Source organism: Solanum stenotomum, chromosome 12 (assembly GCF_019186545.1).
Source record: "Solanum stenotomum isolate F172 chromosome 12, ASM1918654v1, whole genome shotgun sequence".
In the NCBI taxonomy this organism is placed as follows: Eukaryota; Viridiplantae; Streptophyta; class Magnoliopsida; order Solanales; family Solanaceae; genus Solanum; species Solanum stenotomum.
In genome coordinates this window covers 2,119,742-2,263,920 of record NC_064293.1, presented here as the reverse complement: position 1 = coordinate 2,263,920, position 144,179 = coordinate 2,119,742, and positions in this window count along the sequence as shown.

The following is a 144,179-nucleotide window of genomic DNA, read 5'->3' as shown; positions in this document are numbered from 1 at the left end:
TGGTCTAGAAAAACCTTTGGTTCAGTTTCTAAGGGTGTCTGGATGAGTTTTTAGCTTTTGGCATTTTTTTGTGTTTCTTTGTTTAAAGTGTTGAGTTTGGTCAACATTTGATGAAATGACCTTGATTGGCTGTTTCGTCAATTCCATTGAGTCTGGAATGTAATTTCCAAGTCATTTTCACTTTTGTTTTGTGTTGTATGGACTCCGAATGAATTTTGAGGGCTTGTTTGATGTTTTTGGACAATTAGCTTTTTCTCTTGAAATTTGATGTCTGGTGCAACGGCTTTTGCAAACTCTTGATCTCTTAAGCGATATTGGCTTAAGCAACCAAGGGGTTTCTTAAACGAGTGTCACATCCCGAGGCTACCTCCTTGACGTAACACGGGACCTAGGATCATTGGTTACGCCAAGCTAACCCTGTGTCTGGCATATATCAAGCATACTAGAATAACTGAATAAGACATGTATTATGCGGAAGGTAAAACAATGTACAACTGAAAGTGAGAAACCGCCAACTAAGATTTTAATAATAACTGAAAGATAGACTTAACAATTCAAGTTGATTCTACTATTATGTCTCAAAAGCCTTTAACTGATGTCGAGTTTCTGGGACATGCCCCCTAACTAACTCTAACAAGATTGAAAAATTAATATAAAGAATAAAATGAAAAGCAAATTTATTTTCCTCGAAGTATAAGGACTCATCACTGAAGCTGCTGAATGCGGACCGAGAACCGATCTAAGTGCGATCTGGATGTTGAGTACCTGAACCTACATCATGAGAGGATGTAGCGTAGAGTATGCATCGGTACTTGGAATATACTGAGCATGCAGGATATATATACTAAGTTGAACAAATATATATAAGCTGAACAAAGCATAACCGAGCAATGACATAAACTGGGAAATAATGTAAGTACTCAAAACATAATTGAAAAGCTAAACTGAAAGCAATGACCAAGTGTTAATCATGAACATGACATGCTAAACTGAAGACTAAAGTATATATAACTGAAAACCTGGTCAAATACACTAGGAGTTTGATTGTGGGAGCTACTATTAACTGACATAAACCAGGTGAGCTAAACGTGGAGTCCGATGCATATGCCCCATCGAGAGGAACCAATATACCTTGCTAGGGGCATAAAGGCATGATTGGCCTGATCAGTAAATCTGATGCCCAACAGCGGGGACTTATACTCCTATGGGGGCACGTAGTTCTAAGACTATGAGGATACACCGAACCCTAGTCCAAGTAGGTGCTAAGTCTACTCCCTGTTGAATATATATATATGACACAAATGTAACTGAAATGCTGAATTACTGAATAGCTCAAATACTGACATGCAATCTGAAAATGCAACATTTATATACTGATAATGTAACATTCAAAATTTGGAGCATGATTATCTGTTCAGCTGACCTAGCAAGTATAATTTACGAACTAAGAAAATTTATACAAACTAGGGTTCTGAGTTTCATACAGGGAATTAAGCAAACTTTCCAAGGAACAAGCTATATCAATATAGGATACTATAGCAACAAAATCACAGTAAACATCCAAGATTTAAGAAACCCTAGGTCTAAACAAGATATCGAGAATCATGGAACTGACTGAATTTTGGGGAGCTAGTGGATGAAAGGAACCCACTAGTGAAATCCCACTTACATGGTGACAAAATCTACGGAGAAATCCTTTAGATTTTGGGGCTGAACTTTGAAGAACAATGCTGCTTGTTCTTGGGAGGTTTGGTCGACTTTTCCTCTTCTTTTTGCTCCAAGGTTTGATGGATTTTAGAGAATTAGGGTTCTGGGTATCTATGACTAGGTTATTAGGCTTAGTTTAAGTAAAATGACATAGTTTAGGCATCAAACGACGTAGTTTAAGTGCCCAACACATAGGAGAAAAGACCAAAATGACCCCGACTTAAAACTGACGAGTGCAATCTACTACAGGACTGATAGGCTATCGTTTGACCTACCAACTGTGGTTTGGGATTATGGTTCATGGTCTGCCTGATAGGGCTTCCCTAAAAGGAGCATAACTTTTTTACTCCAAGCTTGGATTTTAGCAAACTCGGTGGCGTTGGAAAGAGGTTTCAATTATATTTCATTTTATAGGTCATGTCCCACCTAATTGATTTTGTGCTAAAAGATATGAATATTTGAACTTGACCCAACAATCATTTTACTCCAATTGGCTGCTGACCCTCACCTACGGTCTGTAGGTCCAACCACTGACCGTACTGGTCAACCGTGGGTGGGATATGAGACCATCAAACTCTGGACCACAATGACGAAACCATCCTACGGTTCGTGAGTCGATCGTGGTTCACATTTGTAGGTGTCATCTTTAGATTCTGAAATTCCCCTAAGTCTAGGACTGAACCACTGGACCCTACCTATGGTCATTGGTTGTATCTAGGGTCCGTGGGTGGTTTCCGTTGGTTCTGACAATAGATTCTAGAAAGCTGCATTTTTTCATTTTCTCGAGTTCGAGGTGTTACAACGACCATCCCTTGGCTTTTGCGAAGGTTGCTATGCGACCATAGGCTTGCCAAAGCGAAGGGTGCCTCTTAGGCGGCGTTTGCTTTTGTGAATCCTAAGTCGTATAGAGTGATGTTTTCTTCTGTGAACATTTTTTAGCTTTTTGTGAACATTTTTTAGCTTTTGTGAACATTGTTGGGAATAAAATCCCTTTCTCCTTCATGATTTCCAAAATGAAACCCATTGAAGTTAGAGCTCGACCTTATGAGAATTGGAGAATTTCTTGATCATTTTTCATCGATTCAAATGTAATTCTCTCCCTTTCCCTCTCCTATACTCTTTTACGACTTTAATTTCATAAGTCAAATTCATTTTTGACCCCTAGTCCTTAATTTCTAAACTTTAAATTTTGGTAAATTGGCCATTTGTTGTCCAAATTGAGTCCCATCTTTGCCGATGTTTCGAGCTTGTAATGCTCTCCTCCGGGATAACATAATGATGTTTCCAACTGTAATTCTATAAAATTAATTTGAGCATCAATTTTTTACCCAATTCTATTAGGTTAGTTATATGGGTATCATTGGATCCATATTAACTTGTTCGTTGTGTTCTTGATAGCTTTGCGGTGATCAAAAGCTCTCTGAAAGGGAAAAGCGCCCAAGTTATAGTTCGTGTGTGGTTTCAGCTTTGAGGTAGGTTATGGGTTCCTTTATATTAGGCTTGGCTTAGGTAGATTATTTATATTTGGGTGGTATCACATGATTTAGGTTGAACCCTTAGGTTGTGTAAAGCATTGTCGATCCTTGGATAGTTATGACCATAGGTTGGGTTGTCTAGCTTAAGTTTTATTCAGAAAATCCTTAGTTTAGGTGATCCTTGTGTTTGCTTGAGTTGTATCCTTAGACTCTGCTTTTAGGTGGCGTCAAACTTAAGAATGTATTATGTTTGGTAGATTTAGTTGGTTTGGTAGATTATGTGGATCCCTGAGTTGTGATTCTTGGTTGTTTATTTAAATGTTGGGCCTGAATCAGTGAGCTTGGATTGGGAGGAGTTCCATGTTAGTACTCTCGTGGTGTGATGGTATTTTTCCCGGTGCTGTGTGTTTGTTATGATTTGATTGTGATGATTTCCTTGGAGGGTTGTTACTTTTGGATGATTTTCGATGGAAATGACTTGGTTTTGGGAAAGGAAACTGACCTTAATTAGTTGGAGGTCTTTTAGACCCGTTTTACCTTTAAAATGGTAAAAAGGTCCCTTTTACTTGATTTATCACACCTTTGTTTGCTTCTACTCTAATAAGATTGATGTATCATTTTGGGCGGCTCATTGGCTTAGGCTTGGTCTACAGTCTATCATATAGATTGAAATTATGTATAATCTTGAAGTATCATCCACGGCAGCCCATTGATACATCTATCTAGTTTATTGGTAAGCTCGATGTGCCATCACAAGCATCCCACAAATACATCTACTCGGGTTATTGGCTTTCAGTTAAGCTTAAGGTATCATCCCAGGCAGCTTGATATTTATTTTGGGCTTACGACTTTCCTTTTCTTGGAGTTTTAAATTATATAATTGCATGAGTTGGCCTTTGAGTGCGTTGATTGTTTAGTTTTTTATATGTAACTTATGACTGAATCTTGATATTTTCTGCATGTTCTCTATTTTATGGTTAATGTGTTTTACTTTTACTATTGACTTGCTAGTATTATTGTTCTTTTTCTATATATTTGTTTTTCTGAGCTCAGTCAACCTATGATGCCTACTGATGACCCCTTGTTTTGGTACTCATGCTGCACTTCTGCATCTTTTTTTTGATGCAGCTCCTAAGCCACCCTTAGTGAGCGTTGGATCTTGCATGGCAGTCACAAACTCGGATTTGTGGTGAGTTGCCTGCGTTCAGAGACTTGTTGTTGTCCTTCTTTAGTACTGTCTCCTATTTTGTATTTTAGATTAGTCAGTTTTTGTATATATATGACTTTATATTCGTAGAAGCTCATGTATAATTTACACCATGTATGGGGATCGGTATCTTGTGTTAGTTTGTCTTTTGGTCACTTTTGGGCCTATTTTGTACATTTTGTATCGTACCACAGATATATATGATATGACCCTTCTTCTTATATTCTTCATTTTTGGCTTCCGCTTATTATTATTGTCTCTATAAAATTATGTCTTTCGTGTCTTGTATTTGAGTTAAGGCTTATCCACTCAGTGGGTTTTAGTGGATGCCATTGTGGCTCGATTTTGGATCGTGAAACCATTGATTAAATTTCACTTGTTCTTTCTTCTTTGTAAGCGGGATACACCTTTGGTAAGACTTCTGTAACACCTCAGGTTTTTTTTAGATAAGACTCGAACCCTTTTTCGTTGTGAGTAGGATTTTTCCAAGGAATTTAAAATATCTTAAGTGTTAAGGTCAGGTCACTAGATATAGTACCTTGAGTTCCAAAAAGAATTAAAGAAAATTAATTCAAGCCATTCCTAAGTTCTTCTAAGTTTTGGTTCAACTTCAAATGACCATAACTTTTAGTATAGGATGACTTAGGAGACCTTTAAGATATCAAATGAAAGATCTATGAGCCCTCTTTCCAACGCCACCAAGTTTGCTAATTTTTGAGCTCGTATGAGTGAGATATGACCTTTTAAAGTCAGGCTATCCATTTAAGAAAAGTTACCCAAAAATATGAGAGGTATTTTGGTCTTTTCCTTACCCAATCAGATTAAAACGAAATATTGTAATATTAAGGGGTGTAAACTTATTTGGTTCTGTTTTCACGAATCCTAATTATGCTTAGGTTTTAGAAGAAAGTTCAAGAAGAGAAAAGAGGAGAACAAGTTTAAAGTTTCAAATGTTCGTTCAAGAAATTCAAGATTTCGCCAAGAACCTAGTTCTTTGAGGTATGTAAGCTTCCATAGTGTTGGGTTTGTTCATCCATACGCCAATCAAGAGTTTCATTTGCAAATCTATCCATAAATATTGAGAAATTTAAGTTCTTGAAAAGAGTTCTTGAAGCATTGTTTTCGTTCTTGAATTAGGATGGGTTGATGAGTTATTGAGATGAAAGTTAGGAGTTCGAGAGTTGTTTTTGAGTATATTTTTGTGTACTTGTGTTAGGTATATGAATCTAAGTAAGTTGGGAAGAAACCATTCGATTCTAGGCGAATTAGAGCCAAAAATCAAAGAAGAAATTTTGTTGGATAGTTCTAGGGGAGGGCTGGGGATGCGCGTCCCAGATACATCAGAGCGGGATGGGAACGTGCCCTAGCAGTGGGCCAGGTGGCTGTCTTTGAAGTTTAGGGGCTGTTGCCTCGCACCAGCAGTGCGTGAGGGTCGCCTGCCCCTACCTTTTTTCCGTCGTTTTACCTGTCTAAGTTCTTTTAAAGTGTACTCTTACTCCCTATTGATTCTAATTACTCTAAAATACATCTAAACATCGAGAGATCATTCATAACATGAATTATAACCCTTGAATCCATAATTCAAATTCAAGAAAGAGTTAAGAGTAAAGTTTGAGAAAGTCCCTTTGAGTCTTTTCTAGGAGTCTTCTACAATAACTTTTAGATTGTTTCAAGACTCGAGTAAGTGATCAGTATGAGAATGAAGAGAATGTATTCATGAGTCTACATTATCATTCAGATCCTTGAGTTAAGTCATTCATACCCATAAATTCCGCATGAACTCCATAATTTGAGTATCTTTGAGAGAGTAGTATCTTTGAGTTCTAAGTCTTGAGTATTTAATTCCTAATCATTTTGGGATTTATCTCTAATCATGGGACTACTACATGTTACCCATGAAAGACCTTGAGTTGAGTAGTTCATTCCCATAATTCCACATGAATCCTATGAGTTGAGCATTCATGAGATGAGTAGTATCATTGAGTCCTTGAGTTCTGTAGTCATTGAGTTTCGAGTATTGATTTATATATATGGTTATTGAGAACCTTGAATTGTGTCATTCACATCCATAATTCAACATGAACCTTATTTTGGGAAGTCTTTTACAATTATTCATAATTTGTTTAAAGGCTTGAGTAAATGAGAATGACGAAGAGTAGAGTCAAGTTTCATTTTCTTTAAAATGATATATGGGAACTATGTATTCCCAAGAGAAATGTTTTTACATTTAAGAAAAGAGGAAACACTGATTTTCAAAGAGTTCATGAGCAATTTTCAGTACTATCTCTTTTAAGAGAAAACCTTTTGAGTAATAATCTCAAAGTTGAGGAATAGGAAATGTTTTCTTTAAAATATAATGAGCTAATTTATATTTTGGGAGTAGTATTTTGCACCGAATAGTAAATATTTTCTTTAAAAGATAATGAGCTAAGTTCTATCAACACACAACCCCCATAAACCATGTAGCCAACGTGGGTAGAAAGCATCATACTTTTTAGATGATTCTTTATTGTTTTTTAGCATAGACTAGTGGATCCACTTAGTTAGTAGGTTTTATACCCCGAAATAGTATAGGACAGTTTAGGCAGCTTGGGCTAGACACTATATAATCACATAGCTCATAGTGATGGTTGTCGGTTCGAAAATTTCCCAAATAGAGTTATTATTGTATTTTTATACAATTATTATCATATTTTTGCATACAACTGAGTTATTATCTATTATTTTAAAACCTTTCCAGATATTGCATCTGTAACACCTCAGAAAAAAAATAGACTTGGACTTTGCAGCAGAAAATAGCAAGAAAGGGTAAACCACAGAGGGGTTCACGAGCCATAATCAGGACCACGGTCCGTCGACCTTCTCGTGGTTCACACCCACACATAAGTGGTGGACCACGGGACCCTTCACAGACCATGGACCACCACACGAGCCATGTGAATGCTCGTGTAAGCCAGACAGAACAAACCAGGCCCATGCATTAGACCACGAAGCCGTCCACGGGCCGTGGTCTTGATGACGGACCATGGTGGCGTCTGTGGACCTAAGCCAGTAGACCCCAGCCTAAGTGAAGAACCACGGTGACCTTCACTGTCCATAGTCCTTCACACGGGTCGTGGTAGGGCTCGTGGTTGGTCTCCCCAAAACCAGTAGTCACTGGCCAGCGGACCACCACCAACTTAACGGGTCGCTGTCCCTTTGACGGTCCGTTATAGGGTCCGTGGAAGGCCCACATTAGATTTTAAGTTGGGGTTGTTTTGGTCTTTCCCCTATGCTTTGGTCAGTTAAACTACGTCGTTTAATCCCTAAAATACGTCATTTTACTCACTTTAGCCTAATATTCTAGTCAGAACCTACAAAACACTTTTATTCTCCTAAATCACCAAAAAATTAGAACGAAGAGAAGAGTAAGATCGCCAGTTTTCCCTCAAGAAAAACTAGGAGATTTCTTCAATTCCTACCCCTAAATCAAAAGATTCTCTGTAGATTTCATCATTAGGTATGTGGGATATCACTAGTGGATTCCTTTCATCCACTAGGTCCCTAGAATTCAGTCAGATTCTTGATTCTCTATATCTTGTTTAGACCTAAGGTTTCTAAAACCTTGGAGAATTGTTGTGATTTAGTTGTTATAGTGTTCTTAATTAGATTATCATGTTTTCGTGAAAACGTTGTTTAGTCCCTTGCATGAAACTCAGAACCCTAGTTGTGTAGATTCTCTTAGATCATAAATTACACTTGCTAGTTCAGTTCAACAGATAAACATGCTCTAGTTTTTGAATGTTACATTGTAAGTTCCTAAATATTGCATTCTCAGATTTGCATCTCATTGAGCTATCCTGTATTTCAGTTATGTTGTCTTTTACATATTTCCAGTTGGGAGTAGGCTTAGCACCGTGTTGTACTAGGGTTCAGTGTACCCTCATAGTCCCATAACTACATAGCCCCATAGGTTTATCTGTTCCTTAGGAGGGCATCAGATTTAGTGATCACACTAGTCATGCCTTTATACCCCTGGCAATGTATATTGGGTCTTCTCGATGAGGCATATGCATCGGACTCTGCATTTAGGTCACGTGGTTTTATGTCGGTTAATAGTAGCTCCCACAGTCATACCTTAGTGAATTTGACCAGGTTTTCAGTTATACTTCAGTATTCAGTCTCAGTATGTCATGTTAATGATTAGTACTTGGTTATTGCATTTAGCTCTGTTTTCAGTATATTTCAGTATTATTATTCTGTTCAGCTTATATAATTGCTCAGTGTGCTTGTTCAACTTATGTATTTTGTTCAGCTATATTCTATATCCTACATGCTCAGTATATTCCAAGTACTGACGCATACTCTGCGCTACATCCTTTTACGATGTAGGTTCAGGCACTCAACATCCAGATCACGCATAGATCGGTTCCCGATCCGTATTCAGCAACTTCAATGGTGAGTCCTCATACTTCGAGGATAGTAGAAATATTTTTCATATTCAGTCTTTCATTTTATTTTTTAGTTTTGCTAGAATTAGTTGGGGGCATCTCCCAACAATTCTAGTTAGTAGAGGCTTTTCAGAAGAGCTAACGCAAGGAATTAGCCAGCAACTTTAGCAAACCCATTGAAGGAGCAATTCATGCATGCCGAGTTCTGGGCTGCTTACCAAGTACTTGCTCAGGCCAGGACTACCCAGGATTAGGTTGTGGTCCTAGCCTTGTAACACCCCAGAATTTATTTTTGAGCTAAGACTTGAACCATCCTTCGTAGTGAGTAAGTTTTTACCAAGAAATTTAAATTTTTCATAAGTGTTAAGTCACTAGATGTAGAACCTTGTGTTCCAGAAAGAACTAGAGAGAATTCATTGAAGTCATTCCTTAGTTCTTCTAAATTTTGGGTCAACTTCAAACGACGATAACGTTTAATACAAGATGAGTTAAGAGTTCCATAAGATAGAAAATTAAAGGTCTTTGAATTATCTTTCCAATGCCATCAAGTTTGATAAATTTGAGCTCGTATGAGGGAGATATGCCTGTTTGAAGTCGGGCTATCCAAATAAGTAAAGTTACCCGAAAATAGTAAGGGGTATTTTGGTCTTTCCTTATCCAATCAGATTTAATTCGTTTTAAGTAAGGTTTTAAGGGTCTAATTCGATTAGGTTCAGTTTTATAATCCTAATATACACCTAGGGTTTTAGTTGAGAGTTCCAAAAGATAAAAGAAGAGAAAAGAGGAGAAAAGAAGAAAGGATCAAGGCATTCATTGAAGTTCTTGAGTTTTGTTTCGGATTTTCGCCATGGGTTTGGTCCCTAAGAGGTATGTAAGCTTTCATAGCATTGGGTTCATTCAGCCACATACCAATCATGATTTAGTCAGCGCAATTTTGTTCTTAATTTTTAAAGATTCAAGTTCTTGATGAAATCTTCAGAAGTGTTCTTGAAGTTTCATTCTAAATCTTGTTTTGTTGGGATTTTGATGAATTCTTGAAATGAAAGTGAGTGTTTTGCGGGATGTATTGAGTAAATAAGAGTGTAATTATGTTGAGTAATAGAATCTAAGTGATTGGGAAGAAACCATTCGATTCAAGGCGAGTTAGGGTCGAAAAACGAGTAAGAAAATACCGGGCAGAAAATAAGATTGAGGTCCGCGTCGCGGTCCTGTTCCTTGGAATTGAAATTTTATTTCTTTGTCGCGGAGAGAACTCATACTCCATTGTTTCAAAATTAATTTTCGATCAAATATTATAATTCATCTCCGCGTCGCAGACTTGCTCCCTCGACATTTTTTTTCAACCATTTCTCTTTGATTAACTATCTTAAACACTTTTAATCATCACGATATCTTTCCTACCACAAATCATAACCTTGAATTCATAATTCAAATTCAAGGTAGAGCTGAGAGTTATGTTTTGAAAGTTTTTTCGACCATTTTAGAGAAAATCCCTTTGAGTCTTTTTGAGGAGTCTTCTACAAATTCAAATAACTTGTTTCAAGACTCGATTAAGTGAGTATAAGAATGAGGAGAATATATTCATGAGTCTACTTTATCATCACGAGATCCTTCATATCATGAACCATAACTCTTGAATTCATAATTCAAATTCAAGAAAGAGTTAAGAGTAGAGTTCAAGGAAGTCTTTGAGTTCAATTGTGAATCATTTGAGATCAACTTCGATTTGAGCTAAGTTTGGAGGAAGTAAGTATTAGAATGTGAAGATCCGTATACACGAGTTCCATATTTCTGTATAGACCATTGAGTCAAGTCGTTCATGCCCATAAATTCCACATGGACTCCATAAATTGAGTATCTTTGAGAGGAGTAGTATCTTCAAGTTCAAGTTTTGAGAATTGGATTCCTAATCATTTTTGAGATTTTATTCCAAATTAATAATGGGAATATAACATATCACCCATGAAGTCCTTGGGTTGAGTTATTCATGCCCATAATTCGGCATGAACCCGCGAGTCGAGCATTCTTGAAACGAGTATTACAATTAATGTTCTTGAGTTTTTAGTTGTTGCATATCGAGTATTGAGTTCTAGATATGGTTATTGAAAACCCTGAATTGAGTCGTTCACGTCCATAATTTGGTGTGAACTTTATTTTTAGAAGTATTTTTCAAGTTTTTCTAAAAAAAATTCAGGACTTGAGCACTTGAGTTGAGAAAAGTCTAGTTCATTTTCATTAAAATGATACATGGGAACTAAATATTCCCAAGAGTAAATATTTTCACATTTAAAAGAGAAGGAAACTGAGATTTCCAAAAGAGTTTTGTGCAGTTTCACTAACATCTCTTTTTAGAGAATGATTTTGAGTAATAATATCAAACCGTAGAAAGAGTTATGTTTTTAAACATATGAGCTATTTACGTTTTGGGAGTAGTATTGAGTACCAATATGGGGATGAGTTTGAGTTTAAATAATTCAAAGTCTCTATAAACCGTGTAGCCAACATGGTAGAAAAGGGACATACTTTTTAGATGATTCCTTAATGCTTTTTCATAGACTAGTGGATCCACTTAGTGAGTAGGTTCTATACCTTGGCAATGTATAGGATGGCCCTGGAAGCGTGAGGCAAGACGTTGTATCATCACATAGCTCATAGTGATGGTTGTCAGTTAGAAAACTCGCATAGAGATATTTTGTATTCTTATATACACATAGTTTACTATGTATTTTCATATACAAGAAGAGTTTATCTGGTATCCTTGTATACAAATTGAGTTGCTACTATTTTGAAAGCTTTCCATATATATTGCATCGTTTGCTATTGTTTTATCCTTGAGTATCATGAGTTGAGTAACATATCTTTAATTTGAGTATCTTATTCTTGAATTGAGCCTTATTTCAGTGAGTTTAATATCTTATCACTGAGCTAAACTATGATTCTTTGAGTTGGGTTGAGTTGAGTGAGTTGAGAAGAGGCAAGTATGTTTCTTTTCCACCAGTTCAAGCTTATGTTTATGCTTTAGAATTCGCCTTACATGCTCGTACTTTCCATGTACTGGGACATTTGGCCAACATCATTTCAAGATGCAGATACAAGTATTCAGGGTCATCAACAAGAGCTTCGTTGATACCACATGGAGTTCGAGTTAGTTATGGTGAGCCTCTTTGCTTCAGGAGGATTTCATTTACTTTTGAGTTTTGTTAGGATGTTGTGAGTATTGTCCCGACTTCCATCTTTGTCATTTAGAGGCTTCATAGATAGATAGTAGAGTTTGAGAAGTTTGTTTCATATATCTTGTTAAATATTTTAATGACATGAGTTGCCTAGTTTTGGCTAGTTGAATATAAGATTATATTTTGCGTTAATTATTTGAGTTTCAATGAATTTTATTTTGTTTTAAACTTGAGTTAGTCTTTTGCTTGTAGTCAGCCAGGATGAGGGTTCGCTTGTGGACCAGGAATGGTTCTCATGTGCCGTCTACGTCCAGGGTGTAGGCTCGGGTCGTAACAAGCTCTGTGACATACTAACACTACTACAATAAGAATCCAAGACTTTACTCGGATAGAACTTACAAAGTTTCATGGGTCTAAGTCAGAATAAGATCCACAAGAGTTTCTCGACGACATCTACAAGGTAACAAACATTATAGGAGTCACTTAAGTTGAGAGTGCAACTTTGGCCGCCTATCAGTTGAAGGGAGTGGCCTACAATTTATACTATAAGTGGAAGGAATCTTGTGGTATTAATGCATGTCCAAAAACGCTTTCTAAACCTTCTACTCCAGTTGGTGACCCAGTTATAGCTAGACGGGTATACTAAAATGGCCCTGTCACAGTCTCTCTGAAAGTCACCTCAGCAGATCTTGTACAGTTAGAAATGGTAGATTTCGAAATCATTCTAGGCATGGATTGGTTACATTCATGTTATGCCTCAATCGATTGTAGAACTTGGATCGTTCGGTTTTAATTTCTAAGCGAGCAAGTCTTAGAATGGAAGGGTAGTAGTTCAGTGCCTATATGTCGATTTATTTCTTACCTTAAGGCCAGAAAGATGATCTCAAAAGGGTATGTCTATCATCATTTTAGTTTAAGGATTCAAAGTTCGAAACCCTAACTCTTAAGTCAGTCCCTGTAGTAAATGAGTTTCCAGAAGTGCTTCTAGAAGATTATCCCGGAGATCCTCTTGAAAGGGAATTCGATTTCGAAATAGATCTCCTTCTAGATACCCAGCCCATTTTATTTCCTCCTTACAGATTGGCTCCGACTGAGCTTAAGAAATTGAAAGAGCAATTGAAAGACCTTTTAGATAAGGGCTTCATCAGACCTAGTATCTCTCCATGGGGTGCTCCAGTGTTGTTTGTGAAATAAAAAGATGGTTCTCTCAGAATGTACATTAACTATTGGCAAATTTTGTGGCTAAGTGTCCTAATTGTCAACAGGTTAAGGTAGAACATCATAAACCAGGAGGTATGACTCAAGAGAGTAACATTCCTACATGGAAGTGGGAAGTGATAAATATGGACTTCATTACGGGTTTACCTCGTACTCGCAAACATCATGACTCTATTAGGGTGATAGTGGAAAGAGTTATTAAGTCCGCTCACTTCATGGCTGTCAAGACTATAGATTAAGCGGAAGACTATGCCAAACTCTACATCCATGAGATAGTAAGGTTACATGGGGTTCCCTTGTCTATCATCCCAGATATAGATCCTCAGTTTACCTCTCATTTCTGGAAATCGTTTCAGAAAGTCCTTGGTACCCAAGTGATCCTTAGTACAACATTTCATCCACAGAGGGATGGTCAGGCAGAACGTACCATTTAGACCTTAGAGGACATGTTGAGAGCTTGTGATTGATTTCAAAGGTAGTTAGGATGATCACATTCCTCTCATAGAGTTTTCCTATAATAACAACTTTATTCCAGTATTCAGATGGCCCCGTATGAGGCACTATATGGGGATAGATGTAAGTCCCCGATTGATTGGTTTGAAGTAAGTGAAGCAGCCTTGATTGGGTCAGATTTGGTTCATGAAGCTATGGAACAAGTTCAACTCATTAGGGATAGACTAAAGACAACCCAGAGTCGTTAGAAGTCCTATGCATATGTGAGGAGAAGGGACTTATTGTTTGAAATCGATGATTGGGTTTTCCTGAAGGTGTCACCTATGAATGGGGTGATGAAATTGGGCAAGAAAGGGAAGCTTAGTCCTAGATATGTAGGTCCTTACAGACTCCTGAAAAGGGTTGGTAATGTGGCTTATGAGTTAGAGTTGCCAGCAGAGCTAGCAGCGGTACATCCAGTCTTTCACATTTCCTTGTGGAAGAAGTGTGTGGGTGATCCAACATCCATAATACCATTAGAGAGTGTCACTGTGAAAGATAGTCTCACTTATGAAGATTTGCCGATGAGATCCTTGACTGTCAGGTTCATAGGTTGAGAAATAAAGAAGTCGCTATAGTGTAGGTTTTTGTGGAGGAGTCAGTCCGTAGAGGGAGCTACTTGGGAAGTAGAAGCAGCCATGAAGGCCAAGTATCCTCATCCCTTTCCTTCCGATTCTATTTCAGCATGAGGTAATAGTTCCTCTCCAGTCTCTTAGTTTGCTCTTGCGTAAATTCAGTCTCAGTATCATTTTCCTTCAGTTGTTCTTGCATTTTCATCATATTTGCTTGTTCTTGGAACTTAGTTCAGTCAGATATCCGTTTCTAGTACTTAGTGGTAGGGATTGCAGCTCATTCACTCCATAATCAGCTAGTTTTGGCATCATTCGAGGACGAATGATCCAAAAGGGAATATATTTTAATACCTTAGGAAAAAATCAAACTTGGAAATTTGGAGTAGAAAACAGCAGGAAAGGGTGAACCATCTCGCTACATCAACACACAACCTAGGCCGACCCTGGATGCATCACAATAAATCACATAACTATCTGAACCATCTGGTAGTGTCAAGACATGAGTTATAGTCAGCCTAGTCTTCAGTTCTGAGAATCTCTTCACACACTCGTCTGACCATTGAAACTTGACCTTCTTCGGAGTCATCTTGGTCAATGGGGAAGTTATGGACGAAAATCCTTCAACAAATCTGCAAAATTAACTGGCCAAACCCAAGAAACTTTTGATATCTGTTGGAGAGGTGGGTCTGGGCCATTGTTTCACTGCCTATCTTTTTTGAGCATCCACTCAGATTCTTTCGCTAGATACCACATGACCAAGTAAAGTGACTAACTGTAACCAAAATTCACAATTCCTTAACTTAGCGAACAACTAGCGATATTTGAGAGTTTGTAGAACAACTCTCAAATAAGTTGCATTCTCCTCCTAACTCCGAGAATAAATGGGAATATCATCGATAAAGACGATAATGAACAAGTCCAAATACTATTTGAACACCCTGTTCATTAAGTCCATGAAAGCTGCATGAGCATTTGTTAGTCCAAAAGACATAACTACAAATTCATAGTGACCATTCCAAGTCCTGAAGGCTATATTCGGAATGTCACTATCTCTAACTATGTGTTGATGATAACCAGATTTGAGGTCTATCTTAGAAAAGCAACTAGCACCCTGAAGTTGGTCGAACAAGTCATCAATCTTGGGGATGGGATGCTTATTCTTAATGGTGACCTTATTCAACTGACGATAGTCGATGTAAATACTGAGAGAACCATATTTCTTTTTCACAAACAACATTGGAGCACCCCATGAAGAGATACTAGGTCTGATGAAGCCCTTATATAGAAGGTTTTTCAAATGTTCTTTCAATTCCTAAAACTCATCTGGAGCCATTCTATAAGGAGGAATCGAAATGGACTGGGTATCTGGAAGGAGATCATTTCTAAAGTCAATTTCCTTTTCGTGAAGAATTTTGGGAATATTTTCTGGAAAATAATTTACTACTGGAACGGACTCAAGAGTTGGGGTTTCGGCGTTTGAATCCTTAACCTGAACAAAATGATAGACATATCCTTTAGAGATCATCTTTATGGCCTTAAGGTAAGAGATAAATCGACCCATAGGCACTGAGCTACTACTCTTCCATTCTAAGACTGTCTCGTTTGGAAATTAAAACCGAACGATCCTTGTTCTACAATCGACTGAGGCATAACATGAATGTAATCAATCCATGCCTAGAATGATATCAAAGTCTACCATTTCTAACTCTACAATATTTGTTGAGGTGAATTTTTGAGATGCTGTGATAGGGCAATTGCTATATACCCGTCTAGCTATAATTGGGTCACCAATTGGAGTAGAGGCTGAGAAGGGTTCTGAAAGAGTTTCTGGACTGACACCAAAGTTTACTGCTATATAGGGAGTTACAAAGGAAAGAGTAGCCCTTGGATCTAACACTGCATAAACATCTAAATGAAAGACTTGTAATGTATTAGTAACCACATCATCAGAATCTTCGTGGTTCTAGCGAGCCAGGAGAGCATATAACCTATTCTAGCGCTGACCGCCACCTGTACCAGATGAAGCACCCTGCTGAGTTGGGCGACCTGCTGGTGCAGCTGGAACTATAGACTGAGCCCTATTATTGTCACCTTTTGCCCCTGCCCGGAAGAATGGCAATTATTCAAACTATGGCCAGACTGACCACACTCAAAGCACCTTTCCTTGCCCGCGATACACTCTCCCAGATAGTTCTTACCACACTTTGCACAAGTTGGGAAAGTCCTGTTACCTGTATTACTCCCCTGAGACTTAGAACATGATGCCCTACCTTTCTAATCCTATCGAAACCTGGGGTATTGAGCATTAGCTGAGAAAGGTGTTGGAGTTGTAGACCTTTGCTGAAACTGTGAGCGATTTCCACCATTTGATTTCTGCTAAGAATATTCATAATTCCCTGTTTTACTCTTCTTGTTGTCTTTAGCCATTTCCCTAAGCTTATCTCTCTCAACCTGCTGAGCATGAGTCATATCCTCTAGCAGCATAGCATTCCTACACTCTGTCTTCACCAAGTCGATACCCCAAACAAAAACTTACTCATTTGTACCCTTGGATCGACAATCATATGTGGAGCATACCTGGAGAGCTGGGTGAATATAAGCCTGTATTCTTGGAATAACATGGTACCTTACCACAAATTCATGAATTCTTGAGATTTAGCCTACCTTAACTCTCTCGGGAAGAACGAACTTGTCCAGAAAATCTTCGTTAAAGAATTCCCAAGTCACAGGAGCTGCATTCGCACCCCTATTTTCTTTCCACCAAGTGAACCAGATGTGAGCCACATCCTTAAGATGGTAGGATGGCAGCTCTACCCTATCATTACCAGTCACTTGCATCACTCCAAAGATTTTCTTAACCTCATTAATGAAGTTTTATGGGTTCTCACCCGACCCTAGAAACTCAGGTGGATTCATCCGAAAAAAATCTCAAACTCTAGCTACCATTGATCCACCATTAGTATTAGAAGGAACTGGGACCCACTGATTATTCTAGTTGGCTACACTCTGAGCCAACAATTGGATCGCATTGCAAAATTTTGCATTCGTAACCTCATGGTTCGGGACCGGAGGAGTTGTGTTAACATTGTGTACATTAGCATTATGTGCATAAGCTCTACGAGAAGGCATGATCTAAAACGCATAACGAAGAATAAGAAAGGAGATCATACCATACCCACACATGATAAGATTATAAAGAAGATGATGTTTTTCCTAAAACACTTCGTAGCCTCCCTCTCATTAGATGTGGTGCACTTCATACCCATGAAAAAGACTCTACTTAGTGCGACTTTCATACATCATAGGACTCTTGAACCTAATGCTCTGATACCAAGTTTGTCTCACCCCGAGGCTACCCCCTTGGAGTAAACACGAGACCTAGGATCACGAGTGACCCCAAGCTAACCCTAAAGCTGGCATATCACAAGCATACTAAAACAACTGAATAAACAGATACTATGTGGCAGCTAAAACGAGAGATAACTGCAAGATGAGGAATACCCAATACTGATCTGAATATATATAAAACTACTAGGAGTTCAACGATACTGAACATTCACTCAAATCTAAAGTTGAATCTAATACTACGTCTGAAAAGCCTCTACCGGCTAGAGTTGTTGGGACATTCCCCTATCTAATTCTGGCAAAATTGAAAAAATTGAAATGAAAGACTTAATATGAAAGACATGTCTATTGTCCTCGAAGTATGAGGACTCACCACTAAAGCTGTTGAATACGGATGGGAAACCAATCTATGCGTGATCTGGATGTTGAACTCCTGAACCTACATCATGAAAGGATGTAGCTCAGAGTATACGCCAGTACTTGGAATGTACTGAGCATGCATGATATAGATAATAGCTGAACAAAGTATGAAAGCTGAACAAACATAACTGAGCAATGACATAATCTGAACAGAAACATAGATACTGAAATATAACTGATACTGAGCTAAATGCAATGACCAAGTACTAATCATGAATTTAACATGCTGAGACTGAATACTGAAGTATAACTGAAAACCTGGTCAAATGCACTAAAGTCTGATTGTGGGAGCTACTATTAATCGACATAAAACCACGTGTTAAAACACCGTATCTAGAGTTTCCTTTTGCGAAATTTTTCTATTAACATTCCACTTAAAAACCTTCCTGACTAATCCTATTAAGAAGCAATGTTAGGTACCTCCGCATTTATGATTGGCATCATGTTCCTTGTTTTGACTAACAGAATCCACAACTTATTATAATCGATCCCCACCACTACAACTGTTTTCCCCTTCAATTAATATTGATTTTAAATGGCTTTATTCCAATTTATAATGGCCAATAGTTGTTCAAACGTCTTTCTAATAAAAATAAGCTAAAATATCAACAATCTAAATTTGTATAGTGTTAAAAACATTTTCATGTGTAATTCTAGGAATACAAGTATAGACTCGACATGAAAAATCACAATATTCCAAAAAAAAAAACATCTTTTTACAAAATATAACCTAACCCTTTCAAAATGAACAAGTTAATGACAAATGTATAATAACTTTAACAAACGATAATGAAAGTTGCTAACTCCTTCACAATAATCATTGTATCGCAGACAACAAGAGTCTCATCATTAATTACACAAAATATTATAATAAAATACAATAAAACACAGTATAATTATATAAATTTTTATCTTTATGAAATTTTCAAGGATGCTAAACTTTCAAGAAACTTCTAGTCGCACAGAATTCTCAAGGAAGCTAAACTTTCAATGAACAAGATGGATAAATTTGTAGTAGGTGAAATTTGATTCAAGGTAAACTCTTTCACTTCTTTTTTCTGCACATCATATTCTAGAAAACAATCTATTTTTCTCCAAAATATATTCTCCTTTTCATTCAAGTGTATTATATCATCTATGTATCAATTGTGATTCCAAACACCAATGAATGAGCCGAGTGTAGGAATTTTCATGACATTAGTCCATGTCCACCATTACCCATCTTTCTTCCACGAACACACCAATAAATCTATCGCAAAAGAACACAAAAAGATAGAGATTATTAGCAAAATTAAACATCTTCATATGGCTCTCACAATATTGCGATAGGACGGGTATTACAACAAATTTCTCACCAGTCATGTTCAAGTAAATAATGGAAAACTTATTAAATTCACTACTTCCATTTCTTTTAGTCGGTTTACTTTGCATCATGCTAATCATATCATCTAATGAAACTGATTTTTGATAATAAAAAAAAAGTGATACCCAGAAGGAATAGAGTCAATCTTTTTCCAAGACTCATTCTTCACAGAGTATATTCCGACAATGTCATGACTATCCATTGCATTAATCACAAATGTAGTGATCATCTTATAATCATCACTAACAAAATCATACACAAAACCATATAAAGTTTGTTTATAACATTTAACACATTTCCAAACATAAGGATTACACTTTTTCACAATTTTATATTTTTTAATAGCTGAATTTCATATAAATAATTTTAAGTTATACACCATACATGACCAGTTGTTACAAGAACTCACCAATAGATATGACATATCTTGAGACATTAAGAATTTTGGTAGTTGTAGAGAAACAACTTGAGAATTCACACTCATTGATGATTCGTTTATTAAACCAATGTTGAATGCTAACACATTATATTACAAACAAAGGGATGGAGTCATTTTCGAAGAAATTAATAGAATTTGTTGAAGATTAATATCGAACAACGATTCGTCGATTTGCAACTTGATGAAATTAGTGTCATTGATGATTTAACACCATGATATATACACAATCTTGAAGCATTAAAGAGATTCAACATGGAGTTTTGAGAGGACGCAAGAGATCACATCATCTCCAAAGCCTGCATTTTTTTCTTGAGTAGGAACTCATTCAACTTGTTTAGTTAAGTGTTTAGATTTTCTTTTACCATGTATACATAAATATAGTGTCATATGGCTGCCAATTTGTGTTTATTTGTATCAATTTTTTACTTTTAATATTTTTTTAGATAGATAAGCACAAATTGGCAGCCATATGACACTATATATATGTATAGATGGAAAAATAAAATCGAAAGCCCTAAGTAAATAAGTCCAATGAGTCCCCACACACAAGAAAAAAATATCGGCTTTCGAGATAATGCGATAACTTGCATCCTCTAAATACTCCATATTGAGTCTCTTCAATGCTTCAGAATTGTGCACAAATCATGGTGTTTAAAATCATCCGTGACCCCAATTTCATCAAGTTGCAAATCAATGAATCATCGTCCGCTATTAATATTCAATAGATTCTATTATTTTTTTGTCGAAAATAAGTCCATCTCCTTGTTTAAATGTAACATGTTAAGATTCAACATCATTTCAATAAATGCATTCTCATTGAGTGTTAATTCTCATGTTGTTTCTCTCCAACTACCAAACTTTTTAATGTCACAAGATTTTCATATCCATTGGCGAGTTCTTGTAACGGCTTGTTATGTATGGTGTATAGCTTCAAAATATTTATATGGATTCCAGCTATTATAAAATATAAAATTATTAAAAATTATAATCCTTAAGTGTTGAAACGTGTTAAATGTTATGATTCAAGGCTATCATTTGCATTAATCATAAATATATCAATTTTTTATGATTCTGTTAGTGGTGATTATACGATAATTGATATATTTATGATTAATGCAATTGATAGCCATTACATTGTTTGAATATACTCTATGAAGAATAATTCTTTGAAAAAGATTGGCACTTATCCGGATGGTTATCACTTGTTTGACCAAAATCCAATTTCATTAGCTTGGCACTATTCGGAATGGAAGCTAGATTGATTGAGGAAAATGGTGGTAGTGAATTCAATAAGTTTTCCATTATTTCATTGATCGTGGCTGATGAGAAATTTAATGTAACACCCGTCCCATTGCAGTATTGTGGGAGTCATATGAAGATGCTTGATTTTTATAATCATCTTTATATTTATGTGTTTATTGAGATGGATTTGTTGGTGTGTGTGGGAGAAAGATAGAGAATAATGGACATGGACCAATGTCATGAAAATTCCTACACTAGGCTCAATTATTGACCTTGAGAATTAAAATTGCTACCTAGATTATATAATATTTTTGAAAGAAAATGAGAATATCATCTAGAGGAAAGTGGATGGTTGGTTTCTACAAGTGACGTGCATAAAAAAAAAGTGAACGAGTTTACCTTAACTCAATTTTTTTCTATTACAGATTTATCCATATTGTTCAAAAGATATTTTGCTTCATTGAGAATTCGGTGGGACACAAGAAGTTTGTGGAAAGTTTAGCTTCCTTGAAAAATTCGTGGAGCTAAAAAATTTAACTATCAAACTGTTTTGTTGTATTTTTGTCATCACTCAATCTCTCAGGTCACGGTGGCACCTAATCTTATTCACTAATACGTAAACCAACCCGGAACGTCAAGTAATGGGTATAAGTGTAGAAACTAAACAAAAATAAGAAATTTAATTGAGATTACAGGAGAAAAAGATAGAAGCAATATAATATAAGCATAACAAAAGATCCATCCTAGCTACCGGAAGTCACGAGAATAGATCTACTACAAAAACGAGTAAAGGTCGAAAAAGTTGACAAAAAATAAACAAACTCTCAACCGTGAACCATTGGGATGTAGAAAGAGGGAGCTAAGGATAAAAGTTCATTGGAGCTCAATCTCCGCCGAACTAAGACTCATTCAATCAGACCCAAATCAGCTACATCACTCTACAAGGAGCTAAGCCATCTGAATTAACGTCGGAGTAAGATTAAGGCCTGTTGGCTTCAAAACCAGCAAGTCTAAGGCCCACTATTAAAAAACAATGAAAACTAACCTTAAAATACTAACTACTGGTAGGACATTGATGCTAATTTTTTCCCCACCTACATATTTCAACAAAAGCATCTCAAAAAGCTGCCAATAAGATATTTTTCAACAATTACATCAAACTACTTCAAAATAAACTTCATCTAATTTAAATTAAATAAAAAATATGATCAAATAATTTTACATATGTACAAACTATACGTATAAAGTCTAAAATATCAAATAGATACAACTATTCCTTATCACCCTCACTCTCCTTATCAGACTCATTACACTCATCATCACCCTCACTCTCCTTATCAGGCTCATCCTTTAGACCTCGACATACATCACTTGGACATCGAGAAATAATATTTCACGAATCAAAAATACAAAATAGTTGGGCCTGAAGTGCCACATACCTCTTGTTTTCTACCTCCTTTGTTGTTGCAATCTCTTCGTCTCTCTTCCGCCCTCTTTTGACTATTGAAGCAACTCGACAATGAGCAAAGATATCTTACTCTACATTGAAGACAATGCCTATCTATCCATGCCGTCAAATCTTTTGGATGATCAACAATAAAACCAAGACTTCTTCTCATATGCCTTTTCTATTAAATATATTGTCACTTTCAACCTCACCATAACTAGTCCAAATTGTATATCGTGATTTAAACTCATTCCTCATAAGATGCATAAAAACTTTCTTTGTTCTTTTATATATCATGCTTTCATAGTTAATAGAAGGATACCTAATTAACCGTGAAGTTAAAAAAGAATCAAGTGTCTTTGCATGGCTTACAAAACGAGTGACACCTTCTGCAAATTCTGGAATCATACCCACTCGACCAAGATTGGTTCTATTATACATCAAACTACAATCATGTTCCATCTACACAAACATTAATGAAAATTTTAAAGTGTAAAGCAAAGTAATTTAACATTTATTATAAGTTTACTTGTTCTAAAAGCTAGACCACATCAACTCTAAACTAGTTTTAAACTAATTCCATAGCTAAATTTACAAACTAAACCACATTATTTCAAATAATAATTCAAAGTAGAAGTTAATTAAACTACGTTTGAACTTATTTCAACAACAAAACTACATTAACACTAAATACTTTTGAACTAAATCCACCAGCTAAATCACATTAATTAAAATAATAAATCAAACTATGGGTTATTTAAACAACTAAACCACATTAATGCTAAACTAGTTTTATATCAAATCCAACAACTAAATCCACTGACTAAAGCACCATATTTCAAATAATAAATAAAACTAGGGGTTAATTATATTTATTTGAACTTATTTTAACAACTAAACAACATTAACTGTAACTAGTTTTGAAATAATTCCAACAACTAAATCCATCAACTAAACCACATTATTTCAAATAATGAATCAAAGTAGAGCTTAATTAAACTTTATTTGAATTTATTTTAACAACTAAACAACATTAACTCTAACTAGTTATAAATTAATTCCAACAACTAAATCCACAAACTAAGCCACATTATTTCAAATAATAAATAAACTAGAGGTTAATTAAATTTTATTTGAACTTATTTTAACAACTAAACAACATTAAATCTTACTAGTTATAAACTAATTGCAACAACGAAATCCACCACCTAACCACATTATTCAAATAATAAATCAAACAAGGAGCTAATTAAACTTTATTTGATCTTATTTCAATTACTAAACTACATTAACTCTACCTAGTTATAAATTAATCCAACAACTAAATCCACCAACTAAACTATATGATTTCAAATGATTAATAAAATTAGGGGTTAATTAAACTTTATTTGAATTTATTTCAACACAACTTATGCTAAACTAGTTTTAAGCAAATCGAATAGCTAAATCCACCAACTAAAGCACATTATTACAAATAATAAATTAAACTAGGGGTTAAATATACTTTATTTGAACTTATTAGACCAATTAAACAACATTAGCTCTTAATAGTTATAAACTAAATCACATTATTTCAAACAATAAACAAACTATGGGTTAATTAAACTACATATCAACAACTAAACCACATTAATGCTAAACTGGCTTCAAACTAATTCCAACAACTAAACTGAAGTCTAGCACATGACATTAACTATACTTTGATACAAACTTATTCCTACAACTAAATCAAATTAAAGCTAAGTGTCAACTCAAGATGGACATAAACCGATCTTTCAAGAAAATTTAATTTTGTTATCAATAGGATCAATTAGTGTTGGTAATTATAATAAACAAACACATTATCACAAATTTAAGGCTAAATGTCAACGCTAGATGGACACAAATCAAGCTTGCAAGAAAGTCAATTTTGTCATCAAGAGAATCAACATGTATTGTCACTTATGCTAAACAAACACATTATCACCAAATTAATGGCAAACTTATTAATTTCACTACTTCCATTTCCTTCAGACGATCTACTTTCCATCATGATAACGCTACCATCTAATGAAACTAGATTTTTTGTCAAACAAGTGATACCAACAGGGTTAGCATCAATCTTTTTCCAAGAATCATTCTTCACATAGTATATCCCAACAATATTATGACTATCCTTTGAATTAATCACAAATGTAGAGATTATCTTATAATCATCACTAACAGAATCATACAAAAAATCATATATTGTTAGTTTATAATATTTAACACGTTTCAAAACATAAGATTACGCTTTTTAACAATTTTATATTTTTGAATAGCTGAATTTAATATAAATAATTTGAAGTTATACACCATACATATCAAGTTGTTACAAGAACTCACCAATGGATATGAAATATCTTGAGACATTAAAAAGTTTGGTAGTTGCATAGAAACAACTTGAGAATTCACACTCAGTGATGATGCATTTATTAAACTGATGTTGAATGCTAACGTGTTATATTCCAAACAAAGGGATTGAGTCATTTTTGAAGAAATTAATAAGATTTATTGAAGATTAATATCGGAAAATGATTTGTCGATTTGCAACTTGATGAAATTACTGTCATTGATGATTAAACACCATGATATATCCACAATCTTGAAGCATTGAAAAGATTCAACATGGAGTTTTGAGAGGATGCAAGTGGTTACTACATCTCTAAAGCCTATGTTTTTTTCTTGAGTGGGAACTCATTGAACTTGTTTACTTAGGTTTTTAGATTTTCTTTTACCATGTATATATATATATATATATATATTATCATATGGCTGCCAATTTGTGTTTATCTTTCTCAATTTTTCACTTTTAATTTTTTTTAGATAGATAAGCACAAATTGGCAGCCACACTATATATATGTATAGATGGAAAAATAAAATCGAAAACCCTAAGTAAATAAGTCCAATGAGTCCCCACACACAAGAAAAAGATACCGGCTTTCGAGATGATGAGATAGCTTGCATCCTCTAAATACTCTTATTGAATCTCTTCAATTCTTTACTATTGTGCACAAATCATGGTGTTTAATCATCCATGACCCTAATTTCATTAAGTTGCAAATCAATGAATCATCGTCCGATATTAATATTCAACAAATCCTATTATTTTTTGTCAAAAATAAGTCCATCTCCTTGATTGAATATAACATGTTAGCATTCAACATCATTTCAATAAATTCTTTGTCATTGAGTCTGAATTATTTATGTTGTTCCTCTCCAGCTACCAAACTTTTTAATGTCATAAGTTTTTCATATCCATTGGTGAGTTCTTGTAAGGGCTTGTTATGTAAGGTGTACAGCTTCAAAATATATATATGGATTCTCGCTATTCAAAAATATAAAATTATTAAAAATCATAATCATTAAGTGTTGAAACATGTTAAATCTTATGGTTCAATGCTATATAATTTTGTTATGATTCTGTTAGTGACGATTAGAAGATAATTGATATATTTATGATTAATGCAAATGATAGCTATTACATTGTTTGAATATACTCTATGAAGAATAACTCTTTGAAAGAGAATGCAGTGTTCCGGATGGTTATCACTTGTTTGACCAAAGCCTAGTTTCATTAGATTGACACAATTCTGGATAGAAACTAGATTGGTTGAGGAAAATGGTGGTAATGAATTCAATATGTTTTCCATTATTTTATTGATCGTGGATGATGAGAAATATGATGCAACACCCGTCCTATCGCAATATTGAGGGAGTTATATGAAGATGTTTGATTTTTATAATCGTCTCTATATTTATGTGTTTATTGAGATGAATTTGTTGGTGTGTTTGTGGGAGAAAGATAGTAAATAATGGATGTGGACCAATGTCATGAAAATTTCTACACTTTGCTCAATTATTGACCTTAGAAATCACAATTGCTACCTAGATTGTATAATATTTTTGAAAGAAAATGAGAATATCTTGCTGAGGAAAATGGATGGTTTTTTTCTACGAATGAAGTGCAGAAAAAAGAAGTGAACAAGTTTACCTTGACTCAAATTTTTCTGTTAAAGATTTATCCATATTGTTCAAAAGACATTTAGCTTTCTTGAGAATTCTGTGGGACAAGAAGTTTGTGGAAAGTTTAGCTTCCTTGAAAATTTTGTAGAGCTAAAAATTTTAATTATCAAACTGTGTTTGTTATATATTTGTCATCACGCGATCTCTCAGGTCATGGTGGAACCTACTATAATTCACTAGTAGGTAAGCCAATCCAGAATGTCAAGTAACTGGTATAAGTGCAGAAACTAAACAAGAATAAATAATTTAATAGAGATAATACGAGAAAAGGCAGAAGCAATATAATATATACATAAAAAAAGATACCTCCGTGATACAGGAAGTCACAAGAATATATCTGCTACAAAAATGAGTAAAAGGCCCAAAAGTGGACAATGAACAAAAAAACTTATCTCAACCGTGAACCACTGGGCCGTAAAAAGAGGGAGCTAAGGATACAAGTTCATCGGAGCTGATTCTCCACCTAACTAAGGCTCATTCATTTAGACCCAAGTGTGCTACATCAGTCGACAAGAACCTAAGCAATCTGAATCAACGTCGGAGCAAAACTAAAGCCTATTGGCTCCAAAACCAGCAAATCTAAGGCCTACTACTAAAGAAACATTGAAAACTAACCTCAAAATAGCGACTACTGGTAGGAAATTGATGCTATATTTTTCCCACCTACATATTTCAACAAAAGCAGCTCAAAGAGCTGCCAATAAGATATTTTTGAACATCTACATCAAACTACTTCATAATAATTTTCATCTAATTTAAATTGAGCAAAAATATAATCAAATAAATTTATATATGTCGAAACTATACGTACAAAGTCTGAAATATCAAACAGATACAACTATTCCTTATCATCTCACTCTCCTTATCAGACTCATTACGCTCATCATTACCGTTACTCTCTTTATCAGTCTCATCAATTAGACCTCGACATGCATCACTAGGACATCTAAAGATAATATTTCGTGAATAAAAAAGGCAATATAGTTGGGCCTGAAGCATTGCATACCTCTTGTTTTACCTCCTTTGTTGTTGCAATCTCCTCGTCTCTCTTCCTTCATGTTTTGACTACTGAAGTAACTCGACATCGATAGAAGATATCTATATGCCTTTTCCGTTAAACATATTTTCACTTTCAACCTCACCATGACTAGTCCAAACTATATACACTGATCTAAACTCATCCATCATAAGATGCATAGCAACATTCTTTATTCTTTGATATATCATACTTTAACAGGTACTAGAAGGACGGTAATAGAAGAACACCTAATTAACCATGAAGTTAAAAAAGAATCAAGTGTCTTTGCATGGCTTACAAAACGAGTGACAACTTTTGCAAATTTTGAAATTATACCCACTCGACCAAATTTGTTTCTATTATACATTAAACTACAATCATGTTCCATTTACACAAACAATAATGGAAATTTTAAACTTTAAAACAAAGTAATTTAATATTAATTATAATTCTACTTGTTCTAACAGCCAGACCACATCAACTCTAAACTAGTTTTAAACTAATTTCAAAACTAAATCTACAACCTAAACCACATTATTTCAAATAATAATTCAGAGTAGTGGTTAATTAAACTTCATTTGAACTTATTTCAACAACAAAACTACATTAACACTAACTACTTTTGAACTATATCCACCAATTAAATCACATTATTTGAAATAATAAATCTAACTAAGGGTTATTTCCACAATTAAACCACATTAATGCTAAACTAGTTTTATATCAACTCCAACAACTAAATCCACCGACTAAACAACATTATTTCAAATAATAAATCAAATTAGGGGTTAATTATATTTATTTGAACACATTTTAACAATTAAAAAATATTAAATGTAACTAGTTTTGAAATAATTCCAACAACTAAATCCACCAACTAAACCACATTATTTCAAATAATGAATCAAAGTAGAGGTTAATTAAAAAAAAATTCAACTTATTTTAACAACTAAACAACATTAACTCTGACTAGTTTTAAACTAATTCCAACAACTGAATCCACCAACTAAGCCACATTATTTAAAATAATAAATAAACTAGAGGTTAGTTAAACTTTATTTTAACTTATTTTAACAACTAAAAAACATTAAATCTTATCGGTTTTAAACTAATTTCCACAACTAAATCCACCACCTAACCACATTATTCCAAATAATAAATCAAACTAGGGGTTAATTAAACTTTATTTGATCTTATTTCAACTAACAACTAAATCCACCAACTAAACCACATTATTTCAAATGATTAATAAAACTAGTTGTTAATTAAACTTTATTTGAATTTATTTTAACAACTAAACCAGTTTATGCTAAACTAGTTTTAAACTAATTCCAATAGCTAAGTCCACCAACTAAAGCACATTATTTCTAATAATAGATCAAACTAGGGGTTAATTAAACTTTATTTGAACTTATTTGACCAATTAAACTACATTAACTCTTAATGGTTTTAAACTAAATCCACCAACTAAATCACATTATTTAAAATAATAAATCAAACTATAGGTTAATTAAACTACATTTAATTTTATTTCAACAACTAAACCACATTTATGCTAAACTAGTTTCAAACTAATTCCAATAGCTAAACCGAAGTCTAGGACATGAAAATAACTATACTTTGATACAAACTTATTCCAACAACTAAACCAAATTATAGCGAAGTGTCAAGACTAGATAGACACAAACCGATCTTTCAAGAAAAAATAAACTTGTTATCAATAGGATCAATTAGTGTTTGTAATTATACTAAACAAACACAATATCACCAAATTACGGCTTAATATCAACACTAGATAGACACAAATCGATTTTACAAGAAAGTCAATTTTGGTCATCAAGAGAATCAACAAGTATTGTCACTTATTCTAAACAAACACAATATCACCAAATTAAATTGATGTGTTAACACTTGATGAACATAATTCGATCTTGCAAAAATATAAATTTTTTCATTAATGGAATCAACTAGTGTTGTCACTTATGCTAAACAAACTCATATCACCAAATTAAAGCTAAGTTTCAATGCTAGGTGGACACAAATTGAACTAGCAAGAAAATCAATTTTGTCATCAATAGGATCAACTAGTGTTGTCACTTATGCTATGCATACACATTATCACCAAGTTAAGGCTAAGTGTCAAGTGACAACACAAGATTAACACAAATCGATCTTGCAAGAAAATAAATTTTGTTATCAATAGGATCAACTAGTGTTAACACTTATCGTAAACAAACACATCTCACTAAAGCACACCCTAAAAAAAGTCAAACAAACTCTAAGTAAAATTCAAGTATATTGAATATAAATGGTAGTCTAGAATACAACAATTACGATTCTCTAGGAAATAATACTTCGACTTCTTTTGATTAAGGCTAGATGGAGAGGTTAGTGGCAGTGGGCTTCAGGATGTCGAATATTGAAACCTTTAATTGAATTGTATCCTTGCACTTACAATTTGTTCACTGCACATGAATTTTAAGCAAGTCTAATGTTAAAATTTTAAGTCTAAAATTAAATTTTAAGGAGCAAAAAGTAACAATAAAAGGTGACTTTTTTTCATAAAGATTCAAGTATGATAGACAAAAAGAAGATAGTCCATATAGATAGCAAGATGTGAATAAAAAAGTTAAATTTTGCATTAAGATTCAAAAATGACAGACAAAAAGAAAGTATAGTTGTTGAAGAATGAGCGAGATGCCCATATTCTTTCATAGTTAACACCAAAATGAAACTTCAAACTTGAACACCAACAACCCAAAAAGTGTTACCAACACATTACCTTAAAACCTAACACATATCAACTAAAATATTGTTCTTTGAATTTTAGGTGTTAGGTTAGCAATTGCTCTCCTCAAATGAATGTTACAAGTTACAAGTGTGAATATGAATTAATATAATTAATATTAATTGGATTAATCTTGTGCCTTGAAGGCCTTCCACAACACATGGATCCATATTCAACTAACACATTTCTAGAGGTAGCTACCAAAATGCAACAACAAAACTTACTTTTACAACTAAATGTACAAAAACAAATTGGTTCCAGACTTGTGTACAAATTCAAATGTAAAGTTTGTTGTACATTAGCATAAAACCAACTAAATGTACAAAAATCCAAAACACCTCTAATTAAACAAAAAAAACCAACAGATTTTGATGAAACTGTGGAGTAGTAATGAGATCTTCGACTGTGGAGCAACAATGGAAGGTCGACAACTGAACTGAATCAACTAAGAANGCAAGATGTATGATTCTGGAATGCTTCCGCTGTGAATGTTATTTTCTAACACTAAGAAGGGTCGATGGTTTAAATGAAGCAGCAGCGGCTTAAGGACATCTCAAATCTTATTCTCTATTTTACTCTCCAAATATAGGTTCTCTATCTTTTGAGACAACCAACTCTAATCCAATTGACTATTTAACTCTCTAAAAATGAATTTTCTTCTCTCTCCTCAATATTATAATATTATTTTTATTTATTTTTTATTTTATTATTTCATAATATAATACTTTCTTTATTTTTTTGAAATAATAACCTTATATAATCTTCATGTAATATAATTTATTTTTCAAATTTTGTTATTTAATATAAAATTTTATTTTATTCTAAATGTTTACATAACATATATTGGAAGAAAATGATATGTAATATACATATTAATGGATAATCTTAAATAAAAGAGAAATCATTAATGAAATAGAATTACGTAAACATTAAATAAATTTTCAACTTTCAAGATTATTACGTTGCTTCTATAAATGCTCTATCAATGCATTATAGAGTTTAAACTGAGCATTTTTGTTCCTAATTTTTATGTCTACCAAAATATTTTTCAAACCAGAGATTTTCATCTATCATTTATGTCATTGCAGTTAGATCCTCTACAGTATCTTGAATTGGGGCATTAAGATTACGTTCAACCTCGATTATCATGTTGTGTGGTATAATATATGTAGTCATTATATCATTTAGCACTTTCTTTCTCCAAAAAATTGTCCTGTGTAATGGCAAAATGTGATTGCAAAACTCTAAATGCATGTTCAACATCTTTTCAACATGATTCTTGTTTCATCGCAAAAAATTTCTTCTTTGTAAAACGTGGATCAGAAATAGTTTGGACAATTGTAGACCATTTAGGATATATACAATTATCTAAATAATAACTTCTATTGTATTCTTTTCCTTGAATAACATAATGGGCGGAAGAAGAGCTACCGTGAGCAAGATTGGAAAATAAATATTGTCATTCAAGTTTTGTGCATTCTTCATGGTGAATAATAGTAATAATTTTAAAATATATTACTTAAAGTGATGAAAATTTAAAAATAATATTTGAAATATTATTAATTCGTGATGAAAGTAATATATATTAAATAATATATTTTTTAAAATTTTATATATCATTAAAAAAGAATTACGAGTATTAGAGATTTAATTAATGGTCATATATGATTTATAATATGTTAATTACAAATATTATGTAATAGAAATAATAATATAATAATCAAAAAGTGAAATAGAGAATTTGAATAGTAGTCTCCTAATTTGGAGAACTACTATTCCCCCTCTATAATTAGAGAATAGAGAGTGGTTTGTCTTGGCCCGATTCCTCGAGTCATAATGACACCTACTATAACCCGTTAGAAGTTAAGCCAACCCGTAATCTAGAACAACAAGTAATGACTATAATGATAAAACGGAATAGAAATAAAATGAAACCAGATAACGAAATAGAAACGGAAGCAAACCAAAAGATATATACAAAAGATTCCTCCCAAAACCTGGAAGTCACAAGTACAAAGTTGTCTACAAGTCAGAGTACAAGTCCCTAAAAGGGACCAAAACAAATCTTGTCTCAAAAAGCAAAAGACTAGCTAAATGAGTACAGAAGAAGACATGCTGATCCAGGACACTAAGTATTCACCCTTGTATCCGAATCCCAAAACCTAATAACCTCACAAACAATCATCATTGGTAGCTAGTGCTAGGACATGCATCACGAAACAGATGCATAGTGTAACATAAGTATAAAAATAAAGGTACTTAGTAGGCATCATAGGCCAACTAAGCAAGAAAGGTAAAGAAAATATGAAAAGATAAAATCTAGACACTAACAGAGGTCTAAGTGAATATGAAACAGAGCACATGAAAATACCTAAAGTAAATCTAAGTAAGCTAAACTAAACCTAACTAATCTCCCATAATCCCAGAAGGTAAACTTGTGCGCAAGTTTAAATAAAATCCTAACAAACCCTTATAAGCCTGATAGGTACATAAAATAGCTAAGTATTTTAAGAGAAGAGTACCACAAATCCAAACTATCCACAAATCTAGATAACTCCCAGCCCAGCTAGCAAGAGAGACAAATCAATCTACGCAGCCCATCTAGCCAGTCCAATCCTAACTCAGCTAGCAAGGGTGACCCAGGGGTGTGTCAACTATGAAGATGATCTAAGCAATGAAAACCAAGCCACTATGGAACAACATTGTCACGACCTGAAGTATACCATAGACGTGACTTGGCGTATAAGACCTCAAGGAGCCTCAAACAAGCTACTTAACATGCATCATACAAGATAATAGAGTTTAAAAGATTTAAAAGAAAATTTCAATATATAAATGTTTTATAGAGAAAAACGGAAATCTAAACATATTCTCAAAGACATCTAGTACATAAGAGGAAATCAAGATGTAACCTGTACATCAAGTTCAAAACCTAAAATGAAAAGACATAATGAAATAAAGGCTTGGTCCTTGAAACATGAGGCCTCACAAATCTTTAGTCTTCAACAAATAAGAGATCCTAGCCACAGAGGTGTGAATCAGAATCGTCGGACCCTATATTTTAGAATAAAAAATGTAGGTGAGAGTATGCGTTAGTACAAAAATACATTAAGTATGATACCCATGCATAAAATTATGAAATCATATAAAAAGGATATTTTCGTGATATGCAATGACCAACTTAAAACATAAGATAAGAGGGTTAGAAAACATAAAACGAAATCATGATCAATGCAAGTAAAATCTTCTTTGAACGCACGTGATATACTTCTTGAAGTAGCCTTAGTTCATTATTATTATGGGAATTAGCCTTAACTGACATAAAGACCATATGAGCTATAACATGATCCTTTGGTGTCTCCCACACAAAAAAAGGTTATCCTACTTGCCAAGGTAGAACCATGAATCTAAGCTAAAGTGGATCCACTAGCTAATGTATATCTAGACCATCATCCTATGGGGGCACATAGGTAAGGGATAACGAGATTGCTACTAGAAAAGCCGACCTCAACAAGGAAGAGCTTCCATCTCAATATCCTCTCGGTGCTAAGCATAAATCCCACAGAGTAGTTATTAAGTCTTGACTTATCTTATCTTTAAAAGACATGGGTAGTTGCCCATTGTCTTATCATAGGATAGCTCCTTAGACCATGTGTGAGAAAACATTTCACCGTCCATGATCTTTTCATAATAGTGTTTAAGGCCCACATTCATTCACTTCATGCAAGAGATGCCCTACTAATATTAATGAAAATAGTTTTGAAATTGTGGCCTATAATCATTAATTGCATATCCGGATATGATACTAATCAAGACCTAATTTAGAAAAAATAGTCCGAAAAAATTGAGGACAAATCTAGATGTCATTCATGTCATGTGGCCAAGCTTTATAGAACATATAGACAATCTCGTCTATAAGCTTTCTTGAGTCATAAAAATACTTTCATGATCATGCATTCTTTATAATAATTCATAAGCGTCATCATGTCTTCAAAGTCAATGTATCTTCAAATTCATTTACATTAATTTCATAAAGAGAACACATGCATATTTTCATAAATTCATCTTTCATAGTTCAATACCCACATTATATCAACATAGCTTAGAAAACTTGGGTTATGCATGAGTTCATGGGAAATCAACTTAAAAACATGCAATTACTTCAATTCATGCATAAAAGTTCATATATCAATCAAATAAATAAACATTGAAAGGAACCCATGGAAGAAAACCCTAACTTCAATTGGAGATTTCTAACTTGAAAATTTGGGAATTTAGGACCTCCATGGAGGAAAGGTCTCTATGGATGAATACAATCATACCTTGATGCCAAAATCTTGGAAGCAGTGGAGGATTTGGAGGCCTGATCATGAAACCCTAGCTTTCTTCTTCAATTTCTAGAGAGAGAAATATTTTAGAGGAGGAGCATAATCTTCTTTTGAGAATTTGAGAGAATGAATTTGGTATGAGTAATTTGGGGGTTTAAAATCATTATATAGGGTTTATGGTAGAAGGCAAAACAACATAGTACTGAGTTAAAACAATTGGGGAGAAGAACCAAAAGTCCCTGACTGAAAACGGTCTAATTGGCATCATGGAGGCTAATACAGGTCGTCATGACTACTACTATCCGTCAAACGGGTCATGAAGAAATTGTGCCTGACAGTGCTTCACTATTCCGGGAAAAACTTTTTACTCCGAGCTTGGAATTGGGCAAACTCCGTGGGTTGGAAAGAGGACTTAGAGACCTTTAGTTTGACAGGGCATGGAACATCTAATTCATTTTCTGATAAAAGTTATGATCGTTTGAAGTTAACCATAAACTCTAAGTCTAATAAAACCTCTTCACAGACGATTTCACGGTCTGTGCGGGGCTTCATGAGTCGTTGTGAACCTCTACTTACTTAACCCCTTCACGACCACTTGTATGTTCCATGATGCTAACCACTGGCCGTCTAATGGTTCGTGGGAGGGGAACCTTTTTGGGTAAGTTCTGGAACGACTTCACGATCACCAAAATTGGCTATGGTCCCCTTCTCGACCCGTCTAAGGCTCCGTGGAGTGTCCTATGGTCTAGTTTTAGGGTTGTGACTTTTGCCCGGTTGGCCTCTTTCTAGCCTTTCCCCAATCCAAGGTGTTACATTATCTCCTCCTTGGGAACATTTGTCCTCGAATGGAACTCAAACTAGCATGAAAAGAGTAGGAGAGAAATTATAACCCAATCATCAATGCAACTTCATTAAAATGCATATAACTAAGAAGGAACCTCGACTCCAAGCTAAAACATGTTCAAAACATCATGAATGCAATCACATAAATGCACATATCCGAGGAGGAAATTTCCACTAAAAGCTAAAGCATGTTCAAAACATCTTTTCATAAGGTTTATATGCAACTTATACTCAAATTCACATAAGCATGCAGAAATAAATCAATTAAACTAAATCATATTTTTTACAATCAAAATTTTCATGAGCATGCATGCATGAGGAAACATGAGGATGACTAAGATACTCGAATCCTAAAGAGTGAACCTTGAGGGCAAAGGCCTCAAGCTAGACTTGAAGATAGAAGGAAAGAGATAGGGATACTAAGAAGTCACATCACCTCCAAACTTTCACTCATCAAACAATAACAAGGAACTCTTCCAAAACCAACATAGTTCTATTCATGTACCAATCATGAAGCACACTGTGTCCCCCTTTGGAACAAACTCCACTAATCCCTTCAAATCCATCTCCCTCAATCCAAACATGACACCAACATCTTAACAACCGGTAAACCATGGATACAAGTAAACACTTAAGAAGTTTCCACAAAGATTTTAAGGACTTCTCAAAACACAATGTCCATACATGGAGTCTTACCATACCCAATGAAAAACTCATTACTAAACAATACATACCCTCAATCTAAAAGACCATAACTTACCAATCACCACATCCGGGGAACCCTCATGATCTTGTCAAGTTTGAAGAGCATAGAACCTATCTTGTTTCCAACCATAACTAGGACCAGAGGAAAGGTAGGGTTGAGCCCGTTGACGATTATCTCCCTCATTCCTAGCAAACATAGAACAATTCCTTATCTTATGATCCATCTTACCACAACCAAATCAAACATTAGACTTGGCTAGACATTTACCTTCATGTCTTCTCCCATCCTCCCTACACTTGGGCCACATTTGCTCACTACCACCCTTACCTTGAGAACAATTTCCTCCATCGGACCTTGAGTGTGAAGACTTACCATCATCCCTTATTGCCCTCTTTGAATCCCTAATTTTCTCCCTAAGCTTTTCTTCTTCTATTTATTGTGCATGAACCATCAAGCACGAGACATTCATCTCCTTAACAAGCTTGACAATTAGGCATTCTTTAACCACTAAGTCGGATGTACTCGAAGCAAACTTACTCATCATTTCCCCTAGATCAACAACCATAGTTGGAGCGTATTTAGACAACTGTGTGAATTTTAAAGCATACTCCATAAAACTCATACCTTCTTGGAAAAGGTTAATGAACTCGAATACCTTTTCCTCTCTCATCTCCAAGGGATAGAACCTATCAAGAATAGCAACCTTAAATTTCTCCCAATCAAGATGACCCTCATCTACCTCCCTCTCTTCTTTCCATTGGTTGAACCAAACTTGAGCAACACCCTTAAGTTGATAAGCTGCCAATTCCACCTTTTCCACCTGCCTCACTCCCATGATCATCAACACCTTATACACCTCATTAATAAACTCTTGAGGATATTCCTCAATATTAGACCCACGAAATTATGGAGGATTCTTCTAATAAAGTTCCTCACCCTTGTTGCTCCTGCACCCACCCTTGATTTCACGGGAACCACAACCTCTCTATTTGCTTGGGCCATCATAGCTTGGGCCAATGCATGAAATGCCACTCTAAACTCATCATTAGTCACTTTCTCGGCCAAAGGGTTGAGCAGTACTTCGGTAACCTCTTGTCTTACATTTTCACAAACATTCCAATTCCTTCTCACGGGATTCATTCATGGAGGCATATTCTGAAAAGTATAAATAGGGGTTAGGAGATAAAGACACCTAGAGTTACACTATGTCATACGAGTTTAGAGTAATGAAATAAGTGAAGTTTCCTAAATATCTTATAGCCTCTCATTCATAAATGTGGCGCGCTTGAAACTCATGAACAAGACTCTACTCGACATGACTTATGATACATCCTAGGACCTTTCTAAACCTTGTGCTTTGAATACCACGTTTATCACGACCCAAAGTATACGCTAGATGTGACATGGTGTATAAGACCTTGAGAGACCTCATACAAGCCACTTAGAATGCATCATACAAGATAATAGTGTTTAAAATATTTAAAAGACAGTTACAACATATAAAAGTTTTATAGAGAAAAGTGGAAATCTAAACATCATCTCAGAGCCATCTAGTACATAAGAAGAATCGGGATGTAACCTGAACATAAAGTTCAAAAACTAAAATGAAAATACATAATGAAATAAAATCTTGGTCCTCGAAACATGAGGCCTCACCAATCTTCAATCATCAACTACTAAGAGATCCTAGCCACGGAGGTGCGAATAGGAATTGTCAAACCCTACATTTTAGGATAAGAAATGTAGGAAAGAGTTTAAGGCTCACATTCATTCACTTCATGCTAGAGATGCCCTACTAATACTAATGGAAATAGTTTTGAAATTGTGGCCTATAATCATTGATTGCATATCCGGATACCATACTAATCAAGAGTTAATTAAGGAAAAGTAGCCCAAAAAGTGTTGAGGGAAAATCTAGATGTCATTCATGCTATGTGGCAATGCTTCATAGAACATATAAACAATCTCGTCTATAAGCTTTCTTGAGTCATAAACATACTTTCATGAACATGCATTCTTTTCATTAATTAATAAGCTTCATCATCTCTTCTAAGTGAATGCATCTTAAAATTCATTTACATCAAATTCATAAAGAGAAGACATGCATATTTTCATAAATTCATCTTTCATAGTTCAAGACCCACATTATATCAACATAGCTTAGAAAACATGGGTTATGCATGGGTTCATGTGAAAGCAACTTAAAAACATGCAATTACTTCAATTCATGCATAAACGTTCAAAAATCAATCAAATAAATCAACATTGAAAGGAACCCATGACATGGAAGAAAACCCTAACTTCAATAGGATATTTCTAACTTAAAAATTGGAGAATTTAGGAACTTCATGAAGAAAAGGGCTCCATGGATGAAAACTAGCATTCCTTGATGCCAAAAGCATGGAAGTAATGAAGGATTTGGAGGCTTTATCTTGAAACCCTAGCTTTCTTCTTCAATTTCTAGAGAGTGAAATATTTTAGAGGAGGATCTTGATCTTCTTTTGAGAATTTGAGAGAATGAATTTGGTTTGGGTAATTTAGGGGTTTAAAATCATTGTATAGGGCTTTGGGTAGAAGGAAAAAGCAATGTATCATTGAGTTAAGACAATTGGGGAAAAGACCCAAAAGTACGTGACAGAAAATGCCAAATTGGCATCATGGAGGCCAAAATGCATCCTTATGACCACCACGGCCCGTCAAACGGATCGTGAAGAAATTCTGCCTGACAGTGCTTCACTGTTTCAGGCATAAATTTTTACTCCGAGCTTGGAATTTGGAAAACTCGATGACGTTGGAAAGAGGATTAAGAGACCTTTAATTTGACAAGTCATGGGTCATCTAATTCATTTTATGCTAAAGGATATGATCGTTTGAATTTGACCGTAAACTCTAAGTTTAATGAAACCTCTTCACGGACAACTTCATGGTCCGTGTGGGGGCTTCACAGGCCGTTGTGATTCCCGTGGCCCTTGACCAGTAGCTAAGGGAGAACCCCTACTTACTTGACCCCCTTTACTGCCACTTGTACGGTCCGTGATGCTCACCACATGTCCTTTAAAGGTCCATGGATGGGGAACTTTTTTGGGTAAGTTTTGGAGCGACTTCATGAGCACGAAAATGGGTTGTGGTCCTCTTCACGGCCAGTTTAGGGCTCAGTGGAGGGTCCCATTGTCCAATTTTTGGCTTGTGACTTGGCCGCTTGACCCATTTCTAGCCTTTCCCGAATCTGAGGTGTTACAAACGTCCACTCAAAAGGAAATACAAGAATGTTCCAAGCGTAAATCACTACAATGCCAAGTCACCGCAAAGGCACAAAACCTTTGATAATGCCTTGGAGACACATAAATAGGGAGAGGAAATAGATTATCAAAAAAATTGTGTAAACGCCTAAACCATGGCGCATACTATTAGATCAAGCCTACTACTCATGTGTACATGGATCTAGTCCCTCCAAACTAATGCAGGAGAAGAGAAAAGGCTAATATTCATTAAGAATCGCAAGTCTAACTCAATATTAGTTTAATACTAGACTAAGGGCGAACATGCTCAAAAACCAATAAAACAACAAGACTCAAGTCACAACAGCATGGAACAACATACAATCCCCAAGTAGCATTATTCTACCCCCAAAAATATGGCTAGTCAAGCCTAAGAATGGTAGCTAAGAAAGGAAAATAAGAACAACTAGGTACCTTGCCCCCAATTCACTCTAATAATTACATATTCACGCATTTAAGCTCAACGTAATACAAAAAGAAGTTGTAGCCTACTTGTAGGTTAACCACATGCTCTTGAATCTCAATACAAGAGCTTTTCCTTTCTGATTGGCCTCTGAACGGTGTCACACTAACAAAAATCGGATGAGAAGGTCAATACAATCATTTCATCAGAAAAAACACAAAAAACATAAATGGACCAAGTAAATTTAGAATTGTGGCACCCGTGATGGAATTTACAAAATTGACTCCATCAATAGGTCCTGAACAATACCATGAACTTGTGTTCAAAAGTCAGACACGATTCAAGGCTCGAAACTAAGAAAACAACCAGTATGCATAATTTCCACAAATAGGCTTAGTGAAACGAGCTAAGTCAGCCAACTAAATCAAAAATTCACCTCATATGATGATTGCCCACTAATATTCGATCACTCCACAATGTAGCCTCTACAATTTCAGATGCACAGGAATTTGAATCACCTAATTCTGAGCTAAATTAAGAGAATTATCGCACTTTGAAGTTTCCTCATAGTTGTTGGTTGATAAATTAGACCAGACAAACTTGCTCTTCGCAAACATGGAGGGGCCCCAAGAATACAGCAAGGCCCATGATTTTAGAAAGAGGACACTGAATCTCTGTGTTCATGGCAGGAAAATCCTCCAAACGTGGTGAGGGTCCACGAATGCGGCTGCCTAGCTGCAATAACTACTGGATCGCAGACTAGGGTCTATGAATGTGAAGGTGATTTTTGCTTGCATTAGCTGAAACTAGTTTTGGCAGCTTGAAAATCTCTGATGGGATGTTTAAAATTTATTTGGGACCTTATGCACACAAACGAGATATGCCGCCTGATAACGCTCAACTACATGATGAGTTTGAGATTTGGACTCGTTTAGGGATTTGTTTTGATAGTTTAAGTGTTCTCAAATGCCTATTTTATGCTCTAAATTGATGTGAAAATATTGATTTGCAGCTATGAAAGATAAGGAGCAAGGCAAGGACATGACCGAGCAAAAAGGAAAAAAAGAGTTGAAGGAGTGAAGAAAAAGCAATCCTGAAGATCGCCAAGACCACTCGACGCATCACCGAGTGGATCATTAGTTCTCCCAACGTTTCAACATGCCAGCCCTGGGGAAGAACCAAGATGGCAACATAAATGGGCAGTCGGCGGATCACCGATCTATTCCACGACACCAAATTGGATCGCCCAAAGAAACAGGACCTGAGATGCTGAAGGCCAATGGAAAGTGGGGTTGAAAGAGGACAATCGGCGGATCGCCGATCCACTCTGCCAAGTGTGACTTAATCCGCCGAGTGGACTTTCAGACTAAATTTTGGGAAACTATAAATTGGATTTTAAATAGAATTTTGAGGAGTTCTCTCCCAGAATTATAGTTCCCATTCTAGACTTAGAGTTTTCTCTTAGTTTTTGAGTTCTAATTGTTGAATTTTGGAGGATTTGAAAGTGGGTCTTTGAATTTTGATCTTTAGAAAGCATTGTAAAGGCTTGGAGACTTTGACCCGGTTGATGGCTAATGTATTTGGCAACCATTTCACTATTTTTTATGATGTTTAGCTAAGACCACAATTCTCGGGGTATGATCATGTGTTTATTTGTCTAATTATCTTATGGGTATTGTTGTTTGATAATGAAACTGTTGTTTTAATGTGGCTTTAATCATTAGCTGAGTTTTAATCTTTGAATTGTAGTTGCAAATGAAATTCGAACTGTGAGTTCTTAGCTTACTTGAGAAAGGAGTTTTGGAACCAAAGCTTTTTATTTATGATTTGTGGGTATTGGGAAATATGGGTTCATCTCGAGAAAGTGAATATTCTATCCAATCCTACCCATCCAGCTCAAGAGAGTGGATGTTTTAAGGTTGCGGGCAAATTATCTTGTTAATCTTGTTGATGTTCGAAAGAAATCGATTGAACCGTAATAGTTGTTCGAGATAAAGCTATTACACTTAAAGTCCAGCCTACCCACAATGTTTTAGCAACTCATTGTTAGATTTAAATTACCCATAAAGCATAATTAGCTCATAAACGACCATATCCCTAGAATTCCTCTCTATATTGTTATTTCTCCGCTGTTTTCATTTTTGTTTCAGCTGTACATTGCAAATCCAAATCCCCCATCTGACATTCGTTGTCACCCCTTTAGATTTGTTAGTATGGTTTTGATAATTTTTATTCCTATAACTGATTAGACCACGTTTTACTTCATAACTGAATTTTAGACACGTACTGCTCTCTGTGGGTTCAAACTCGACTCTTCGTTGGATTTTATAATGATTAACGATCGTTTACACCTAGAATTGTATGAGGTGTGATTGAAATGTCTAATCAAAATGGCGCAGCTATCAGGGAGTGGTGTTGTTTGAAATTCTTTTTTTGAATATGAACTGTGATCTTTTTGGCTGTAATTGAATCGACTTACTTTAGTTTTGTATTGTGTTGTTTGTGTTGAATAGAAGAACAAATGAGTGAAAACGGGAGTAATAGTAGCCAAGTAGGCCACCGAGATGATATTTGAAATTTGAATGATGTAAATGACCTAATTCAATTGGGTGGTGTTGGTGCCATACGTCTACCACAGGCCAAAGGAAATGTTGTTTTCCACATTACTAGCACAATGTTTTACCTCCTACAATTGAAAGGATTATTTGGGGGAATGGCTCATGAGGATCCGCATGAGCATATTCTGAACTTTGTGGATGTTTGTGGTCCGTTGTAATTCAAGAACATATCACAAGAATCAGTCCGTCTTAGGTTGTTTCTAGTCTCTTTGATTGGTGAATCTACTAAATGGTTTGCTGAGTTACCTAGGGACTCCATCACCTCTTGGGATGAGCTTACCAAAGTATTCCAAATGAGATTCTTTCCCCCATCGAAGATGATGACACTCAGAGATAGCATCCAACGTTTCAAACGCTTGGAAGGTGAGCCAATCCACGAGACGTGGCTGAGGTTTAAGAAGTTGGTGCTGCAATGCCCAACTCATGGACTTCCAAATGATGTGCTACTAAAATACCTCCATAGGAGTCTCGACTCGGTGAACAAAAGAGTTGCTGATTAACTTGTTCCCAGTGGTATAATGCAACAACCCTATGAAGTAGCATCCCAACTCATTGACTTCATGACCAAGCTAAATAAAGAATGTTACATTCGTGAGGATCAAGTATCTCCCCTCACGTTTAGAATGACAAATGATCAGATCAAAAAGGATAAAGAGAGAGACCAAAACATGGCCAAAATAATGAACCAGCTGGATATCTTGGCGAAAAAATGTGATGGGTAGTGGTGTGAATAGTGTTAATGCCGTGGGTGTTGGTAGAGTAAACCCTGATGAAGCGTAATTTGAGGCGTTATACAATGAGGAAGTGAACTTCATTGCCTATCAAGGAGGATCTTATCGTGCAAACAATCTAAGGTCGGGTGGAAATTTGGGTCGGAATAGGGATGAGGGTTGGAGAGACAGTGATAGAGATTGACATGATCGTAATGCCACTTGGAAGGAGAGAGGGGGATAAGGATAGGTACGTCCCTCCCCATGAGTGTCAAAAGCCAATAGAATCAGAAGGTGGCCGTACAGAAGATATGCTATCGAGTGTTCCCTCTATCACTGACAGGCGATGTTGCTATATGGTTCACTGAGCTTCCTTATAACTCAATCTATACATGGAACCAACTAAGAGATGTGTTCTTAGCAAGGTATTATCCAGTGTCCAAGAAGCTCAATCACAAAGATAGGGTAAATAATTTTGTGGCATTACCTGGAGAGTCTGTGAGCAGCTCATGGGACAAATTCACTTCGTCCATAAGAGGTGTTTCGGATCACCATATTGATGATGAGTTGCTAAAGGAATATTTCTATCGAGGTCAGGATGACAACAATAAAGCAGTGCTTAATTGGAGGATCATATGGTGAGTGCACATATGCGTAGATTGCAGAAAAATTGGAGAAGATCTCTCGCAACAATAAAGCATGGAGCACTAGGAGGTCGGATACTGGGAGAAACACATTTACCATTGATGCTACAAATAATCAGTCTGCAGAGGAGATTCGTAAGGAGATGGCTCAGATGAGGACCGAGTTGGGGTTGGTATTGAAGCATGTGAGCGAAGGTGCAGAGAAGGTAAATGTTGTGAATTACTTGACTAGAATGTCACCACCAGCTGAAGAGTGTTACTATGAAGAAGATGCTTATTCAGTGAATGATCAGACGGGGAGGGGGGGGGTTTGACCTAACACTCAAGGATCCAACACGGAAAATTGGTGCCGAGATCAAGGGAACCAAGGTCGGAACTATGGTAATTACAACCGAGAGGGAAATATGTCCGGAATGGAAACTTAATCGCGACAACAACTACAACCGAAACAACAATGGCAACAGAAACGATCAGGTTGGACCTTATGCTCCCTCTCAAAATAAGAAATCTGGTACTAGGGAAACTGGAGGCAATCTGGTGTGTATTGAAGATATGATGCATAAGATGATGAGAAGGTTTGATGCAACTGATGAGAATGTGAAGGAGATGAGAAATGACTTGTCTGGTATTGGTCAAAAGGTTGATGCCCATGCAGTGTCAATAAATCATCTAGAGCAGCAGATGACTCAGTTGTCTACTACAGTGAATCCAAGTCAACCTGGCACTTTTCCTAGCAACACCATCCAAAATCCAAATAATGATGGTCATTGTATGGTAGTTACTACTCGAGGGGCTAAGCAAACCATAGACCCATTTATGTCGTATATGGTGGATGTAGAGATTAGAAAAGAAGATGATGTGGTAGAGGTTAGAGAAGAGTCTGTGATGGCGACAGAGCAGGAAGCGGAGATATCTCAGAAAGTGGTCCCCATACCTAGACCTCCACCACCTTTTCCACAAAGGTTAGTGAAGAAGACCGAAGATGGTAAATATCGCAGGTTTATTAGTATGTTGAAGCAGCTTTCTATCAACGTTCCTTTCTTAGAAGCTTTGGAGCAAATGCCTGCGTATGCAAAGTTTATGAAAGATATGGTGATGAAGAAAAGGTCTGTGAGTTTTGAAGATGATGATAAATTGTAGCATTGTAGCGCTATTGCTACAAGATCTTTTGTGCAAAAGAAGGAAGACCTTGGTGCTTTCACGATCCTATGTACTCTAGGGTTGTTACACTTTGCTAAAGCCTTGTGTGATCTTGGTGCTAGCATAAACCTTATGCCATTGTCTATTTACAAGAAGTTGGGTCTAGGGGACCCAAAGCCCACTGCAATGCGGTTAATAATGGCCGATCTAACTGTGAAGAGGCCCATTGGTGTACTCCATGATGTGCTCGTGAAAGTGGAGTCTTTCATTTTTCTGACAGATTTAGTGATTCCTTACTGTGAGGTTGATTTTGAGGTTCCCATCATCCTTGGGAGACCATTTCTTGCCACAGAGCGTGTGTTGGTTGATATGGAAAAGGGATTTAGATTGAACAATGAAGAAGCAACTTTCAATATTTGTAGGTCCATGAAGCAGAGTGGTGAGATTCAAATAGTATCTGCTATAACTTATAGAGTGGAGAGTGGGACAGAAGTGCAAATTGAAGAGTGACTAGGTGTTGAGGCATTAGTAGCAATTATGATGAATTTTGATAGTGATGGTATTGAAGAGTATGTTAAGTTGGTAGCTGCACTCGATAGGTGTGAATATTGGTCCAAACCAAAAAAGTATGAGTTAGACATGAAGAATTGCGAGTCCCCACCCACAAGACCATCTATTCTAAAGGCACCGAAATTGGAGCTTAAGGCTCTACCACCGCATTTGAGGTATGTATTCTTGGGCAGAGAGAATACTTTGCCGGTCATCATTGCAACAGATTTGAATGCGAGACAACTAGAGTGATTGGTGACTGTGTTAAAGTGGTTCAAGCGAGCTATTAGGTGGAGTATTGCAGATATTATTGGGATTTCTCCCGGTATTTGCTCTCACAAAATCCAACTCATGCCAGAATAAGCCCAGTATCGAGCACCAGAGAAGATTAAATCCACCTATGCAAGAGGTAGTTAAAAAGGAGATCATCAAGTGGCTGGATGCGGGAGTTATTTACCCCATTGCAGATAGTAGTTGGGTGTGTCATGTGCAATGCGTGCCTAAAAAGGGTGGTATTACTGTGGTTCCAAATGAAAGAAGTGAGCTTGTTCCAATGAGGCCTGTTACTGGATGGAGAGTTTGTATGGATTACCAGAAGTTGAATGCATGGACAGAAAAGGACCACTTTCCTATGTTGTTCATGGACCAGATGTTGGATAGACTTACAGGAAAGGGTTGGTATTGTTTTCTTGATGGATATTCAGGCTACAATCAAATTTCTATAGCTCCAGAAGACCAAGAGAAGATCACCTTCACTTGCCCTTATGGGACTTTTGCGTTCAAACGGATGGCATTTGGGTTGTGCAATGCTCCAGCAACCTTCCACCATTGTATGATGTCTATATTTTCTGATATGATGGAAGACATTATTGAAGTGTTCATGAATGATTTTTCAGTTGTAGGTGATTCTTTTGATCTTTTTTTGGATCATTTGGCCAAGGTGCTTAAAAGGTGTGAAGACTGCAACTTGGTGCTAAATTTGGAGAAGTGTCATTTTATGGTTAAAGAAGGTATAGTGTTGGGTCATCGAATTTCAGAGAAAGCTATTGAGGTTTATAGAGCTAAAGTTGAGGTAATAGAAAAGCTTCCGCCACCCATTTCTGTAAAAAGTGTTAGAAGTTTTCTTGGGCATGCAGGTTTTTATAGGAGATTCATAAAAGACTTTTCAAAAATTGCACACCCATTGTGAAAACTGCTCGAAAAGGAGTATAAGTTTGATTTTGATGATGCTTGTCTTAGAGCATTTGAAGAATTGAAGGAGAAGTTGGTTACTGCACCTATCATTATTTCACCTGATTGGTAACAACCGTTTGAGGTAATGTGTGATGCAAGTGGAGTGGCGCTTGGTGTGGTACTAGGACAGAGGAAAGAGAAAGTTCTTCACCCTATTTACTATGCTAGCAAAGCTCTAATGTGGCCCAGAAGAATTATACTGTGACCGAACAAGAACTTCTTGCGGTGGTTTTTGCATTCGAGTAATTTAGATCCTACTTGCTTGGTACTAAGGTCATAGTGCATACTGACCATTCTGCATTGAGGTATTTGATGGCGAAAAAGGATGCAAAACCAAGATTGATTCGATGGGTATTGTTGCTGCAAGAGTTTGATTTTGTGGTAAGAGATAGAAAGGGGACCGAAAATCAAGTTACCGATCACTTGTCCAGATTAGAGGAAGAGGCTATGCTAAAGCTTGGAGATAGGACTGAAATTAATGATGCTTTTCCAGATGAACAGGTATTGGTTGCTTCTCATGATTTGATTCCTTGGTTCGCAGACTTTGCTAATTATTTGGCAAGCGATATTGTGCCCCGGATTTGTCTTTTCACCAAAGGAAAAAGTTTATGCATGATGTGAAGAAATTCTTTTGGGATGAGCCGTACTTGTATCGTAGTTGTGCTGATGGGATTATTCGTCGTTGTGTGCCCGAGGTTGAGATGTTGAGTGTACTTGAAGTATGCCATTCATCACCTATTGGTGGGCATCATAGTGGTATTCGGACTGCATATAAGATTTTGCAGTGTGGGTACTACTGGCCTACCATCCACCAAGATGCTCATAATTTCGCCAAGTCTTGTGATAGTTGCCAAAGAGAAGGAGGGATTTCAAAGAGGCAAGAGCTCCCTATGAATCCTATATTGGTGATAGAGTTGTTTGATGTATGGGGCATTGATTTTATGGGTCCATTTGTGAGTTCATATGGGATGAAGTATATTTTTGTTGCGGTTGATTATGTATCGAAGTGGGTGGAAGTAGTTGCGCTCCCCAGCAATGAAGGTAAAAGTGTCACCGCATTCTTGAAAAAGAATATCTTCTCCAGATTTGGTACACTGAGTGCTATTATTAGAGATGGAGGTTCTCACTTTTGTAATAAGTTGGTAAGGGCACTACTTGAGAAATATGGTGTCAACCACAATGTAGCCACTCCTTACCATCCACAGACTAGTGGGGAAGTTGAAGTGTCCAATAGAGAAATCAAACAGATTTTGGCAAAGACTGTGAATGCTAATAGAACAGATTGGTCAAGGAAGCTTGATGATGCTCTATGGGCCTATCGCACTGCATACAAGACCCCCATAGGTATGTCTCCTTACCAACCTGTATATGGGAAGTCTTGTCATTTTCCAGTAGAGCTAGAGCATAAGGCGATGTGGGCAATGAAGAAGCTAAATTTGGATTGGGGTGTCACATCTAATCAAAGAATGAATGACTTGAATATGCTTGATGAGTTTCGCCTAAAAGCTTACGAAAGTTCAGCCTTGTACAAAGAGAAGATGAAGCGGTATCATGATCAAAGAATTGAAAAGTGTGAATTTGTGGTTGGTGATCTTGTGCTTCTATTCAACTCTAGGTTGCGCTTGTTTCCAGGCAAACTCAAGTCCAAATGGACTGGGCCATTTTTGCTCACAAAAGTGCTCCCCCATGGAGCGATTGAGCTTGAGAATAGTGAAGGAACAAAGTTCATGGTAAACGGGCAAAGGATCAAGATCTATTTGGGAAATGCTGAAGGTATGCAAGAAGTGATTGAGGCCTACAATCTTGATGAAGTCTGAGTAATCAAGAAACCTGAGTCGTGCAGCGACGTTAAATCAAGCGCTTCTTGGGAGGCAACCCAAGATGTACAATCTAGCCACCGATAGGTTTCTGTTTCCCATTTAGTAGTTTTGTTTGTTTAAATGCGTCTCTGTATTAATTTAGATATGTGTTTTAGTTTTGTTTTAGCGTTGGCTAGAACTACCATAGGGTCCGTGTCTAAAATGTGTCCAGAAAATGTAAAAAGAATAGCCTAATGGTTGCTACATGTGCAGGTACGCTATGCAAAATCTGTAGCAAATGGTCTGGTGCAGAGGTCTACGGACCCCATCGATGGTCCGTCATTCTATCCACGGACCGTGGATGGTGTCCGTAGATCGCAGGTAAGTCCCTAAACTTTTCCAAGGATAAATGTGATCTACGGTCCCAATCTACGGATCGTAGATCAACCCACGGACCATAGACGGGGTCTCGTGGGTCCAAAACCCTAAATCTGTCTGACCCGACCCGGACCCCCTTATTTAAAACTCCCCTAATTTTAAATCATTTCCACTTCCCTCCATTCACTCCCCAACCATTTCAAACACCGTCAACTCTCCTAAATCACTCCATAACTCCCCTATAAAATCATCCCTCCCATTCCCCATCATTCCCACAATCCTTTCCATTCCGAATACAACTCATTCCATATTCCACTAAAAGGGTCCGATGTTGGGTTGGTAACGAAGAAGTGATTCTTTGGTCTTGCAAAACTCAGTGTCATTACGCAATCACCCCACTCCACGTTGCTTGTAAGGTAATAGACTTTCCTCTCACTTTGAATTTCGGTTCATAGATTGAATATAGAGAGTCGAGAGTCGGGTCTTGACCTTGGGTAATTGTTAGATGAAATTGCATGATAAAATTTGAAGTCACCATACCTTTGGAACGATAGATAGTGATTGTGTTGCCTTGTTGTATTTGATTATAAGTTTACATGTAAGTTTCGACTTAGGGGTCAAAAGTTTGTCTTAAATAATTGTTAAAATGATTAATCGGAATCCTGAGAATGACAAACTAGCATGATTCAATGTTGAAATACATGGTTAGACTAGGATATTGTTGAAAATGGTCCACGATGTGGACTTGAAAATAAAAAAAATGGCTGAAATCTGGCACAGATCACATCGACGATACCCTGTCTATGGACCGTAGATTAGGTTCGTGCTTGGATGCACCTGAAATTTCACAAAGTGTGAAACCATGGATATGGACTACGGTTCGTAGATCAATCTACGGATCATTCTGTACATCTGTGGTTTCCATCTGCGACCAAGATAGTTGGTCCTCTAATCCACGGAAGGGTTCCACGGACCGTGGATCAGTCTATGGACCGTAGGTCTCCTCCGTGGATGACCACTGTAGCCTCTGTCTGAAATTTTCTTGGGACTTTGTCACTGTTCGTTTACAGTTCTAAAATATTTGTTAGCTTGTTTATGGTTAGTTTTGGTACTAATATCGCCTCCACAGGTACGATGGCACCCAAGAAGTTAGTCACCTATGCAAAACACCGCAAGTCAAAATCTGTTACTCCTAGCTTCAGGTTAATTGATGAGGAGACGAACATGGAAAAAGATCCAGCATACGTTCCTCCCAACACAAAGACTTCCCCAATGACACCCCGAGCCACCAGAGGCACCTCCTAGAAGGTGATCACCAACGTAGTCACTGTCTCCCAGTCTGATGAGGAGCACACACTGATCGGGTCACCAACTAGGGCTGCTTCCAGTTTAGCTACTGGGTCTGCGTCTGGCTCCGAGTCCAGCCATGCTTCAGGGTCTAAGTCAGCCCATGCTTCGCGGTCCAATGCCAAGTTAGCCACAGGGTCCAGCCAGGATGACCAAGCTGCCTCGTCTGATGAGGCCACTAGTTCGGAGTCCAGATGGTGTGTTGAGGGCCAATGGCAGATTTAACGGGATGCGAAGATGAGAAATAACAAAGGGAAGATGGCCCGACTTATTACAGAGAAGTGCAGAGTCCTCACGAGGAGCTTGCACACTATCCCTGACATCCACCAGCTTTTTAACCTTCACAAGTGTGATTGGATGGCTCGAGACCCTGGGACTTATAGTGAGGAGATTGTGCGAGAGTTCTACGCCTCCTATGCTGCCACTCTTTGTGGCTCGATATCCAAGAGGTCAAAGCCCATGGACCAAGATCCTCTCACTTCCACTGTGGTCCGGGGTTGTCCAGTGGACATATCACATGCCACCATCAGCCGCTTTCTCTATGGTCCGACCACAAGTCACTCTTGGTCACTAAACACCGCGAAGTTTGAGTATAGATGGGACATCGTGCAGCGTGGTGCTTTCTAGAGGAATTCAGAACAACGAGAGGTTGTAATACTATGGTTGGCTAAGTACATTACTGCAGATGGCAAGCATGCAGAGTGGGTCGCCGCACCTCGGTTAGGTATTCGAAAGGCCACATTGAATTTTGTGGCCAAGTTCTTCTGGTTGTTGGTGCGTAACAGGGTGTCACCGACAAAAGCTGACAATCAACTCACATGGGACAAAGCGATCATGGTTGCAGCACTGGTAGCAGAAGTGGAGATTGACTTTGCCCGCATGCTGCTGGCAGAGATTTATGAGAGGGCATTCAAGACCTCCACTACTTACCCCTTTCCATGTTTGATTTTCCAATTGTGCAGGGACTCTTGAGTGTCGATCTGGCATTGTGATAGGTTTATCCACCCTATAGGGACTTTGGGCATAGGCTTCATTCGAGATGAGGCAAATGTGGCGCCACCTCGCAGAGAGCCCCAGGTTGAGGTACCTCCCTTGGACGCAGATCTTGCAGACACGGTGGGGCAGGTACAAGGCGGTGATCCCGTTATACAGTATCACTCTGATACTGTCCTAGCCTCCTCTTCCCAAGCCGCTAGTATGGCTCCTAGTTCATCCCGGTCCACACCACAGCTAGGAGCTGTTGTTGTCCCATTGGCCAGAGTACAGAAATTAAAGGCTCAGATGGCCACACTGCTGCATCACATCCAGCCGTGGATGCAAAAGTTGATAGCTGAGTCCGAGACCAGAATGGAGTGAAGGATGGAGGGCATGATGGACAGGAAGGTCCAGGCTATTAATAAGCTTCTTGATGCCTTTGAATTGCGAGTCCTCGAGCGATCAGCCCCAGCCATAGATCTATCTGCTTTGTAGGCTGAATTAGCCAGTCTTCGAATCGATGTTGCTGTCATTCTTGCCATCCCTACAATTGAGCCTCAGGATGCACCTACTGCACTGGCTGATGATACGATGCTGGATGTTTTATTCAGTGGGACTGCCGAGGAAGGGCTTGAGCCTACGCATGCCAAAGGTAAGCGGTACCGTTCTAGTCGCAACGAGGAGGCGAAAGCTCAAAAGAGACAGCGTAAGCAGGAGAATGAGACCAGGAAGGCTTCGATTTTAGATGAAGTGTTACGCCAGCGGAGGGTGCATGAGAGTGCTGCAGGGGCATCGAGTTCTACCCCAGTTGTAGAGGTCCCGCCTGTTGTGAGGGACGTTGTGAGCACCAATGATGGTGCTTTGATGGATGACGTGGGCACTACTGAGGGTGACCCTACTATTGTTCCAACGGGCTCCGGGAAATCGGACCCACCCGCTCGTTCATGATTCTTTGGCGCTATGCGCCACAGGTTTGCTTCATCGAATCCACTATATTTTATTGTTCTTGTATGCATTGGGGACAATCGCATCTATTTTTTGTTGGGGGTGGGGTAAATGAATTTTGAGTGATAGGATGAATTCTGAGTAACCCAACTCATAAATCCTCTCTTGGGGTTTTCTTGCCTGTGTTCTTTTTCCTCAAGAGTCTGTTTAATTTCTGTTGAACCAGCATGTGTTAGGATTATATGTATAGAAGCATGAAAAAGAATGATGAAGCATGATGGCTTATAAAAAATAAACCAGTCAAAATTTTGTGATGTGTGCTAGAATCGGTAGGCTAAGACAAGTTGAATGTGTTGGCTCTGAGTATGACATGATAAGGAATCAACTTGATTGCATGACTTAAGCTGAAACTTGAACTGGGTAATCTGATAATGAAACTATGTGCCAAGTGTGTGTGAGAATAGTTAATTGTTCAAACAGTTTTTGTGCAAAACTAGAACTTGCCCGGTTAGTCATGCTAACATAATTCACTCTAGAAGCTAGGAGGTGATCATAGGCCCTTGTTCTGATAAGTCCACAAATTGCCTAAATGAAAGATCCAACCAAATGAAATAAATACTCCCTTTGATCCAAATGCTTTGAGCCTAAAATTAGACCATTTCTTTCTAAACCCCGAAATCACCTTCTCATAAATCTACTATGTTGGCCCTGGTCCCTCCTTGGACATGTGCACCTCGACTTAGGTCAAAAGCCTAGGTTGAGGGTGGTTGATGTAAAAGGTAACTTCAATCTTGGCCCTAACCCAACATTGGTATTGTGCACCTCAATCAATGGAAAATCCATAAGTTGAGGCTGGCTATGTAAGAGGAAACCGAAAGAAAAATGGGTATGAAAAGAGTTTGATGTTGAGAAAAGAGAGGAATGGATGTGACTTGTTGAAAGCTAAAGAAAAAGCATAAAACCAAAAAGAAGAAGTGCAAAATAGAAAGATCTACAAAACCTAAAGTCACATCCATGGTTGAAGAGAATCAAGGGAAAGAAGGTAAAATGGTAGGATAAGACGTTGAAAGCCAAGTGTAATGTCAAGGAGGGCAGAAAGTCACTAAGAAGTACCCAAATGTACCACACCTGACCCTGAACCTACGTTACAAGCCAAAAAAAGTCCTATAATGATCCTAGAGTCTAATGTGGGGAGTCTAAGCAGTGAAAATAAGGGCAAGCCTATGGTATTGAGCACTAACTGTACTTGAAGTTATTTATGAGTGTGAGTGTAGAATGAATCCTTGTACTCAAAGCCATAGCCATTGTGTGAAAGAAAAGGGATTTTGTTTGAAATAAGGGCACTAGTTGCATTATCGGAAAGTTGGTACTTTGGTGATAGTAAAACAGTGTATGTTGTGTGTTGGTTGGTCGATCGTTGTCATGGTTTGATCCATATGAATTAGCTTGACGAGTCTAAGAGAACAAATGTTGCACCCGGAAAGTGAGTGGGATAGAGAGTCATATGATTGCTTGTGCTTGAAATGCTTGCTTCTATACAAGTGTCGTTTAGAGTCTTAGTGCGTCGCTTGAGGACTAATAACGAATTTAAGTTGAGGGTGTTGATATACCGTGAATTTACGGTATTTCTAATACATTTCACTTACAAGTTGTGTGTGTCTAGGGCCTTTTTGTATGGGTTTTTATGTGTTTTTATCATATTTGGCAGAAAAGATGTTCAGGCACGGAAATAAAGAGACAGCTGAAAGAAATGCAGAAAAGGGCATCTATGGAGGTGATCTACGGACCGTAGGTCCATTGACGCTCCGTAGATGGTGGTCGTAGATCAGAAGCCAAGGCATGGAAGGCAAATCAGGGAAATCTGACCAAGTGTGGAACCACGGTGACCATTGACGGTCCGTAGATTGATCTACAGACCGTACTGTTGATCCGTAGATTGATACTGCGAGGGTTCTTGTACCTGATTTTTGAAGATTCTAAGTGTAGAGCTACGGAAGGGGATTGATGGACCGTAGATCGATCTACGGTCCGTACTGCAGTTCCGTCATTTGCTTCAGCAAAGCTGATTTTCTAAGTCCTGGCTGACGGAAGGGACTCACAGACCGTAGATCCATTGACGGTCCGTGAGTCAGTCTCGTGGAATGAAGACGCGTGCCTGTAACAAACTTTCCTTATTTTGTTTCCCTTTTAACTTAGGACTTGTTTTCTATAAATAGTGTGTGTAAACCTCGTTTTTGGGGGGTTAGACATTATTATTCTATTCTAGTTCTTGACTTGGGAGATTAATTTCCTAAGATCGTTTTGAAGATTTTTGAGTTGCAATTCAAGTTGAATTTCTGGGTTTATTACTTTTTTTTACGCAAGTTTATAATTCTATCATCTAAAAAATTGAATTTTGTTCATATGATTATGGGTAACTAAACTCCATAACTAGGGTTATGGGAACCATGAGCAATTAACAAAGTATGAATAGTAAATAAACAATTCTTGAATAGTGTGGTGCATGCATTGATAATTCTTTCGTTTAGAAGTCTTTTTAGCGGTTGCAAACGTTAGAACTTGCCTTGTTGCGATTAGCCGGACCAAGGAGGTAATCAACAAGAAAAGAATTATCAACATAGATTTAGTGTGATACTATCTAATAGGCTAGTGTCGATTGGTGCGAAGTAAAAACTAAGCTAAACATCGATTATGATGTCTAATATGAGGTACAGGTAAGGGTTAGTAAATTACACACACGTAGCCGAACCAAGGTGCGGGGTGAAATTCTCTAGATGCCCGACCAAGGATTTAGAGATACCTAACTTATCACTTTGCATGTAGTGCATTAGGAAAGGGATTACTGCGTTATGAGCTTGTGGGGAACACGTATACCCTAGTTATTTCACTCACCTTGATAACAACCAAAACTGACTTTTGATTACTGATTATTTATTGAATTCTTACAATTTGTTTCACAAACCCCCCCCCCCCTTTTAATTACTTGTTTCTGGAAGTAATTTGACTAATTGAATATAATTGTTGGTTAAAGTAAAGTCTAAACCATTTTCCTGGTGGGATCGACCCCAACCTACAAGTTGGGTTCTTTACTTGATAACAATCGCTTATGCTTCTTTAGGGAGGTGTAATTTGAGCGTATCAGGTCCACACACATCCACAAATTTGTGAATGTGGTCATGAGGGTCCTCATGAGCAAGTCCCCCAAAAAGTCCTTTCATCTGCAATAGTAGCAACATAGTGCTTCTCACATGAAACACTACATTGCCCATAGTTGGAGGCAATCGAATAGCACAGGCATTTCCCAGCTGATCCACATTGACATCATGCAAGTTTTTGATGTCATCATTGTTCCCAAGTTGACTTGCATTGCTCCCGTTCACATTCATCTCTTCACCTTTAGAGAGCAATCAACAAAAACACTAATAAGAAAATTCTACTACAATAAAATTAGTTCACAAAAACACTTCAACAAAAGAATTCTAAACACAACTCCCTGGCAGCAGCGCCATTTTTGATAGCACTCAACTACACATCTTCCAATTGTAGGCGGTCGCTAACAAGTATAAACCCAATGGTGTGTTGGTGTTTTTCTCAGAAAGAGTAGTATAGTAAAAAATTCAAGTATGAAGTAAAGAAGTGTTCTAATCTTTTGTAGAATTAAAACGCTACGCAATATAAAATAACTCAAGGAGTTTTAATTATCAATATCGGGGGGGGGGGGGGGGTTAGTAACCAATTGTTAACAAAAACAATCAACATGGGAATTTAACAATTAGACAGAGGACCGAAACTTTTAAAATAGTATATCATAACTCGATGTATTTAAAAATACAATAATAACTCATTTACTCTTATTTGGGAGATTGTCTAACCAACAACCATCACTCTGAGCTATGTGATTATACAACGTCTTGCCCACGCTACCAAAACTGTCCTATACCTTGCTAGTGTATAAGACATCCTCAGCTAATTGGATCCACTTATCTATGCTTAAAATCAATAAGGAATCATCTAAAAAGTATGACCCTTTTTATCCACGTTGGCATACATGGTTTATGAAGACTTTGAGTTGTATGAACTCGTCCCCATATCAATGCTCAATACCACTTCCAATAATATAACTCATGCTCATATGTTTAAAAAGCATTTCCTCATCCTCAAACTTTGAGATTATTACTCAAAAGGTTCTCTTAAAATAAATTATACTCAAAACTCCTCATGAACTAATTTGAAAATCAAGGTTACCTCCTCATTTTAAATGTAAAACAATTACTCTTTGGAATACTTAGTCCCCATATATTCATTTTAAAGAATGAAACTCAACTCTCCTCATCCTTACACTCAAGTCCTCAAGTCCTCAAGTCATAAAAAGAATTTTAAAAGTTTGCAAAAGATTTCTCAAAATGACTCAAGAGAACTTTCTAGAACTTTACTCTTAACTCTATCTTGAATTTGAATTATGTATACAAGAGTTACGAATTGGATATGCATAATATGTCAAGGATTAATGAAGATTTTAAGTGTGGATATCAAGTAGAGAACATAGGTAATACTCGAGGGAACTCACACGAAAATAAGATCGGAATGGTAGGGGACCTGGCAACCCTAGCGCATTGAATGGCGCGGGCCGCTAGCCCCAAAATTACTGACTAGTGATTGGGGCGCACTAAGTGGTACGCCATGCCAGTCCCCAAACTACTGGGCAGTAGTTCTGGCGTAGTAGTGGCGCGCTACCCCAACTTATGCCCAGAGTTTTGAAGAAAATCTCTTCTCAATCTCAAGCCCTTACTCATCTGGAATCGAATGAATTTCTTCAAACTCCTTTGGAAACATAATCCCAAAAAAATCCACATAAAATTCCTCAAGAACAATACACAAACACAATATCCTTATCTCAAGAACTCAAGTAAACCTCATATTAAAGAATGAAGCACAAACTTCAAGAAACTCAGCAAGAAATTCAATATACCAAATCTTATAAATGAAATTCATAAATGAAACTCATGATTGGTATGTGAGTGAACAAACCCAACACTATGGACACATACATACCTCGAAATGATTGAATCCTTTGCGAAAGAGATGTAGTTATATCTTCTTCATATCTTCCTCAGTCTCCCAAGTAGCTTCCTCAACAAATTGGTTCCTCCATAAGACCTTGACCGATGCTACCTACTTCGTTCTCAACTTGCGAACCTGATGATCAAGTATCTTAATGAGTACCTCCTCACAAGATAGTTTGTCCTTAATACCAATATTTTCAGTAGGTATAATAAGTTAAGGATCAACCATACACTTATTCAACATTGAAATGTGGAATACCGAATGGACTGCTGCTAACTATGGCGGTAGCTCAAACTCATAGGCTACACCGCCAATCCTCTTGAATATCTTGTAAGGACCAATATACCGGGGACTAAGATTCCCCTTCTTGTAAAACCTCAGAACACCTTTCAGAGGTGAAACCTTCAAATAAACCTAATCATCTACCTCAAACTCCAAGTCTTTTCTCCTAACATCGGTATAGGATTTCTGATGAATTTGCGTTGTTTTCAACCTTTCTTGAATGATCTTCACTTTATCCATAGCTTGAATGATCTTCACATTATCCATATTTTCAAAGCAAACACTACAACAGCCAACTCTAGATCAACGGTTGGATAACTCTTCTCGTGAATCTTAAGTTATCTGGAGGCATAAGTTATAACCTTGCCATTCTGTATCAATACACAACTCAGTCCAACTATGGACGCATCACAATACACCACAAAGTATTGTGCACCCTCTGGTAAGGTCAACACTGGGGCAGTAGTCAACCACACTTTCAATTCCTGAAATCTTTTCTCACAAGCTTCGGACCATTGAAACTTTGATTTCTTCTGAGTCAACTTTGTCTATGGGGATGAAATAGATGAAAACCCCTCGACAAACCTTTTATAATAATCAACTAATCTAAAGAAAATCCTAATATCAGTTGGAGATATGGGTATAGGCCAGGTCTGCACTGTCTCAATCTTCTGAATGTCAACTCGAATACCTTGACCAGAAACAATATGGCCTAAGAACACCACTAACTCAAGCCAAAACTCACAGTTGGAAAATTTGGCATACAACTCTCTATCTTTGAGATTTTGAAGAACTACTCTAAAATTACCAGCATGATCCTCCTCATTCCTCGAATAAATTAGAATCTAATCAATGAATACGATAACAAAAAAATCAAGATAAGGCTTAAACACTATGTTCATAAGATCCATGAACGCTGCATGAGCATTAGTCAAGCCAAAAGACATGACTAGAAATACATAATGACCATAATGGGTCCTGAATGTTGTATTCGGGATGTCACTTTCCCTCACTCTCAACTGGTGATAGCCAAATCTAAGGTCTATCTTAGAAAAGAAAGTGGCACCTTAGAGTTGATCGAAAAGATCATCAATTCTTGGAAAGGGATACTTATTCCATATAGTAACCTTGTTCAACTGACGGTAATCTATACACATTCTAGTAGAACCATCTTTCTTCCTCACAAATAAGACTGGAGTGTCCTAAGGTGAGACACTTGGTCGAATGAAACATTTATCAACAAGGTTTTTCAACTGGTCTTTTAACTCTTTCAATTCAGCAGGAGCCATTATATATAGTAGAATAGAAATAGGTTATCTATCAGGAAGAATATCTATACCGAAGTGTATTTCTCTTTCGGGGGACTCCGGGAAGATCATCTGGAAAGACCTCTAGAAACTCACTCACAACTAGAACTTACTGAATATGTGGTATCTCAACACTAGAATAATTAACTAGGACTAAGTGATAGAAGCACCCCTTGGAAACTAACATTCTGGCCTTGAGGTATGAGATAAAATGACCCTTGGGAAATTGGAACTTAACTACTCGAGTTATACAATGAATAGAGGCATAACAAGCATGACGCCAGTCCATACGTAGAATAACATCAATGTCCACCATATCTAACTTGACTAAGTAAACTATGGTGTCCTTGTGATTGATAGAAATGGTATAATCACGATAAACTCTCTCAGCTAGAATAGACTCACCAAAAGGTGTGGAAACACATAAGGGCTCAAGAAGTTGCTCACGAAGAATATCAAAATACATAGCAATATATGGAGTCACAAAATATAGACTCGCACCTCAATCAAGCAATGCATATACATCAAAATTAAAAACTTTGATCATACCAGTGACATCAGGTGAATTCTCTTGCTCTTGGCAACTGGTAATAGCATACAGATGGTTTGTTCCTTCGCATGTCCTTGAAGTATCTCCTCTAGGTGTAGCTCTGTCTAGAGGAGCAGGTGAAGAAGATTGGGTTTTATTGCCCCCATTACCATTACCCTACCTCTTCTTAGGGAGCTCTTTTATGAAGTGACTAGTCTGACCACACTTGAAGAAACTAGTGGAGCCATCACAACACGCTCTTGGGTGGTTCCTACCAAACTTAGAACATGGAGGAGTCTAGTTGGCCCGTTGTGCCACACTACCTTGATACTGAGCAAGTCTAGCTCTAAAGTTCTGTGAATTCTAAATCTTGAAATCACCTTTGTTCTTTGGTGTAGGTGTACTAGCTGATGGTGGAGCCAGTCCTTTTATATTTCGTTGAAAAGATGACCGGTTTACATTACTCTTTGGTGCCCGAACTAATTGACTGTTGTCTTAGCCTTCTTGTTTCGAAACACTTCTCTATCTCTCAGCTTGTCCTCCTCAACCTAATGCACATGCATCATAAGCCTTGCTACGTCCATGTCCTCTATCAAGATCACAACCTTACCTTCTTTGCTTGACAGATGAGACAACCCAAACACAAACAATCTCATCCTGCTCCTCATATCAGCAACCATCTCTGGAGCATAATGGGACAGTTGAGTGAACTTGAGATTGTACCCATGCACACTCACAGATTCATGCTTAAGATTGAAGAGTTCTATTACCTTTGCCTCTCTTAGCTCATGGGGGAAGAAACACCTCATAAAGGCATCTTCAAACATAGCCTAACTCACAATTGGTTCCCCTTCAACTCTACTCTTCTTCGATTGGTCGTACCAGACTTTATCAACACCATTCAATCTGTATGCATCTAGTTCCAAATGCTCTACATCTAGAACATGCATCATCACAAACACTTTCTGCAAGTCTTCCACAATGTTTTATGGATCCTCACTGACACTTGTATCGGTAAAATATAGAGGACTCATCCTTAAGAACTCACGGATCCTTGAAATATCATCCATATCCTGTTGAACACCTCTTTGTTGCCCAGCTTGGTTGTTCACAACTTTACTCATCATCTGGATAGCATGCCGGAACGCAGCGTTAGTGACATCTCATTGGGGTTGCACTTTTGGTGAATTGGGGATGGCTTGATCCTGAGGATCAGTAGGACTACCTCGAACAACTCTTCATGGAGGCATGATCTGAAAGATACGTGCAAGCAAGAATTAGAAGAAACTTTTATAGAATTAAACTCTATCACATGAAAAGAGTGTAAAAGAAGTGAGATAGTTCCCAAATATCATAGCCTTCTAATTATAGATGTGGCACGCTTCACACCGATAACTAGAACTATAGATATACGGCTTCATAGACACCCTAGGACTCTTAAACTATGTTCTCTTATACAAAGTTTTCCACTCCCCGAGCCTACACCCTGAACATGGCCAGCACTCGAGAACCATTGTTGTCCCCAAGAGAACCCTTTGCCTGGCTCAACTCTCACCGAAAGACTTACTAAACAATTAATGAACCTTAAAGTAAAAATTTAACTCATTGTCTCAAATATATAACTCAGAATATTTTAAAGAAAACATTCAACTGGACAAAAGAGGTAAATCAAGGCTTAAACATTTAAAAATGGAAATGAAAATACTCCTCAAAAATAGAATTGTCTATCTAGTAAGCCTCTAAAAACAATGATGAAAGTCAGGAAAAGACCCACGACATTCTAATACGACTGAGCGTAAACGTGGAACCCTCCGAAGCTAGGAGGCTCACCAAAGCAACTCAGAAGCTGTAGGTGGTATCAACAGTGCGTCTATTGATGACCCAAAACTCCTATATTTGCATCATGAAAGATGCAGGCCAAACAACGTCAATACATGGAATATATGAGCATGCAAGGGGAACTCTAAAGTACAGACATAAGCTTGAACTATTAAAAAGGAAGAACATACTCACCTCATCTCAACACAACTCAACTCGAGGATACTCAAACTCAGGAATACTCAACTCAGAAATACTCCACTCAGTTCAATATAAAAGCAACAATAAATATGCATTATAAAAAAAGATTTTACAACAGAATATCATAATTCGATGTATTTAGAAATACAATAAAAACTCATTTACTTTTATTTGGGACATTCTCTAATCGACAACCATCATTATGAGCTATGTGATGATACAACGTCTCGCGACTGCCAAAACTATATTATACCTTGCTAGAGTATAAGAAATCCTCAACTAAGTGGATCCACAAAGTTATGCTTAAAAGCAATAAGGAATCATCTAAAAAGTAGGACTATTTTTACCCACGTTGGCATAATGGTTTAATAGGACTTTGAGTTGTCTGAACTCGTCCTCATATCGGTACTCAATACTACTCTCAATAATATAACTCATGCTCATATGTTTAAAAATATTTTCCCATCTTCAAACATTGAGATTATTGCTCAAAAGGTTCTCTTAAAAGAGATTATACTCAAAACTCCTCATGAACTCATTTGGAAATCAAGGTTTCCTCCTCATTTGAAATGTACACCATTACTCTTGGGAATACTTATTCCCTATCTATTCATTTTGTAAAACTCAACTCAACTCTCCTCATCCTCATATTCAAGTTCTCAAGTCTTTAAAACAATTTTAAAAAGTTTGCAAAAGACTTCTTAAAATGACTCAAGAGAACTTTCTCGAACTTTACACTTAAGTTTATCTTGAATTTGAATTATGAATTCAAGAGTTATGACTTAGATATGCATGATCCCTCAAGTATAAATGAAGATTTTGTGTGGATATCAAGTAGAGAACATAGGTACGATTTGAGCAAACTCATATGGAAAGAAAGATAGAAGGGTAGGAGGACCTAGAGACCCTGGTGCACTGAGTGGCGCGGGGTGACAGACCGTCAACTACTGACCAGTGTTTGGGGAGCGCTGAGTGGCGCACAGCGCCAGGCCCAAAACTACTGGGCAGTAGTTCTGGCGCAGTGGTAGTGCGCCGCCCCACCTTATGCCCAAATTTTTGATGAAAATCTCTTCTCAATCTCAAGCCCTAACTCATCTAAATTCGAATAAACTCCTTCAAATTCCTTTGGAAACATAATCCCAATAAAATCCACATAAAATTCCTCAAAAACAATACTCAAACACAAGATCCTCATCTCAAGAACTCAATGAAGCCTCATATTAAAGAATGAAGAACAAACTTCAAGAAACTCAATATACCCAATCTTATAAATGAAATTCATAAAAGAAACTCATGAATGGAGTGTGGGTTAATAAACCCAACACTGTGGGAACTTACGTACCCCAAAAGGATTTAATCCTTGGCAAAACTCCTCAATGATCGCAAGAATCTTGAACGAACGGTTCAATTTCTCTTTTTTTTATTCACTTGAACTTCTCTCTAAAACCCTAAACGTGTTTAGGAATTGTGAAAACTAATCTAAGTCAGTTTGGACCCCTAAAATATTACTAAAAATTAGTTAGGCTAGGGGGTAAGGAAAAGACCAAAATACCCCTCCTTAATTCAGATGGATTTCCTTAACTAAACAAGCTGAACTCAAATGGGCTTATCTCCCTCATCCAAATTCAAAAGTTAGAAAACGCATTGGCGTTGAAAAGAGGACTTCGGGATCTTTCATTTGATATCTCATGGGCCACCTAACTCATCCTATACTGAAAGTTATGGTCGTTTGAAGTTGACCCAAAACTCACAACTTAAGTCTAACTTGAAAAATTCTCAAATTAGCTCTTTCCAATTTAGTTCTTTCTAAAATATGCGCTTTCTAAGACGAAGGTGTTACAATGGATTTTGTTGAAAGACTAGATAAGCTCAAGGAAGCACTCCGGGTGGCGCAAGGAACTATTCTAGGTTATATTTCTTACATTTCACCTGTTGTTGAGATCCAAGAAGTATTCGGGGTAACTCTAGGAACTTTTACGAGTTATATTTCTTACATTTCATCCATTGTTGAGCTCCGGGAAGCATTCGGGGTGGATCAAGGGTCTTTATTGCGCTTCTACTTTTTATGCATACGCCACATGTGCATTGCATCATCTTGCATTACATGTCTGATTGTGATTTACTTGCTTTTGATGTTGAATACTCTTTATTCTTATTATATTCACTATTTGCAGTGGCTTGTATGGTTCTTATTAGCTGTTAAATTATAAGGTTAGCACTATCGTGCTTTTTATTTGCTTACTTTTTATCTGAGTTCAGTCAGCTTATGATACCTACTTAGTACCGTATGTTTTAGTGCTCATGCTACAATTCTACATCTTTTCCTGATGCAACTCCTAGTACGAGTCACCCTCGTTTAGTTTGTATCTCCCATGGTCGTCACTGTTGTGAATTGAGGTGAGCTCTTGGCGTCAAGAGATTTCCTTATTTCCCTCTTTTTGTAGTGTCTATGCATTTTCTATTTTGATTAAACATAACTATTATATATAGTTCCTTTTGTACTTAGATGATGTTGTATCGATTTTACCAGGTCCGGTGTGTGATTAGACATAACTATTATATATAGTTCCTTTTGTACTCAGAGGTGGACCCACCCCTCTAGGTGGGGGTGCACATACACCCGGTAACTTTAGAATAAATCATGTATGTGTATATATATATATATATATATATATATATATTGTGAAACTGATAGAAATTAGATATAATTAAAAGTGGACCTATGAAAAATATAGGAGTGTCATTGTGTTGCTAGTATAAGCTAGAGGATCCACCCATGAGACACGATTTGTGTAACACATTAGATTTGAAAGGAAGGAAAAAAATTGCATATTTCCTAGATCTAGTGCCAATACCGAAAGAACCACTGATGGTCCGTAGGTCGAACCATAGATTGTAGGTGGGGGTGGTACGTGGCGAGTTGAACCAAGTTAAAATGTTTTCCCCAATATCCTTTTTACGATTCACTAGGACGGTCCTTTGTTTGGTGTACGAGTCGTAGGTAGGTCTCGTAGGTGAGTCTCAGACATAGTGAAATGTTGAGAGTCAAAGTTAGGACCTACTGTTAGGATGTATGGTCCGTAAGTGGACCCACAGAGCATACATGGGTCCCATCGTTGGGGGTCCAAAAGAGTAGTCTTTGAATCCCACCAACGGTCGACCAGGATGGTCCGTAGTTGGACCTACAAACCGTGGGTCCAAACGTCGACGGGGTATGATATTTATTTTAATAGGGGCTTTTGGGTTTTTTCCTAATTATTCTAACCCATTACTATGTCGTATTACCCTCTACCCTAGGCCCTATATAAACATTTTCACCCAAAATCATCCAATTCAATTCAAACTCCTTAATTCCTAACAGTTGATAAAGTTCATCCTCTCAAATATTTTTCTCTCTAAGGAAGAAGAAGAAGAGCTAGGGTTTCCATTAAAGTCTCAATTCCCACCATAGCTTTTGGGCTTTGAACTCCAAGGTATGGTAGTCTTCACCTATGGAGCTCTTTCCTCAACAGGGTTCCTAAAATCTCCAATTTTGTAAAGTAAGTTTCATAAATCAAATTAGGGTTTTATTCAATTGACATGGGTTCCTTTCAATGTTGATTCAATTGATTGTTTTATGTCTTCTTATGCATGAATTGAAGTAATTACATGTTTTATGTTAAATCCCCCATGAACCCATGCATGACCCATGAATTCTAAACTATGATGATATAATGTGGGTTTTGAACTATGAAAGATGAACTTATTAAGATATGCATGTTCTTTATGAAATTGATGAAATCGATTTAAGTTGCTTTGAGAATAAAGCATCAATATTGTAGTTATTGTTGTGAAAGGATTTCCCACCTACTACGCAATAGATGAATGTGAAAGGGTTTTCTCACATAAAGGATTCCTAGAGTTGAAAGGTTTTCTCAACTAAACATTGAATCAAGATTAAGAAGGTATTCTAATGAAATTTAGTTTGGATTGGCTACTTGAAGTACCTTCCATGGATTATAGGACAAGCGATGATTACCCATGTCTCTTAGTGATTAGACAAGTTAAGACTACTGACTTTTTTGTGAAATATATGCTTAGCTCCGAGTGGACAAGCGGGGATTATCCTTATCCCATAAACTTTGTGCCACCATAGTTTTGTCTTAGATAGACATTAGCTAGTGGATCCACTTAAGCTAGAAGTTATGGCTATTACCTTGGCAAGTAAGGAGATCATTTTTCGATGTGGGATAAACACCAGATTTCATGTTATAGCTCACATGGTCTATATGTCGATTAATGGCTACTTGCCAGAATAGTGACCTAAGGTCACTTCTAGAAGTATCTATCATGTGTTTAAAGATGATTTTTACCTGCATTGACCATGACTACGTCTATGTTTTCTAACCCTTTATCTTATGGTTAAATTTGGTCGTTGCATGTTATGAAAAGTCCTTTTATCATGATTTATAACTCTTATACACTGCTATAATACTTGGTACATTCTATGTACTAACGCATACTCTTGCTTACACTGTTTCACTAATGTAGGGTCTGATGCTTCTATTCCACACCCTATGGCTAGTGATTACCTTAGTAGCTTTTGATGATTGGTGAGTCCTCATGTTCCGAGGATCAAACTCTTTATTTCTTATTGTCTTTACTTTCCCATATTGTATTTGATGTGTGGGTTACGTCTCAATCACTCTTTCATCTAATAGATGGCTTGAGACTATGTTAGACTTCCGCTACGTTTTTGTAAAACTATTTATGATATAAACTGTGTTTTGAAATCTTTCAATTCTATTATCTTGTTTGATGTATGCTAAGTGTCTTGTGTAGGGCCTCTCGGGGTCATATACGTCATGTCAAGTCTAGGGTGTAATTCGAGTTTTGACCATTCGAATCCACCTAGAGTTACATTTTACTATTTTATTTTAATGTATCTTAGAGCTCATAGTTGAGCTAAGGTTATATTGGTGCACCCAAAGTCTTCAAATCGTGGGTTTGCCTCTGTTTGTACTTAGTCTCTAGAACTCTCATGAATAACACACGCAGCCTATTGACGTAAAATAGTATTGAACAATAAAATATGAAGGTTAAATATGATTGGTAAAATCTATGACTTACAATAAGAATGATTGGTTCATAAAAATAACGTATTTCACTAGTAATTTTGTAAGTTAAATTTTATCAAAGTTTAATTCATAGTCCAAAAGACACAAAATCTATTGCACTTTGATTATACAAATCAAAACAATCTTACCGTTTGACTCCAATATTTTGAAATATGTGAAGCATTGTTAGTAATATAATAATTATTACAAAAGATTTGTGTGGCCAACAAGTTATTTGGGTCAAAGTAAAACATTGTTTTGTGACCCTTTTAGTACTTAGTCATCCAACTTGATGAACAAGTAGTCTTCCCTTTGTTTCAAAGTTATCTCATTAGTTTTATAATATTTCTTTCATTCTTTCACCACCTCTTCTTTTATATAAATGACCTAATGTCTTCGTCAAGTATATGATTGAACAGAGAACAATCTAAAGGGAAAAATAGAAAATAGTCTAATTCTTTTGTTGATTTTATAGTAATTATAATTTATTAATTTATGTATCCTCTAAATAATTTAGAGAGCTTGTTTAATCTTATAAAAATATTTTACACTACTCAAATATTTTCTAAAGATAATTTTAGCACGATTCAAGTATATGTTCCCCTAAAATAAGTGAATATCAATTCATTTGTTACAAATTCAGTTGAAGTTACAAAAGAAGAAGGTGAGACGAAGAGAACAATGATTAGAAATACACGAATGTATTGTGCTCTCTCCATTCACCTACCATCATTTTTAAAATTAATTTATTCTTAGAAAGTCACAGCTTTATATTTGAAAATATGGCAAAAAACATAAGTAAACAAATTAAGTACCTTAATAACCACTATATAACAATAGTTTTAATTTTTACCAACATAGCAATAGTTTTTTTTTCAAATATATAAAATACTAGTTAAAAAAAATTAAACAAAAATGGTAGAAATAAAGACCCACTATTTTCTCCAATTTTCTGATTTTCTCCATATTTTTTACCTTCCACAATTTAATCAGATTAGTTATACATTCTCTCCCATCAAAAAAAACATTTTCTAACAAAATAAAAAAACTCTCAACCTCCTCTATTCCAACATATAGTTCAATTACGGCTATCAACAGTGTTTCAATTCAAATTTAACACAGTGCACGATGGGACGCATCAGGTATGTGTGATAAATCATGATTGAGTTATTGATTCTTTTGGTATATTTTTTGTGTTACAGACAGAATTAGGTGTTTTTATTGTTGAATTAGTTAGAAATCTGACTGAAATTGATGTTATGATACCAAACTTTGTGGAGGACCTTTTACCCCCTGCACTATTTAATAGTGTATTTCGAAAGGTATATATGTGCCCACATTAGAATTTATAATTATGCAACATTTTTTATGTATACGTGGGCACATATATACCTTTAAAATACACTATTAAATAGTGCAAGGGTAAAAGGTCCTTTCAAAAGTTTGGTATCGTTACAACAATTTCGGTCAAAGTTCAGATATATTTCAGACTTTTTTCCCTTTTTTATATATGTTCAGTTATAACTGCTATATTTTTGGTCGTATATAAACACCAAATTTCAAGATTACTCTTTTGTACATCTATTGGTGTAGTTGATAGTATGCTTTGAGTTGTTTATAAACACCAAAATTCTTGATAGTTTTTTGGTACATCTATTGGTGTAATCGATAGATTTTAGGTCTTTTATAAACATCATATTTGTTGTTAAATAATTTGTTAGTTTTCAGTGTATGTGTTTTTGGTAGGATTAAGGTACATACATTGAAGAACAAATATTAAATTAGTTATCGTACTTATTATTTGTATTGGTATATTCATACAAAAAAAATAGAAACCAACTTAGGTCCTAAAGCATTTTGTATACCAACATGATTATCATTTTCATATAAACAAATATGTATTGTATACCAATCTTTGTAATTGGATTACATTAAAAACACCATTTTGTTTATATATATTGCTTAATTTCTTATAGATTTCAAGTTGTATTATGTTATATATGTAATACTTATTTAATGATATCACTAATTATTTTGGAGATTATTTAACAATAAGTTATCATCTAACACAAGTAAGTATGTGGATTACAATATTGAAGGAGTGATATATGATGTGAACACCAAATACAAAGGCTTAATTACTACTATTGCTTACCAATTAGGTGTGGACACGATCATTTTTTTATTTAGAACTCAAATATGTCATGAGTGGTCCATCTCCACAAATGAAGATCCATAACGATATGGGTGTTAAAGTTTATTTAGATAAAAAAAAATACAATTTTGATTTCTTTTCAATGTATCTATTATATGTAACATAAGTGGATAGAGATATAGAAGCCAATGAGTACCAAATTGGTGTCTAAACAACAAGGCAAGAAATTATCAAATCAAATACACTATGTTTGACTAAATATGAATCCCATTTTGGATGATTTTAGTGAAGATAATGAAGGAAATGAAATAATCTCAAATCCACAACACGATTTGGTGTCAAAATATCAACTTTATATAAACAAGCACATTATATTAGAAGTTATGAAATAATATGGAGTTTTGTTTCATTCCTACTAGGTCAAGTACTACCTAGTAAGATATATATGTTAGTATATCATTATTCAATATTATTTTTCAATAACTTATCATGCCTTTTCATGATCGTCTTTTAAAAGTTATTATCTGAAATGTCCTACAAAGAATTGTTCATGGGTTTTTAAATTATCGTGTTTGAATAAGTATGAATTATTCAAAATGAGGAAATTATGTGATACACATATGTGTTCAATGAAGGACATCATTCATTCAAAGTGTCAGTCTACTAGTGTTGTGCTATGTGCAATGTTAATTGAAAAGTATGTTGATGCAAAAACAATTTACACACCAACTGAAATACAAGGAAACATGTTGAGAATACATGAAATTTCATGAACATACATGCAAGTATGGAGGGCTAAAGAAAAAGCTTTCAAGATGTTGAGAGATGACCCTGCAGAATCATATGAAAAAATTCTGATGTATTTATATATATTTGAAACAACATATCCAAAGACAGTTGTGAATTATAAAAAACAGATGAAAATTTTTTTTTGTATTCACTTACATCACTTGATGCTAGTATTAGAGGATGGGAATATTGTCGACCAATAGTAGTACTTGATGGTACACAATGGAAATCAACTTATGAAGGAGCAATGTTAATAGCTAGCACATTGAATTCATAAGGTATACTTTTTATTGTGTTACAAAATATTTAATTTGTTTTACCTATATTTATGTACTATTCAGGTACCAATGTTTATGGTGGTTTATCCTGTAAAATCTGATTTATTTATAGGACATATCTTGCCACTTGCATACCACATTATTGATTCGAAAAATGACAATTCAAGGTTGTGGTTCTTTCTGAATTTCAAAAATGTATTTGGTGATAGAGACGATACTTACTTTGTTTCTGATAGAAATAAGAGTATATAAAATGTTATTGTCATGATTTATCTCGAATTTCGACATTACATGTGTATTTATCATATGGAACAGGAAATGGGACAACATCTATAGACTCTTTTAGCCACCACCGAGTCACCAACTGGGGTAGAGACCGAAAAGGTTCTACTAACACTTGGGGGAGTATTCAAACTTCATGGCCACAAAAGGTTCCACAAAGGACAAAGTAGCACCGTGATCTAACAAGACATATACATCAATAGAAAAGACTTTTAACATACTGGTCACCACATCCAGGGAGCTATCGTGGTCACCTCGGGATTGAAGAGCATAAAAGTGGTTTTGCTTTTGAGCATTGGAGTTTGAACCGCTTGGAGGAGCTTGTTTATCTTCTCTTCCATTAACCTTGAGCATTGGACAATCTCTCATCTTGTGGCCAACCTTTCCACAACTAGAACACCCATCGGTACCAACAAGAAACTTGCCATTATGCTTTCTACCACATTTTGCACAATTAGGCCTAGCAACATAAGAACCACCACTATTACCTTCTTGAGGTTTAGGATTGGAAACCCTATCCTTGTTGACCCTTGGAGGAGCACTAGAGGAGCCTTGGTTGGAGAACCTTTGTCTAAACCTTGGTCGATCTTGTCCATCGGACCTAGCATTGGAGAAATTCCCATCACCGGTTCTAGCTCTTTTCACCTCTGTATTCCTTTTCTTGAGTTTTGACTCCTCAATTTGTTCAGCATATACCTTTAGCCTTGAGATATCCATGTCATGAATGAGCATTTCCGTACAACATTCTTCTTGAACCAAATTGCACACACCCGTCAAAAACCTACTCATCTCATCCCTTGAATCCGCCACCGTAGATGGAGCATACTTGGATAGTTGGGTAAATTTCAAGGCATACTCCTTAATACTCATTCTACCTTTTATAAGGTTAATGAATTCCTTCACCTTATCTTCCCTCAACTCTCGGGGAAAGAATTTATCAACAAATGTCGATTTGAATGTTTCCCATTCAATCGGGCCCGTTCCTATGGGTCTTCCCCTTTTCCAAAGATCATACCATACTTGAGCAACGTCCTTTAGTTGGTAGGCGGAAAACTCCACCTTCTCTCCCAAAGATATCCCCATAATATCAACGACCTTACAAATTTCATCGATAAACCTTTAGGGATCCTCCTCCAATTTAGAGCCATGAAATTCGGAAGGGTTTAGGCTAGCAAAATCACTAACCCTAGAAGCAGTCGAATTCACATTAGGATTGATCGGATCTACCACTTCTCTATTGGTTTGAGTCGTCATGACTTGAACCAACATTTGGATAGTACATCTAAACTCTTAATGGGTCACATTCTCAACCACGAGATCAATCGGAGCTTGGTTAACTTGGGGAGCTTGATTAGCTTGAACAACTTCCTCATTCACATTGCCACCCTCCATTCTTCTAGAGTTATCCCTTCGTCTGTTCATAGCCTGAATACACAAGAGAAGGATTAGAAGAGGGACTTTATAGAGTTAAACTCTAAGGCATGACTTAAGACTTAATAGTAATGAAAGAAGTGAAATTTCCTAACATCTTATTGCCTCTTATTCATAAGTGTGGTGTGCTTCACACTCATGAACAAGACTCTTCTAGACGTGGCTTATGAGACATCATCCTAGAATCATTCTAACCCTTGTGCTATGATTACCAAGTTTTTCACGACCCAAGGGTACCCCCTAAATGTAACAAGACACATAGAACCCCGAAAGGCACCATGTAAGCCACTTAGCATATCATAACAGAAAGCATTAGAACAATAAGAATAAAAACACATTGAAGTCCAAAATTCATTATAAGGGAAATGGAAAGTCTAGACTTGTCTCAACTAGCCAGCTATTACAATACTTGAGTCAAAATAGGGTCATAACCCAAAACAACATAATCTGAAAGTGAAAGTACAAGAATGAAATAACAATGATAGAATCCCATTCTCGAATCATGAGTACTCATCACGAGCAAGGAGAAATGAGCAAATCCAAGCTCTAGCCACAATGGGGACCACCTTGAGAACCAGACCCTACACTTAGGGGAAAATGTAGGAAAATATGGGTTGGTAAAAAAATGCACTAAGTATGTCATGCACAAAATCATGAAAACATGCTAAAAGGGATATTTTAGTTAAATGCATGCCATTTACTAGTTTAATGCATCACTTTGAAGATAATGGAAAAGCATAAGTCATAAACACAATCAACTCTTATATCAACATATCATAATAGGACCATACCGTAAATACCCTCAAAGCATACTTGTGCAATGAATGAATAAGATCCCATAATCCCACCCACACTAAGTAAAGCTTCTTGAGTAGCTATAGTTCATAATTCATCTTCTTGTTCATACGATCATAAAAGGATATTAGCCTTAATCGACATAGATCATGTGAGCTTACCATGGCATCTGGTGTCACCCCACCCTGAAAAGGGGTTGTCCTACTTGCCTAAGGTAGAACCATACTTTTAGTTTAGGTGGATCCACTAGCTAAGGACCTATGTGGGCACATAGTTATGGGATAAGGATATTTCTACTAGAAACCCGGACTTAACTAAGGTATAAGGTTTCCATCTCATGAGATACATACTTTGGGAACCCGGACTCAACTATCGTATAAGCTTTGATCTCATGTTCATATCCACTCGGTGCTAAACATTAATTCCCATATATTACATATTAAGTCTTGACTTAAGTTCATATTCATGAATGAATGTCTTGACACTCAACCAAACATAATGCATACTATAGCTCATAGATTCAATAGGTGAGAATAGCCTTTCAACCCTAGAATCATCATATTGTGAGGAAACCTCTCACATTATATCATATTCATACATAAGTGTGTACATGGGAAAATCATCCAACAACACAACAACTAGATCATAATTATATTCACTTCATTCTCATAGTGTTCTAAAAGCCTATACATAACCCTCATAATCATGCATAATTCTCATACTTTGCCCTTCAAAGACCATACATCACATTCAATCAACACATCTAGAATACTACATTAGCCATGGATAATAACATGATTCAATTAATTAATTCACTACATTCACAATTCTATAATATTCTACTTGCTTCAATCAATACCCACACTTTGAGATGCAATTTGAGAAAAAAGAGGAATTTATGGATTCTTGGGGAATTCAACATAAAACCATATAAAATCATCAATTTATCCATAATAAAAAATAATTCAGTCATTTAAAAATGAATTTGAAAGGAATCCATGAGATTGATGTCAAACCCTAACTTTTAGGATTTCTAGCTTTGAAATTGGGGGTTTTAGAGGGGCTCCATGGATGAAAACTATCCTTGGATGAAGGATTACCATACCTTAGCTTCTTGTTCTTTGGAGTTATAGAGAGAGAGTTTTGGGGGAAAGTTGGTTTTTGATTTGGGATTTTGGAATTATGAGGAAGATGACTAGATTTAAGGGTCCTAAATCTATATATAGTTAGTTTAATTTAGTGTAAAACGACGTCACTTTGGATTAAATATAAATGGAAAACCCCAAAGTACCCCTCAACTAATTCCCCAAAACACATTCCAGTCATCACCCACGACCCCCTCACAGACGGACCATGGTTTGACCCACGACCCATGCTGGTGAAGCGTGGGTTGGGGTCTGAGACATGGTTGTGCAGGTTCCATACACGGCCCCTCACCCATGAGGTGTGGGGGGGCCTATGGGGCATGATTTACCCCTCGTGGGTCACTGCCCAGGTGCATTCTTGGTTCATTCCTCAAGCACCCATGGTTGGTCCTTGGCGTTTGAACCTTGACTTTCTAACACGAAAACATTTATTTTAAAGTATGGGGAGATACACTTAAAGGATCTAACCTAACGTTAAGCTCTAGTTTAGCCTACTAGTTTCGAGAGTGTTACATAGATTCATTGTAGTCATGCGGTTGCTGCTATTAGATACAGAAACAAGCATTGCGAAGATTACTATTCAGCCTATTATAGTAATAAGAATTTTTAAGATACTTTTGCAATTCCAATTAGACCATTGCCTTGTAAAAGCACTTGGGATATTCCATCACATGTTTTGGAAGAGATAGTGTTACCACCAATTGCAAGAAAGTAACCAGGCATACCACTAAATAACGACCATAAGAATGGGACTCAATGAAGGGAAATTAAAGAGGAGTAAAGTCACTTGTAGTAAATGTGTTTTTATTTTGGTTTTATTGAAAAATTTATGCAATTGAATCTTTTAGATTTTATTCGAATTCAGATGTTTTTGGTGAATATTAATTGAACTTTAATCAAACATTAGTTAATGTTGATTTGCTAATTCATAATATTGGTGTAATTAGTGTTGTAATGTTGGTGATTGTATGTTATTTTAAAACATAATTGTTTTCTTGGTGAAAATACAATAAAATTTGTTTTAGTTAGTTAATAGTATAAACTTACCTTTTTATATACAAAATGTATATAAGTATATTGTTCAGTCAAATTGGATATATAGCATATTTTAAGCATTCCAATATAGGGTTTTATTAGTGATAAATTTTAATGGTTTGTAACATATGCTCATAATAATTAGTGGTATATACTAGCTTAATTATTGGTATTATACATCAACCTCGAACCATGAATCTGTGAAACAACAAATAAACTTAAAAAAGCAGTTTGACATCACAATAAAAACAATATTTTGACAACATATACATACAATTAAATGTTTTTGCTAGTTAATTGAACACCACAAATGTTCATAATAAATAGTAGTATATACTAGCTTAATTATTGGTATTATACACCAACCTCAAACCATGAATTTGTAAAACAACTAACAAACTTTTAAAAGGTAGTTTGACACCATAATGAAACATCAGATTTTGACAATTTATACACAAACAATTAATATTTGTCAGTTGATTGAACATAATATAAGCACCGAAACTTATAAAAAATATCAGTAAATTGATATCCAAAAGTATAACAAAAGCATATTATAAGGAATTGTTGAAGTGTGTGACCATCTCATTTAAAAAGCTTAAGCTGTTAGAGAGAGCACACTTTTATTAGTTAATAATATTATCTACACGCCCCCTCATGTGCCGGCCTGATTCTTTTTCATGGGCCAAGCACGTGAAATTCTTTTTAATTTTGGGTGGCAGTGAGATTTGATCCCAGGGCATCTGCACGATGTTGAAGTGTGACCATCTCATCGAAAAGTTTAAGTTCTTAGAGAGAGAATACTTTTATTAGTTAAAATATTATCAACAAGAAAAAAATCGAACATAATATTTCATAAAATTCACTCTTAAAGGAACATGTTCCTTTTTAATTCTTGCACCTCCAAATTAATTAACCACAAATCCCAGTTGCTTCACTTTCAGTACAATATTAATATCAATCTTTTTCTTTACGTAGTTCCAAAGTAATGCTCCATATAAAAAAATTGTAGCATCAAAAGTTAACGTTGAAATGTTCATATCTCCTCGACACACATACTCAGCGAATGCACAAGTATACAGACCACAATCACTGCAAAAAGTAAGAGCATATTTCAGAATTAGAACATTTTATAGTACCAAAATGTAAAAATTATACAATATACATACTTTGATCCATCAATTTGTTGTGGAATATTGTCAACTTGTTGTAGGTCAATAGATCTCCAACTGCTTTGTTACCATAATGTACATTTGAGTTCCAGTCAATAGCATCCCTTTTCCAATAAAAATTAGTTCAAACTAAAAATAACAGAATCATTTTGGATAGCTTTTGCTCCACTCTCATGACCTATTTTGTATGCTTTACCACAAATATACTTAACGAATCATATATGTTGTCAGGCCCCGAGTCTACAACCTAGGAGGGACTGGCACTCGAGAACAGTTGTTGGCCCCAAGCGAACCCTTGGCCTGGCTTACCTAACTCAGTGAAAGACTCTAAGCATGATTTCAATGATAAAAATAACTTTCTCAAATAGTTTAATAATATAACTTAGAATGTTAAAAGGATTAAACATTCAACTAGGCCAAAATGGCAACCCAAGTCTTAACATAAGATAAAATGAGAAGACTAAAGAACTAATAACTGACTGTCTATGAAGCCTCTAAAACAACTGAGATGGATGTTGGGACAAACCCCACAACATCCTAATGAACTAAACTAGAAAGCAAATAAAGGAGTCCTCTGAATGCAAGGAGGATCACCACAGACTCTGAGTGCTCAAGCTGGATCAACGAGGCGCTGGATGTTGATCCTGGTTACCTGCATCTGCATCATAAGATGATGCAGGCCAACTGGCATCGGTACATTGAATGTACGAGTATGCGATTTGGAATGCTAAACAATGCACAGGCGTTGAAAAGATTCTGAAAGAAACACTTACCTTGGCTCTTCTCAACTCATGAATAACTTAACTCAAAATAAAGCAACGTACACATGCAATATATGAATAGCTTTATAAACAGTAAAAGCCACTTAGTTCGTCAAAGGAATGCGGTAACAAACTCAAATTTTCTCATATAATAAAATAATATAGTTTCGGTGGGAGATTCTCTAACCGACAACCACCACTATGAGCCTAAGTGGTGATAGAGCATCTTCCCCATGCTGCCAGAACTGACCTATACTTTGCCGTCACATAGAACGCTTAACTTAGTGGATCCACTAGCTTAACTTATGTGATCATCTAAAAAGTATGACCCATTAATACCCATGATGGCTACATGGTTTATGGAGACTTGAGTTAATATGAACTCGCATCCCTATATCAGTGCTCAATACTACTCCCAAAAATATACTTAGATCATATGTTTTAAAAACAAACTTCTTTCTTTGATTTGAGATAATTACTCAAAACTTAGCTTAAAAGCTCTCTTGGAATCAATACTCCATTTTCTTGCGCAGATGTGAAAAACCTTTATAAACTCTTTGGGAATAATTAGTTCCCTAATAGCTTTTTGAGAAATGAACTAAACTCTTTACTCTTTGCTTAACTTGAAACTTTAGTGTTAAAACAAAGTTAAAAGGTTTGTTAAAGACTGTTGAAAACCTTAGAACTTACCTTTGACTTGCTTCTTAACTTCTAGACATGACTCTTAACTTCTCTTAACTTTGATCCTAACTTCCCTTGACTTGACTCTTAACTGGTCATTGAATTGATTTATGGATTCAAGGATTATGATTTGTGATAGGAAAGATCTATTGATGTTTAGGAATGATTTTGAATAGGTAAACTTTAGAAAAGTTACGAAATCACCGTCTTGGAACAAGTCCACGACGCGGAGGTGTTTTAAATAATTACTCACAAAATTTAAATTTTGATATAGAGCAGTCCGTGTCCTCTCCGCGATGAGGAGCAGATTTTTGTTCACTGGGGAACAAGTCCGCGACACGGACTTGTTTCATGAACCTTACTCGACTTTTTCCTTCTTCATTTTTCAACCTCAAACCACCTAAATTAGATTATCTTCCTCAAATTCATTTTAAATCCCGATGCCTAGCATGTATACTCAAGGAACTAACTGTAAGTATCTCATAAACTTCTCAATTCATCCTAATTCGCTAACAACATTCGAATTCAAGAATATTTGTCAAGAACATCAATTTTCCAACTCTTCTAGGACGAATCTCACTGAATTAAACATGCTTGGCGCGTGAGTGAATGAACCCAACTCTATGAGAGACTCAAATACCTTGTAGGATCAATTCCTTGGCGAATCCACAACCAAAATCGATCGTTCTTGACGAATCTTGTTTTTCCTCTTCTTCTTTCTCTTCCGTTCTTTTTCCAAAAGCCCTAACTCCATTTCTCAAAAGAGTAAACTGAACTAACTCAGTTTTGACCCCACATAATTTACTAAAATGGATTTAATTAATCGGGTAAGGAAAAGACCAAACTACGCTTCAAAAATCCGGATTGGACATTTTCTAATTCCAACCGCCCCACTTCGAAAGGGCATAACTCACTCATACAAACTCAGAATCGCACAAACTTAGTGAAGTTGGAAATATCATTCCAAGAGATTTCCAACCATATCTGGAACTACACATAACACATCCTGATCTGGGAGTTATGGTCGTTTGAAGTTGACCAAAAACTCACTTTCACTTACTTAAAATTTTCCAGATTTCCTTATATTTTTCAAAAATAACTATTTTCAAATTTTAAACTTCCTTCTAGTTCTTCCTAGTTAGGAGATGTTACAATATCTCCCCCTTGGGAACATTCGTCCTCGAATGAGATTTACTCTTACTAAGCTAAGGGTGGTAACATGAAGTTCAAACATCCCAAAAGCAATTTCAAACAAAGAACATTCTCACTGATAATTTGGATAGTACTAAGAAGAAAATTAGTACCTTGGTCTACATTTTCTCTGGTTTCAAAGAGATGTGGATATCTCTTCTTCATATCCTCTTCAGCTTCCCAAGTAGCTTCTTCAACAAATTAGTTCCTCCAAAGGACTTTGGCTGATGCAACCTCTTTTGTCCTCAACTTGCGAACTTGGCGATCTAGAACCTGAACCGGAATCTCCTCATAAGACAAGTTATCCTTGATCTCAATACCTTCAGTTGGTATGATCAAGGAAGGATAGCCCATGCACTTCTTCAAAATAGAAGTGTGAAACACCGGATGAACCGCGGCTAACTCTTGTGGTAGCTCCAACTCATAAGCTACATTGCCAATCCTCTTGGATATTCGGTAAGGTCCGATATACCGGGGACTAAGCTTCCCCTTCTTACCAAACCTCATAACACCCTTCATGGGTGAAACTTTTAGATACACCCAATCATCTACTTCAAACTCCAACTCTTTTCTCCTAACATCAGTGTAGGATTTCTGACGACTCTGTGCCGTTTTGAATCTCTCTTGAATAACTTTCACCTTCTCCATCGCTTGGTGAACTATATTTGGTCCTATCAACCCCGCTTCACCAACTTCAAACCGTCCAATAGGAGATCTGCATCTTCTCCCATAAAGAACTTCATAAGGAGCCATTTGGATGCTCGAGTGATAATTGTTGTTGTAAACAAACGAAATGAGAGGTAGGTGATCATCCCAATTCCCTTTGAAATCAATCACACAAGCCCTCAACATATCTTCTAATGTTTAAATAGTACGCTCTGCTTGTCCGTCAGTATGAGGGTGAAAGGCAGTACTTAAGTTCACCTTGGAACCCAACCCTTTCTGAAAAGATTTCCAGAATTGTGCAGTAAATTGTGCACCTCTATCTGAAATAATGGAGACTGGAACTCCATGAAGTCTTACCACCTCCTAAATATATAACTTGGCACAATCTTCTGCTGAATGAGTAGTCTTTACCGGCAGAAAATGGGTTGATTTTGTCTGTCAATAATCACCCAAATAGAATCATGTTGTCTACAAGACCTTGGTAAACCTGTGATGAAATCAATATTGATCATCTCCCACTTCCAATTCGGAACCACCGGGCCTTTGGTGCTCAACTTTCACTTGCTGGCAATTTGGACACTTAGCAACAAATTCACCAATGCCCTTCTTCATGCTATTCCACCAATAAACTTCTCTCAAGTCACGATATATCTTTGTGGAACCCGGATGAATGGAATATTTGGAGCTATGAGCTTCCTCCATAATCCTCTCTTGGAGCCCATCCACCATAGGTACAGACAATCTACCTTGATATCTCAATGCACCATCTCCCCCTTGTTCAAAAGTTAATACTTTTTTGCTTATGAACATTTGCCTTCAATTCAAGCAAAATAGGGTCTTGGTCTTGCTTGCCTTTTACTTCTAACACTAATGATGACACAACCCCATTCGTCACCACTATACCTCCTTCTGTAGAATCCATAAGTCTGACTCCCAGGCGTGTCAATCTGTGCACATCTTTTGCTAACTCTCTCTTTCCTTCTTCAAGATGGGCGGTGCTACCCATTGACAACCTGCTTAACACATCAGCAACCACATTAGCCTTACCTACGTGGTAAAGAATACTTATGTTATAATCCTTGAGTAATTCTAACCACCTCCTCTGTCTGAGATCAAGCCCTTTCTGGGTGAACACATACTGAAGGCTCTTACGATCAGTGAATATATCAACATGAACACCATACAAATAATGACAGCATATCTTCAAAGCGAATACTACATCAACCAATTCTAAGTCATGGGTTGGGTAGTTCTTCTCATGAACCTTCAACTGTCTGGAGGCATAAGCTATAACTTTGACATTCTGCATTAAAACACAACCCATGCCAACTCTAGATGCATCACAATACACCACAAAACCTTGAGTACCTTCCGGTAAAGTTAAAACAGGGAAGTAGTCAACCTTTTCTTCAATTCCTAGAAGCTTTTCTCACAAACTTCAGTCCAGTGAAACTTCACTGTTTTCTGAGTCAACTTCGTCAAAGGGGACGAAATGGATGAAAAACCCTCTACAAACCTTCTATAATAGCCAGCCAAACCCAAGAAACTCCTAATATTAGTTGGAGATGTGGGTCTAGGCCAATTTCGCACTGCTTCAATTTTCTGAGTATCAACTCTAATTCCATCACCGGAAACTATGTGGCCCAAAAACGCCAGAGAATCAAGCCAAAACTCACACTTAGAGAACTTGGCATACAACTCTCTATCTTTCAAAGTCTGAAGAACTATTCTGAGATGACTAGCATGATCTTCTTCATTCCTTGAATAGATTAGTATGTCATCAATGAAGACGATAACAAACATATCTAAATAAGGTTTGAAGACTCTATTCATAAGATCTATGAATGTTGTTGGTGCATTGGCCAAACCAAAGGACATGACCAAAAACTCATAATGACCATATCTGGATCTGAAAGCTGTCTTTGAAATATCGCATTCCTTTACTCTTAATTGATGATAGCCTGATCTGAGGTCAATTTTCAAGAAACGGGAAACACCCTAAAGATGATCGAAAAGATCATCAATTCTCGGAAGAGGATACTTATTCTTGATGGTAACCTTGTTCAACTAACGGTAATCTATACACATCCTAAGGGAACCATCTTTCCTTTTCACAAACAAGACCGGAGCTCCCCAAGGTGAGACATTTGGTCGAATGAAACCCTTATCTAGGAGATCTTTCAACTGCTCTTTCAACTCTCCTGGTGCCATTCGGTATGGCGGAATAGAGATAGGACGAGTATCTGGAATGATGTCTATGCCGAAGTGTATTTCTGGCTCATGAGGGACTCCGGGTAGATTATCAGGAAAGACCTCTGCAAACTCTCTTACTAGAGGAACTGACTGAATGGGAGGTATCTCAACACTAGAGTCATTAACTCGGATTAAGTGATAGATACAACCCTTCAAAACTAACTTTCTCGCCTTAAGGTATGAAATAAAACGACCCTTAGGCACCGCTGAACTACTACTCCACTCTATTACTGGCTCATTAGGAATCTCAAACTTGACAACTCGAGTCCTACAATCAATAGAGGCATAAAGGCATGAAGTCAGTTCATACCTAGAATCACATCAAAATCTACCATGTCTAGCTCAATTAAATCAGTCATGGTGTCTATGTGATTGATGGAAATGACACAATCACGATAAACTCATTCAGCTAGAATGGACTCCCCAACAGGTGTAGAAAAACAAAAGGGTTCACAAAGTTTCTCAGGAAGAACATCAAACTTATTTTGAACATAAGGAGTTACAAAAGATAAACTTGCTCCTAGGTCTAGCAAAGCATAATAACCAAAAGCAAAGACTTTGATCATACCAGTAACAACATTTGGAGACTTCTCCTACTTTTGATTACTGGTGATTGCATAAAGACGGTTTGTTTCTCCACCAGTACCTGAAGTAGCTCCTCTAGGTGCAGCCCTGTCTGGTGGAGCAACTGATGAAGATTAGGCTCTATTGCCCTGATTGCCGCTACCTTGCCTGTTCTTAAGGCACTCTTTCAGAAACTGACCCTCTTGCCCACATTTGAAACAACCTGTCTGGACATCAGGACACTTACCTGGGTGGATCCTACCACACTTGGTACATGCAGGAGCCCAGTTACCTCCTTGTGCCACACTACCTTGAGACTCTGCAGGTCTAGCTCTGAAGTTCTGCGAATTCTGACCATTATACTCACCTTTGTCTCTAGGTACAGGGGCACTAGCTGATGATGGAGCAGCTCCCTTTTTGCTTCTGCTGAAAGGACGAATGGTTCACATTACCTTTCTGCTGCCCATACTCATTCCCAGTCTTAGCTTTCTTATTTTGTACTCTTCCCTTCCCTTCAGCTTCTCTTCCTCATCCTGCTTCACATAAACCATCAACCTTGATATGTCCATGTCCCCAATAAGCATTGCAGCCCTACCTTCCTTACTCGACAGACGAGATAGCCCAGCCACAAACAAGCTCATTCTACTCCTCATGTCCTTGACCATTTCCGGAGCATAACGAGATAGTTGGGTGAACTTCAACCCATACTCGTGCACACTTAAAAAATCCTTCTTAAAGTGTAAGAAATTCCCGTACCTTAGCCTCTTTCAGTTCTCAGGGAAAGAAACGCCTCAACAAAGCTTCCTCAAAACAGGCCCAACTCGCAGGTGGTGCATCCTCAGCTCTACCCCCTTTCCACTAATCAAACCATGTCCTAGAAATATTTTTCATCTGGTATGCAGCTAGCTCAACTCTCACAGTATGAGTAACATGCACCACATCGAACACCTTTTTCAGTTCCTCAATGAAGTTGTCTGGATCTTCTACAGTGGTCAAACCAGTGAAACTTGGGGGATTCTTCCTTATGAACTCACGAATCCTTGAAGTGTCAGCCTCTTCTTGTCGAGCTCCTCTCTGCTACCCAGTTTGGTTGGTCACAACTTGACTGAGCATCCTTATAGCCTCTCTGAACTCAGCATTTGTAACTTCTCCTTGCGGTTGCACTTCAGGTGCATTGGGTAACTCTTGTTCCTCAACATTCCTCCTAGCTGGACGACCTCTGACTGTTCTTCGTGGAGGCATGATTATCTGAAACACGCGCAAGCACGAATCAGAGGGAAACTTTTAGAAATTCATAAATGTTGCAGCCTCCTAATTATAGATGTGGCGCACATCACACTGATAACTAGGACTCTACAGACACGGCTTCATAGACTCCCTAGGACTCTTGAACTATGTGCTCTGATACCAAGTTTGTCACGCCTAGAGTCTACACCCTAGGGGGGACTGGCACTCGGGAACCATTGCTCACCCCAAGCGAACCCTTGGCCTGGCTTACTTAACTCAATAAAAGACTCTAAGTATGATTTCAATGATAAAAATAACTTTGTCAAATAGTTTAATAATATAACTAATAACAGACTGTCTATAAAGCCTCTAAAACAACTGAGATGGATGTTGGGACAAACCCCACAACATCCTAATGAACTAAACTAGAAAGCAAATAAAGGAGTCCTATGAATGCAAGGAGGCTCACCACAGACTTTGAGTGCACAAGTTGGATCAACGAGGCGCTCGATGCTGATTTTGGTTACCTGCGTCTGCATCATAAGATGATGCAGGCCAATTGGCATCACTACATTGAATGTACGAGTATGTGAGTGGGAATGCTAAACAATACATAGGCATGAAAAGATTCTGAAAGAAACACTTACCTTGGCTCTTCTAGACTCATGAATAACTTAACTCAAAATAAACTAATGAACGCATGCAATATATGAAAAGCTTTATAAACAGTGAAAGCAACTTAGTTCGCTAAAGTAATGCAGTAACAAACTAAAATTTTCTCATATAATAAAATATTATAATTTCTGTGGGAGATTCTCTAACCGACAACCACCACTATAAGCCTAAGTGGTGATACAGCGTCTTGCCCACGCTGCCAAAACTGTCCTATACTTTGCCGTCATATAGAACGCTTAACTTAGTGGATCCACTAGCTTAACTTATGTGATCATCTAAAAAGTATGATCCATTAATACCAATGATGGCTACATGATTTATGGAGACTTGAGTTAATATGAACTTGCATCCCCATATCGGTGCTCAATACTATTCCCAAAAATATACCTAGCTCATATGTTTTAAAAACAAACTTCTTTCTTTGGTTTGAGATAATTACTCAATACTTAGCTTAAAAGATCTCTTGCAATCAACATTCTCTTTTCATGCTCAAATGTGAAAACATTTATAAACTCTTTGGGAATACTTAGTTCCCTAGTAGCTTTTTGAGAAATGAACTCAACTCTTTAATCTTTGCTTAACTTGAGACTTTAGTCTTAAAACAAAGTTAAATGGTTTGTTAAAGACTCTTCAAAACCTTAGAACTTAGCTTTGACTTGCTTCTTAACTTCTAGACTTGACTCTTAACTTCTCTTAACTTTGATCCTAACTGCCCTTGACTTGACTCTTAACTGGTCCTTGAATTGAATTATGGATTAAAGGATTATGATTTGTGATAGGAAAGATCTCTTTATGTTTAGGAACGATTTCGAATAGCTAAACTTGAGAAAAGTTATGAAACCACCGTCTTGGAACTAGTCCGCGAAACGGAGGTGTTTTAAATAATTACTCGCGAAATTTAAATTTTGAGACAGTGGAGTCCGCATCCTCTCCGCGACGCGGAGCAAATTTTTGTTCACTAGGGGAACAAGACCGAGACGCGGACTTGTTTCATGAACCTTACTTGACTTTTTCCTTCTTCGTTTTTCAGCCTCAAACTACCTTAATTCGATTATCTTCCTCAAATTTATTTTAAATCCCAATGCCCAACATGTATACTCCAGAAACTAACTCAAAGAAACCCTAAACTCAATGTAAGGATCTCATAAACTTCTCAATTCGTCCTAATTCGCTAACAACATTCGAATTCAAGAATATTTGTCAAGAACATCAATTTTTCAACTCTTCCAGGACGAATCTCACTGAATTAAACATGCTTGGTGCGTGGGTGAATCAACCCAACGCTATGAGAGACTCACATACCTTGTAGGATCAATTCCTTGGCGAATCTTGTTTTTCCTCTTCTCCTTTCTCTTGCGTTCTTTCTCCAAAAGCCCTAACTCTATTTCTCAAAAGCGTAAACTGAACTAACTCATATTTTACCCCACTTAATTTACTAAACGGATTTAATTAATCGGGTAAGGAAAAGACCAAACTACCCTTCAAAAATCCGGATTGGACATTCACTCATACAAACTCAGAATCGCATAAACTTAGCGGCGTTGGAAAGATCATTCCTATAGATTTCTAACTGTATCTATAAATACACCTAACTCATCTTGAGCTGGGAGTTATGGTCATTTGAAGTTGACCAATAACTCACTTTAACTTACTTAAAATTTTCCAGATTTCCTTATATTTTCCAAAAATAACTATTTTCAAATTTTAAACTTCCTTCTAGTTCTTTCTAGTTGCGAGATGTTACATATGTAAAGACATGTTCTTATTATGGAACAAACAACAAGAAATCAGTGAAATGCATCACTATTGTTGATTGGAATGCACATTTAATCAACTTCCACCCATGGAGTATTAGCAAGAATCTTAGCCCCTCTTATATATTGAGTCACTTCATGATATGTAGTAATCAATCTTTCATCTTTGTCTTTGACCTCCTAAGCATCATAAATTTGTACAATCCAATTGATAAAAATTGTGTCTTTTATAGTAACTCTTGAACTATTCTTAGGATCATACTTGTATAGCTTACGTAAGTAGTACATTATCACATCGACATGTTGTATTAAAATCATGTGTTATTAATTCACAATAAAAAAATATGTATATTAAGATAAATGGATTTTGATGCTAATCACCTAGGTCTGACCATTATTACAACCAATTATAATGGATTTTGATGCTAATCACCTAGGTTTGACCATTATTAGAACCAATTATACCTACCAAACTATATAAATAAAGCACACATACAATGATTTCACAACGACTAATTTACAATTTGCACTACAATGAAATGAATAATAATTGCACTTATGAAATCAACAATAAACACTTCAAACGTACAATACTAATAACCATAAAGTGACGAAATAAGAAATTAACAAAATCTACCCAAGGTTGTCTTGGATAAGCCAAAGTGTAAAACTAATCCATTAAATTCACCTTACAAACTCCAAAATCAAAAGGAAGATCAATTGAATTTTTTAAAGCTGTGGAAAATTGATTTTTCTGGCAAAATATAAGATACAGTTATAACATAAATAATGGCTAAAAATAATTACTAAAGACTTAAAGTAATATACATACTTGCCAAGTTTCTTGGATAGTTTATTATCAATTTATTTTTAAAAATTGAAAACGAATCAGTGTGCACATCAAATTTTGTGTAGTTTTCAAAAGGGTGTTTCCATAAACAGTAGATCGATGCCTTTTCGTATGTGCCACCAGATTCACTTAGATTTAGATAAGTGTATGATGATTGAACATACTTACTTGATACTTTGTTCAAACACGTGGTGTCACATTTGTGTTTCCAGTTCCAATAGCAAACAATGGTGTCACATATGTGTTTTCAGATTCCACAACAACCATTGATGACACATATGTTTTGTTGTTTTAATAGCAACCAATTGTAATTTGTGTATTGTTGGTAATACAAAGTTATACAGTGTAGGAGTCTTACTATTTCTTTAATCACACTGAAACTTCACCTACGAAATGATTCAAATCATCAAATATAAAGCTTATTTATCAAAAAAAAAAAAAACTTTATTGAACACTAACCAAAACAAACTTAAATGTGCTATCAAACAAATATTAATTAATGGATTCAACATGGACATGATCTTCATCAACACAATCTTTCATAGGTTCATCCTGAACATCATACCTTTCTTTCTTAGATCCTCAAAGACTACCTTAATATTCTCAAGTGTCATTCAACAATGAAAGTCAATCACTTAATGAATAAATCAAAATATCCAGGGGCAATCATTTGATACCAACAAATGTTATAAACAGAGTTGTATACCAACACAACATATGATTGAAATTTAACATGTTGAATAACAAAATACCAACCAACATTTTGTACCTTGAACAATTGCTACGACAATGATTTTATACTAACTTACAAGACAAAAAATCATTATGTATACCAGCATATTAAGCATTTGATCTAAACAGGTCCTACTACATGCCAAAATACTAAGCAATGATTTAAATTATCATAATTTTCAAAGACCATTATGTACCATTTGATAAAAAAAATATCATGTTGTATTGTAACACCCCGAATCTGAAAGAGGGCACCATAGCAGATTTCAGCATTTCTAGGTGCCATCCACGATGGCCAACGACGGCTCGTGGATTGGACCACGAACCGTAGGTGGGTCCGTGGATTGGGCATTAAAAAATTGGTCAGGGCAGGACTATGACTGGACCGTAGGTGGGTCCACAGTCCATAGTCCAGGAACCGTAGGTAAGGCAAAAAGTCTCTGACCACCAACCACGGTCCATCGATTCGGTCCGTTAGTTTGTCGGTGACATCTGACAGTTAACTCAGGGGTAGTTGAGTCATTTCCTAATTAATTAGTTTCTATACTACGTCGTTTTACCCTTCATTAAGACCCCTATATAAGCATTTTACCCCTAAATTTCCCAATAGAAATCATTCTCTCTAAACTCACCAAAAAAGAAGAGCTCTCAAATATTTCTCTCTCCAGAAACTTGATGAAGAAGAAGAAGAAGATTCAACCTAGGGTTTCAAGACAAGGTCTCAATTCCTCCATTGAAGGCTAGTTTTTGGATTCAAGTTATGATAGTTTTCATTCATGTATTCCTTCCATCCATGGAGTTCCCAAATTCCTCTATTTCAAAAGGTAGAATTTCCCAATTAAGTTAGGGTTTTCTTCAATTAACATGGGTTCCATTAATTAATTATTTAAATGATTAAATTATGATCTCTTATGCATGAATTGATGAATTACAATAATTTTATGATTATTGCCTCATGAACCCATGTAATCCCCATGTTTTCAAGTTATGAATCATATGATGTGGAATTTTGATTATAAAGCAAGACTTTTATGAAATTAAGCATGTATTGCAAGTTTTACATGTATCTATGATGAAATCCATATTTAACCCATGTTTTCTAAGAGATGATGATTGAAAGCGTGTTTTGAACCTAAAGATGTAAACTATGGACTTAAAGGTGCTTTGAGAGTAAAGTACCAGTGATGTTATCGTGTTGTGAAAGGATATTCTCACTAAACACATAATAGTATGATGTGAAAGGTTTTCTCACATAGAAAGGATTCTTAGGTTGAAAGGCTTTCTCACTTAATTAAATTAAAGAGTAAGATATATCCTAATGAACTAGCATGGTTTGGTTGTCCAAGGGCACCTTTCCATGATTAATGAATTCAAGTAAGAAATGACTATTCCGTGGGATTTATACTTAGCACCGAGTGGATATTGATGATGAGATGTAAGTTATCCCGTTAGTAGCAGTCGAGTTTCTAGAAGCAATCTCATGAGATGGAAGCTCTCCCATTAGTAGAGGTCGGATTTCTAGTAGTAATATCCTTATCCCATAACTATGTGCCCCTATAGGTTGATTATCTAGTGGATCCACTTAAGATAGAAGTTTATGGTCCTTACCTTGGGCAAGGAGGACAACCCTTTTCAGTGTGGGAGACACCAAATGATCATATTATAGCTCACATGGTCTCTATGTCGGTTAAGGCTAATTCGCCACAAGTAATAATGAACTAAGGTTACTTCAAGAAGTATCCCATATGAGTTCAAAGGTTTTAAAGATGAAGTTAGCTTGTATTGACAAAGATTTATGACTTATGTTTTATAACTCTTTATATCATGTTTAGCTTGGTCAATTGCATGTCATGAAATGAAATGCCCCTTTTAGCATGATTTAAATGTTTTATGCATGGCTATCATACTTGGTACATTGTTTTGTACTAACGCATACTCTTGCCTACATTTTCCCCAAATGTAGGGTCTATTATTTAGGGTGCTCAGTTTCGTGGCTAGTGGGTGTTTTTATTGATTCTTGAGATTAGGTGAGTCCTCATGCTTCGAGGACGGACTTTATTGTTTTCACTTTGTTTCATGTATTTTCTTTTTTGGATATGATGTATGGGCTAGGCCCAATTTCATTCTATTGTATTAGATGGCTATGATGATAAAGATGTATTAGACTTCCTCTTTGCTTTATAAAATGTTTTGGACTTGGAATATTGTTTTACTCTTATTGTTCTATTTATTGTGTTATGATAACTAAGTGGATTTTATGGATTCCTTTGAGATTCTATATGCAATTCTACATGTAGAGGGTACCCCTGGGTCATGACAAACTTTGTAATCAGAGCACAAGGTTTACAATGGTCATAGGATGTCTCATAAGCCACGTCTATTAGAGTCTTGTTCATGAGTGTGAAGTGTGTCATATTTATGAATGAGAGGCTAAAAGATGATTAGGAAACTCCACTTCTTTCATTACTCTTAAGTCGTGCGATAGAGTTTAACTCTATAAGGTCTCCCTCCTAATTCTTATCCTATGTTCTTCAGGATATGGCTTCTCGAAGGGCTTACACTAGAAGGAATGTGAGGGAGAATACTGAACAAAAATCTACTCCCCAAGCTCCTCAAGTTTCGGTCGATCCTTTGGCCGAGCAATTATCGAATGCGGAGTTTATGGCTACTTTTTAGGTATTGGCTCAATCTAAATGTCGGTATGAAGGTGTCAAGAGTGAGGTACTTCACAAGAATAAATCCTCCGGAGTTTCATGGTTCCAAAGTTGAGGAAGATCCTCAAGAGTTTATTGATGAGGTTTATAAGGCTTTGTTGATCAGGGGAGTTACGCCAGTGAAAAAGGCGGAGATGGCCTGTCACGACCCGAGTCTACACCCTGGACGTGGCCGGCACTCGAGAACCATTGTTGGTCCCCAAGCGAACCCTCATCCTAACTAACTACAAGCGAAAGAATAACTCAAGTATACAAAAGCTTAAAAACTGAATAAAATTTAGAAACTCAAATACAAAGCTTTAACTCAAAAGATTAACTCTGAATAAAATAGTATGTTCAACTCACCAAAAATAGGCAACTCAAGTCTTTAAAACATTTAACAAAATAAATGAAACAGACTTCTCAAACTATATTGTCTATCTATTAAACCTTTAAATGACAAAAATGGAAGTCGAGACAAGACCCATGACAACCTGACAAAACTGAAAAGTAAATGAAATCCTCCTGAAGCAAGGAGGCTCACCATAGCTAACTAGAACTGCAAATGGTATCAACGAGTGCCTACTAATGACCCTAGCTATCTGTATCTACTTAATAGAAAAATGCAGGCCAAATGGCTCATTACATGGAATGTACAAGCATGTAAGGGGAATTCTAAAACATAAACATAAACTTGAACTTGATAAAAAGGAAACATACTAACCTCTTCTCAATTCAGTCAACTAAACTTGACTAAAGAATGAGATACTCAACTAAAATTTTAAATACTCAACAAAGAGATATGAGACTAAACTCTGGATTCTCAACTCAGGATAAAGCAACAATAAAAGATGCAATGTACGAAAAGCTTTTAAAACAATAGATAGCAATTCAATGTATTAAAGAATACAATAATAAATCAGTTTGTATATAAAAATACTATATAACTCTGTGTATATAAGAATACAAAATATCTATGTGTGAGTTTCTCTAACCGACAACCATCACTATGAGTTATATGATGATACAACGTCTTGCCGCACGCTGCCAGGGCTATCCTATACTTTGTCAGGGTGTAGAACCTACTCACTAAGTGCATCCACTAGTCTATCCTAAAAGCATTAAGGAATCATCTAAAAAGTATGACCCTTTTCTACCCATGTTGGCTACACGGTTTACGGAGACTTTGAATTATCTGAACTAAAACTCGTCCCCATATCGGTGCTCAATACTACTCCCAAAATTTAACTAGCTCATATGTTTTAAAAAAAACACAACTCTTTCTGTGGCTTGAGATTATTACTAAAAAAAACTAGCTCCAAAGCTTTTTGGAAATCAGTGTTTCCTCTTTTGTTTAAATGTGAAAACATTTACTCTTTGGGAATACTTAGTTCCCATATAATCTTTTGAAAAGAAACATGAACTCGGCTCTACTCTTTGTTAAACTCAATGCTCAAGTCTTTAAAACAAGTTTTAAAACAATTTGTAAAAAGACTTATTAAAATAGGATCCATGCCTAATTATGGACATGAACGACTCAATTCAAGGTTTTCAATAACCAAACTTAGAACTCAATACTTGAAACTCAACCAATCAGAACTCAAGAACTTCAATGATACTACTCATTTCAAGAATACTCAACTCAAAGGAAGGGGGGTCACGTGGAGTTTTGGGCATGAACTACTCAACTCAAGGGCTCAATGATACTTCTCATCTCAAGACTGCTCAACTCATAAGGTTCATGTGGAACTTTGGGCATGAACTACTCAACTGAAGGACTTCATGGGTATCATGTAATAGTCCCATAATTAGCAATATAATCTCAAAAGGGATTAGGAACTCAATACTCAAGACTTAGAACATGAAGATACTATTCCTCTCAAATATGCTCAGTGTACGAAGTTCATGCGGATTTATAGGCATGAACGACTCGACTCAAGGGTCTACATAACAATATGAAACTCATGTATATGACTCTTCTCCTTCTCATACTTACTTCCTCAGAACATAGTTCAAATCAATAGTTGATATGAAAGGATTCACAATTGAACTTAAATACTTTCTTGGACTCTACTCTTAACTCTTTCCTGAACTTGAATTAAGAATTTATGAATTATGGTTTGTGATATGAAGGATCTCATAATGATAAAGTAGACTCATGAATACATCCTACTCATTCTCATACACATTTGCTCGAGTCTTGAAACAAGTTGTTAGAATCTGTAGAAAATGCTTCAAACGACTTAAAGAGACTTTCTCAAAAGAACTCTCAAGACTTGCCTTTTAACTGTTCCTTAAATTTTAATTATGAATTCAATGTTATGATTTGTGATAGGAATGATATTGTGATGATTAAATGAGTTTTAAATAGTCAATAATGAGAAACAGTTGAAAAACACTATCTGGGGAGCAAGTCCGCGATGTGAAGATGCATTTTAATACTTGGTCACGAAATAAATTTTGTACCAGCGGGGTCCACGATCTCTCTGCAACGCGGAGAAGAAAGTTCACTCTAAAGGAACAGCTCCGCGACGTGGACATGGTACTAGTTTTTTGTCTGAATTTTTCTTCCTCATTTTCGAACCCCAATTCGTTTAAATCTGATTCCTTTTCTCAATTTCTCTTTAGATTCCGATACCCAATACGTGTACACAAGAATCTAATCAAACACAACTCTAAAATTGACACAATTTCCTTAAAAACTCATCAATCTCATCTAAACTCAAGAATGAAAGCCAATTTCAAGAACACAATTCAAAAACATCAAACCTTAAACTTTCTAGAATGAATTTAACACTAAAATTAACATGATTGGCATGTGGGTGAACAAACCCAACAATATAGAAGATTACATACCTCTTAGTGATCAAACCCTTGGCGAAAACCGCAATGAAACCTCAAGAACTTTATAAAACCTTGACTTTTCTCCTCTTTTCTCCTCTTTTCTCTTCTTTTCTCTTCTTGAACTCCTACATAAAACCCTAGGTGTATATTAGGATTATAAAACTGAACCTAATCAGATTAGACCCCTAAAAGCTTACTAAAATGAATTAAATCTGATTGGGTAAGGAAAATATCAAAACACCCATTACTATTTTTGGGTAACTTTCTTTATTTAGACTGCCCGACTTCAAACGGGCATATCTCACTCATACGAGCTCGAAATTTATCAAACTTGGTGTTGTTTGAAAGAGGATTCCAAGACCTTTCATTTGATATCTTGTAGCCCAACTAACTCATCATGTACTGAAGGTTATGGTTGTTTTTGGGTCAATATAGATCGGATGACAAAATCAGGTTACTTTATTCATGTTAAGGTCTCTTTTTTGGTGGAAGACTATGCCAAGTTGTATATAAGGGAGATAGTGAAGTTGCATAGAGTTCATCTATTTATTATTTCGGATCGGGGTACTCAATTTACTTCACACTTTTGGGAGTCATTCCAAAAAGGGCTTGGTACTAAGGTCAAGCTAAGCACGGTTTTTCATCCCCAAACCGATGGGCAACAGGAGTGTACCATCCAAAAATTAGAAGATATGTTGAGGGAAAGTGTCGTAGACTTCAAGGGTAATTGGGATAACCTCTTGCCTTTAATAGAGTTTGCCTCCAACAATAGCTATCACTCAAGTATTGGTATATCTCCCTTTGAAGCCTTGTATGGTAAGAGATGTAGGTCTCCGGTTGGCTGGTTTGAGGTTGGTGAAATTTCTTTGATAAGTCCCAAGCTAGTCTATGAAGCTATTGAGAAAGTTCAGCTTATTAGAGAAAGGTTGAGAACGGCACAAAGTAGACAAAAGTCTTATGCCGATGTGAGAAGAAGGGATCTAGAATTTGAAGTTAATGATTGGGTTTATCTAAATATCTCGCCTATGAAAGGTGTGATGAGGTTTGGATAGAAGGGAAAACTTAGTCCCCGATATGTGGGCCCATACTAAATTTTGAAACGTATTGGGAAAGTTGCCTATAAGTTGAATTTGCCAAATAAGGTGACCTCGGTTCATCTAAAGTTTCATGTTTCGATGTTTAAGAAGTTTATTGGACATCCGGTATCCATTATTCCCCTAGAAAGGTTGGGAATTGACAAAAGTCTTTCATATGAAAAGGTTCCAGTAGAGATCCTAGACCGGCAAGTCAAGAGATAGAGAAACAAGCAAATAGCTTCTGTAAAGGTTTTATGGTGGAACCACTTAGTTGAGGGTGCTACTTGGGAGGCTGAGGCCGATATGAAGTCCCGATATCCTCATTTATTTCCTTCTACTCCTATTCAAGCTTGAGGTAAGTAGTTCCTTTTGAGTTTTCCTTGTTTTGGGAATCATTTGAGTGTGTTTTTCCATGATTTCCTTATATTATGCATGTTCTTGAGAAATTCTTGTTTAGTAAGAAAATGAGTTTTTATGATTAATTTTCCTCATGTTGTTGTGCATTGAGTATGAGTTGCCTATTGACTTCATGAGATGAATTGATGAACATGCTTTATTATGCTTTTGAGAGTAATTGCATATTAGCTCCATGATATTGTGTTGAGCATGCTTTTAGTTGGAGAATGTAATTCCTCCTATGAATATGTCAAATGTTGAATTTTCATGCATAATCGGTTGTAAGATGTAGTTCCTACTTCTTTATGTTGCATTGACTGTGTTTGAGATGGAGTTGAAATTTCATCTTTTGAATTGTGCATTATTTTGATGTTTCATGCATGATGGGCTGCTAATCTTGAGTCTTTAATTCCGTAAGGTGTCTATATAATCATTCCAGGACAAATATTCCCAAGGGAGAGATATTGTAACACCCCAGACTCCAGTAGGTTAAACTAGTGCTTGACGTTAGGGTTAGAGTATTGAATGTACCTCCCCGTACCTTAAAAAAATGTTTTCGTATTAGAACGTCAAGGTTCAAACCCCAAGGACCAACCATGGGTCCTTGAGGAGGACCCTAAGGAGGCTGCCTGGGCAGTGACCCACGAGGGCAACCCACGCCCCGTAGGTCCTCCCACGCCTTGTGGGTGAGGGGGCGTAGGTCAAGGCCCCAGGAACCAAGACCCAAAACCCCAAACCACATTCACCAGTATGGGTTGTGGGTCCAACCACGGTTCGTCAGTGGTGGGGCATGGGTAAGGCCTGGAACTTCTTTTTGGCAGTTAAGTTTAGGGGCATTATGGGGTTTTTCAGCTTTAGTTAATATTAAGTGACGTCGTTTTACACTAAATTAGACTAACTATATAATGATTTAAGACCCCTAGATTAAGTCATCTTCCTCATAATTCCAAAATTCTAAATCAAAACCAACTTTTCCCCAAATATTCCCTCTCTAAAACTTCAAGGAAGAAGAAGAAGGAAGTGGATCTAGGGTTAGAAGGAGCAAGGTTTTCTGCTCAATTTCTTTGGAGATTAAGGTATGTTAGTCCTTCATCCATGGATAGTCTTCATCCATGGAGTCCCATCGAACCCAATTTCAAAACTAGTAATTCCCCAAAAGCTAGGGTTTTACTCCAAGTCATTGATTCCTTTCAAAAATGATTCTAATAATTTAATTACTTTATATTATGATTGAATTGATGATTTAATATTGTTTTTATGTTGAAATCCCCCAAGAATCCATGAAATCCCCATATTCCAAATTTATGACCTTGTGATGTGGGTGAATTGATGAAAGAATGATATCATGAGATTATGCTTGTAGTATTTGTGTTAATTGAATCATGTTATTATCCATGTATAATGTAGTAATTCTAGATGTGTTAATTTGACATGAGCTTTGACCTTTGAAAAGGCAAGATATGACATAATGCATGAATTATGAAGGTTATGTATATGCTTTAAGAACGCTTTGAGAGGGAAGTATCCATGATTATGATAATGTTGTTGTGTTGATTGAAAGGCTATTCTCGTGAACACATAATGAACATGATGTAAAAGGTTTTCTCACAATATGATGATTCTAAGGTTGGAAGGCAATTCTCACCTAATTGAATCTTATGTTACATAAAGACATGGACGATGAAAGGTTATTCTCACTCATGATCTATTGAGATATTCTAATGAAAAAAGTTGTGAATTAATAAGTACTCTGTGGGATAAATGCTTAGCACCAAGTGGATATTGTTAAGAGATGGAAGCTCCCTCGTCAAAAAAGGCGGGTTTCTAGTAGCAATCTCCTTATCCCATAAACTATGTGACCTCATAGGTCTTTAGCTAGTGGATCCACCTAAAAGCTAACAAACCATGGTCTTACCTTAGGCAATAGGACAACCCTTTTCGGTGTGGGTTATACCAGATTCCATGTTTAGCTCACATGGTCTATGTCGGTTAAGGCTTATTCCCACTATGATAACAATATGAACAAGAACATGAATTATGAACTATGGTTACTCAAAAAGCTTTACTTAGAATGGGTGGGATTATGGGATCTTATTCATGCATTGCACAAGTAGACTTTGAGGGTACTTATGGTATGTTTTTCCTATGATATGATGATCTATGAAATGAACATGCTTATGACATGTTTTTTCATTAACTTCAAAATGATGCTTTAACTTAGTAAATTGTATGCATTCAACTAAAATGTTCCTTTTTGCATGTTTTCAAGGTTTTCATGCATGACTATCATACTTAGTGCATTTTTGTACTAACCCATATTTTCCTATATTTCTCCCAAGTGTAGGGTATGGTTCTTAAGGCGGTCATCAATTGGTTCAAGCTTGGATTCGAATATTCTCCTATCTTGTGGTGATTCCTCATGATTCGAGGATGGATGTGTCATTTGTAGTTTCACTTCTAGTATTTCCTTTACGGACTATATTGTACGAGTTATTTCCCTTTTCATTTGAACTATTGTAATAGCTGGCTAAATTGAGACAAGTCTAGACTTCTACTTTCCTTTATCAAAATTTTGGATTTGAAATGTGTTTTCTTCTCTTTATTGTTCTATTCTTATGTTATGATATGTTAAGTGGCTTACATGGTGCCTTTTGGATTTCTATGTGCCTTGTTACATCTAGGGGGTACCATTGGGTCGTGACAATCCCAGACCATGAACCATGATTGACCAGGATGGACCGTAAGTCCATCAATGGTCCGTCGGTCATGGTCTCGTGGGTCAGGCCTAGCATTTATTTTTAGGGACTTAAGGGTCTTTTTCGATCTTAATTAAATCAATGTGGTGTCATTTTGACTAAACCAAGACAACCTATATAAGACTTTTTACCCCCAAATTAGACCCATTTACTTCATTCTCTCAAATCCCAAAAGAAAACCCAAAACTCCTCCCAAAAATTCTCTCTCTAGAAGGAAGAAGAAGGAAGAGATTGCAGCTAGGGCAAGTTCAAAGTCTCCAATCTTCAAGATTTTATGAGCATTATGACCAAGGTATGATGACTTTTCATCCATGAAAACCTTCCTCCCATGGAGCCCCCTAGAATTCCCAAATTGTGATGTCTAAATCCCTAATTCTAGTTAGGGTTTCTTCCAATATTATGGATTATGATGAATGTTGATCCAATTGAATGGATTGTGATTGTTTATGATTGAATTAGTAGAATTACATGTTATTAGAGTGAAATTACATGAATCCATGCATATTCCATGATTATGACCTAGAATTGATATAATTAGGTTAATGACATAAAGGGAAACTTTGTAGGTTTAGGCTTGTCCTTATAGGATTGATGAATTATGATTTAGAATGAAGTTTCGATGACTATCACTAGGTCTAGGGCTTTCAGAGTAAAGCTTATGATATGAATTGTTGGTAATTGATGTTATTGTTGAGGAAGGCATGCATTGCCTAATTATGAATATATGAATGTGAAAGGCTTTCTCACATTAGTGATTCTAGGTTGAAAGGATTGCTCGCCTAAAATGAATCTAGACTAAAAGACTATGTAAATGATGACGCTAGAGGCGACTACCCTTGACCTCTATATGAGAAGGATATGAGGTGATTTCTCATACTCCTTAGAATTGAACAAGAGGTGATTCCCTATGTTCCTAATATAATGAATGGACATGGAGGGGAGTACCCATGCTCCTTATGAAATGATGTGGAGGAGAGTACCCATGTCATATGATGTGATTATGGAGGTGAGTACCCATGATCTTAAGGTAAGTAAGGCAAGAGGAGAATACCCATTAGCCTTTGTAAGTTAGGCAATGAGGTAAATCCCCATGTCTTTAAAAGTAAGCATAACTAATGTGAATTATGATTATGAAAATGAATAGCTTGGATTGTTGCTTGAGGTACCTTCCATGAAGTAAGTTGACTAAGAGGTGATGACCCAAGTCTTGATTAAGAATGAGTAAGGTTGCTTGAGAAGTATTCCTTTCTTTCTATGATATTTATTTATGTGCATTGATTATGCTTATGGTTTATATTGGCTAACCATGATGTTTATGTTGTTTATGCTAGCTATCATATTTAGTACTTAATTGTACTAACGCATACTCTTGCCTACATTCTTATCAAATGTAGGGTACAGCGAAATAGATTCTCATACTCGTGGCAAGATCTATTGTTGATCAAGGAAGTGAAGTTTTGGTGAGTCCTCATTGTGTTCGAGGATGTGATCACCATTTTCTCTTATGTCTTTCTTTTATGTCTTGGACTATTGTATCAGGTGCATCCCAAGACCTTATTCATGTTGTTTAGATGGTTTGAGACAATGATGTTAGACTTCTGCTCGTTTTATAAAGGACTTTGATTGTATTGAAATGTTTTAAATTTCCGCACCATTTTTTATTACTTTATGTTATGATATGCTAAGTGGCTTGTATGAGGCTTCTTGGGGTCTTATACGCCTTGTTTTATCTAGGGGGTACCCCTGGGTCGTGACATAACCATCCTATACTGAAGGTTATGGTCATTTGAAGTTGACCCAAAACTTAAAGAAACCTAGGAATGACTTGAATGAATTCTCTCTAGTTCTTTTTGGAACAGAAGGTGCTACATCTAGTGACCTTAACACTTAGGAAAAATATAAATTCATTGGGAAAAATTTTCTTACTACGAAGGATGGTTCAAGTCTTAGATCAAAAAATTTCCAAGGTGTTACATGGCCGCCTGCCAATTGAAAGGTGTGGCTCAAATATGGTACAACCAATGGAAAGAAGGGAGACCGGAAAATGCGGGTCCTCTTGATTGGGAGAAGTTTAAGGCCACTTTTGTTGATAGGTTCTTTCCCCTTAATATGAGGGAAGTCAAGGTTCTTGAATTTATTAACCTTCAACAAGAAAGTATGAGTGTGAGGGAATATGCTCTAAAATTCACTCAATTGTCTAAGTATGCTCCATCAATAATTGCTGATTCAAGGGCTAATATGAGTAAGTTTGTTATGGGTGTGTCCGTAATAGTGGTTAAAGAGTTCCGAACCACAATGCTCATTAATGACATGGACATCTCTCGTCTCATGGTGCATGCACAACAAATTGAAGAGGAGAAACTCAAGGAAAAGTGTAGAGAGGTAAAAAGGTCTAAGACCGGAGATGGAAATTTCTCTAATGCAAGGTTCGATGGACAAGGTTGTCCTTGATTCCGACAAAGATTTTCCGGTCAAGGTTCCACCAATTTTCCTCCTAAGTTCAATGAAGATAGTGTGTCTAACCCTAAGCCTCAAGGAGGTAATGGTAGTGGATCTTCATTTCCTAGGCCTAATTGTACTACGTGTGGTAGGAAGCACGATGGTAAGTGCCTAGCCGGTATGGATGGCAGCTTTGGTTGTGGTAAGAGTGGTCACAAAATGAGGGATTGTCCAATGCTTATGAATAAAGGAAGAGAGGGCAAGCAAGCTACTACTAGTGGTGCGGGTTCCAATGCTCCTAAGCAAAATTGCTTCTATGCTCTTTAGACTCGTGGTGAACAAGAGAGTTCTCCGGATGTGGTCACTGATATGTTTAAAGTTTTCCAACTTGATGTATATTCTTTATTTGATCCCGGTGCTACCTTACCTTTTGTGTTGCCATATGTGGCTATGAGGTTTGATGTTCTTCTAGATGTGTTGTTAGAACATTTTATTCTCTCTACTGTTGTTGTTGATTCTATTGTGGCTAAGAGGGTCTATAGAAAGTGTCTCATTTCCTTGTCCCATAGAGTTACTCTTGTTGACTTGATAGAGCTTGATATGTTATATATTCATGTAATCTTGGGTATGGATTAGCTGCAATCATTTTATGCTTTTATTGATTGTAGAACTCGTGTAGTCAAGTTTCAATTCCCGAATGAGCCTATCCTAGAGTGGAAGGGGGAAAATTATATGCCTAAGGGTCAGTTTGTCTCTTATCTTAAAGTGAGAAAGATGATTTCTAAGGGTTTATTTTACCATCTAGTAAGGGTGAGGGGTGTAGATTCCGGAACCCCTTCTCTCGTGTCGGTCCCCATTGTAAATGAGTTTCCGGAAGTGTTCCCAGATGACTTACCCGGCATTCATCCTAAGCGGGAAATAGACTTTGGTAGTGACATTCTCTTAGATACGCAACCTATCGCTATTCCTCCTTACCGTATGGCTCCGGCAGAACTTAAGAAGTTGAAAGAACAATTGAAAGATTTGTTGGATAAGGGTTTGATTCCACCGAGTATCTCTCAATGGGGTGCTCTAGTTTTGTCTGTTAGAAAGAAGGATGGGTCTCTTCATATGTGTATTGATTATAAACAGTTGAACAAGGTTACCATTAAGAACAAGTATCCTCTTCCAAGGATAGATGATTTATTTGAAAAACTTCAATGGGCAAGTTATTTCTCTAAGATTGATCTCCGATTGGGTTATCACCAATTGAGGGTGAAAGATGATGACATTCCGAAGATGGCTTTTCGAACTCGGTATGGTCATTATCAATTTTTGGTAATGTCATTTGGGTTGACTAATGCTCCGGCGGCATTTATGGACTTGATGAATAGGGTGTTTAGACAATACCTTGACATGTTTGTGATTGTAATCATCGATGATACTTTTATCTATTCAAGGAGTAAGGATGATCATATTGATCATTTGAGGATCGTGTTGCAAATTCTGAAGGACCAACAACTCTTTGCAAAGTTTAGCAAATGTGAATTTTGGTTGAGGTCCGTAGCTTTCCTTGGTCATATTATTTCGAGTAAGGGTATTGATATGGATCCTAAGAAGATGGATGCGGTCAAGAGTTGGCCTAGACCTCTAAATCCATCGGATATTAGGAGTTTCTTGGGTTTAGCCAGTTACTATTGAAGGTTTTTTTAGGGTTTCTCTTCAATTGCCTCTCCTTGGCGGTGTTGACTCAAAAGAAATCTAAGTTCATATGGACCGAAGCGTATGAGAAGAGTTTCCAAGACTTGAAAGATAGACTTACTTTCGCTCTGGTGTTGACCTTACCGGAAGGAGCGGATGGTTGTGTGGTTTATTGTGATGCCTTAAGAATTGCGCTAGGGCATGTGCTTATGCAAAATGGGAAACTTATTGTCATGCCTCAATGCAACTTAAAATACTGCCACGACCTGAGCCTACACCCCTAACGTAACACGGCGTACAAGACTCCGAAGAGACTCATACAAGCCTCATAGCATTCATAACATAAGACATAAGAAATAGTGCGAAATTTAAAACTTTTCTTTAAATCCATACAATCGAAAAACTTCATTCAAAACAGCGGAAGTCTAGACATAGTCTCACATGGCCATCTAATACAACTTGAAGACTCAAAGTAATAGGGTCACAGCCCTTACAATAGAAAGTCTAAAAGTATCTAATATGTGAAAGGAATGAAACATCAACATAAGACTTGACATCGGATCCATGAGGACATACCACAAAATTGATGAATAGTCAACTAAAGCTTGAACTAGAAGAAATCGCCTCAAAGGCCGGAACCTACACTTTGTACTAAAAATAGAAGAAATATGTGTTAGCTCACAAAAATGTACTAAGTATGATAGCCATGCAAAAATCATGCTTAAAAAGGACATTTTTGGTTGAAAACCATGCATTATGCCAATTTTGAGAAACATCATGAACTTTAGTATAAAAGGCATAAGATACAATTATATTCAACATAAAGCCATTACAACACATTAGAACCTTCACCTTAAGTAACCCTAAGCTATACTTGGGCAATGTAAGAATCGCATCCCATACTACTATTCCTACTAAGTACCACTTTGAGGCCACCATAGACGAACTTACCATTCTTCCTTCTCAACTTTAGACAATACTCATGCATAAGGAACATTCACATTTCATAAGTCACGAAAAGGAAATTAACTCATAATAACAATTCCAAGTAAAGAATTCATCACCTCTTTAAGACTTTAAGTCAACAGTCTCATTGACTTCATTATAAGCACATTCATTTCCTTTAACATTATGACACTGAGAAACACACCATAGCCCTCTCAAAGCCTACTCATGCAATGCATAAATGGCATCACATACTACCACCCACACTTCATAGAACTTCTTGAGTAACCATAGTACCTAACTCATATCCTTGACCATGAACGTAATAGCAAAAAGGAACACACCATGACTACTCTCAAAGCCTACTTTTGCAATGCATGGATGAAGTCCCATACCCCCACCCACACTAAGTAGTGCATTCTTGAGAAGACATAGTTCATTAACTTTCTTTGTGGGGGTAAGACTTGACCAGCATAGACCATGTGAGCAAATCATGGAATCCTGATGTAACCCACACCGAATAAGGGATTCCTACTTGCCTAAGGTAGGACCGTTAACATTTAGCTTAGATGGATCCACTAGCTAATAACCTATTTGGGCACATAGTTATGGGATTGGGAGATTGTTTCTAGATACCCCGTCTCAACTCACGTGAGGGCATCCATCTCAAGAGATTACTACTAGAAACCCCGCCTCAACTCACGTAAGAGCTTCCATCTCATATCACTATCCACTTGGTGGTTAGCATAATTCCCCACAGAGTACTTGACATTCATTACTTAAGTTTATTGTTATGAGATAAGAGATTGTTACTAGATACCCCGCCTCAATTCATGGATGAGTATCCATCTCAAACCCAACATTCATTCATTAGATAGCTCATAGATTCAATGATGAGAATAGCCTTTCCACTAAGAATCCCCATATTGTGAGAAAGTCCTTTCACGACATGTCATTATAATTCATTAGTGTATAATTGAGATTAGCTTTTCAATCAACACATCATCATTAACATAATCATAGAAAGTTCATTCATTATTCATTCATGAGTGTGTGTATGTGAGAATAACCTTTCAACAACAACACCATTACATTTTAGTCATGATCACATTACTTTCATTGAAATCACAAAGCATTAAGTTTATGCATCAACATTCATAAATTTGCCCTCCAAGGCTATGAATAAATCTCAACCCAAACATCTAGAATACTACATTATAAAAGGTAAATATCATGATTCAATAACTCAATCAATATAGACATAATCAGTTTAACATGCTTCCTTAATCAGTCAACCCAAATCACAATTTCACAATTTAGTATTTTGGGGGAATCATGGGTTCATGGGCGAATTTCATCATAAAACAACATTAATTCCTCAATTAATTCATAATTCATCTTAAAACAATCATTGAAAACGTTTTGAATTTGAACCCATGAATTAGATTGAAACCCTAACTTTTGGGGGAATTTGGAAACTTTGAAATCATCTTTTGAAGGGGATCCTTGGATGGAGACTAACCAAGGATGAAGACTACCATACCTTGATTGAATAAACTCCACGAAATTTAAGATAAAATATGAAATCTTGAGCTGTAAATCTTGACTTCTTCTTCTCGAATGGTGGTTTTTAGAGAGAGAATATTTGGAGAGGAGGTAGTTTCTATTTTGGAGTACTGGGAATAATAGATTGTAAAAGGGTGTTTAATACTTTAAAAAGCCTTAAATAAATCTAATTAATCAAAATAAACCGACCCCTAACTAATCTAACCACCCTAGAAATTTACCACTTTGCCCCCAACTTGGTCGAATTTGGGCAGATTTCAGTGGTGACCTACGCCCCTAGACCTACGGACCGTAGGTGGGCTCACACCCCGTCCTGCTGGTCCGTGGTTTGGGTCATCAAGTCACCATTTGGGGACCTTGACCTACGTACCACCCCCACGAGGCATGGATGGACCTACGAGGCATAGGTCCCATCTGTAGGTCCTTGGATTTTTGACAACTTTTGGTTTTTTTGGCAACTTTTGGGGTTAGACTTTAGGTTCCTCCTCAAGGACCCTTGGTTGGTCCTCGGGGAGTTTTACCTTGATTTTTAACCCCTAAACCCCTCAACCTATGCATGGGAACACATTTTACAACATAAAACCTCACAACCACTCAACAACACACTCGTAAGGCTCTAGTTTCACCTACTTATTTTCTGAGGAGTTACATTATCTCCCCCTTACGAATATTCGTCCTCGAATGGCACTTTAAATACTTTAGGGAAATAAAGACTCAAGACTAGAATCCCATCATGCATGGAACATCATAAGCAATGCACAAAACTAGGAGGAAACATCAACTCCATCTCAAACATATTCCATGCAACACAAGGAAGTAGGAACTACATCTACAAACCCATTATGCATGAAACTTCAAAATTTCTCATTTTATTGAAGGAATTACCTTCTCCAACTCAAAACATGCTCATCATAACATCATTAAGCACATTATGAAATTACTCTTAAAAGCACATTTAGGCTTGTTCAACAATTCACCTCATGAAGCATATAGACAACTCATACTAAATGCACATCAACATGAGGAATAAAAATCATGCAAACTCATTTTCTCATTAAACATAAATTCATCAAGAACATGTATAACATATGTGGAAACAAATAAGTCATACATGACTCCACAACATAAAATAAGCTACAAGGAACTCTTGGTCTCAAGCTTGAAAAGGAATAAAAGGAAGAGATAAGGATATCGTAACTCTCAACAACCTTGCCTTCTAAAAATACCATCTCCCCCTTAGAAGTAAACCCATACTAAGGCTAACATGAAAATAGCATAAGGACCTTATTAAAACATTTACAACTTTAAGAAACAATCAACATACCGATGCCTTCATCCGAAAAGGCTCCTTTGTCCTCTCTAGACCGGAGTGCATAGAAATGACCATGCTTTGGAGCATTAGGATCCGAGACACTAAGAGAAGCTTGGTTGGCCTCTCTCCCTTTTGCCATGAATGTTGGACAATCTCTCATATTATGACCTTTCTTCCCATACCCAAAGCAACCATTCATGCCGGCATGGCACTTACCCAAATGTTGTTTCCCACACTTGGCACATATAGATCTCTCAAAAGAAGAATTGCCTCCATTTCTTCCTTGAGAATAAGGGTTAGACGCCCTATCCTTGTTGACCATTGAGGAATCTTGGTTAGAGGACCTCATTTGGGACCTTGGTTGTTCTTGTTCATCGGACCTAGCTCTTTTCATCTCCCTATTGTTGCCTAGGAGTTTCTCACTCTCCATTTGTTGAGCATACACCATAAAATGGGATATATCCATGTTATCGTGAAGCATAGCCGAACAACATTCTTTTCTCACCAAACTAGACACACCCGTTACAAATTTACTCATCTCATATCTAGGCTCTGCCACCATGGATGGAGCATACTTGGAACATTCGGTAAACTTTAGAGAATATTCTTCAACACTCATACCTACTTGAAGAAGGTTAATAAATACTTCCCCTTTGGCCTCCTTCTTCTCACAGGGAAAGAACCTATCAAGGAATGCTTTCTTGAATACCTCCCAATTTGTGGGACCCGCTTTTACCGACCTATTCCTCTTCCATTGAGTATACCATACTTGAGCCACTCCCTTCAATTGATAAGCATCTAGCTCCGCTTTCTCTATTGGAGTCACCCCATAGTATCAATTATCATGTAGACCTCTTCCACAAACTCTTGAGGGTCTTCTCCCACTTCGGAACCAAAGAACATAGGAGGGTTCATCCTTATAAAATCCCTCAATCTAGAAGTCGTGGTGTTCACATGAGTCTCAACACCCCTATTGTCTTGGGCCGTCATAGCTTGGGCTTGAGTTGTCATGGCTCAAGATTGAGCCGTCATGGCCTGAGTCATCATTTGGATAGTGGTTCTAAATTCTTCTAGGGTCACATTTTAAAGCGGAGCTTGATTGCCTTGAGGAACTTGAGGACCTTGGGGAGGAACTCCCTCATTCACATTCTCTTCTTCCATCCTTCTTATGTTCGCCCTTCTTGTATTCGTATCTTATAAACACAAGAGAAGGGTTAGGAAAAGGACTTTTTATAAAGCTAAACTTTATGGCATGAGTTTAAGAACAATGAAAGAAGTCTAGTTTCCTAACATCTTATAGCCTCTCATTCATAAATGTGACGCATTTCACACTATGAACAAGACTCTACTAGACGTGACTTGTGAGACATCAATCCTAAAAATTATTCCAACATCTTGTGCTCTGATACCATGTTTATCATGACCCGAGCCCACACCCCGAACGTAACACAGCGTACAAGACTCTGAAGAGCCTCATAGCATTTATAACATAAGACATAAGAAATAGTTAAAATGACATTTTTGGTTGAAAACCATGCATTATGCCAATTTTGAGAAACATCATTAACTTTAGTATAAAAGGCATAAGATACAAGTATATTCAACATAAAGCCATTACAACTCATTAGAACCTTCACCTTAAGTAACCCTAAGCTATACTTGTGCAATGTAAGAATAGCATCCCATACTACTATTCGTACTAACTACCACTTTGAGGCCACCCTAGACGAACTTACCATTCTTCCTTCTCAACTTTAGACAATACTCATGCATAAGGAACATTCACATTTCATAAGTCATGACAAGGAAAGTAACAATAACAATTCCAAGTAAAGCATTCATCACCTCATTAAGCCTTTAAGTAGACATTCTCATTAACTTCATTATAAGCACATTCATTTCCTTTAACATTATGACATTGAGAACACACTATAACCCTCTCAAAGCCTACTCGTGCAATGCATGGATGTCATCCCATACTACCACCCACACTTCATAGAACTTCTTGAGTAACCATAGTACCTAACTCATGTCATTGACCATTATCATTATAACATAAAGGAACACACCATGACTACTCTCAAAGCCTACTTGTGCAATTCCTGGATGAAGTCCCATACCCCCACCCACACTAATTAGTAGTGCATTCTTGAGAAGCCATAGTTCATTAACTTTCTTTGTAAGGGGTAAGCCTTAAACCGATATAGACCATGTGTGCAAATAATGGAATCCCGATGTTACCCACACTGAATAAGGGATTCCTACTTGCCTAAGGTAGGACCGTTAACATTTATCTTAGGTGGATCCACTAGCTAATAACGTATGTGGGTACATAGTTATGGGATAGAGAGATTGCTACTAGATACCTGCCTCAACTCACGTGAGGGTATCCATCTCATGAAATTGCTACTAGAAACCCCGCCTCAACTCACGTGAGTGCTTTCATTTCATATCACTATCCACTCGGTGCTTAGCATTATTCCCCATGGATTACTTGACATTCATTACTTAAGTTCATTGTTATAAGATGACTAATTGTTACTAGATACCCCGCCTTAACTCATGGATGAGTATCCATCTCAAACCCAATATTCATTCATTAGATAGCTCATAGATTCAAAGTTGAGAAGAGCCTTTCAACTAAGAATCCCCATATTGTGAGAAAGTCTTTTCACAACATGTCATTATCATTCATTAGTTTACAATTGTGGATAGCCTTTTAATCAACACGTCATCATTAACATAATATTAGAAACTTCATTCATGAGTGTGTGTCTATGTGAGAATAATCTTTCAACAACAACACCATTAGATTTTATTTATGATCATACTACTTTCATTGAAATCACAAAGCATTAGATTTATGCATTAATATTCATAAATTTTCCCTCCATGTGTATGAATCAATCTAAACCCAAACATCTAGAATATTACATTAGATAAGGAAAATATCATGATTCAATAACTCAATCAATATACACATAATCAATTTAACATGTTTCCTTAACCAATCAACCCAAATCACAATTTCACAATTTAGTATTTTGGGGGAATCATGGGTTCATGGGTGAATTTCATCATAAAAAAATATTAATTCCTCAATTCAATCATAATTCATCTTAAAACAATCATTGAAATTTTTTGAAGTTGAACCCATGACTTAGATTGAAACCCTAACTTTTGGGGGATTTTTGGAAACTTTGAAATCATCTTTTGAAGGGGATCCTTGGATGGAGACTAACCAAGGATGAAGACTACTATACCTTGATTGAAGAAACTACACGAAATTTAAGAGAAAAGATGAAATCTTGAGCTCCAAACCTTGACTTCTTCTTCTCTAGTGGTGGTTTCCAAAGAGAGAATATTTGGAGAGGGGGACGTTTATAATTTGGAGTTTTGGTAATAATGGATTGTAAAAGGGTATTTCGTACTTTAAAAAGACTTAAATAACTCTAATTAATCAAAATAAACTGAACCCTAACTAATCTGACCACCCTAGGAATTTACCACGGTTCTTCCAACTTGGTCAAATTTGGGTAGATTTTAGTGGTGACCTACGCCCCTAGACCTACGAACCATAGGTGGGATCACACCACGTCCTGCACGTCCTTGGTTTGGGTCAGCAAGTCACCATTTGGGGCCCTTTACCTACGTACCACCTCCACGTGGCGTGGATGGACCTACAGGGTTTAGGTCCCATCTGTAGGTCCTTGGATTTTTTACAGCTTTTGGTTTTTTTGGCAGATTTGTAGGTAAGACTTTATGGTCCTCCTCAAGGACCCTTGGTTGGTCCTTGGGGAGTCGTACCTTGACGTTTAACCCCTAAACCCAACCTAAGCTCGGGAACTCATTTTATAACATAAAACCTCACAATTACCCAACAACACACTCGTAAGGCACTAGTTTCACCTACTCATTTTCCGAGGTGTTACATTATCTCCCCCTTACGAACATTGGTCCTCGAATAACACTTTAAACACTTTAGGGAAATAAATACTCAAGACTAGCTGCCCATAATGCATGAAACAGCATAAACAATGAACAAAACTAGGAGGAAACATCAACTCCACCTCAAACATACTACATGCAACACAAGGAAGTAGGAACTACATTTACAAACTCATTATGCATGAAAATTCAACATTTCTCATTTCATTGAGGGAATTACATTCTCCAACTCAAAACATCCTCATCATAAGATCATTAATCACATTATGCCATTACTCTTAAAAGAACATTTAGGCATGTTCAACAATTCACCTCATGAAGTATATACACAACTCATACTAAATGCACATCAACATGAGGGATAAAAATCATGCAAACTTATTTTCTCATTAAATATAAATTCATCAAGTATATGCATAACATTGGGAGACCATGGAAACACATAAGTCACACATGACTCCACAACATAAAACAATCTACAAGGAACCAATAGTCTCAAGCTTGAATAGGAATAGAAGGAAGAGATGAGGATATCGAAACTCTCAACAACCTTGCCTTCTAAACATACCATCTCCCCCTTAGGAGTAAACCCATTCTATGGTTAACATGAAAATAGCATAGGGACCTTATTAAAATAGTTACAACTTTAAGAAACTATCAACATACCGGTTCCTTCATCCGGAAGGGCTCTTTTGTCATCTCTGGACCAGAGTGCATAAAAATGACCATGCTTTGGAGCATTAGGATCCGAGACACTAAGTTAAGTTTGCTTGGCCTCTCTCCCTTTTTCCATGAGTGTTGGACAATCTCTCATTTTATGACCTTGCTTCCCAAACCAAAAGCAACCATCTGTGTCGGCAAGGCACTTACCCAAATATTGCTTCCCACACTTGGCACATATAGATCTCTCAAAAGAAGAACCGCCTCCATTTCCTCCTTCATAATTAGGGTTAGACACCCTATCGTTGTTCACCATTGGGGAATCTTGGTTAGAGGACCTTTTTTTGGACCTTGGTTGTTTTTGTTCATCGGACCTAGCTCTTTTCATCTCCCTATTGTTGCCTAGGAGTTTCTCACTCTCCATTTGTTGAGCATACACTATAAGATGGGATATATCCATGTTGTCATCAATCATAGCCGAACGGCATTCTTTTCTCACCAAACTAGACACACCCGTTACAAATCTACTCATCTCATCTCTAATCTCTGCCACCATGGATTGAGCATACTTGGACAATTCGGTAAACATTAGAGAATATTCTTCAACACTCATACCTCCTTGACTAAGGTTGATAAATTCTTCCACCTTGTCCCCCCTCTTCTCACGTGGCAAGAACCTATCATGGAATGCTTTCTTAAACACCTCCCAATTTATGGGACCCGCTTCTACCGGCCTATTTCTCTTCCATTGAGTATACCATCTTGAGCCACTCCCTTCAATTGATAAGTGGCTAGCTCTTCTTTCTCTATTGGAGTCATCCCCATAGCATCAATTATCTTGTAGACCTCTTCCACAAAGTTTTGAGAGTCTTCTCCCACTTTGGAACCAAACAACATAGGAGGGTTCATCCTTGTAAATCCCTCAATCTAGAAGTTGTGGTGTTCACATGAGTCTCAACACCTCTATTGGCTTGGGCCGTCATAACTTGGGCTTGAGCTGTCACGGCTTGAGCTTAAGCCGTCATGGCTTGATTCATCATTTGGATAGTGGTTCTAAGCTCTTTTAGGGTCACATTTTCAACTAGAGCTTGATAGCCTTCAGGAAATTGAGAACCTTGGGGAGGAACTCCGTCATTCACAGTCTCCTCTTCCATCATTCTTGTGTTAGCCCTTCTTGTATTCATATCCTATAAACACAAGAGAAGGGTTAGGAAAAGGACTTTTTATAGAGCTAAACTCTATGGCACGACTTTAAGAGTAATGAAAAAAGTGTAGTTTCCTAACATCTTATAGCCTCTCATTCATAAATGTGGCACGTTTTACACTATGAACAAGACTCTACTAGACGTGACTTGTGAGACATCAATCCTGAAAACCATCCTAACATATTTTGCTCTTATACCATGTTTTTCACGACACAAGCCTACACCCCGGACGTAACACGACGTACGAGACTCTGAAGAGCCTCATACAAACCTCATAGCATTCATAACATAAGACATAATAAATAGTGCGGAATTTAAAACTTTTCTTTAAATCCATATAATCAAAAAACTTCATTCAAAATAACGAAAGTCTAGACATAGTCTCACATGGTCATCTGATACAACTTGAATCTTCAAAGTAATAGGGTCACAGCCCTTACAATAGAACGTCTAAAAGAGTCTAATACATGAAAGAAATGAAACATCAACATAAGACTTGTCCTCGGATCCACGAGGACAAACCACAAACTTGATGAATATTCAACTCAAGCTTGAACTAGAAGAAATTGCCACAAATGCCGGAACCTACACTTTGTACTAAAAATAGAAGAAATATGGATTAGCACACAAAAATATACCAAGTATGATAGCCATGCAAAAATCATGCTTAAATGGACATTTTTGGTTGAAAACCATGCATTATGCCAATTTTGAGAAACATCATGAACTTTAATATAAAAGGAATAAGATACAAGTATATTCAACATATAGCCATTACAACACATTAGTACCTCCATCTTAAGTAACCCTAAGCTATACTTGTGCAATCTAAAAATAGCATCCCATACTACTATTCCTACTAAGTACCACTTTGAGGCCACCATAGACGAACTTACCATTCTTCCTTCTCAATACTCATGCAAAAGGAACATTCAGATTTCATAATTCATGACAGGTAAAGTAACTCATAATAACAATTCCAAGTAAAGCATTCATCACCTCATTAAGCCTTTAAGTCAACATTCTCATTAACTTCATTATATGCACATTCATTTCCTGTAACACTATGACATTGACAAACATACCATATCCCTCTCAAAGCCTACTCGTGCAATGCATGGATGGCATCACATACTACCACCCACACTTCATAGAACTTTTTGAGTAACCATAGTACCCAACTCATATCCTTGACCATGATCATTATAACATAAAGGAACACACCATGACTACTCTCAAAGCCTACTTGTGCAATGCATGGATGAAGTCTCATACCCCCACCCACACTAAGTAGTGCATTATTGAGAAGCCATAGTTTATTAACATTCTTTATGGGGGTAAACCTTAACCGACATAGACCATGTAAGCAAATCATGGAATCCCGATGTTACCCATACTGAATAAGGGATTGCTACTTGCCTAAGCTTGGACCGTTAACATATAGCTTAGGTGGATCCACTAGATAATAACCTATTTGGGCACATAGTTATAGGATAGGAAGATTGCTACTAGATACCCTGCCTCAACTCACGTGAGGGCATCCATCTCAAGAGATTGATACTACAAACCCCACCTCAACTCACGTGAGAGCTTCCATCTAAAATAACTATCCACTCGGTGCTTAGCATTATTCCTCATGGAGTACTTGACATTCATCACTTAAGTTCATTTTTATGAGATAAGAGATTGTTACTAGATACCCCGCCTCAACTCATGGATGAGTATCCATCTCAAACCCAACATTAGTTCATTAAATAGCTCATAGATTAAAATATAAGAATATCCTTTCAACTAATAATCTCCATATTGTGAGAAAGTCCTTTCACAACATGTCATTATCATTTATTAGTGTACAATTGAGAATAGCCTTTCAATCAAAACATCATCATTAACATAATCATAGAAACTTCATACATTATTAATTCATGACTGTGTGTGTATGTGAGAATAACCTTTCAATAACACCAGCATTACATTTTAGTCATGATCACATAACTTTCATCAAAATCACAAAGCATTAGGTTTATGCATTAGCATTCATAAATTTGCCTTCTAAGTCTATAAATCAATCTCAACCCAAACATCTACAATACTACATTAGATAAGAGAAATATCATGATTTAATAACTCAATCAATATAGACATAATCAATTTAACATGTTTCCTTAATCAATCAACCTAAATCACAATTTAACAAATTAGTATTTTGGGGGAATCATGGGTTCATGGGCGAATTTCATCATAAAAAAACATTAATTACTCAATTAAATCATAATTTGTCTTAAAACAATCATTGAAATTGTTTTGAAGTTGAACCCATGACTTAGATTGAAACCCTAACTTTTGGGGGATTTTGGAAACTTTGAAATCATCTTTTGAAGGGGATCCTTGGATGGAGACTAACCAAGGATAAAGACTACCTCCTTGATTTAATAAAATCCACGATATTTAATAGAAAGGATGAAATCTTGAGCTCCAAACCTTGACTTCTTCTTCTCCAATGGTGGTTTCTATAGAGAAAATATTTGGAGAGGAGGTAGTTTCTATTTTGGAATTTTGCGAATTATGAATTGTAAAATGGTGTTTAATACTTTAAAAAAATTTAAATAACTCTAATTAATCAAAATAAACCGACCCCTAACTAATCTAACCACCCTATTAATTTACCACTTTTCCCACAACTTGGCCGAATTTGGGCAGATTTAGTGGTGACCTACGCCCCTAGACCTACGAAACGTAGGTGGACTCAAGTTCCCCAACCTGTAGGTCCATAGTTTGGGTCAACAAGTCACAATTTGGGTCCCTTGACCTATGGACCACCCCCACGAGGTGTGGATGGACCTACGGGGCGTAGGTCCCATCCGTAGGTCATTGGATTTGAGACAGCTTTTGGTTTTTTTGGCAGCTTTGGGGGTTTGACTTTAGGGTCCTCCTCAAGGACCCTTGGTTGGTCCTTGGGGAGCTGTACCTTGACGTTTAACCCCTTAACCCCTCAACCTAAGCTTGGCAACTCATTTTACAGCATAAAACCTTACAACTACTCAACAATACACTCGTAAGGCTCTAGTTTCACCAACTCATTTTCTGAGGTGTTACAAATACATGAGAATAATTATACTACTCATGACCTTGAGTTACCGGCGGTCGTTTTTGCCTTAATGATTTGGAGACACTATTTTTATGGAGCACATGTAGATGTTTTCACCGACCATAAGAGTTTGCAATATGTGTTTAATCAAAAAGATTTGAATCTTCGCCAAAAAGAAGGTGGCTTGAGTTATTGAAATATTATGACATGAGTGTTCTGTATCACCCTGGCAAAGCTAATGTGGTAGTGGATGCTCTTAGTCGATTATCTATGGGTAGTGTTGCTCATATTGAAGAAAAAAAGAAAGAGTTGGTTCTAGGTGTTCATATATTTGCTCGACTAGGTGTTCAACTAGTGGACTCCACCAAAGGTGGTGTTATGGTTCACAATGGTTTCGAATCGTCTTTTGTGGCAGGTGTTAAAGCCAAGCAAGGTCTTGATCCAATTTTGGTATATTTGAAAGAGGCGGTACTCAAGAAGTCTTTTGAGACTTTCTCCCAAGGGGGAGATGGTGTACTTAGATACCAAGGTCGTTTGTATGTTCTAAATGTGGATGACTTGAGGGAACAGATCTTAACAGAAGCCCATCGTTCGCAGTATTCCATTCACACGGGACCCAGCAAAATGTACTGTTATTTACGAGAGGCCTATTGGTGGAATGGGATGAAGAATGATATTGCGGAATTTGTTGCTAAGTGTCCAAATTGCCAACAGGTGAAGGTTGAGCACTATAAACTGGGAGGTTTATCCCAAGACATTCATTTTCCTACTTGGAAGTAGGAGGAATTGAATATCAACTTTACTGTTGGTTTACCTCACACCCGGCGACATTGTGATTCTATTTGGGTTATAGTATATCAAATGACGAAATCCGCTCATTTCCTTCCCGTCAAGGTTTCCTATTTGGTGGAGGACTATGCCAAGTTGTACTAGAGAGAAATGGTAAGGTTGCATGGAGTGCCTTTGTCCATTATTTCCAATCGTGGTACCCAATTCACTTCTTAGTTTTGGAAGTCAATCCAAAAGGTTCTTAGCACTAAGGTTAAGTTTAGCTCGGCTTTTCATCCCCAAACTGATGGTCTAGTGGAGCGTACTATCCAAACTTTGCAAGATATGTTAAGGGCTTGTGTGATCGATTTTAAAGGCAATTGGGATGACCATTTTCCATTGATTGAGTTTGCTTACAATAACAGTTATCACTCAAGTATTGATATGGCTCCATTTGAGGCCTTATATGGTAGTAGGTGTAGATCTCCCATAGGATGGTGTGAGGTGGGTGATGAGTTTTAGATTTTGACTTATTTAGGGCTTTATTTTCATAGTTTTACTGTCCTTAAATGCCTAATTTATGCTCTAAACTGATGTCAAAGTGTTGATTTGCAGCAATGAAGTCTAAGGAGCAAGGCAAGGACATTATCGGGCAAAAAGAAGTGAAAAAGCTAAAGAAGTTGAAGAAAGGCAATCCTGGTGATCGCCAAGACCACTCGGTTAGCCGTCAAGTAGCTCTTTGGCTCTCCTAAAGTTCCAGCATGCCAGCCCTAGGTAAAAACCTACTTGGCTATGAAATAGGCAGTCGGTGATCAGCGACCTCGATCCTAATCGCCTAAAGTCACAGAACCCTGAGGATAAAGAGCCAAGGCAGACCGGCAATGAAATGGAGCAAAGTGTGCGTTGCCAACTTGGTTGGCGATGCTCGACTTACTTCACCTAATGGTCTTGAAAACTAAAATTTAGGAAACTATAAATTAAAATTTAATAAATAGAAAAAGGAGATGGAGCGAAATGGAATCTAAGTCGAGTCTTATCCAGTTTTTCCTGAGTTTTCCATTGTAGAACTTAGAGCTTTTGAGACTTGGTTTGAGGAATTTTCAATTGGGTTTTTGAATTAAGTTGATTTGAAGCATTGTAGAGATTTGGGAACCATTACCCAATTCATGGCTAACATAATTGGTAATCGTTTCTTCCTTTGTATGATGTGTGGCTAAAATCCTATTTATTGGGGTGTGATCATGTGATTATTGGTTTTAATTAGCTTATGGGTGTTTTTTTTTACTGATTAAATGCTTAATTGAAGTGGGTTTAGTCGTTTGATGTGTATTAATCTATGAATTGTAGTTGCAAATGCAATTCTAACTTAGTATTCTGGGCTTGCTTGAGAAAGAGGTTTAAAGCTAAGGTTTTCGATTGATGATTGTAGTTATTGGGTTGATGTAGGTTCATCTCGAGAGAGTGAATCCTAAACTCGATTCAACCTATCAAGCTAGAGAGAGTAGATAAATTAAGGTATTGGGTTGTTTATAGTGTTAATCTTGTCGAGGTTCGAGAGAACTTGCTTGAATCTTAGTAGTTGTTAGAGAGAAAGCTATTGCATATATAGTCTAGCCTACCTACTGATATTCAACAATTGTTAGAAAATTCGAACTACCTATATATCAAAATTAGCCTATAATCGATCACATCCCTAAGAATTCCTCTTTACTTGTTATTTCCCCTGTTTTAGTAATTGTTTTAGTTGCTAATTTGACAAACCAATCCCCCCATCTGACATTTGTATCACCCTTTCGATTTATCTAAATGTTTTTGATAATTTTTATTCCTATAACTGATTAGTCACATTTATAACTTTGTAATTGAATTCGAACTTGTACCGCTCCTTGTGGGTTCGACCCCAACTCATTTTTTAACTAGATTATGATCGCCTACACCTAGTATTGGATGAGGTGTAGTTGAGCGTTTATCAAAAATGGCGCCACTGCCGGGGAGTGGTGCTTAGAATTCTCTTATTGAAGTTTAGATTGTGATCTTCTTGTGTTGTAGTTGAATCGGCTTACTTTGTTTTGTTTTTCTGTTGGATGTGTTTAAACAAAGAATGATATGAGTGTGAATGGAAGTAACGGTATCAAACTTAGCCACCAAGATGATACCGGAAATCTGAATGATGTCAATGACCCAATTCAATTGAGTGGCGTTGATGTTATACGTTTACCTCCGATTGAGGAGAATGTTGTTTTCCATGTCACTAGCACAATGTTGCAACTCTTGCAAATGAAAGGATTATATAGAGGGCTTGCTCATGAGGATCCCCATGATCATATTCGGAACTTTGTGGACGTATGTGGTCCATTCTCATTCAAAAACATCTCATAAGAATCCGTCAGTCTCCGGTTGTTCCCTTTTTCTTTGATAGGGGAAGCTACCAAATGATTAGCTGATCAACCAAGGAATTCCATTACCACTTGGGATAAACTTACCGAAGCATTCTACGTAAGGTTCTTTCCTCCTTCAAAGATGATGTCACTGAGAGACAATATTCAGGCTTGGAGGGTGAGCCAATCCAGAAGTTGTTACTTCAATGTCTGAATCACGGGCTTCCAAAAAACATGTTGTTACAACACTTCTACATCAGTCTTGATTTGGTAAACAAAGGTGTGGCTGATCAACTTTTCCAAGGAGGTATAATGCAACAGCCATTCGAAATAGCATCTAATCTCCTCGATGGGATGACCAAAATTAAAAGAGCATGGTACACTCGAGAGGAGCAGGTGTCCCCTCTAACTTTTAGAATGACAAAAGAGCGGATTGAGAAGGATCAAAAGCAAGACCAAAATATGGCTAAAATGATGACCCGGATGGATATTTTATCAAAAAATGTGATGGGTAGTGGGTTGAAAAGTGTAAATGTTGAGGAGGCCCACTTTGAAGCACTATACAATGATGAAGTGAACTTTCTAGCTAATCAAGGAGGAGGTTTCTGTCCGAGATATCCAAGGTTGTGTGGGATTGGAATTGAGAGAGGGATGATGGATGGGGAGACCGTGATAGAGAATGGCGTGATCGTGGAACTAATTGGAAGGAACGGGATGGTGATAAGGAAACATACATTTCACCCCATGAGCGCCAAAAGCCAAAGGAGCAAAGGGCTGACTCGGAGAACTTTCACTGGAAGATATGCTTGCACGCATTCTCAATAAAGTGGAAGGATCTGACAAAGTGTTAAAAGAAATGAAATAGGACGTCCCCACAGTCAATCAGACGGTCACCTCTCACTCACTATCCATCAAACAATTGTAAATGCAAATGGGTAAAATTTCATCTCATTTGAACCCAAGGAAAAAAGGTGGTCTACCAAGTGATACCTTGGTCAACCCAAAAATGAACATTGAAAGCATATCTACGTCGTGCCATGACGTTAAATAAGACTCTTCTTGGGAGGCAACTCAAGCTTTAATTTTTTATTACTATTGTTTGAATAACAGGTGTTGAATGTGCAGGTAGAAAAGTTGAAATTTTGGGATAATGCAAACAAAGAATAAAAATAGTCTAAAAAGTAACTGAAATGAAGTAAAGAGAATCATGCCAGGCTAAGCCTTGGGTGAAGTTTGAATGTTTGTAACTCCATCTGTTGGGGCATCATTGCCCGGCTCATCAACATCCTTGGCTCCACTCAAGCCCACCATTGACGTCTCTCTATGTGATGCCTGCACAACAGTCTCAACCATGGCGTCCTCCAGATTTGCATGATCATCCAATACAATTTTAATCTATTGTGCTTGTCCATTCTTTTGAATTACAAATGGTTTTGAACCAATTTTAAAAATTTGTCATCTCTTTTGTGTTTGGTTGTGGTTGTTCTCTTGCATTTTCAAGTGTCGTTTGTGGTCAATACCAATGACTTGAATACTGCTCTTAATTGAACTATATGAATGTGAGGCGGCTATGATGAGGCAAACTAAGTTACATAGGTCATATGTGAACTCCTAGAATCTTGTTGTGACTAGCCGGTTGTCGAATCAATCTGTTGTAATGATCATTGAACACTAACTAAAAAGTGTAAAGTCTTGTTTTATAATTGTGTCGAATGCCATGTGTGGTGAGGTTGTCTTGAAAATAGTGCTTAATGACACCTATAACTTGCCTCGTTAGTCCAATTAATTAATTGAAGCAAGCGATTGAAATGATCTTAAGCAAAAATTTGGAAGAGTGAACCAAATTGATAGTATACCTCTTTATATAAGTGTGAACCTTGTTTGGCACCTTTTGAGCCTATCCTTTTCTTTGGAAGAAACTTGAACAACTTTGACCTCTTTGTGCATCACCTATAACCTTCATGAAGTATTGGTTCGTTGAATAGCCAACTTAGGCCAAGTGCCTAATTTGGGAGTATGGTTAAAAAGAAGGAAAGTCCAGAAGTGTGAAAAATCCTCCTTTGAAACACTGGTTTGAAAAAGATGGAACCCTCCATGTAAAAAAAGGGATAAAGAAAAGAAAAGGTGAAAATGGAAAAAGACCGAAAAAAGAGAAAAGTTTATGAAATAAAGGTGTGAAAGGAGCAAACAAATGGGGTATTCAATGAGTCATGCTTAGTTGAATAATGGGGTGGATTGTGAACATGTTTGAATGTGAAAGAGAAGGAGAAAAGTGATTTTTAGGCCATATTTTATGAAGGTAGAAGCCACTAATCCAAAATAATCATACCTTTACCCTCAGCCCCGTTACAAGCCTTGAAAAGACCTTTGTGATCTTGAGTGAGCTGAAAAGAATGTTGATTGGAAAATAAGGGCAAGCCTATGAGTAGAATCATGCATGTGTTCATCTTTGGGAGAGTGAGAGTTGTATTTGATTCCGAGATTATAAATTGTTGATGACTCTTGTGTGAACATGGAATCATTCTTAGTTTGAGAGCATTTGAATACATTTATTTAGCTTGAACTTGCATTTGAAGCAAGCATTGTGAGCTTGAGTTTGTTTTATAATGGTGAGTTACAATTTGAAACTTAGAGTGCACAATTGCACATTGTATTTGTAGTTTGAACCTCTTGTGTGCATTTGGTTCAGTCTTGAATAGCACTGTTTGTAGACATCCTTGTTGAACTGATTGATCTTAAGTTTTACTTGAGGACAAACAAATGTTTAAGTTGGGGGTGTTGATGAGTCTGAGATTTTGACTCATTTAGGGCTTTGTTTTCATAGTTTTATTGTCCTCAAATGCCTAATTTTTGCTTTAAACTAATGTTAAAGTGTTGATTTGCAGCAATGAAGGCTAAGGAGCAAGGCAAGGACATTACTTGGCAAAAAAGAAGCAAAAAACCTGAAGAAGTTGAAGAAAGGAAATCCTGGTGATCGTCAAGACCACTGGGCAAGCCGCCGAGTGACTTTTTAGCTCGCCTAAAGTTCCAGCATGCAAACCCTGGGGAAGAACCTACTTGGCTATGGAAATGGACAGTCGGCGGACTGCCGAAAGGATCGGCGACCTCCATCCTAATCGCCTAAAGTCATAGAACCTTGAGGATAAAGAGGCAAGGTAGATCGGTGATGGAATGGAGCAAAGGGCGCGTCACTGACTTGGTTGGTGATGCTCGACTTGCTTTGCCTATTGGTCTTGAAAGCCAAAATTTGGGAAACTATAAATTGAAATTTGAAATGCAGAAAAAGGGAGATGGAGCAAAGTGGAATCTAAGTCGAGTCATATCCAGTTTTTCCTGAGTTTTCCATTGTAGAACTTAGAGCTTTTGATACTTGGTTTGAGGAATTTTCAATTGGGTTTTTAAATTAAGCTGATTTGAAGCATTGTAGAGATTTGGGAACCATTACCCAGTTCATGGCTAACATAAATGGTAATCGTTTCTTCCTCTTTATGATGTGAAGCAAAAACACCAATTCTTAGGGTGTGATTATGTGATTATTGGTTTTAATTAGCTTGTGGGTATTGTTGTTTACTGATTTAAATGCTTAAATGAAGTGGGTTTAGTCGATTGTTGTGTATTAATCTATGAATTATAGTTGCAAATGCAATTCTCTCTTAGTGTTCTAGGCTTTCTTGAGAAAGAGGTTTAGAGCTAAGGTTTTCGATTGATGATTGTAGTTATTGGGTTGATGTAGTTTCAGCTCGAGAGAGTGAATCCTAAACTTGATTCTACCTATCTAGCTCAAGAGAGTAGATAAATTAAGGTATTGGGTTGTTTATAGTGTTAAGCTTGTCGAGGTTCGAGAGAACTCACTTGAATCGTAATAGTTGTTCGAGAGAAAGTTAGTGCATGAATAGTGTAGCCGACCTACTAAGATTCAGCAATTGTTAGTAAATTCCAATAATCCATATAGTCAAATTAACCTATAATCGATCACATCCACAAGAATTCCTTTCTACTTGTTATTTCCCCTGTTTTAGTAATTTTTTTAGTTGCTAATTAGACAAACCAATCCTCCATATGACATTCGTGTCACCCTTTCGATTTATCTAAATTTTTTTGATAATTTTTATTTCTATAACTGATTAGATCACGTTCATAAATTCGTAGCTGAATTCGAACTTATACCGCTCCATGTGGGTTCGACCCCAACTCATTTATTGGTTTTTATACTAGATTACGATCGCCTACACCTAGTATTGGATGAGGTGAAGTTGAGCATTTATCAGTGGGTGAAGTTGCCCTAATAGGTCCCTAATTGGTACAAGAAGCCATGGAGAAAGTTCATCTTATAAGGGAAAAAATAAAAATGGCTCAAAGTCGACCAAATTCCTATGCCGATGTGAGAAGATGGGATCTAGAGTTTGCGGTTAACGATTGGGTTTACTTGAAAATCTCACACATGAAGGGTGTAATGAGGTTTGGTAAGAAGGGGAAGCTTAGTCCTCAATTTGTAGACCCATATCAGCTTTTGAGACGCGTTGGTGAGGTTGTTTATGAGTTAGATTTGCCAAATGAGTTGGCAACAGTGCATCCCGTTTTCGATGTCTCTATTCTTAAGAAGTGTGTTAGAGATCTGACATCCATAGTTTCCCTAAAAGGGTTGGGAGTTGATGGACGTCTTTCTTATGAGAAAGTTTCGGTTAAGATTTTAGACTGGCAAGTTAAGAAGTTGAGAAACAAGAAATAGCTTCCGTGAAAGTATTGTGGAGGAATCAATGAGTTGAGGGTGCTACTTGGGAGGCCGAGGCCGATACGATGTCCCGATATCCTCATATATTTCCTTCTACTCATATTCTAACTTAAGGTAATGAGTTCATCTTGGTTTGTCCTTGTTTTGAGAGTCATGTGTTTTTATGTGTTTCCATGATTTCCTTATATGATGCATTTTCATGAAAACTTGTGTTTCGAAAGAAAATGAGTTTACATGCTTGATTTCTCCTCATGTTGTTGTTTATTGAGTATGAGTTGCCTATTAACTGCATGAGATGAATTGATGAACATGTTTTAGCTTATGCTTTTTGAGATCGAATTGCATATGAGCTCCATGAGATTATGTTGAGCATATTTTTAGCTTGGAGAAGGTAGTTCCTCCTTGAAAATGAGTAATGTTGAAACTTCATTCATATTGGGTTGATAGATGTAGTTCCTACTTCCTTATGATGCATTTGAGTATGATTAGCTTGGAGTTGATGTTTCCTCTTTATTTATGTTCATTGCATGCATAATGGGTTGATAGACTTAGTTTCACCCCTGTTATGATGTTTTGAGAACGTACTAGCTTGGAGTCGATGGTTCCTCTTTGGTTGTACGCATTGCATTGTAGGTTAGGTTGTTAGTTTCTCTCCTACTCATTTGGAACCAGTTTGAATCTCATTCGAGGAAGAATGATCCCAAGGGAGAGATATTGTAGCACCCTGAATCTGAAAGAGGGGACCATAGCAGATTTGAGCAGTTCCAGGTGCCATCCACAGTGGCCAACCACGGCTTATGGGTTAGACCATGGACCGTACGTGGGTCCGTGGATTGGCTATTGAAAAATTGGTCAGCCCAGGACCACGACTTGACCATAGGTGGGTCCACGATCTATGGTCCAGGAACCGTAGGTCAGGCTAAAAGTCTTTGACCACCAACTATGGTCCACCAGGATGGGCAGTGGATTAGACCACGGTCCGTCAGTTGGTAGGTCGGTGACAGCTGACAGTTAACTCAGGGGTAGTTGGGCCTTTTCCTAATTAATTAGTTCCTATACTACGTCGTTTTACCCTTCACTAAGACCCCTATATAAGCGTTTTACCCCCAAATTTCCCAATAGAAATCATTCTCTCTAAACTCACCAAAAAAGAAGAGCTCTCAAATATTTCTTGTAACAACCCGCTACTAGAAAAATGTAGAATTAGAAAGAAACTGTCTTTGGAAATAATCAAATTTGGAAAGTTTGACAAAGTTAAGCTAAGTATGAGTTTTGGGTCAACTTCAAATGACCATAACTCCTAGCTAAAGATGAGTTAGGTCAAGATACCGTATGAAATATCTTTGAATAATCTTTCCAACACCATCAAGTTTGATACATTTCGAGTTTGTATGAGGGAGATATGCCCATTTGAAGTTGTGATGTCTAGATAAGGAAAGTCAAAACCAGATTTTAGAAGGGTACTTTGGTCTTTTCACTACCCAATTAATTAAAGTCATTTTTGGTAATTAAGTTGGGGTATAAACTTATTGGGTCAGTTTACGCTTCACAAAAATAAGTTAGGGTTTTGAGAGAAGAGAAAAGAAGAGAAGAAAAGAGGAGAAGAAGCTTAGAATCGTCGCGTTCTTGAGGATTTGCTTGTGGATTTCTCCAAGCGTTGATCCCTACGAGGTATGTGAGATCACATAGCATTGGGTTCGTTCATCCACACGCCAATCATGATTTAATTTAGTGATATTATGTTCTTGAAAGTATAGAAATTGAGTTCTTGACGGATTTTTTTGGAGTTTCTATTGGTTTCTTGATTGTTGAAGTTGTTGAAAAGTTCTTGATTTAAATTCATGAAATTAGATGTCATTTTAAGTAGATTCTTGCACATTTTGGTTATGTATTCGAATATAAGTGTATGGGGAAAGAACCAATTGAATCTAGAAGGTTTAGAGTCGAAAAACGAGCAAGAAAAATCGAGGGTTTTCTGGGCGGGGGTCTAGGGTGCCGTGCCAGCCAGAGCGCCCCATGTTGGGAGCTAAAGTTTGGGGTCTGGGGCGCCACGGCACTAAGAGCACCCCAACCCAGGTGCTGAAGTTTTGGGTCTGGCGCCCCTCACCACTCAAAGCGCCAAGGACACCAGGTCTTCTACCTTTTCCCACTTCATTCCGTTTGAGTTCCCTTGAAACGTACTTATGTTTTCTAGTTGATTTCTGCACTCTAAGCTACATCTAAACAACATGAAATCATCCATAGCATGAGATCATGAGCCTTGAATCCGTAATTCAATTCAAGGAAAGTTAAGAGTCAAGTCAAAAGAAGTCCTTGGAGTCTTCCAAAGTCTTTTGCAAATGTTTTAACTTTGTTTTAAGACTTGAGTTCTGAGTTGAGTAAAGAGTAAAGAGTGAAGTTCATTTCTTCAAAGAAGTATATCGGGACTATGTATTCCCAAAGAGTAATTGTTTTCACAATTAAACAAGTAAGGAAACTTTGATTTCCACAGAGCCTTTGGGCTAGTTTTAAGTAAAGAGTAAATGCTTTCACAATTAAGCAAGAGAGGAAGCATTGTTTTCCAAGATAGCCTTTGACCTAAGTTTTTGAGTAATAATCTCAAACCACAGAAACAAGTTATTTTTTTAAACATATGAACTAGTAATATTTAAGGAGTAGTATTGAGCACCGATATAGGGGATAGTTCAGACAACTCCCAGCCCCCATAAACCATGTAGCCATTATGGATTGAAAAGGGTCATACTTTTTAGATGATTCCTTAGTGCTTTTTAGCATAGATTAATGGATCCACTTAGTAGTTAGGTTCTGTTCCCTTGGCAAGGTATAGGACGGCCCTGGCAGTGTGAGGCAAAATGATGTATCATCACATAGCTCTTAATTGATGGCTGTCGGTTAGAGAAACTCCCACAGAAGTATTTTGCATTCTTATATACACAAATTTAATTGTATTTTTATATAAATCTAGAGTTTATATTTTATCTTTGCATACATACAAGTTATTATTGTAATTTAAATACACGGAGTTGTTATCCATGTTACAAGCTTATGTCTTGTTTTAGAATTCCCTTCGCATGCTCGTACATTCAACGTACTGACGCCATTTGGCCTGCATCGCTTTTATGATGTAGATACACGTAACCAAGATCAACATCCAGTGCATCGTTGATTCTAGTTGAGCTCCAGAGTTGTTGGTGAGCCTCCTTTCTTCTGGAAGATCCCTTTTATTTGCTTTATTAGTTTGTTCACTAGGATGTCGTGGGTTTTGTCCCGACATCCATCTCAGTTATTAGAGGCTTCATAGAAAGTAATTAATTCATTTGTCATTATCTTGTTATTGGCTTATGTTGAACCTAGAGTTGCCATTTTGGCTAGATGAATGTTTTTTCAAGGCATTCTAAGTTATTTCATAAGTTATTTTTAAGACTTACCTTTTTATTTAAGTCTTCCGCTATGAGTTAAGCCATGCCAAGGGTTTGCTTGGAGCCAGTAATGGTTCTCGAGTGTCAGTCCCGCCTAGGGTGTAGGCTCGGGTGTGACAAACTTGGTATCAAAGCACAGAGTTCAAGAGTCCTAGGGAGTCTATGAAGTTGTGTCTGTAGTGTCCTAGTTATCGGTGTGAAGCACGCTACATCTATAATTAGGAGGCTGCAACATTTTAGGAACTATCTCACTTCTTTCATACTCACTTCGTGCGATAGATTGTATCTCTATAAAAGTATCTTTCTAACCTGTGCTTGTTCACGTCCTTCAGATCATGCCTCTATGAAGAGCTCTCTGAGGTCGTCCAGCTAGAAGGATTGTTAAGAAACAAGGGGTACCAAATGCACCAGAAGTGCAACCCCAAGGAGAGGTCACCAATGTTGAATTTCGTGAAGCAATCTGAATGTTAAGTCAAGTTGTGACCAATCAAGTTGGACAAAGAGAGAATCGTCATAAAGTGACTGATACTTCTAGGGTCCGTGAGTTCTTAAGGATGAATCCTTCAAGATTCACAGGTCCAAGTGTCACAGAGGACCCGGAGAACTTTGTTGAGGAACTTCAGAAGGTTTTTGAGATTATGCATGTTAATGATGCTGAGAGGGTGGAACTAGTTGCATACAATTTGAAGGGTGTCGCTAGAATTTGTTTCGATCAATGTAAAAAGAACATGGTTGAAGGTGCACCACTTGTGAGTTGGGCTTTGTTTAAGAAGGCCTTCTTGGGGTGTTTCTTTCCCTGTGAACTAAGGGAAGCAAAGGTATAAGAATTCCTTACCCTTAAGCAGGAATCAATAAGTGTTCATGAGTACAGTCTGAAGTTTACATAACTTTTCCGCTATGCTCCGAAGATGGTTGCTGACATGAGCAGCAGGATGAGTTTATTCTTTATTGGGTTGTCTCACCTGTTAAGAAAGGAAGGCAAGGCAACTATGTTGATAGGGATATGGACATAAAAAGTCTAATGATCCATGTGCATCAAGTTGATGAGGATAAGTTGAGGGATAGGGACGAGTTTAAGAATAATAAGGCTAAGACATCAGGGTATGAGTCCGGGCAACAAAAGAGTAATGCAAATCGGTCTTCCTTCCAACATAAACAAAAGGGACCTGCTCTGTCATCTGCTAGTGCACCTGCACCAAGAAACAGAGGTGAGTTCCATAATCCGAATTCCCAGAATTTCAGACCTAGACCTGCGCATTCCCAAGGTAGTATGGCACAAGGGAGTACTAAGACTCATGTATGTGCTAAGAGTGGTAGAATCCACTCAGGGATGTGTCGTGATAGATCCACTGGTTGCTTCAAGTGTGTTCTGAACTATCATTTTATGAGAGAGTGTCCTAAGAATAGGCAGAGAAATGGTAATGGAGGCAATAGAGCTCAGTCTTCTTCAGTTGCTCCACCAGACAGAGCTGCATCCTGATGAGCTATTTCAGGGGAAGGCGGAGGATCAACCCATCTTTATGCTATAATTAGTCTCCAAGAGAAAGAGAATTTGCCAGATGTTGTCACTAGTATGATCCAAGTAAGGGAATGGGATATTCCAAAGACAACATTCAGGACCCGTTATGGTCATTATGAGTTTCTGGTCATGTCGTTTGGTTTAACTAATACACCTACAACATTCATGGACCTTATGAATAGAGTACTCAAGCCTTACTTAGATATGTTTGGTATCGTATTCATTGATGAAATTCTAATCTATTCAAGGAATGAGGAAGATCATGCTAGTCATCTCAGAATTGTTCTCCAAAGTTTAAAAGATAAGGAGTTATATGCTAAGTTTTCTAAATGTGAATTTTGGCTTGAGTCTATGGCATTCTTAGGCCATATTGTTTTCGGTGATGGAATTAAAGTTGATACTCAAAAAATACAAGTAGTGCAGAATTGGCGTAGACCCACATCTCCAACTGACATTAGGAGTTTCTTGGGATTAGCTGGCTATTATAGAAGGTTTGTCGAGGGATTTTTGTCAATTTCATCTCATTTGATCAAGTTGACTCAGAACACCTTAAGTTCCAATGGTCTAAAGCTTGTGAGAAAAGCTTTCAGAAATTGAAAAAGAGGTTGACTATTGTCCCAGTGTTGACCTTACCAGAAGGTACGCAAGGCTTTGTTGTTTATTGTGATGTGTCTAGAGTTGGTTTGGGTTGTGTGTTAATGCAGAATGGAAAAGTTATAGCTTATGCCTCCAGAAAGCTTAAGGTTCACGAGAGGAATTATACAACCCATGATCTAGAGTTGGCTGCCATAGTATTTGCTTTGATAATATGGCGTCATTATCTTTATGGTGTTCATGTGGATGTGTTCACCAATCACAAGAGTCTTCAGTATGTGTTTAGTCAGAAACAGTTTAATCTCAAACAGAGGAGGTGGTTAGAGTTACTCAAGGATTATGACATGAGTATTCTTTATCACCCATGTAAGGCTAATGTTGTTAGTAATGCCTTGAGCAGGTTATCTATGGGTAGTACCTCCCATGTTGAGGAAAATAAGATGGAGTTAGCAAAAGATGTGCATATACTTACACGGTTAGGAAAAGTAGTGGTGATGAATGGAGCTGAATCATCATTAGTGTCAGAGCTGAAAGAGAAACAAGACCAAGATCCTATTTTGCTTGAATTAAAGGCAAATGTTCATAAGCAAAAAGTAATGGCTTTTGAACAAGGGGGGGATGGTGTTTTGAGGTATCAAGGTAGATTGTGTGTACCAAGGTTGGATGAACTTCAAGAAAGGATTTGTCACGACCCGGGAGCACCCCCAAGTCGTAACAAGGCGTACTCGACCCCGAAGGGGTCTTATACAAGCCACATAGTCATTCATTGCATTCAATAATGAAAATAGTGCGGAATAATAAAAAAAAAACTTATTTACATCCACACATTTAAACTTCTTAAAACAACTTTAAAAACACACAGCGGAAGTCTAAGTCTCACATGGCCATCTTAGACACAGTCGCAAAACATAAGTAGGGACACGGCCCTTTACAATCAAAAGAAGTCTATTACATGAACAAAAGAACTTAAAAGTCTTGTCCTCGAATCCATGAGGACATACCAAGTCTTGGAGGAAAGCAATCCAACACTTCAAACTAGCTAGGAGGGATCACTTGCCGGAACCTACACTTATAGTAAAAATATGAAGAATATGGGTTAGTACACAAAATGTACTAAGTATGATGACCATGCAAAACATGCTTAAAAAGGGACATTTTAGTTAGAAACCATGCATTATGCCACCTTTTTGAAATATCATGAACAATAGCATAAAAGACATACAAGACAAGCATAACATCAAGTAAGTCATAATATCACCTTTAAACAATATCAACATGAAAACCTTTACCTTGGACCTTCACCTCAAGAAACCCTTATGCTATACCTCGTGCAATGTATGGATGACGTCCCATACCACCATCCATACTAAGGCACCACATTTAGGTCACTTAAAGTAACTTATCATTCCTTTCTTTCACCTTTGCACAATATTCATACATAAGAGGTATATCATTAATTAAGACATGACAAGGGAAAATAACTCGTAATATAACCCAAGTATAACATGCATAACATATTAAGCATTTAAGAGCCAACATTCTTTAATAACCTCATTTAGGGTACATTCATGTCACAGTCATTAGGATTTAGAGAAACTCACTATGACCCTCTCCAAGCCTACTCGTGCAATGTATAGGTAGCATCCCATACTACTACCTACACTTTGTAGAACCTGTCAAGAAACCATAATGAAATCTCACATGATGGGAAGTAAGCGTTTAACCGACATAGACCATGAGAGCTTGTCATGGAATCCGGTGTCATGAGTCCCCACACCGAAAAGAGGTGGTCTACTTGCCTAAGGAAGACCGGTATATATAGCTTAATGGATCCACTAGCTTCCTATGCGGGCACATAGTTTATGGGATAAGGTAGACGATCATTGAAACTCATGCCTAACTGTCGGGGGAGTTTCCATCTAACCAAATCCGCTCGGTGCTTAGCCTACATTCCCATAGAATAGTTCATTACTTTGACATCATCACACATGAAAGGGTGCCATAAGCCTACCGATTCAAGGTACATTATTTAACACATGAAAGGGTGCCATAAGCCTACCGATTCAAGGTACATTTAGGAAAGCTCATTAACTCCTCTTGAAAGGGTGCCATGGGCCTACCGATTCAAGTCTCATCATTAACCTTTATGGAAAGGTGCCATAGGCCTACCGAATCCAAGGTTCATTACTTATCATTAATGGAAGGGTGCCATTAGCCTACCGATCCAAGGTTCATTATAAGCATGTGTGGAAGGGTGCCATAAGCCTACCGATCCAAGGATTCAACAATCAACAATATAATCATTTATACAAGAAAATGATGCATAAGCCCTACCAATTCAAGGTATACTTTATATTGAAGAATCCTTCATATTATATCATCAACATTCATGAGTGTCATCAACACATCTCTGGATTTCCATACATCTCATAACTCAAACTTTAAAGCATCGATTCATCAATTCTCCATAGTTGGACATTTTGTCAAACACCTTGAAGGCATGTAATGGAATCAAAGAGCATGGAAAATAGGGTAGTAATTATGCAACCAAACCAGTGAACAACCTACAACAACACCTTTACATTCATAACATGATCACATTATCTTCATTGAATTCTCATTCGTATAATGTCATGATAACACTCCAATTTCTCATACTATGCCTTTAAGGCCATAAGCCTCACATACCAATACACCAACAATACACCATAAAATAAGCATGGGTAATGACATACTTCAACAATCTAAAGACCTTTAAACAAGTTTGATTCATATACATTCATTATCTAGCAACCCACTTCATAAAGGCATAAACTAGGAATAGAGAGAAATCATGGGTTCATGGAGTATTTTCATCTTAAATCGTCAATACAACAACAATATAACCATAAAGTGCCATTAGAAACCTTTTAAAACCATTTGGTGGAAGAACCCATGAGATTGAGTGAAAACCTAGATTTTTCATACTTTGAAATAACTTTGGATTTGGCTCCTTGAATGGAAAATTAGACAAGGATCAAGACCACCATACCTTTGCTATGATCTCCCACGAAATTTGATGAAGAAAGCCTTGAATCCAAAGCCCTAGCTCCCACTTCTTCTTCTTCTTAAATGGAGGATTGTAGAGAGGGAAATGTTTTTAGGGATGGGAATGAACTAATGGTATATAGGAAATAATATAAGTCCTTTGAAAAAAATGGTCCAACACTTAGAAAAAATTTCAGGCGGGTGAACAGTAAATGAACAGTAAAATCAGCTACTGGAATTTGCCTTTTTCTGCCGGACAGATTTTACGAAAATGGGCATAACTTCTTCGTCCGAACTCCGAATGAGGTGAAACGAAGTGAGTTAGGTAGCTAACTCAAAGGGCTTTCCATGGATATATTATTGGCCACCCAAATAATTTGTGTGCTAGGAGATATGACCCTCCAAAGTAGACCCTCGAAAAAGGCTTCACTTGGAAATTTCGGATTTTGATACGGTTGCTCTAAAATTTGGGTTAGACCCATTTCCCACTCAATTTGACCCCCTAAACAAGAATATGAAGTCGGATTTTCGAAAAACGAAACGGATCTTTTTATATACAGCTAAACAAGTTTCCGGTAACTTCCGAAGCACATTTTTAAGAACTTTTTGGGTCAAATTCAAATATAATCATTTCATTAAGTTCTCGACTCCAAACTCACATGTGAGGCTCTAGTTTCACTCTATCATTTTTCGAGTCGTTACAGGATTATGGAGGAAACTCATAGCTCCAGATATTCTATCCATCCGGGTTCCACAAAGATGCATCGTGACTTGAGAGAAGTTTATTGTTGGAGTAGTATAAAGAAGGGCATTACAGAGTTTATTGCTAAGTGTCCAAATTGCCAACAAGTTAAAGAAAAGCACCAAAGGCCTGGTGGTATGGTTCATAACATAGAACTTCCTGAATGGAAGTGGGAGATGATCAATATGGATTTCATCACAGGTTTACCACGGTCTCGCAGGCAGCATGATTCGATTTGGGTGATTGTTGATAGGATGACTAAATCAGCCCATTTCTTGCCAGTAATGACTACCCATTCAACAGAGGATTATGCCAAGTTGTATATTCAAAAGGTAGTTAGACTACATGGGGTTCCAGTGTCGATTATTTCAGATAGAGGTGCACAATTTACTGCATAGTTTTAGAAGTCATTCCAGAAAGGCTTAGGTTCAAAGGTGAACTTGAGTAATGTTTTTCATCCTCAGACAAATGGTCAAGCAGAGCGCACTATTCAAACTTTAGAAGATATGTTGAGGGCCTGTGTGATTGATTTCAAGTGTAATTCGGATGATCACCTACCTCTCACTGAGTTTTCTTACAACAATAGTTACTATTCTAGCATCCAAATGGCTCAGTATGAAGCTCTCTATGAGAGAAGATGCAGATCTCCTATTGGATGGTTTGAAGTTGGTCAAGCTAGGTTGATAAGACCAGACTTAGTTCATCAACCTATAGAGAAAGTGAAAGTTATTCAAGAGAGGTTGAACACAATGCAGAGTCGTCAGAAATACTATACATATGTTAGGAGAAAACACTTAGAGTTTGAAGTAGATGATTAGGTTTACTTGAAAGATTCACCCATGAAGGGTGTTATGAGATTTGGCAAGAAGGGGAAACTTAGTCCCCGGGATATTGGTCCTTACAGAATATGCAAGAGGATTGGCAATGTAGCTTATGAGTTAGAGCAACCAGAAGAGTTATTATTTCCAAAAATGGTTTCTTTCTAATTCTAAGTCTTTATAGTAGTGGCGTGTTACAATATCTCCCCCTCGGGAACATTTATCCACGAATGAGATTACTCTTAGTAGGCAAAGGCATAACATCTAACATCAAGCTCAAACACCCAACAAGTAAAATGTAAATACAACATGCCAACTTAAAATAAAACCAAGAAAAGGATTAGTACCTTAATTTGTAAATTCTCTGGATTCAAAGAGATGTGGGTATCTCTTCTTTATATCCTCCTCAGCTTCCCAAGTAGCTTCCTCAACAAACTGATTTCTCCATAGAACTTTGACTAATGCTACTTCCTTAGTTCTCAACTTGCGAACTTGGTGATCTAGAATCTAAACAGGAATTTCCTCATATGATAAGCTATCCTTGATACCAATATCTTCGGTAGGTATGATAAGTGAAGGATCGTCCATACACTTCTTCAACATCAAAATGTGGAATACCGGATGAACCACTGCTTGAGTTCTTGACAGATTTTGTTGAAGTTTCTATTGGGTTCTTGATTGCTGAAGGTGTTGAGAAGTTCTTGGTTTAAATTCATGAAGTTAGATGTTGTTTTGAGTAGATTCTTGCATATTTTGGTTATGTATTCGAATCTTAGTGCTTGGGGAAAGAACCAATTGAATCTAGAGGGTTTAGAGTTGAAAAACGAGCAAGAAAAATTGGAGATTTTTTGGGCAGAGGTCTGGGGTGCCGCGCAAGCTAGAGCACCCCACTTTGGGGGCTGAGTTTGGGTTCTGGGGTGCCGCGCCACTTAGAATGCCCCAACCCAGGCACTGAAGTTTTGGGTCTGGCGCTCTTCTACCCTTTCCCAATTCTTTTCGTTTGAGTTCCCTTGAAACGCACCTATGTTTTCTAGTTGATTTCTACACTCTAGGGTACGTCTAAACAACATGAAATCATCCACAACATGAGATCATGAGCGTTGAATCCATAATTTAATTCAAGGAAACTTAAGAGCCAAGTCAAGAGAAGTTCTTAGAGTCTTCCAAAGTCTTTTGAAAAAGTTTTAACTTTGTTTTAAGACTTAAGTTTTGAGTTTTGAGTTTTGAGTTGAGTAAAGAGTAAAGAGTGAAGTTCATTTCATTTCTTCAAAGAAGTATATCGAGACTATGTATTCCCAAAGAGTAATTGTTTTCACAATTAAACAATTAAGGAACTTTGATTTCCATAGTACCTTTGAGCTAGTTTTCAGTAAAGAGTAAATGCTTTCACAATTATGCAAAAGAGGAAACTTTGTTTTCCAAGAGAGCCTTTGAGCTAAGTTTTTGAGCAATAATCTCAAATCACAGAAAGAAGTTATGTTTTTAAATATATGAGCATTTTGGGAGTAGTGCCGATATGGGGGAGAGTTCAGACAACTCTCAACCCCAATAAACCATGTAGCAATCATGGGTTGAAAAGGGTCATACTTTTTAGATGATACCTTAGTGTTTTTTTATCATAGACTGGTGGATCCACTTAGTAGTTAGGTTTTATGCCCTTGGCATGGTATAGGATGGCTCTGGCAGCTTGAGGTAAAATGATGTATCATCACATAGCTCTTAAGTGATGGTTGTCGGTTAGATAAACTTCCACAGAAGTATTTTGTATTCTTATATACACAGAGTTAATTGTATTTTTATATACATCCAAAGTTTATATTGTATCTTTGCATACATACAAAGTTATTACTGTATTTTAAATACACAGAGTTGTTATTCATGTTTTAAAAGCTTTTCTTTATATTGCATTTATATTATTGCTTTATATTGAAATGAGTTAAGTTGAGTTGAGCCCAGGTATGTTCTTTCAGTTCCTTTCAAGCTTATGTCTTTTTTTTTAGAATTCCCCTAGCATGCTCATACATTCAATGTGTTGACACCCTTAGGCATGCATCGTTGTTATGATGTACTTACAGGTAACCAGGATCAGCATCCAGTGCATCGTTGACTCTAGTAGAGCTCCAGAGTTGTTGGTGAGCCTCCTTGCTTCCGTAGGATCCCTTTTATTTGCTTTATTAGTTAGTACTTTTGGATGTCATGGGTCTTGTCCCGACGTCCATCTCAGTTGTTAGAGGCTTCATAGACGGTAGTTAGTTCATTTGTCATTATCTTGTTATTGGCTTATGTTGAACCTTGAGTTTCCATTTTGGCTAGTTGAATGTTCTTTCAAGGCATTCTAAGTTATTTAATGAGTTATATTTTAAGACTATCATCTTGTTATTTAAGTCTTCCTCTATGAGTTAAGTCAGGCCAAGGGTTCGCTTGGGGCCATCAATGGTTCTCGAGTGACAGTCCTCCCCAGGATGTAGGCTCGGGGTGTGACATTTCTCTCTCTAGAAACTTCAAAAAGAAGAAGATTCAACCTAGGGTTTCAAGACAAGGTCTCAATTCCTACATTGAAGGCTAGCTTTTGGATTCAAGGTATGATAGTTTTTATCCATGGATTCCTTCCATCCATGGAGTTCCCAAATACCTCTATTTCAAAAGGTAGAATTCCCCAATTGAGTTAGGGTTTTCTTTAATTAGCATGGGTTCTTTTCATTATTGATTTAAATGATTGAATTATGATGTCTTATGCATGAATTGATGAATTGCAATGATTTTATGATGAATTCCCATGAAGCCATGTAATCCCCATGTTTTCAAGTTATGAATCATATGATGTGGGATTTTGATTATAAAGCAAGAGTTTTATGAAATTAAGCATGTATTGCAATCTTTACATTTATTTATGATGAAATCCATATCTAAGTTGATGATTGAAAGTGGTTTTTAAACCTCAAGAGGTAAACTATGGACTTATGCATTGTTATATGAAATCTATGCAAATGTTTTAAGGGTGCTTTGAGAGTAAAGTACAAATGATGATATTGTGTTGTGAAAGGATATTCTCACTAAACACATAATAGCATGATGTGAATGGTGTCCTCACATAGAAAGGATTCTTAGGTTGAAAGACTTTCTCACCTAATTGAATCAAAGAGTAAGAGCTATCCTAATGAACTAGCTTGGTTTGGTTGTACAAGGGCACCTTTCCATGATTAATGAAGTCAAGTAAGAAATGACTATTCCATGGGATTTATGCTTAGCACCGAGTGGATATTGATGATGAGATGGAAGCTCTCCCGTTAGTAGAGGTCGGGTTTCTAGTAGCAATATCATGAGATGGAAGCTCCCCCGTTAGTAGAAGATGGGTTTCTAGTAGCAATCTCATTATCCCATAACTATGTGGGCCCATAGGTTGATTAGCTAGTGGATCCACTTAAGCTAGAAATTTATGGACCTTACCTTGGGCAAGGACGATAACCCTTTTCGGTGTGGAGACACCGGGGATCATGTTATAGCTCACATGGTCTCTATGTCGGTTAATGCTAATTCCCCACAAGTAATAAGGAACTAAGGTTACTTCAAGAAGTATCGCTTATGAGTTTAAAGATTTTAAAGATGAAGTTAGCTTGCATTGACCATGATTTATGACTTATGTTTTATAACTCTTTTATATATCATGTTTAGCTTGGTCAATTGCATGTCATGAAATGAAATGTCCCTTTTAGCATGATTTAAATGTTTTATGCATGGCTATCATACTTGGTACATTATTTTATACTAACGCATACACTTGCCTACATTTTTCCCAAATGTAGGGTCCGTTATTCATTCAGGGTGCTCAGTTTCATGACTAGTGAGTGTTTTGATTGATTCCCAAGCTTTGGTGAGTCCTCATGCTTTGAGGACGGACTTTTATTGTTTTCACTTTCTTTCGTGTATTTTCTCTTTTGGACATGATGTATGGGCTAGGCCCAATTTCATTCTATTGTATTAGATGGCTATGATGAGACAGGTGTATTAGACTTCCGTTTTGCTTTATAAAATGTTTTGGACTTGGACTATTGGTTTACTCTTATTGTTCTATTTCTTATGTTATGAGAGCTAAGTGGTTTGTATGAAGTCCTTCGGGGTTCTATGTTACATCTAGGGGTACCCCTGGGTCATGACATGTATACTAAATAGAACCCAAACTTTTATACATATTGTAGTTACCAAAGTTTATGCACTATTATATTCTATGAACCAACAAACTAATGAGTCTATACACCAACAGAGAAGCATATGGTTGAAATCAGTCATATTGAATAAGAAAAAACAAATCAAGCTTTTGTACTTTCAAAAATTGCTACAACCAAGATTTTATACCAACTTAAAAGATAAAAATCATTATGTATACCAACATGATAAACATTTGATATAAACATTTCATACTTTATACCAAACTTAAATGCATATTGTAGTTACCAAGTCTATGCACCATATATTCTATAAACCAATACACTAAATACATTATATAAATATAAATAACAAGATAACATTTTTACCATAGAAAAAACATGAAAGACAATACAAGACTAACCTTTGGAGCAGTTGCATCTTTTCTCCTTGACGCATCTTTTTGAACTGTTCTTACCTCACTCATAGTTTTTTCATTGGTTCACTCTTCAGAAGCTTCTTCATAGGATATTTCTTTCATCTTAAAATTTTGATATTGAAAAGAGAATCTATACTACATAATAAGGTATTCAAGAATTTGTATTTTAATTGTCTATAATTATAAGAACAAACAGTTACTTATTAAATGGACAACTGAAATAACTTAAATGTTGAACAATTCCGTTTGTATTAATGTACATAATGTGTCACCTTATATGAACCAAATATATAAAGGACACTAACCCGTGCATGTAACGACCCAGTTGATCGTTTTGAGTACTAGATCTTTTTATTTCACAAAATACTTTATGATAGATTCAAAATGAGTATTTTGGACTATTTGTAACTACATGTATAGAATTAATGAATAGTTTTAATAATTTATTTAGTTGGTGGTTAAAGAAAATAACATTAAAATTAGTAGTGGGTCACTTTTACCACTTTTATAATTGGTTATATAATAATTATGGTAATAAATAATCTGTAGAAGAAAAGAAAAGGAGGAGAAGAGGAGAATAACGAAAGCGGCTTTGAACGAAAGGAAATTGAAGCGGCTAACCTCTCTTGTAAAAAAATTCCCATCCAAGATAGCGACCATTATTCATACATAAATTTTTTTAATTAATGAGTACAAGTCAAAATTATATTGTCATCGTTATATTGTTTTAATTGTGAAAGAAAAGGAAGAAAATAATTATATTAGTATTATACTAATTTGAAAGAGAAGGAAATTTGTTAAAGATACAATGATTGTTATCTTTAAAATAATAAAATTATAATGATTAAGCATTGTTAACTTGGATGAGTTGAGTGGATTAGTTGATGTTGTAGTGTTAGTGCGGGCCATACCAGGAACTCCTAATGAGCATGTTAGTTTTTTGATAAAGGATTTGAAGAATTGAGAGCAGTAGATCTGATTAAATTGTGAGCATATAGTAACGTTCTGTAATTTGTTCTTTGGGCAGGCTATTAGTTCAAAACCAATTAGTTTTCATTCTAAATTTGGTTCTTTGAATTATCATATTATAAAACAAGTTTTGTATATGTTAAGATAGGTAAATAAATATTAGGTGTATTTATTATTTAAATTACATTAAAGTTATGCAAATTGGAGGAATTAAGATTTACCCTTAGGCTTGAACTTTAGGAAATTGATTATAGAATTTGGTGAGTTTTTAGGTCTAGGCTAGACATAAAATAATATGAGTGTTTATAGGCTCGTTAACTTACGAATTATGTATATATACTTTATCGATTGGAAAGCTTTGGAGGCATTGAGGAAAGGAAAAGCATTGGAGACGTAGTTTGTTTGACTTCGATTCTTCGGTGGAGGTAGGTTATGGTTTATTTTATTTCATAGATAGACTCTTAATAGTGATTAATATGCATTGAGTGATATTGTGAAGTTCTATATGTACTTGATTGTGCGGTTGTGTGGTTTGTGATTGGTCTGAAATCCTGAGACCGTGAAATTTATAATATTGAACCTTCTCTATCGAAGTCATGCCTTGAATAAAGAAGGCTTGATGAAATATTGTTTATGCAGTGAAAAGTATTGATAATAAATAATTAATTAACAATATTATTGGATTGGGTGTCACATTTCGACATGGTATTATTGGATCGGGGTGTGTATTATTGGATTAGGGTGTCACATTCCGACACGGTATTATTGAATCGGGGTGTCACGTTCCGACACGATATTATTGGATCGGGTGTCACGTTTTGACACGCTAACATTAAAGAGGAAAACATATTGAATTAACTGAATGTACTCAATCTCAAAGAACTCATTTGAATGTACTCAATCTCAAAGAACTCATTTCCCAAACGAGCGTGGTGTGGAGGCATGAGTCCTTGTGTGTGTGTTTGATATTGTGATTGATTACGTACTTACTTCAGTTGTCACTTGTTCATATTATTTGTTGCTTATCATCTTCTAAGTGCAATAGTTGATTTTATACTATTACTTTATGCATATTAGTTACTATTTTGAGTCGGTCGATGATATCTACTCAGTACATGTTGCCATGTACTAAGCCTACTTGTGCTTTTCTTTGTTTTCCTTTTATGAAGTGCAGCGAGTGTACCAACGACTTCAACTTGCCCTCAGCTCTAGCCAGTCTTCAGTACCTCAGGTTCTAGGGTGAGTTAATTCTACCTCATGTTGGATTCTCTCTGTCATGGCATGATGTCCTTAGTTTTTGGACCTAAACTATTTTATTCATTTATCTTTTTGTCTTTGATACTCTTAGACTTAGTTGTTAGAGATTAGATATCCTCGATGTGATGACTTTCAGGTTTTGGGAAATGATATTTAATAATATTTTGAGTTTCCGCATTATGCTTGTATTTTGTAAGTTGAGATTAAATTTGTTGGTTCTCCCACCTAGAAGGGTGCCACTCATGACTCGTTTTGGGTCATTATAAACTTGGTATCAGAGCGTTAGGTTTGGTGATCTCATCACACAAGGACAGGTCTAGTAGAGTCTTGCAGAACGGTATAGGGACGCCTTTACTTTTCTTCGAGAGGCTGTAAGACTTTCAGAAAACTCTATTCCTTCTTCCCTTCGTGCTATTACTTGAATCCAATTGGTATCTAGGTGATTCAAATTGTTATCTGACTTTTTCACCCTATTTCACATATGGTCAGAACTAGAGCAACAATTGTGGCAACATCAACGCCAGCAAGAGAAAATGTGTCCTTGGAAATAGGTATATTTTCCCGATTGACTACAGGGCCTGTAATGACTAGTGACCAACATGATTGTTTTATTAAGTTCTTAAAGTTGAAACCTCCATTTTTCACGGGTACTGAATATGAAGATGCTTATTATTTCCTTATTGATTGTCATGAGCTATTTCACAAGATGAATATAGTGGAGAGGCTTGGTGTTGATTTTATAACATACAAGTTTTGGGGAGACGCCACAATGTGGTGGCGGTCTCATGTTGAGTGCCGACCAATAAAGGCACTACCTATGACTTGGTAATCATTACTAGATTTTTCATGGAGAAGTATATATCTGATACTTTGAGGGATAGGAGTAGACGGTGTGAAGTTAGATGACTTTGCCAAGGTGACAACATTCAAGAAGTTTTGTAAGGGACAACTAGATAATGAACACCATTACTTGAAAAATACAGTTAGTACAGGTGTCATAACATGTATAGGTTGCGTAGTGAATGATGAAATTATGTTGCACCAATTGAGGTCAGAATCTCTACTACGATTTCATAGATGGAGTGTATAAAAAATGATCATGATACGACTACTATAATAGTATCGATACTTACTTGATTATAGTTATGAAATGTGTTACTTTGTTATCGACTTGATCTAAGGAAGAACACAAATCATTTGGGCTAGAGACAGAACGAATTTGATAATGTTTTGCACTTATTCAATGGGTAGAAATGTGTAGGTATGATCTTTTTATAAGTATGATATTTTCTAGTTATGGATCTATCAAACTTTTACGGTGTGATGCTAGTGTTATCTAGAAACAAATATGTCGATTGTCAAGTCGAAATACTGACCACTTAAGAATTATCAATTGTATGAAATGTTCAGATAATGAGACTCGGTGTTTCATTCACATTTGAGAAACCAACTAGTTTGTTACTTCTGATGCTTAGGTTAAGCATTGTATTTAAGGAAGATTTTAGTGGTGGATCTTTTGATATGGTATTAACGCATTTAGATTGTGAAGTGTATTTTGAAGGTTCTAAATTAGGAATGGTGATTTTATCTTAAGCTCCAAAGGAGTGGATTGATACCGGAAGGAAAAACTTATGGGTAAAGAAAGTCCCAATGAGTAAACTTGGGTGAATTCAATTGAAGATTTTAGTTAGAAAGTGCATATAAAATTTGGGTTAGTCCCTTGAATTTGATTGGTATAATTGAGTTTGAGGTGTCATGTCTATAAATGATGTTGACTTTGTGGTGATGACCAGGGCTAACTGAGTATGATGGTAATAAGAAATCGTGATGAATTGGGATTCGGATGCAATTATAAAATACAGATTGTTGGTTAAAAAAAATTGTATGGTAACAATGACTTGTGAGTATCTAAGGTTGTGATTTTCTACTACTTAGTGAGTAACATGGTTGTATGGAAAGTTTTAGGAGATGTTGGGGCACCGCTCGAATAGAATTTAAAGGATCTAGAGTCATAATGAAAAGAATTAGTGGGAGGTAGTGTAGCCTTCGAAAGGAGGCGAGAGCAAGAATAGTTATTCTAATTGCAAGGGTTAAAGATGCATCTTAGGGGAGTTGAGAATTGGGCTTACAGTCCAGTAATCTTCATCTATTTCACCCTGATTATGGTAATAGTGTCATGGATTCATCAGATTAGTTAAAAATTGTGGCATAAGTTCTTTTGTGGTTTTGAGTTTGGTAATGAGTACAATTGAATTTTTAGCAGAGGATATATTAAGGTCGACAGAGTGATGATCAATGATAAGGTAAGATACGTGAATTCAAAAAAAAAAAACTTCAAGATATGGATTGGTAAGATAAAAAATGATTGATTGCATCGGTATTGAGCAAGTGAAAGGACTTATACATGATTTGGATCATAAAATTTGTTACTTTTCATTGTTAAAGGATCTAAGGAAGGATTTCCTTCAGAGTTTTGATTTAGAGTGTGAAGTAAAACGTCAAGGGTTGTTGGTAAAAGGATGAGATCGGTAAGCGAGCTAGGGAAATTAACAAGAGTCTTATATTAAAGGGTCGAGATATTTAGAATTTTGCACCATGGAAAGAATTTGAGAAAAGTGAAGGAATAACACCTCTCGTATAAACCCTTGATGTGTAGTTGAAGGTTGTATTGATTTTTGCCTATGAGTTTAGATATGACAGTGCGATGTGAACTAGTTCGGTACAGACTTACTAGGAATTTATCATCGACTTTTATAAAGATTGAGTTTTGGTTTGGGTGACAAACAGTGAGGTATGAAAAATTTAGTGTTTTATGTGGGGTTAGATTGCAAATTTTATGATAGATGACTTAAGAATGATGTACAAGGTGAGATATAATTCTACAGGGTTATTAAGAATTTAGAGTTGGATTAATACTACTCTATTGATGGGACTACATAGAATGTTATGATGCGTTACATAGACATTTGATGTTGAATAGAGGTTATGAGCTTATAGTATATAGAATAATTTGGGTGACCAAGAATTTCCCTTAAGTGTTGGCATGAGGTATATGATGGTTTGGAATGATAGTTAAAGCATGGTATATGGAAGTGGTGTGGAGTTGACTTTGGGTGTGATTTAATAGTTTTATCTCGATGGAAAGGTACTATCGAATTTGAAATTAGTGTTATCTGCCTTGTTTGGGACTCGTATTTGTCATGAAATGCTAAAATAAGAGAGATAGCCATAGTTTGAACATGTATTTGATAAGAATACTTTGATACTAACGATGGTTTGGGAGTAAGGTAGATGATTCATGTGGTTATGATGTTTTGTTAGTATTAAGAGTGTTGACTTCAGTGCATGTGGGGTTCGATAAACAAAGTATGTGTGGAATTATAATAGGGACTAAATTGATGATTGGGGGTAGCTAGAAAATCAAAGAGATAGAGTTAGACGAACGAAAATGTTTGATATGGGCACTATGGAAGGAGTATCTAGAGTTATTCGACCTTGGTTATGTACATTCTTATGTGATCAACTACTTCATTCTGGGCATGGTTTAGAGTATGATTCACTTTCTACGTCCGTGTGTGTTTTCAATTTTATGGGTGAGTCCCTAGTAGTGGATCGGATGTACCATTTCTGTGATTGTCTTCCTGGTAGGGTGGCATCCTTGGTTCGACTTGTTCATTTCAGTTATGGAAGATTTGGTGTTGTTTGGGATATTTGAAGTATACTAGTGATTCTACACGCACAACTTTGCTTTTGAGAATTTATAAGAGAGCTACCATGAAAATTTATAGTTGTTCGATAGACTCAAGATTTATCTCATCATCGGTATCATGTTTTGGCTATGTGTGATTGAATGTGGGGACCATTGGGTCTAGTTTTGTCATTCTTAAGGTTTGTCTATAATAGCTGCTAATCTCACATGTCGACAGTGTTGTTAGAGGTTCTGAATGCTTAGGTGTATCAATCGATGGTAGTTACTTGATCATTTCCATCATTGGATCAGATGAGTTTGATTCTCCTTGATGATTACTTGATGTCTAAAGATCATATTTTTATAGCTTAAGCTCGAGGAAATATTATGTTGTGAGGATGTAATCTTGATAAGGTTTGTGATGGTTGATGAATTATGAGTGTGTGGTGGTTGGTTCAGGTTCACTCCTAGTTGTAACCAATATTGATTCAGGATTTTATCATGGTTATGTTAGAAAATATTTGTCCTGATGGTTGTGTCAAGGTCTAGTAGAAGAATCGGTCAGTTGAAGAGATTCACTTGGGAATAGTTTTGTTGTTAGTTGAGCTTACATATAACAATAGTTATCATTAGAGTATTGAAATGGCCCCATTTGAGGCATTGTATGGGAGGAGGTGTAGATCTCCAATTGGTTTGATACTTTTGAGATGAGACAGTGGGTACTAATATTTTGGAGTACTCGTTGAGACAGCTACCCTTTCATACCCTCTCCTTCATTTGATCGTTCGAGGACGAATGATGGATAAATTGATATCTAATGTAACGACCCAGTTGGTCGTTTTGAGTACTAGATCTTTTTATTTCATAAAATACTTTCTGATAGATTTTAAATGAATATTTTGGACTATTCGTAACTACATGTATAGAATTAATGGGATAATTTTAATAATTTATTTAGTTGATGGTTAAAGAAAATAACATTAAAATTAGTAGTGGATCATTTTTACCACTTTTATAATTGGTTATATAATAATTATGATAATAAATAATCTGTAGAAGAAAAGAAAAGGAGGAGATGAGGAGAATAACGGAAGCGGCGTTGAACGAAAGGAAATTGAAGCGGCTAACCTATCCGGTAAAAAAAATTCTCATCCAAGATACCGACCATTATTCATACATATAATTTGTTAATTAATGAGAACAAGACAAAATTATACTGTCATCGTTATATTGTTTAAATTGTGAAAGAAAGGCAGAAAATAATTATATTACTATTTTACTGATTTGAAAGAGAAGGAAATTTGTTAAAGATAGAATGATTGTTATCTTTAAAATAATAAAATTATAATGATTGAGCATTGTTAAAGGATTTGATGAGTTGAGTGGATTAGTTGATGTTGTAGTGTTAGTGCAGGCCATAGCAGGAACTCCTAATGAGCATGATAGTTTTATTGATAAAGGATTTGAAGAATTGAGAGGAGTAGATCTGATTAAATTGTGGGCATATATAGTAACGTTCTGTAATTTGTTCTTTGGGCAGGCTATTAGTTCAAAATCAGTTAGTTTTCATTCTAAATTTGGTTCTTTGAATTATCATATTATAAAACAAGTTTTGGATATGTTAAGATAGGTAATTAAATATTAGGTGTATTTATTATTTAAATTCCATTAAAGTATGCTAATTGGAGGAATTAAGATTTACCCTTAGGCTTGAACTTTAGGAAATTGATTACAGAATTTGGTGAGTTTTTAGATCTAGGCTAGACATAAAATAATATGAGTGTTTATAGGCTCGTTAACGTACAAATTATGTATATATACTTGATAGATTGGAAAGGTTCGGAGGCATTGAGGAAAGGAAAAGCATTGGAGACGTAGTTTGCTTGACTTCGACTCTTCGGTGGAGGTAGGTTATGGTTTATTCTATTTGATAGATAGACTCTTAATAGTGATTGATATGCATTGAGTGATATTGTGAAGTTCTCTATGTACTTGATTGTGTGGTTGTGTGGTTTGTGATTGGTTTGAAATGTTGGGATCGTGAAATTTATAATCTTGAACCTTCTTT